General features: G+C 31.6%; 3 long non-coding RNA genes across 3 annotated transcripts; 2 read left to right on the top strand and 1 right to left on the bottom strand.

The window, feature by feature from the left end:
- Positions 1-37,717: 37,717 nt before the first annotated feature.
- Positions 37,718-43,833, bottom strand: LOC127716226 (uncharacterized). Its single transcript, XR_007988818.1, has 4 exons — positions 43,767-43,833; positions 42,757-42,817; positions 39,625-39,933; positions 37,718-38,250 (listed from the first exon to the last, which is right to left on the bottom strand). It is a non-coding gene; the product is annotated as an uncharacterized LOC127716226 (long non-coding RNA).
- A 16,762-nt stretch (positions 43,834-60,595) lies between these two features.
- Positions 60,596-66,244, top strand: LOC127716227 (uncharacterized). The gene is made up of 3 exons (XR_007988819.1): positions 60,596-60,703; positions 65,459-65,579; positions 66,178-66,244. It is a non-coding gene; the product is annotated as an uncharacterized LOC127716227 (long non-coding RNA).
- A 927-nt stretch (positions 66,245-67,171) lies between these two features.
- Positions 67,172-82,746, top strand: LOC127716224 (uncharacterized). The gene is made up of 3 exons (XR_007988817.1): positions 67,172-67,229; positions 68,131-68,203; positions 75,595-82,746. It is a non-coding gene; the product is annotated as an uncharacterized LOC127716224 (long non-coding RNA).
- The last annotated feature ends 25,263 nt before the right edge of the window (positions 82,747-108,009 follow it).

Genomic DNA, 108,009 nt, shown 5'->3' with positions numbered 1-108,009 from the left:
TGGATATTTGATATTTTATGTTTCTTCAATGATGAGCTTCGTTAAGAGTATGGATACATCCTTTATCGTGACCAACAATGCCACAAGCGGACGTAGTTGTTTATCTTTTAGCACCACCTTTTGTTATCCAGAGTAGAAACATAAATTCAATGCAATTCTTTTAGTTTTCACCAAATTGTTTATCTTAAAAATCGTTCGATCTGTATTGAAGTTTATTTTTATACCCTTTCACGACCACGTTTTAAGATTAACATTTTTTTTTCCCTATCTCCCCACTGGTATAGTTTGTTTTTGTTTTAAATACTTTTAAATGTAAAAAAAAAAAAAACCGAACGAAAGTAAAACTTTCTTGCTAGCAAAACTTTGACATATAATCAATAATATTATTGTTAATATTAATTATTGACATTAATAAATCAACTGTAAGCGCTGAATAACAGGGTCTTGAAATTGGTATGTGGCACATAGAGAATATAGTGCAGGTAAATAAAATTGAGAATGGAAATGGGGAATGTGTCAAAGAGACAACAACCCGACCATAGAACAGACAACAGCAGAAGGTCACCAACAGGTCTTCAATGCAGCGAGAAATTTTCGCACCCGGAGGCGTCCTTCAGCTGGCCCCTAAACAAATATATACTAGTTCAGTGATAATGAACGCCATACTAAACTCCAAATTGTACACAAGAAACTAAAATTAAAAATAATACAAGACTAACAAAGGCTAGAGGCTCCTGACTTGGGACAGGCGCAAAAATGCGGCGGGGTTAAACATGTTTATGAGATCTCAACCCTCCCCCTATACCTCTAGCCAATGTAGAAAAGTAAACGCATAACAATACGCACATTAAAATTCAGTTCAAGAGAAGTCCGAGTCTGATGTCAGAAGATGTAACCAAAGAAAAAAAAAACAAAATGACAATTATACATAAATAACAACAGACTACTAGCAGTTAACTGACATGCCAGCAACATGCTTGTAGGTGTTCAATCCTCAAAAACTAATCTGGAACAGTGATGTAACAACACGTCGTCGAATTGTTCAAATCAGCTGGAAAGGCTTGAACAGTATATTTATAGGAAGTTAATACTTCTTAAACGATTTGAGACAATCCTTGCCTTGCCTTGCAATTGGTTAATCAACATATGATTTGAAATATTATCTTCAGGATAAACAATACCAGGAAATAGCTTATGGTGATAAGAAGCTTCAATTGTTTGCGTTCACTCATAGAATGGAGTGACAACAATTTGCATAACACTTGTGGAAAACGATTTGTAATTAACTAAACGGTATTTAACTCAGTTTGCTTTATGATTGAAATCTGATTTTTGAATATAGATAAGATATCATCAAATGCAAAACTAATATGTTCATTATGACTGTTACGTTGACTATGAGATCAATATCCTTTATTTACAATATTCATGATAGAAAAACAGTATATGATATGTTCCCTTGTCCCATGAGATATCGTCATTTAGACCCAATGAGATATACTATCTGCTGCGTTGAAAACCGAACGGTTCACAATATTTCAATTAGTCATCTAATTAATTCCTTGATTTTTATTGTTGTTTCTACGCGTTCTTCACATAAATTGTTTGTGAACAAAACCTAAGTACGACATACTAAAATATGGCGCTAATGATTGCAATGAGTTTGGCAACCATTGGGTCTATACCGTCAATGGTTGAATTTTCGGTACCGATGGTATCACGGACCCAGTAGGCAGTCATGACAAAATATTATAGGTGTGGTCTTGTAAATATGTTTACCCATGAATGAGGAGTGATAATGACAAGATAAGTGCTCGAAAGTGCGAACCTTGTTGAGATAAAAATGACATGTGTCATGGAAAATTTAAAGGCTAATATAAGGTTTTTAAAATATACCAAAGCTAGTGTAGATACAGTAAACATGTTCTTGTAGGTGGAGAGGTGATGACAAGGACTTTGATCGACATACATACAATTTTAAAGTTGAAAGGTTTATAAATCTTAAAGAACAAAATGAACCGGGAAATCCTATTCATATGCACATCTATAGATATTAGATTGAACATGTTTACTAATTGTAAATTCCAATCGGAAAGTTTCCGCATCGTAATTACTGTTAATTATCTAAAGCAAAGATATCATCAAGGTAGAGTTAGTGCAAATTTATATATCAAATGGAATTAAACGGATCTTTAGTGAGTTAGGAAATTAACTGTATTCGTAGGAAGAACATGTATACTTTGGACGTAGCCATTGTAACCCTAGGATTATTTGCAACCTGTAAATTAATTATATTGTCAAAACATGGAACATACATATATGCTGTCGAGGGGAACATTTCTAAATCTGAGCATCCCATTAATTGTAGATACTATATCTACATGTATAATATTTACCCTTTTCTTTGAGGGAGATGGCCTAATTGAGTGGCAGAAAATACATTTACAATAAGATTATTCAAAAGACTTTTACCTAATTTTTAATTTACATTGTACAATTGAAGAAATCTGTTATACTTATAAAAATGTGCTTTATTTTATACTAAAACAATTAGGTGATATGCGGATAGAAACCATATTCATATATTTTACTTCAACTGGATCTGTTAGTTGATTGAATGTCAGTCATTGAGTAAACGTTTGCCTGTGGATATAGTTTCGTTTTTGTCATCTTTTGATTGTTTTTTTTTAAATTAAGTTTAAATAAAACAGATATACCTAGATATACTATAGCTAAAAAGACAGTTGCGTCTCCTATTACTGTCATGTATTTTTTGTATTTTATTCGGCCTGTTTGGTCCTCATACTCTAATACGAATATATATGTAGCACTCACAAACGTGCCCATCCCCCCAAACGTGTCCGATAACCCATATCGTGTCTGTTTTGCCCAAACGTGTCCTTAAAATCCAAAATCGCCAAAACGTGTCGGATCTCACATCCCACAAACGTGTCCGATAATTGTTATTCGCCAAAACGTGTCCACTTTAAAACGCAATAACGTCTCAAACGTTTTAGCGATAATATGTACTTAGTGACGTCAATAACGTTTACGGTAATTTAATGTGATCGGGGACACGATTGAAGACGTCGAGTATTGGTTGCTGTGGTCATTTGTTTGTTCAACGCCGGTTGTAGCATGATTGCAAATTTACTTGCAACACATAAATTGACTCCTGACTGTTGATTGCTCCAGTGGCAAATATGTCATGCATATTTAGAGCGAACACAACAATTGCAATTAATTAGATTTGTACAGATACCCTAAGGAACATTAAGTTAAAGTTTGAAGGTAATTGGCCCAGTAGTTTCAGATGAGAAGATTTTTAAATGTTAGCAAACTTGATGAACAAATTGTGTAAAATTGTCTTTAAAGGGCAACAACTCCTTAAGGGGTCAATTGACAATTATGGTCATATTAAATTTTTTGTAGATCTTACTTTGCTGAACATTATTGCTGCTTACAGTTTATATATATAATAATAATATTCAAAATAATAACAAAAAACTGCAAAATTTAGTTAAAACTGCCAATTCAGTGGCAGCAACCCAACAATGGGTTGTTCGATTCGTCTGAAAATTTTAGAGCTGATAGATCTTGACCAATTGAACAATTTCACCCCATGTCAGATTTGCTCTAAAAGCTTTAGTTTTGGAGATATAAGCCAAAAACTGTATTTGACCCCTATGTTCTATTTTTAGCCATGGCGGTCATTTATTTCTATGGATCAAAACTTCGGATACAATTTATAAACTAGATACCCTAAGGAACATTTAGTTAAAGTTTGAAGGTATTTGGTCCAGTAGTGTCAGAGGAGAAGATTTTTGAAATAGTTTACGACGACAGACGACGACGACAGACGACGACGGACGCCAAGTGATGGCATAAGCTCATATGGGGCCCTTCGGGCACCGGTGAGCTAAAAAGTCAGAATGTGAATATATATTTCAAAATTTCTTCATGTCATTTTTTAGTTACAACAAACCAAATAAGGATGTCAATTGAACCTGCTATGATATGAAAACTGCACTTGAATTTTCACTCGTTAACATTGTGTTCGCCAAGGAGATTCCGTTTATCGCCAAGGATATTGTAACGAATCACAATTTATGTCTCAAACCAACATAGACCCTTCGAAACATCATCTGATACAAACATTTAATAACACTTTTGGATATTTGGCTGATATTTTGGCTATTAATAATTACGGTTCGGTGTGCAAACTTAAGATATTTATCCTATTGAACAAACATTACATAAAGCTAATATTATAAAGGAACATAGCCCTTCTCTGGATCGTGATATATATCTCACTAAAAAGAATCATTATACTAAACGATACGATAAAAGAGTTAGACAATATACGTATAGTGTCTTGAAATATGAAATTTATTTGTATGAGGCTAAGAAACTGGGGGAAATGCGAGGTTCTACCGAGCATTTCCCCCTGTTTCGTGCCGAATACAAATAAATTTCATATTTCAAAACACTATACGTATATTGTCTTTATACTGAAATCGATAAAAAATATCAAAAAAAAATACGTAACAAATATATTGTTAAAAAGAAAAAAAAAGTGTTCAGAATTTCCCTCTTGGGGTACCATTGTTGGGTATTTCCCTTTATAGCGTAGTAATTCATAAAGTCCAGGCGAAAAGACATTGATATTTTTAGGAAATAGAAAGAGAAAATGAACTAGATTAATAACAGAGTGACATTTAATAAATATGGTATGTAAATCTACAATTTGAAGACATAAAGAGTTTGAATTTATAAAAGTTTGACAAATGTTACTACACGTTGTGATCTAACGGAATTTGGCGCGCGGCCATTACTGTTGAGGCGGTTTGTCCATGTAAACATTGAGGGAGTTGATGTGGAGAGTAGCGCCATAAAACATGGAATTGATACGGCTGGACATGTTGGTTTGCGAGGTAATGGAAGGTTCCATCATATCAAGGTTGTTTTGTTAGTTGACAGGCTGAGACAAAGATGAGAGGACCGTTGAAGCTGTTGTGCACGGTAAGTTTGGCCCGTTGGAAGTGTGACAAGTTTCCTGGCTGCTTGTATTACTTAACAAATTTGAAATTTTTCTCTGTTTGTTTTCTGAAATTGAACTGTAACTGTTTATGGAATTAACATTTTTGTGACCCGAAATTTGCATAATGTCCGTGTCAGGAATTTCATTTGATCTTAGTTTCTGAACAAGATACTTTCGGGCACTGTGGTTTGTTAAACGCTTGTTTTCATCTAACCCTCCTTCAATCTTCATGGTTTTAACTATTGAACCAATTTTTCTCTCTCCTATTTTCTGTCGAAGAAACCATATTTGGGAACGTGTGTCGGCCATTGAAATGGTGCGTGGCGCCAAGTACAATGGGTCCTTTGCATCACTGAAATTTTGTGGCCTCTTTGATTTATATACTTCATAGTACTTAATTGGATCATGATCCACTTTTGTTTCATATATTTTAGGCGACACTTCTCTAACGTCTGCAACATTTGCCCCTGTTCGAGTTTTTGTCTGCCTTTCATTTAATTCTAGGTATTTTGTGCCATCAGATGCTGTGTTTAAAGTTACATCTCCCCAACTGAAAAAAAAAACAACATCGTTATTATATTTTTCACAATTTGAGAATAATATTTTTTTTTATTTATGGACGAGTTACACCAGTGGACTTGGTCAATCGCAGTTAACAATGTCATGATATCAGACAATCCGTTCTTACTTTGCGGTAGATTGCCAATGAGACAACGATCAACCAGAGACCAAATTATGTGTATGAAAGCCTTCTACAATGCATAAACATCTATAAAAGGCCAAAATGTCATATTTGAACGAGAAAACCAAATGTCTTATTTAAATGTAGACTTTATTTCATGTTTGTTGTGTATGTATTCTTACATGTATGCATTATACTCCCTTCACCTTAATTAAATGACTAGTCTCATTTTTTGTATTTATTTTATTTTCAGAGATTCTGATTTGCTAGCTGCAAGAATTTGAACACCATACCATTCACTAACTAAGGAGTAGTTACATGTATACATGTCTGAATTTGATTCATATTTGTGAGTGATGAAGTATTGTGCTAGAATTATTTATAGAATTAAAAACTCCAAGCTGTGACAAAAACTTTTTCTACTATGATGCAAAATTTCACTCGCAGTAGTTTATTACAGATGAAAGATGTGTCACAAATATAGAGAATTGTACAGAATGAGCCGCTATTAAGTTTATTCATCAAGTGGATTTATATGCATGTATTATTCAGTGAAACAAAAGCGACAACCAGATGCAGTTTGTACACTAAATATGGACTTCGTAACTGTTCGCCACAAAACATGTATAACTATGTGGTCTGAAAGTGGCGTTAACCACCATGAATCAATCAACATATAGATGCATTTTATGTACAATGTATGTACATTGTTCATTCACCTGAAGATAGAAAATTTGATTACACTTGAGCAAATGTGCAGTAAAAATGATCCGTGTGTTTTCTACATACTTTATAAAAATAAAATGTGATTTATTCCTGTGAATATTTCAGCTTTTTTATGCTTGTTTAAAAGAAACGATGTGATGTGATATGATTGCAAATGAAACAACTGTATCGACGAGATCTAGGAGATAATGGTGTGTGATTTATGACGTACATGTATGTCATATCGCTTTAATATTGTTCTCTTTTTTTATGTTATTTTTTTGAAATTCTCTGATATTTTATTTTTGATATATTTTATCGATTTCAGTATAAAGACAATATACGTATAGTGTCTTGAAATATGAAATTTATTTGTAATCGGCACGAAACAGGAGAAATGCTCGGTAGATCCTCGCATTTCCCCCAGTTTCTTAGCCTCATACAAATAAATTTCATATTTCAAGACACTATACGTATATTGTCTAATTATTCCTGTGATTATTTCAGCTTTTTTTATGCTTGTATAAAAGAAACGATGTGATGTGATATGATTGCCAATGAAACAACTGTTTTGACGAGATCTAGGAGATAATGGTGTGTAATTTATGACGTACATGTATGTCATATCGCTTTAATATTGTTCTTTTTTTATGTTAGTTTTTTGAAATTTGATATCAATTTTTTATTGCATTTATCGGAACTTAAATATTATTTCATACAAAAACATACCGAAGTGAGTAATGTTCTGAGACGCCTCTTAGTCCAAATTGAACACAATTGTTCAGCCATACTGTGTTGAGGAGGGCTTTTGGAGAATTGTCACCAAGAATATTCTTGTTAAATAGCATGCTGATCTCCTAATCTGTTAATGGCTGGGCCCTTTTAGGTTTGTTGCCCTTACCTTTTTGTTTTAATAGTTTTTGTTTTGCCTTTAATGTTTCTCTAGTAAGGTGGAAACTCTCATCACTGTCATCTCCCATGATAGAGTGACCATATTTGTGACGCCTGAGTTTTCTCTCGACAGTACTTATGAAGCCACGGATAGTCGACGGTTCATACTCTTGGCCATCTTTTTTTTCGTACAGTAAGAACAAAGTTAGAAAGAAGAGAGTCAAGCCCAGCAACTGGTATTGTTTGTATTTCTCTAGTTTCATTTTTCTTTCTAAAAAACCAATGCTAGGTCATAAAATGATTTTTTTGCAGTGTTTTTGTTTTGTTGCTTATCAAGAAAGTTTTGTACACCAGTTTCATCAACATGTAAAAAATCTTCGTCAAACTGTTTATCTTCAAGTTCCATGTTTTCATGTGTTGTGTTTGGAACAGTTGGAACAGTTGCAATACATGTATTTGCAGTGTCAGATGTGTGTGTATCACTATCAAGGGAGTATTCAAGACCTATTTCAGTACTTCCTTGATCAGCCAGCATATCTATTTGGATGAGGACATTTTCTGGATTTTCATCAATATTTGAAGTTACATCTTGTTCATCTTCTAACATATTTAATGGAGACCACAGGAGATTGAAGTTTGCGACTTCGTCCGACATTTTTCTGGAAATTTTAGCAGACGAGTTTGGGGGGAGGGTTTATAGCATTGGAATATGTTGGCTTTTCAAGAATCAATTGAAAATGTCAAAAATTGTAAAAAACAAATATATAATTGGTTCAAGAAAACAAAACTATCGAATCTATTATTATTTTTATTATTAACACTGACAGTTGATCGACAGTTTAACGATTGTTGACACAATTGCCATGGAAGTGACGTGACATTGTTGAAATAAAGTAGTTCCGGTAAGTAGGCGTGGCTAATAGGTCAGTCGAGGTCATTGACGTATAAAGCTTACGTTTATACGTATAGCTTTATCTGTATAGTAAAATAGCTGATTGCAGTATAAATGATTTTTCATTTCCGATTGTTAAATATCCGTGTTTAGAGGGTGACGTTCCCTTAACACCATCGTATGGTGTTTATATAACTCACTTGCTCGATGTTTCAACGTATTTGATTTTAATAAAGAAATTTTGGTATTAATATTGAAAAGTAATTGCAACAGGGTTTTCGAAAACAGAAAATTGTCAAAGCTTTTACTTAATTTCATCATCGGTACAAGGACATCATTCGTAAATATAAATTAACATAAGGTCATCTTAAACGTTTAAGTATTTCACATCCCATCATTTATAGTAACATTCCATACAAAGCACAACAATGTTGTCATTCACATGAACAGCTTACCAAACCTTTAAGCAGACTTATTCACAAAGGATATAGTTACGATACTGTTGTTAAGTTATTAAAGATGGCATTTTTGGGAATTTATATTGATTCACTCATAGGATATTTACATCGGAAATAAACACAAGTCTAAGGCTTTTCTTTTTAGCATGTTTTTGATTTTTCGGATTATGTGCCTATTTCTGCAACTTTTGGTTCCAAACGCTCTTTAACTGGTTTATTGTCCCTAATATTACTCAAAGTCAAGAACTCATAATATGTTAACTAAAAAATTTCTGTGCCATTATTTTTTACCATTTACAAACTGTGGAGCTATCTAATGTTTGGAACGAACTTAATGTTCAAAGAAATTGTTGTTTATTATGAATTATAGACGTAAACTTGCCAGTTGTCAGATTGTTTAACCTTAACAAATTAAGGAGATCAAGTTTAACCAAATTGAAACTTAATTTTAATAAACATTTTGCTATACAAATTTTTAAAATGAAATTATTATGCTTACATCTTGAATCTTCCAAAGAAATTTCATTTGCATTTCCGAAACATTGAATGTCACAAGGTATATTGCATCTTTCGACAGGAAAGCCTTGTGAGTGTTATAATATTCCTTATCGCCAGCAAAATCCCATAAATCAATCTGGACGGTTTCTTCACGATCCAAAGGTGCCTTAGAAATTTCACCAAGGTCACGAAGATCTTCATCGTAATGGTATTCACTGGCTTGTACCTCTCCCTCCTGCATCTCGTTTGGTGTCTCCAATGGTTCATTATCATTACTAATTATCTGATTATCATCTACTGTAGAAATTATGTTATTGTTAACACTACCAGTTTCTTTCAGAACAGTTTGCCAGGGATTTCTTGTCGTTTCTATGATTGTTTTCAACAGTCTAGAGTTGACATCGTCCTGTTTTGTAGATTCTGAAATGAATTTTCGGTTGAATAATTTAATTATAACACGACCGTATTTAACAATAGAAATAATAGTTTCGTAATCACAACCTCAATTATGAATACTTAGACTTTACATTTTTGAGACTAAAACATTCAAATCTGTGAATAAAAGCAATCAAGGGAATGAAGTGGTGGTTAAAGTTTCAGTTTTGATAAACACTTCTTTTTTAAATTCAAAAATATTAGACCAACTTTTGTTCTGTTAACGGCGAGACAAGAAATGCCTTTTACAACATTTTTGATTTTATAAAAACTGGTAGTTTTAATGATTAAGTTATACATGTTATAGTCTTTGTGATGTTGCCTTGTTCCCTATTTGTTGTCTGTGTAGCCATTACGGAATGCAAGTTACCATTTAACTGACATGCACAACACACATGGTGTCACTGGTTTGTCAGCGTTATCTGTCGACGTGTTCTTCTGAGTGGAACGTGCATATATGGTTTTGTAAAAATATTTTTTTCTGTTGTATATCACTTAGTTATTTTAATAAAAACAGACACATTTAGGGATACATTACAAAAAAGTAATTTAAAAGCACTTAACACAAGAATATCGATACAATATGTGTTCAAAATATCTTCTACAACGACAAATAAAAAATGACGTATTGGAGAATAACTTGAAGCTAATTCAAAGTCGGACCTCGAAGTGTCAAGCTCGGATGAGTTGAAGTTATTTGTCGTTCCCGTTAAAATTCCCGTTTGAACAATGCATTTTACATCTGACGAGTCCAATAAGGTTGATACGAAGTTCATTTCATAGTCCCGTTGATGTAAAATAAATGTAAAATGACCAAAATGCCTTGAAATTCTTCTTTTAGTTGAAATCTTCACGTTGTTATAGTTTCTTATTTGAAAGTCGTCTTTTTTGTGTCGATATCAAAGTAGCGATCACGATACCTCTACTTTTGGCAATATCCACAATTACAATATAAATAAGAGGATGTGGTATGAGTGCCAATGAGACAACTCTCCATCCAAGTCACAATGTATAAAAAGTTATCAATTATAGGTCAAAGTACGGCTTTCAACACGGAGCCTTAGCTCACACAGAACAGCACGCTATAAAGGCCCCCAAAATGACTAGACTAAGTGTAAAATAATTCATACAGGAAAACCAACGGTCTAATCTATATAAAAACGACAAACGAGAAACACCTATGAACCACACCAACAAACGACAACCACTGAACAACAGGCTCCTTACTTAGGACAGGTGCATAAAAATACAAGTTCACTAGGATGCAAAAGATGTAAGCACTCATTGAAATGTGTGTTTCTTCATGTTTTATAAAGGACAGACATCATCATTATCTCTAAAAGTGCAACTAAAGAACTTTGCAAGATACTTTTTTCTTTTTGTCCTTGAGAAGGTTCTGTATCAAATTCTTCGTAATATGAATACAAAAACATTCGACAAGTAGTTGTGTCAATAAGTAACCATTAGAATACAGCCTGACTGATAACACTTTATTTCACCAAAATCAACAAATATCTTGTGAATTTAAAACATCCAGCATTTTGTTGACTTCATATGGAACTAACAATCGGGAATTTGATTTTAGTAGACTAGGAAAAACATTTACCTTCATGACATATCCATTTTCTGTCTCCTAGTTTTGCCTTGCATTTCAAGATGTGCACTTCTACTCCATTTGTGCTTTCAACTCCAGTAAATCTTCTTCTCAATAATCTTCTTATCAGACACGTTTTTCCTGATTTCTTAGGCCCTACTACTATTATTCGAACCTTATTTCTCCTTTCGACTCCAACCTCTATGCACTTTTTGTAAATATATACTGAATTTTTATTCATTTCTAGTAACTGTTGAGGGATCAGTTTTTGAGAGGTGTTGCATTTTCTAGATATGTTTCCGATTTTTACATACAACGACTCTAGATAAAAACAAATTATACCGATCAATATTTTACGGATGGTAGTATTTACCCCGGTCAATCTATATTTTGTGGAAAAGATTATTTGGTATTGTCACAGTGAACACGTTAAAAGCTATTATCATGTTAAGGACATATACCCCAAATGCAAAATACTGAATCCTTGTCCTGACTTGGCAATACTTTTTTTGTCGTTTTTTGGGTTTATTTAAGCTCTTCATTCATCATTCAACAGACATTTATTATCAAAATGCACATCTGGTTTAGTATAATTGGTATCTTGGTTGTTATTTGTTGTTATGACAAGAAACACAAAATATGAGAGACCTCAATAGAAGGCCCGAGAATACAGTCATTTCGTAATGCATTTCTTTTAGACAATAAATTCAAATTAAGAAAATTGCACCTGATTTATCTCAAAAAGATTTTTACAGTGTAGTGTACTACTTTTGGGACAAATAATATCAAAATTATAGAAAAAACTACCAGCTCTAACTCAAAATATGGACAATTCTATGTTAACGGGGTCTTAATTCAGTTTGACAGCTTCAGACATACTAAATTTTGACCTTTTTTAACTGGACCAAATCACTACTTTAGATAAAAATTGATCAGCCAAATTTTTTAAGCATGTAATTTTATCCCCCTACTTAATATTTCATGCATAAAGTATAAAGAAATAAATTTTAAAAGTGTATGAAAAAAATTTGCAAGTCATACACTGTCCACACTATGCACTATATTTGTGGACAACGAAAATCATCAAAGGACGATAACTGTATCCTCGGACTAGAAATTGCAGATTAAAAAAACAAAAAAGAAGGTGCCGAGCAGAAATTAAAAAAGGATAGAGAATTTATAATTGCACTTGATTGAGGTTTTAACGCGATATTTTCAATTTTGTTGTGCATGCGTTGGGTTGCAGGTTTACATTAAAAAGTTTATTTCAGAATGCAAATTCTGAAATAGTTCACTTAAAACTTGCTTTGCTATGTTTTGTTTTTCTTTTTCCGTAGTTCTTGCTCTTTCCATTACGGTTACGGCAGGATTGTTAAATATTACCATTCGTAAAAAAATTTTTTTTTTATTGATTTATTGATCAAATGTAATTGATTATTTTTTTCTGTTACAAAAACCTTCTTTTCGATCTATAGACCCCTTTTCCATGCAATACACAGATAACGGTTATGAACTGATGCTATTCAATTTCACAATGATATACATATTATGATCTATTTTTACTCAATGACTAAACTACGGTATTGATAATTTTCAAATCTTACAATACTTTACCTTTCTTCTTTGCTGAGTATGCCCCTTGTGGCTTTTGTATTTCTTTGTTTGAAAATGATTTTGCATCAGTGTACTACAAATAAAAAATAACAAATTATGTTAATAATAAAATGAAATCCATATGATAACCCTCATTATATGAAAATCGTGAGAATTCTTGGATAGAACGATATAAAGAGATCATCAATAAGTGTAAGATCTTTCGGCAAATCAAAAATGAAATAGTGTATTTTAATGTAAATCTTGAAGAAAATTTGGTGACTATGTTGAACGCATCTATCCCATCCCATGAGAAAATGATGAAATGAATATGATTGTAAACATTTGTATCAAATTTAGACATGTAAGGGGTAATTTACAAATAATAAAGCAATGACAAAGTCCATTAAAAGATCCCAAAAGTAAGGATAACCTTAAAAATATTTAGATAAAAAAAAAGAAAAAACACATATCAACATGATCAAGTGATGCACACTGGGGTATATGGTTAAATTATGAGAACGTTTCAAAGTATAAATAGAGCTTAAAGACAGAACAGATACAACTATATATTGTTATGTACGGTTATGACGAAGTTTACCTAATCCCAAAGTTTATGTATGAATTAAATGTCGCTGACAACATGCAATAGGAGGTGCATACATAAATCATATGAGTACGATTCTTTGACAGTGTCACACACTTGTAAAGAGAGGTTAAGAATCAGTTGCAGATACGTTGATGGGTCAAGAGAAAGAAAGAACTAACGAACGAAAACATCAATGAGCGGATAGGCGATCAGAATGACAGACAGTTAAAAGATGGTAAGGAAATTCCTATTACTTTGAAACATGCACACAAAACATTCACGAATTCTAAATAGAGAGGCATAATAGATAAACTCATAAGTCGAAAACAAACTGACAAAGTCATGTCAGAAAAAGAAATACGGAGATTTGATAAACAACAGAACATAAAACACAACGTAGATAAGGTAGGTCACATTAATTTACCGGATTTGTAATAACATAAGCAACACGACGGGTGCCACATGTGGAGCAGGATCTGCTTACCCTTCCGGAGCAACTGAGATCACCCCCAGTTTTTGGTGGGGTTCGTGTTGCTTAGTCTTTGGTTTTCTATGTTGTGTCTTCTGTACTATTATTTGTCTGTTTGTCTTTTTATTTTCAGCCATGGTGTTGTCAGTTTATTTTCAATCAATGAGTTTGACTATCCCTCTGTTATCTTTCGTCCCTCTTTTTTAAAGGAAGAGAGGACGGAATTGTGGTCACGACAATAGGAACATATCTGTCGTCATCTGTGAATCAGATATTTCATCAGAGTCAAACAAAGTGTGATGGCGTTCGTGAAATTTTTGAGGGGATGATTTAAACTTCACCACTTGGAACTCTTGGTTCAATAGCTTCTTTGTAAGTAGCAAATCTCTATTAATGAAATCATGATACATAATGCAAGCTCTGGCATAGCGTATCAACTAGGAGATGTATACTCCTATGTTGAAGCTGCTTGAATATTGTTACATAGAAGGCGAAATCATCTCTTTTGTCGTAAGTTTTGTTCTCAACCTTCCCAAAATGTCAATTTCAGTATAAGTCAAGATATGAGGCAGCATTCATATTGATATATTTGTATACTTTTATGTTAAGTTAGATAGGATTGATGCGTCCATCATAGTCACCAAACTTTGATTTGATTTTTTGTAAGAGAGGACGGACGTCATCTCTAAAGCGGAACTTGCAGTTAAAGGGTAAAGCTAGCTTTTTCATACTTCCTAAGAAGCTCCTGTCTGAATTCAGCCTCTTATGAATAAAAGAACAAGATGGTAAGAAGTCGAGCAGACTTGTTTTCTTTGGGGATGCCAATAGTCTGTTGAACAAACGTACAAACGTAACACATACGTTGTCAATCAAGAAATCACGCTTCTTGATGATGTCTTTTTCAGATTTTTGTTTGTTTGAATCAGAATGATATTTTTAAAGAACAATTTGTCCCTTAATAAGACAAGATACTTATTTCTATGCTGACCATTCCTTTTTACGATACAAAACATGACTAATTCTTTTAATATGTCTTTTAGTTTGGAATGAGGAACACATGTGTAAAGGGTAAAGTGATTAAACTTCAATGTAATAAAGAACTAGCATTTGTCTAGTGTATTTTCTAGATTGAAATAAAATAACAAGAATTGATCGAATGATACTCAATTCTTATGAGTTGATAAACCTATTTCTCTTACAAAAAAAGTGTAAGTTCATTGCGACGTCTATTTATCACCCTCCACCAAACGAATAGCCAATACAAAATCGCAATTTCGTAAAACACTGTACATAAACCATCTTTCGTATCACGTATTTATATCTCAATCCGTTTAGCGTGATACTAGTATAATATACATGCTGAAAATATTTAATAGGCCACCACCATAAGCAAAAATGATAAGGGAATACTATTTCTACTAACTTACATTTACATCATCGAATAGCAGATCATCGTAATTATCTTCTTCCTTTTTCCGAAAGGATGGATAACGTTCTTAGACAGAAGGTAAAAATAATATATGCTAGCAATGTGCAAATGATTTCAATGTATATTGTTTTAATAACGACATTATGATATATATGCAGGGTTTCCGCGAAAAAATAAAAATTGTGGCGATTAAAATTAGTTATTGGTGAAAGAATTTGGCGAAAGAAATATGACAGTTCGACTTCGTCCATTGTTTACTTTTTTCGGATAACTCAGACTTTTTCCCCGGTTACTCGGACTTTTTCCCTGATAAGACAATACTGGGAAGTCACCTTGAACTCGTTACGATTTTGATAGAAAATCAATAATCAGCTGATTGCATTTTATACCTATCGGCAATAACGGTGCCAATTTGTATGCACCAGGTGCGCATTTCGACAATTAATGTCTCTTCCGTGATGCTTGAGGCCGAAATATTTAAAAATCCGAAACCTTATAAAAACGTTGAACGAGCGATCAAAACAAAAAAGGACATAAATTTAAGCCACATTCGGACAAGGAATCAGATCATTGCATTATATATATGTTCATTTCAGATCAAGATTAGATTAGATCAGATCAAGTTTATTAAGTCTCTTCAGCAAACATGAAACTATATTTCAACACAAACCTTTTATTGTAAGCCAACATGTGATTCAGTGTTGGCATTACAATATCTTCAAATCTTCTTCAGTAATTGGGGCTTTGTGGTCCATAGTAGCATAACTCATTATTTGGTCAGTCAGAGACGACTGCCGTGAACATATTTTTTAGAAATTGAAATGTCATTCAAATATTTTGAAATCAAAATTTGTGATTGTAGAAATTTCCCTGTGATCACTGTCAGTTTTACGCGATACAGCCAAACAGGTTGTAGTTTGTTTTTCGCGTATTCTATGCTTTATATCGGTCTGATGAGTTAATATAAAAATAAAAAGATGTGGTATGATTGCCAATGAGACAACTCTCCACAGGAGACCAAAATCACACATATATTTGTAAGTATAGGTCACCGTACGGCCTTCAAAATGAGTAAAACCCATACCGCATAGTCAGTATTTATGAGTATAGGTCACCGTACGGCCTTCAACAATGAGTAAAACCCATACCGCATAGTCATTTGAAAAGGCCCCGAAATGACAAATGTAAAATGACTCAAACGAGAAAACTAACGGCCTGATTTATGTACAAAATAATGAACGAAAAACAAATATGATGTACAACAACAAACGACAACCACTGAATTACAGGCTCTTGACGTGCATGGACGTGGGACAGGCACATACATATTGTGAGTGTGGCGGGGTTAAACTAGTTCGAAGGCGCCAACCCTCTCCTTACATAGGACAGTGGTTTAACAGTACAACATAAGAACAAAACATCTTTAACTGATTAGTTTGTTAATGTTTTGTACTGTTACACCACTGTCCCAAGTTAGGGGAGGGTTGGTCGCCCGCAAACATGTTTAGCTCTGCAACATTCTATATTTGCCTGTCTCAAGTCAGGAGCTTGTAATTGAGTGGTTGTTGTTTGTTGCTATTGAATATCTTTCTTTTATTTTTGTTTATTGTTTTGTGCAGTTATTGTGTTGTTTTGTTGCACCTCTGTCCCAGTATTAAGGGGAAGATTGGGCTCCTGCTAACATTTTAACCCCGCCACATTCTGTATGTGCCTGATCCAAGTCAGGATCCTGTAATTCAGTGGTTGTCGTTTGTTGCTGTATATCATATTTGTATTTCGTTCATTGTTTTTTTACATAAATCAGGCCGTTAGTTTTCTCGTTTGAATTATTTTACATGTGTCATTTCGGGGCATTTTATAGCTGACTATGCCTATGACCACTGTGAATGTTGCTCACTCTTGAAGGCCGTATGGTAACCAAAAGTTGTTAACTTCCATGCCATTTGGTCTCTGGTGGAGAGTTGTCTCATTGGCAATTAACAAAGCTTCTGTACTACATAGACACATGGTTCTTCCGAGAAAAAGAAATCCAAATTTAAGGAAAGAATTCAGGCTCTGCTAAAAAAAGGTGAGAATACAAAAATGTTTCTGCTGTGCTATTTATTGAAATTGTTTAACCATAAAAAAACTAGAGTTTTAACATAATAATCATATTTATATAATGTATAATTTTCTATACACTTTGATTCATTGGTGGTATCAATGGATTACATATAAGTTAATGTATGTCTTGTCATACACTATGGTATGTAACATGTTCTGTATATTCTCCATTGATATTCATTAATAACAACACAACTTATATGATTTTAACAGCAAATATATACATGATATACTATTTATTGAAAATATTTAGTAAAAAATATACCTGTGGCAGCACTTTGGAATGAGATTCTCTAAAACAGAAAATGATCAAATATAGGTTAGGCGTTAGAAAAAGATGGGTAATGATGATCATATGTAGATGAAAAACCTGTAATACCCTTCTCGTGTAAGATAATTGAAAACAACTCTTAGCTATTATCGCATATCTTTTTCTGTTTGTTTTAAACTATGTCAGCAGTGTTCATGTGATTAAATATGTCCGTAAATTCGATTAAATATGTGATAACAGCATCCTTGTATTCAGCTGCGCTTGAATTTCTTCCATGCTATCTTTCCGTGCATCGAGCTATTTTCTTCACAACTGTAATACAATCAAAAACAATAACAAATTCCAGTGGTTGTTTATTAAAGTAGTACATAGACAAAAAACTGCTACACGTTATGTGATGTGTAAAATAAATCCTAAATGTTATTGCAAAACATTTTTTCTAAGTACATAGACACATATCAGACCATGAAAGTCATCATTGATTTGAAATGTGATGGTTTTATATACAATTATTCGAACATTAAGTAAACTGACTATTTTGACAGTATAATCGTAAGAGGTCCAGCAGTTCTTCTGGGAAAGTTCGATAATGCTATCAAATGTAAGTGGACATTTTTAGGGAATACTAGAAAGGATTGGACTTCGTGCATAGATAGATAGTGTGACATTATTACAGAATGCTTGGTTTTACAATTTTTTTTTTATGTGGTTACACTATATACTTTATTTGGTTAAACTACTGGATAGAAATACACTTTACTTTCCTGAAATTTGGCTCTTGATTGTGATGATAATACAAACTTTCAATAATGGGATATGTTTAGAATATGCTAATGTGACACCAACTATAAGAAACCAAAAGACATTTTGAGGTAAATATGCAGTCTTCAATAATGTATCGATATATATTATGACAGTTGTTATCCATTCGTTTGATGTGTTTGAACTTTTGATTTTGCCATTTGATTGGGGACTTTCCTTTTTGAATTTTCCTCGGAGTTCAGTATTTTTGTGATTTTACTTTTTTCATAGATATCAAGTTTTTTACAACACGAATATCTTTTAGTGCTTTAAATACCAGATTTTGTTTATTAACGGTCACAACATTTCATACTGGTCTGAAAGATTGCATATTGAGGCGAATATCTAATTATTGCTTAATATGTCTAATTTCATCTTATACCATATATATTTATTTCAAATGGAAAGAAAAATAAAAGGGGCACTAAAAATAAAAAATAAAAAGACAAACAGACAAATAATAGTACAGATGACACAACATAGAAAACTAAAGACTAAGCAACATGAACCCCACCAAAAACTGGGGGTGATCTCAGGTGCTCCTGAAAGGTAAGCAGATCCTGCTCCACATGTGGCACCCGTCGTGTTGCTTATGTTATTACAAATCCGGTAAAAGTAAATGAGACAACTACATCTATCTACGAAATATTAGAGTCGAACGAAAGATAAGAATTTAACTAGCGGGGTTCGAATTCACACGCTCAGTGATGACAGCCTAGTGATTGTGATATAGAAGATAGACTATTCGATCACATCGCAACCGAGGCCCTTTAAATTACGTAACATTGAAACGTAATATAGCATCTCAGTTGGACACAGCCAAATTCTTCACAATTTTAATCCTAACTTATGACTGAGATGAAGAAACAAAGAAATTATGTGATATATTTATTAAACAATCAATATATATAAAAATAAATTAATCAATACACAATTACAACTCTACAGTTATGTTTATCTTGAAGTTCCAACTATCATTGTACATATAAAAGTGTTTTCATTTCAAGTAAGCATTTTGTATAATATAAAATTTCTAAATGTATTGATTCTCAGCAATGCAAAATGAAACAATACATGAATGAACACTTTATTAATGTCATTCAAACAAATGTAAAACTTGTTTTGATTTTATTTTCTTTTGAGATATTAAAAGGTTGAGTCTCAAGTGCAGCTTATACAACCTATTTTAATACAACATGTATAAGATAGCAATCATATATTAAAACTGTATTTAAAATAGTAGAACTACAGTAGAAAATGCGTATTTACAATGTTAAGCACAAAATGGGTATTATATGTAGTACATGTATGTACGCGTGTAATTGTTTACTTCATAAGTCCTTGAAATCGCACAGATTTTGATAACATCTACAGAAAGTTTGCAGTCAAAAAAGAAGCTACCACATAATGATCTTCGTCTATAACAAATAATAAATTGTCAGCTACCAAAAGTGTAACGATATTGCAATTCTAAATCATTTATGTATATGAGAAACAGCTCTTAAAACTACTCATTAATGTACACCCACCTGCATGTATAATTTTAAGAGTTGATGGACAGACCTCTGAGAACACCTCATTGACGATCTGAAAGATTTATTCTTATCCAAGATAACAGTTGATCATTAAACATGTTAAAGCCAAGTAAAAGTCCTTCATGCCAAACTTTAACAATTTTTAGGAACACCACAATATAAAAACCTTGCAGCCCACTTTCAATCTTATCAATAATACTGAACATTTACGAACAAGAAGTTGATATATCTTACTCAACTATGTACCAAAAGAGTATCCTGGCTTGAATCCAGACTGAAACTTTGTTACTCTTCACACAATTATATCACAAATGTTTGAAAAGAATCTTTCTGTTAATCTTACAAATAAAAATAATAACAGAAATATGACAAATATGAACGACCTTTTCCTTTGACGTATTAATTTATCTTTAGCGGTGTTTCTAAAACATTTGTATCTACATGATAAACATAAACCAAAACACAAAAAACAGTAGAAAATACATTGAATAAGTAAAATTAAATATGTGTACGAAGTGATGATGCTTGGTACAGATGTAAGAGTTACAAAATGGTTGCAAAATAACCTATGCAATTTTAATGTCATAATGCTTCGATAGAGATCAACTAAAATTATTTAAAACAATAAATATAAAATCTCTTAAGGAGACATTTGAAAATGTAGAAGGACAAAAAAAAAGAGAAGCAGACACAACTTTAAAGGGACATGCGAAGTTCTTCATAACAATCGTGGTGATTATTTTTGTACATTATGAATACAAAAACGAGAATAATACGACTGTTTCAACTCAAGTCAAGCCTCCAATGATGGAACTCGCTGGAATCGGTCATTATGTTATGGTGCTAGATTTGCTACTATTATGGAAAGATTGAATATTAAACGTAAGACTATAAAGGTCTTTAAAAATTACGTCTCAATATCAAAAATGCAAAACAAATTTGTCAAGAACAGTCAGGAACCTTATGTTCAGTAGTTGTCTTTTGTTGATGAGGGTTATAAGTTTTTCTCGTTTTTCGTTTTTTATATAGATTAGACCGTTAGTTTTCCTGTTTGAATGGTGTTACACTAGTCATATTTGGGGCTCTTTATACAATGTAGCTTTCTGTTCTGTGTGAGATAAGGCTCCGTGTTGAAGATCGTACTTTGACCCAAATATAATGGTTTACTTTTACAAATTTTGACGGATGGTTGTCTCATTGGCACTCGTATCACATCTTCTTATTTCTATGAACACTTTTATTGGAAAAAGACCACTCTGGTACTGTGAATAAGCTACCACTTTCAAAAGATCAAAATCGCTCCCCAAAAATATTGTAGTTGAACAATTTTTTTATAGAGGATTTACTTATCTTAAAATCGCTTAAAATTTCATCTGTTGAACAGTTTCAAAGTGATTGCATTTGGAGGACACGCTTGTATCTTTGTTCAAATTGTATCATATGTGACAAATTTGTAAAGATCCTTTCAGATACCAAATATTTAGAATCTGTACCAAGTCAGGAATATGATAGTTGTTATCCATTCGTTTGATGTGTTTGAGCTTTTGATTTTGCCATTTGATTAGGGACTTTCCTTTTAAATTTTCCTCGGAGTTCAGTATTTTTGTGTTTTACTTTTTACTTCCCGCAAGGTTTGAAACATTAAATGAGAACAATTCTGAGATTAAGCAACACGAACTAACGACATGAAAATGCAGTGAACTTCGTTGGCTTGGTTAATCTTCTATGTGTAACTCCCATAACATTTTGTCCTTTTTTATTATTGAAAAATTTGCAATCTTTGGTGAGTTTCATCATTACACAGAATATGACATATGTAAATGCATTTAGTGTGTTTAAAAAAAAACATCAAACATAGAAAAACATTAAAATAGTACATAATTTGTAAGTTTATATACACTGAAAATATGAAAGGGTGCATACTCTATTTACAAATACAACGAAAAAAAAAAAAAAAAAATGGTCAAAAACGTTTCGTCAATATTTCGTCCAGAACGAGTTCCTCTCTGCATTGAAAATAAGTGTTTTGCTGTTAATTTCAAAATATTCAGAGATGCATCGACTTGAACCTTCATCATATATTAAAACTGTTGGTTCACCGATCAACTTCTTTACTGAGTCTTCTACAATATATTAAACAGAAATATTCATTGTTGCCTGTTTGTATTGACATAACGGTTTCTATCTTGTCAAATTTGGAAGTGATATACTTTTTTGTAATAATATCTTTATAAATTATGACCCCGACATCCTTAGCGCTTCTTCTGGGTATATACATCTGCGAGGTAACTGTGATTCCGCCGCGTGGATAACACTTCCTGTATCAGCTATATACGTTAGTACTGTCATAAACAAAACCCAACAAATTGTAACTTATTTTATTGAAATGCCGTTGTCAGGTCATAAAAACGAAAAACAATCTTAAGACGTGTTCATATTGGACTAAATACGTTTAGCCCTTGTAGGTTATATAATGTCTCTGAATATAGAAATTTTCGGTCTTCAGCACCTCAGACGAGATTTAAATGTTCAGAATGCGCATCATCTGGTTTAATTTAATAGGTTTCTGTTTTATTTTAATGCAATGAACTATACAACGTGTAAAGCAGTCATGAAATTTCAGGATTACTCTAATTTAAATAGAAATACATTTTCAGATCGAATCTTGCACTTAACATGCTTAATGTTGATATGAGTAAACATTTCGATATCTAAGTAAAATATAAACAAATTATAAGTATTAATCAGAATAAAACTCTACATTTGGCCATTTAAATAGGTGAAAGCTGACTACACGACACCATAGAAATACAAGGGATATAGGGTATCCATCCATGACACAAAATCAGTATATGCACAGCAAAAAAGAAAACACACAAAAAGCAAAAGACCACATAAGTTCTGTTCATTGTTGAAGTCACTACAACACTCCATTTCTAAACATTTTTTTTTATTGTTGACATTTGAAAATTTAAAAATATGATGATTCGAAACACATAACAATTACATATTCAGTTAATCTTTTAACTGAAATATTAGAATCCATTTCTCTTAATTTTATGAAGTTTTGAGCATTGACATACGTTTCTAATATTTGTCAATTTTTAAAAAAAAAACATAAAACAACATTGTCAAAATATTTAAATGCTAAACTGCACACGAAAAGTTACATAAAACCTAAGACTTTGAAGGTTCTGTAAAGGTTTGCTTTTGCTAATGGTCTATCGAAAACATACTTATATTGATAACCACAGAATTAAAAATAAGGAATTAATGCTTGATTGCTAATGGTTAACTTTGTACCAAGATTCAAATGATGTAAAAGGTAGCAATTATCATGATTATAGATCACTGTAAGAACTTGATATTAGTATTAATTTAAGATAATACATCATTAAGGAACAAAAATAACATCGGATTTGTTTCTTTAATTCATTTTATTTGTTGTTCTGTTTCAATTGAAAAAGTTACTTTTGGTTCCGGTTTTACATTCACCTTAATATTGATAAGGGGATTTTGAACATGTTGAATATACAGAAATAAGTTCTTTGTTTATCTACTATAAGACATTCATAACCTATTTGGAACATTTCTTCCTAATATGCCTTAAATAAGTATTTGTTACTAGTTACAGTAAAGTATTGACATATTAAATGTTTGCATAACATTTAAAACTTATCAATGTGTATACAATTCAATTACTAAAAGAAGGTTACAAATTTCCAAACACCAGTTATTCATGTTGTACAAGGATATATAAACGGTAGCATAGTACTGTTTGTTGATATGTGTGTACAAGCTAACTTATATTACGAACATGAAGGAACGTAGTCGGCCATTTGATTTTTGCATTATCGTCATACTCGGCACTGTCTTGTGGGTATTTTATTACGCTAGAATAAAAATCTTCATCAGATTCGTCACAGTTTAAAATATTCAGGGATGGAAACCGTCTAGAAGCGCCGCTGTACTTTGTTTTCCAGTTTGGATCATCCTTGATATTTGTCCAGTTTTCATCTTTTCCTTTAAACCACTGAATAGTAGCGCCATCTGGCAATGGTACCAGGATTTGGCATTCTAATGTACAACCTTGTCCTTTTGTACTTTTGAAAGAAGTTTCCTTGATTTCAAGTCTAGGTTTTTCTGTAAAAAGTTGTATGCTAAGCAGTATGGTACAGCTAATGTATTACATATTTTATAAACGCCTATTGAATCCATTTACCTATTTTGCTTTCACTTGGTTATCCTGTTGAAACATAATTTGGGACAAATGGCGTAGAACTTAACAACTATAGGTGACTGTACAACACTTAACACTGACCAAACCCCATGCCATATATTAAGCAAAACAGAGGCCTCAAATGACAAATGTGAAACCAGTCAAACTAGAAGAACTAACGGTCTTATGTATGTACAGCTCAATTAACTAAAATCAAATATAATACACAGCAACAATCAACAACCGCTGAATTACATGCAACTCGAGACAGGCAAATACAAAATATGGCGGGGTTAAACACATTTCCTGGCGCCGAATCCTACCCGAACCTTGCATATTTGGGTAAAAGTGCAACTGGAGAACACATTATCAATTCAATTCAAAAGAGCTAATTTGTCGACACAGAGCACAAACAAACAAACAAATACACAAAAATACGAAGACCAGATCTGAGAGTGTTTGCACTACTAAAAATTAAAGAAAGAAAAAAAAAAAAAACATGTATCTAAGACTAAATTATCAATATTCGCACATCTCCAACACTCAATTTGTTGTGTGTTTATGCTTAAAAATCTGATTTTCAATTCCCATAATTAACCTCGAATTAAATATCCCTTTGTTAGTGGTCTTCGTTGGGAGGGACATACATTTATATTGACAATGGAAAGCTAGAGGAAAGAGCAATTTAACTGTGCGTTGTGTGTGTAGCACTTAATTGTTTCGAATCGTTAAACTACCTATACCTTGTGATTAAGCTAAATACTTTTGCTTCCAAATGTTATTTTTAACTAAACATTTGTTAAAACGCCGATGTGTTACTTTCAATAACACTTACGGTACCAATATTTCTGCACCAGATGCGAATTCGAAAAATGACGTCTCTTCAGGGATGCCGGAGGTGTGTGTGTTTAGGCTTAAAAGTCTGATTTTCGATTCCCGTAATTAACCCCGAATTAGATATCCCTTTGTAAGTGGTCTTCGTTGGGAGGGACATACATTTATATTGACAATGGAAAGCTAGCGGAAAGATCAATTTAACTGTGCGTTATGTGTGTAGCACTTAATTGTTTCGAATCGTTAAACTACCTATACCTTGTGATTAAGCTAAATACTTTTGCATCCTAATGTTATTTTTAACTGAACATTTGTTAAAACGCCGATGTGTTACTTTCAATAACACTTACGGTACCATTATTTCTGCACCAGATGCGAATTCGAAAAATAACGTCTCTTCAGGGATGCCGGAGGCCATTATCATGCTTTGCATAGGCAAATGTCAATTTTGGTCGATATAGCACCAGTCTATGATTGACCAAGGAAAGCAGTTTGTATATAAAGTGTGTAATTTAAGAATTGAATCGGTAATTGTCAATGGACTAAAACAGTCATAGAAAGAAATGACCTAGTGAAATGCCACAATACAGGTATCGATTGATTACAGGACTGTAAATTCACAAATGTTTAACAGTAATATTTAGTTAGGTTTTAATTTATTGATTACACAATGAATATTTAAACGGATGAAAACAATATTCAAAGATCTAATTACAGTGTTTAAGGGTACTAGTAACCTTAAAAAAGTCCATTTGAAGGAATAAATGTACGGGCTCGGTAAACAACATCATTTAAAAAAAATGTTATATGCTATATATCTAGTTTTTTATCAGTTATCTACATTTACAGGTTGCACTTTGTAAATACAGCTGTTTCTCAAACCACGCCTCTTTTGGGGAGATATTTAATATTCATAGGTATGTTAATTTGTTAACGTACTGGTTCCCATTGATGATCTCTGTGTTTCATCTCATAGAGACATCACTTGGGAATGTAACCAGTATAGATAAACATGGTAGCGGCTAAATTTTAATTCTTAGGAGGTCCAAAAATGGAGGTAAGGGTAGTATAGAATTTTAGTATAAGTTTAAACTCTTAGAAGTTCAGGGCATATAAATGTTGAAAATATGCCGCACAGCCCTATATTTTGACCTTTGAATAAAATAGTAGTGCATATAAACTTTCCGTTCTGGGATATTATTTTTCACGAAACTTCATAGTAAAAGTGTCACAGTTTTAGCCGCAAAGGGAGTTCCTATGGGAAATTGCATTGTCTGTATTTACAGAATTGCAACCTATATAGGGTTAAAAAATAGAACATACAGAATTTCACAAAATCTGGTTTATCTCAGAGATTTTAAAGAATTTAACTCAAATATGAAGTTTTATAAATATTTCATGAAGATTGAGAAAATCCTGGGCCTTAACTATGATGACTCAGCATAAATTCACAGTTTACAGTATGCATGGTTTACTTAAAGCCCTGAATTCAAAATAAATTCATAATATATGCCTATTTGTAATTTAAATTGTTAAGAAGTGCTTATATTTACTCTTCACAGTAATTGCAACTCATTGATCCTTCCTAAATATTTCTGGTGGGGTGTTTTTGTCCTGTCGATAACCCAAAAGTAAGCCGTAACGCCTAAATGTGCTTTTTTGTGACTGCGGCATAAAAAAGTACAAGCTAGAATTACAAAAAGACCTCAGTAAAACTTACAATAGTGTGTTCTATCCTAAATATGTAGTAAATATTTCACATTGCTAGAAACAGGGAAAAAATTAGGAAATGTGAGGCCCCAGGGGCAAAAAACAGAGGAAAATGCCTACCCCTGAGTCATAAAACAGATAATTTAACTTGTAAATGCTATGATTTTTTTATTTTAAAGGTCTTTTATAAAGTAAACAATAACTGTGCTAGGAAGTTATGCAAAAATCAGATGTAAGCAGTCATTTCAATCAAACTTTAAGTGAATTTATGCACCAGACTGATATCTTCATAAATACATCTTTTGCAAATATGCCTTTGTTTAAACACTTCTAGGACATATATTAACTAACTTATGTTAGATATATGGTTAGGGATGATACTGTTGTGACAAGAATTCTAAACTGACCATTTGAGGCAGAAATTGTGAACTTTCATTGACAAATAGGCATACAGTAAGATGTGGACTGGAGACACAGGCAGGATTGGATACTTTGTATAATCTTGAATGTTGGAATGCTTAACTACTAAACAAAACATTTATAGTATTCTAAAATGCTTTCAATTTGTTATCAGAATAGTTTCAAACAGGTTTTAGACAGTTCATGTCAGAAAACATGCACATAGGGTAAGCTGGCAATAATTAGAGTCTTGTTTTCAAAATCTTTAAAAAATTGAAACAGGGGTAGGGGTATAAAATGTACTGTAAAAGGAGACTTAGAGTATATGCAGTGATTTCTTTAAGGCTATAATTCTGATAAATAAGTATTGTTGTGAGAAAAAGTGTTTTTAGAGAGTTTTCTATTTGAATAAATGTTTGTATAGGTTGCACTTTGTAAATACAGCTGTTTCTCAAACCACGCCTCTTTTGGGGAGATATTTAATATTCATAGGTATGTTAATTTGTTAACGTACTGGTTCCCATTGATGATCTCTGTGTTTCATCTCATAGAGACATCACTTGGGAATGTAACCAGTATAGATAAACATGGTAGCGGCTAAATTTTAATTCTTAGGAGGTCCAAAAATGGAGGTAAGGGTAGTATAGAATTTTAGTATAAGTTTAAACTCTTAGAAGTTCAGGGCATATAAATGTTGAAAATATGCCGCACAGCCCTATATTTTGACCTTTGAATAAAATAGTAGTGCATATAAACTTTCCGTTCTGGGATATTATTTTTCACGAAACTTCATAGTAAAAGTGTCACAGTTTTAGCCGCAAAGGGAGTTCCTATGGGAAATTGCATTGTCTGTATTTACAGAATTGCAACCTACATGCATATTGTTTAAGTAATATGGTTTAAGGTAGTTAGGTTGTCTTCCTCCATCTTGGATTCTGAAATACCAGAAAACAATCGGTCTAGATCTTTAATAAAATGTGCAAATTTCGAGAGTAGTAGGTAATTCATGTGTTATAATTTTTATTTCAATATAGAAAATGACATGTTTTATATTTATGGTTGTATTTTACAAAAAAACAGAATACTTTTGTTTGAGTAAATTTTTTCCAACTTTTCACATAAGGGGAAGCAACTTCTTATCTGAAAGCATAATATTAGAGCTGTCTTCTCATATGTTATCTCAAAATTGTATGGTGTAGTTTTCGTTTAATGGCAGAAAATTTGGTTTTCCATGCATATCTGTCAATTTTGCACAACCTGTAGCTTGAAAATAAGCCCCATGACCAATCTTTTTATTATTTTCTTTTATAAATCATGATATAAACTTCATTTTGACAAATTATGAAAAACATCTATGGCTTTTAATTTAGACACCCCATCTACATTAATCGCAAAGTTAGTATTTACATTTTTTTTTTACATTACGCATAAGGTAGGTGGCAATATAGATCTGACTTTTTTGATTTATACTTTCGCTTTTTCAATTGATACCTTAAAGCGAGATGTTTTCGCGTGTGTAATATTTCTCGATTTAGGGGGAACAAAGTTTACAAAACATTTTGGCGGTTTTTAAGTTGGTGAATTCTTAAATTCAAATTATGTATTTTGGCGGATACTGAAATTGTTGCAGTTAAAAAGGTGCAAAAATTGACAAACAAGTGTCTATTGTAATGGTTAATTGATTTTGTTCTACCTGAGTCACCTCTTATATTTTTAGTATATTCTGATACAATAAATCAATAGAATACCGGGGACTTAGATATTTGTTACAGGTTTTCAAACGTTTTGTAAATTTTAAAGTTGATTAGATACGAAATTTACCGGACATTTGATGTACGTATTAATAAGGTTACAAAGTTATCACAAGTATTTTCAATTCTTATATAGTTAGACACTAATTGATAATAATAATTACCTGATAAGAGTACATAATACTCTTATTCTAATTGACACTTATTCATAGGGGTATACACAACTGACATTCATCAAAAATACATGTATGTACATTTATGTTGAACATACATTTGTATACCCTTATTGACATGCCGACCGGGAAAAAATCCTTTACAAAACGTTTTAGCTATTGGAAAGCATCCACCGTAGGCATTAACTTTTGCGGATTTTAATTGCGATTTTCGTTTATCTGCCAAAATAAGCGAAGTTAAACACCCCGCGAAAATAACCCGCTATACGGTACTTCATATAACATTTCATTTATGGCAACATTGTTTAAATGTGTTTTGATTTTCTGACTTTCTTATCATCATTGCTAGATCAGAATATTAACTACTTTACACTCTATTTAACAGAGGGTATGTTTAAAGCGTCATTGGTATATTTCAAGGTTGTAAAATTTATTATTATGATCTTTAAGCTTGAAATAAGAATATATATATATATCACTTTTTTTGCAAACATCATTTTAAAAATCTAAATAAATTTAGGTAAAATCTGTGTTTGATGAAAACTTGCTCTAAATAGCATGAAAAATACGATTACAAATTTACAATGACAATGGTATACTTAGGTTCATGGCCACTTGTAAATATTTTATAGATATAACCTGATGTTGAAAAATGTATCATTTATATTCTCGTGCTACTGTTAATGAGTGTCCATGTCATTTTATTGTTATACTCTGTCTATTTAAAACTCATTGCAATATCATAAGTAACTTGAAAAACAAGTATTAGAAGCAATTTACTGTTTAAACAATACAACACGCGAACATATTTTAAATCATAGTTACCGAACATAATTTTAGTCTCCATAGTCTCTGCTTGTCGGCTGCTTATGTCTTTTTGTAAAACAGCTAGGATTCCATCACTGTATGTCGTGCCCTTTTAGTTGTGAGGTTCCATTCTTCTCGCCACATTTTGGCACATTCGCCTTATGTCCATAAACCTATCGGAGCTCATTGAAAATGAAGGCAAGTGTTGTATTTCATTTCGGATGAGACGAATTCGTTCTATATCATCACCAATGTTTCTTTGAACATCTTTGATATCAGGGATGGGGTAATCGTAATCTGTAATCGTAATCGATTGTAATTGATTACATTTTTTCCAGTAATCGACAGTAATCTGTAATCGAAGATATTTTCGATTACATGTAATCGTAATTTAATCGATTACAGCAAAAATTATGATGTAATCATCGATTACTTTTCGATTACATTTCGATTACTTTGGTAAAATAGCTTGATGAAATATAATCTATTTTATATGAAAGTATGTATGTATTTATCACTTTATAGTACAGATAAAAATAAAATGTATTGATATGACTTAAGAGTTTATCAAATGCCTTGTTTCTATCTATTGGCTCCAGCTGCTTCAACCAGATCTATCAAATTATACTGTATATCTAGCTTTTGAAACAAATGACTTTTCTTGCTGGTCAATAATTTAAGACCTTTTATATAAAAATAAGAAAATAGATTTAAATAAGAAATAAGTCTTAAGTTAAAATCTGTACTATATTGCAGTAGTAAGCTTATTTGTATTAAAATTCCTTAAAGCATAATTTTCAATAATAGTTGGAATTTTAGCTTAGAATAGATAAACATTTCATTCATTATAATGTTATGACATAAAAATTACAAAGTACACGAAATCCTTTTGACAATGAACCAATGGCTATGCATTAAAATTCTTGTTCAGAAATAGAGATACATGTATCCAATTTTTGCACAAAAAATATAAATTGTTTATAATTTTGAAATGAGAATACAAAATTCTCAATAAACTTCTTGTCTTTACTAATCAGATGAACAAAGACTTCTAGTCAATAAGATGAAGACTTTGTTTTGATTTCAATTATGTCTAATTAAGAGGAGATTTACATTATATTGCCCCAGGTTATAATTGTACTCCATTTGGCAGTATTATAGCCTGTAATTAGGGAGGTTGTCAAAACAAAAGGATTAATTCATGCATGTAATTACAAATCAAAAATTTTCATCTCTAAAATTAGCTGAACTAATTAATTATTCTACTTTTTCATAGTTTTTTTTTCAGAGTAAACTTTCAACATTGTAATGAACTATATTCAAATATAGCTGTTAATAATGAGTAAAAACAAAAAACTTAACTTAAGTCAGTATGACAGCAAAAATTTGCAAAAATATGGAGATAATAACCTAAAATATAAAAAAAGTGATTGATGCAATGTGATGCCATTGCAAGAACTTTATCACCAATCATTCATATTGAAAACCAAAATTTCTAGAATTTTTGAATATTTTGGATCCTTAGACAGTAAGAGCTTCCATCTAGAAAACAACTGTCAACATAAAATTTGGAAACAATGCTTTAAATGCTATTTTTGTAAAGTTCAAAATTTCCACTATACATACATTGAACAACATAATTGACTTTGTGTTTAACTTACTTTATTTAATTTGTAATTTTGTAGCATGTAATTGACAGTAATCGAAAAGTAATGTAATTACTTTTGCTAAAGTAATCGATTGCAATCGATTACATACAACAATCAGAGTAATCGATTGTTAATCGATTACACAAAAATCCTTCAAGTAATCGATTATCAATCGATTAAATTTGTCAGTAATCGTGCCCATCCCTGTTTGATATCTTTGAATTTCCCACCAAAGGTCCCTTTAGTAGGCACATGACAATCAAGTCCTCTGAGTTCAGCGTATAAATATGAAACATCACACTCATTTCTTTGTCGCAATGTCGATGAATCAAGACATAGACGATCGTAGAGAATATCGGTCAGAACTGAAAGAGTAATGATGGACAATCGTGTTGCATTGATCTGTTCTTTAGTCAAAGATCGCTGAAAAGAGTAAATATATTAATTTCGTAATCATTGAAAATGCATTGATATTAAATTGATTCTTAATTTGTTTAGGAGAATCAATATAATGATATTGGTCTTGTATATGAGGTCGGATTATCGATGATGAACATGATGATACAAGACACACCTGCCTGTAAAACAACAATAAGACACTGTAAGACCGGAAACACAGTGATTTCGTATCACATTTCTTTTAGACGATACATTCAAATAAAAAAAAAGTCGCACCTGATACATCTCAAAACGATTTTCACAGTGGTGTGTACTAATATTAGGTCAAATGATATCAAAATTAGGGAAAAGTCTACCAACTCTAAATTCAACAAATCCCTTTTTTTTTTTAAATATAACCTCTTATTATATTTCACCGACAGTACATTCGGAAGAAAAACAGCATCTAAGTTCGCTCCCACTTTTAACAAGTTTGTTATTGGGCTCATGATATTGTTTGCATTTAATCGTACTATTGCAAGTTTTTCTTAGATAAGGAATTGTTTTCCCTCTTGGTAATAGTCTGGGTTTTTATACTGTAAGCTCCGGAGAAAAAAACAGAAATTAGAGTGTTTTCGAAAATAAAGGCTTAAAGTATGTAATTGTTAAATTGTCTTCTATGGCAATATAATTGTCAAGCACAGTATATACAACACGTATTACAAATTCGTCTATCATTCCTTTATAAAAAAAAACTTACTGTTTAAGTTATCTGACCTGAAATGGCCATATTGATTTAGCTGAACACAAATATTTTGTATTTATTAAATTAGTATGATTTATGCCAAAAATCACTTATTGTTCCTTTACTACAACTAACAGTTAGCACATTTCAGCCAATCTGCCTCAAAATTTTCAGATTTAAGCAAAGAACTAGACCAATTGTGAACTGCTATTTCACAATCCAAAATGGCGGAATACAGTTAATCCAAAGAACATAAGTCTGTATTCGAGGTAATTTCAACTTACTTCAATATCTATTCCGATCCAGTCAATATACATTTCAGATGTAGAATGCACGTCGTTGTGGTGTTTACAAAAGAATTGAGATTTTTGTTCCAGGTCCTCTATATGTACCATTCCAACAAAACTATTAAATTCGGCTGACGAACATTTCAATTTAGTTTTATATGAGATGTTCATTTGAAAGATCCTGCTTAGGCGTTGGAGAAGTGATTCAAGTTCTTTTCTCAAAGGATAATATGTTCTTTTTTGTTCACCCCATTTCCAAATCTGTATTTCAATAATGTTTTTGAAAGATGCAATCAGCAACATTTCGTCTTCATTATCTTTGAGATGAAACAACGCAAAATCAATATAAACGATAGGTTCACCTCCACTTACATTTTGTGGGAAAGTTGCAACACTCCATTCCCTACTGTAAGTAACTAATATACAACTTATCAATGGAGGTGGTAGAAAGTCAAATTCAATGCATAACCATGAGGATTTCAACTTGCATTGAAACGAATTGACAATTTCGCGAAGGTTCTTTTTTCGCATCATGCAAGGTACAAAATAATCAAGTTCTTGTACTACTTTCTGTGATTGCAACATTACCCGTGGACGAACAATGATATCAAATTTCTCCATCACTTTAAGAATATGATCCTTGTTTTCTTTTATTTCTGGTGACTGCTTTGAAAACAAATATTCTAACAGCTCCTCTGTGAGTCGTCCAGATGCTCGGTAGTTTTGCCATTCTTTTAATATAGACATATCAACGTAAACTATATCGGTTGACACTATGCTTTTAAACGCATCTGCGAGCCATTGCGGATATAAAACAACATATTCCGGAAGGTCTTCAAAATAAATGTAAGTACCAATGTCATGATGGTATAAAAGGAATGATTCTATTTCTTTATCTTCCGTGATCGGATGGTTTGTAGCTGCTGCAAACTTACGTATTTGATCAATTGATAAAACAAATTGGCCACTGCTTAGTTCATCCAACAACGATCTCTCCAAATAAATCCATGTAAGAGGCAATTTTCTGTCCCACTTACTTGTACTTTCAGCCACCCGTAAAATCTCAATTCGTAATTCTTCAAAGCTTTCATCAGAATCATCCGTAGAAGAAACTAAGTAGTATTTTCTTACATGCTTTCTTGTAATATCATTCTCTACAGCTTTTTCAACTTCGCAAACTAATTTATCCCAACATTCTTTATAATTGCCCTGAAATGAATGAATAATATTTGCGTCTTAGAACTTAATATAAAAAATACTTGTAAATCTTTTTGGTATTGATTGTGCAGTTAAAAGAAGCAACTAACTGCATAAAACGTTAATTATATTTGAAATTGCAAACAAATATATAAGATACTACAAAGAAAAGACATGTATATGTACTACGGGAATATTTAAACCATTGTTTTTCATTTCCGTGGTAAAAGTTAATCTTAATTCTAATTATCAGTCGTGTTATCACTTTATTTATTTTAGAAGTTTATACATCAGATGTGGATTAAAATTATACAGCTACTGCTACTAATAATGGTATTGTAATGAGAATATGTTTATACGATGCTAACTAAACTAGTATTACTGATTAGGCTACTGTGGTGTTTCGTATTTATATATGTTTGTTTATTGTATCTTTTATAGTGATCAATGAGTTTCCAGTATTTCGACTTTTTTATGTTTTGTTACTGTTGCTCAATTAAACAAACCTCCAACATAATGTTTTCCATCAATTTATACGTTTGGTGATCAGAGAAAACTTGTCTATCACATATCAAGTTATAATGTTTATGGTGAAATGATTAGTCTACATCAAAACATCGTTAAGATATGAATAAAAATACACAATTCAATATTTTCACTCTTTTCACTCTCTTAAATCATTTCCGATGACCCATCCATACTAAAATTATCCCATGCAATACTTCATCGCTTCTATTTTTGATGAGCAGATTACTTTTGTTTCTCTGAACAAATCATTGTTTTTGAAAGGGACATGTGTATCACTTTGTGCGTTTTGTTTTGCACAAAACGATATCATGTCCCTTTCAAAAACAATTATTTGTAAAGAGAAACAAAAGTAATCTGCTCACAAAAAAAAAAAAACAAAAAAAAAAACAAAAAAAACGATGGATTATATGTTTAAGGTGGTGAAAAAATTTCAAATATATGAAAGAAAGCGGATATGCAGATAAAAGATAAACACTCCCTCGAAACAAATGGCAAAGAACATGGTTTGATTTAGCTGTTTGGACCGTTTACGTCGTTTGGTCTCTAATAGATAGTTGTCTCTCTTTAGAAATCCTAACTCGCATTCATATCGATATGTAATGGTCAACATTGACCCCCTCTCCCCCCCGAAAAAAGGCTTACTACCGGAAACAGAATGTTCTTATATATGGCAGTACAGTAGTTTGATAAACTGTACTAAAGGTTTAAACAGGAGATACATAAACAAAGATACAAAGATGTACATAAAAAAAGCAATGCACATGGCTATAATTAGCAAAGGGAAAATACAAAAAAAAAAATACTTACCAAATGGCAGTATGTGGTTACGATTGTAAAAATTGCTCTTTAGATTGTAATTATGGGTTGCAATTACTGCCAAGTATGAACGGGAACATATCAACTGTTTTAACCTTTTAATTCATCGGTTATATCTAATGTGTCCTCACATTATTTTATTATTAAATCGATGGGGATATCGGACATAACAGAAATACATTAACATGTATTCTCGCCTATAGTCAACACCAGTGTCCATACTTTCAAATCGAGTCCAATGTATATGTGTAGCAAGGTGCGTAAAACGCGGTTAAGATTGCATTCATATAACTAATAGAAACAAAACATAATCAAAGACGTCAAATGTTTTTTCAAATGTTAGATACGAATGCTACTAAAAGCAATACACTGTTACTAATTATAATTTCATATAAGACACGATTGACAACAACCCATTCTAGTATGCATTAACAATATTAAAGTGAAAGAAACCAAAAACGAAAAATGAATAAAAGACAAACAGTAGTAAACAAAACACAACATAAAGAAATGAAGACTAAGTGCACTCACTCAACCAACAACCACGGTTGATTGCAGATATTCCAGAAGGGTAAGAAGATCCTGCTAAACTAGTGGCACCAGTAGTCCTTCTCTAGTGGCACCTGTAGTCCTATAGTGGCAATAGAGGGACGAACGATGCCAGAGGGACAGTCAAACTAACAGATCGAAAACAAACTGACAACGTCATGGCCAAAAATAAAATGACAAACAGACAAATAATAGGACAGATGACACACCATAGAAAACTAAAGACTCAGCAACACGAACCCCACCAAAAACTGGAGGTGATCTCAGGTGCTCCGGAAGGGTAAGCAGATATCATCTGTGAAACGGTTATTCTATAACGGTCAACCAACTCGTGATGGCGTCCGTAAAATTTACGAAGAGATGATTTCAACTTCACCATTTGGAACTCTTGGTTTAATAGCTTCCTTGTGAGCAGCAATCCTGTATCAAAGAAATCATGATAGGAAGAACAAGCCCGGGAATATTGTATCAATTAGGAGATATATACTCCGTATGTAGGCGCTGCTGGAATGTTGCTACATAGAAATGGAAAGTTCACAATTGGGAAGCTGATATAATCTCTTTTGTCGTAAAGTTTTGTTTTCAACCGACCCTCATTATCAATTTCTAGATGTTAGTCAAGATATGAGGCAAGCGTCGTTAAGTTACATTTTATTTTATAATTTACAAGTTCTCAATAACTATCATTGGGCTAATCTAAAATACAGGAATAAGTGTTCTCTTAAAAAACGGGCGGAGGAATTATCAGTTGTATGTCTTTTTTCCTAAAGATTATGTAAACTTATTCATTGATTCGTGATATTTAAATGCAACCAGTAGCTCCATCCCCTCCCCCTTCATGTTGTTTATTGTAAGTTTATGATACCTATGTATTTAAAGTGTAATTATATTCAGAACATGCAACATATAGATTTTACCTCAAACATGTCCTTGTGAGTTCCAACTATAAATACTGGTGGATCAAGTTGCGCCATATCATTGCTTTTATTTTCATTTGTACTATAACACCTTATTGTTTCTAGCTAATACTTTAAATCGTCTAGAAATAATAAATGAAATCAACACTTCATAACTATAACATGATTATCTAACATCTGTTTGCTACTGTATTTTGTGTTCACTTTTAATCTTTTTAATCGATAATATTTACAAAGAAGAATCCTTTACTCTTGTCGTTGCTAAATGTAATAGTAAAGGACGCGATATGTGTCAACATCGGATGGTTTATGTACATTGAAATATAGTATTGAGTCTTCCACTTTTTTATCGTAAGTTATCAGATTAAAATTGTATTTTTTATATTGGGTATGATAGCAAACAATATAAGAGTATTGGTCATGAGCTATTTTCTTATATTTTGATACAACAGAATATTTTTTACTAGTAAAATTACTTTTCCTGTTCAATCCCTATCCAATGCTTTTTTTTTTACTTAAGAAAAGTACAAAACTTAAGGTACATTCAATACAGGGGAAGTACATGAAAATGATGAAATCAAACTTTGACTATATCAACAAACGGAACGAATACAATAAACTGTTATATCCCTGACTTGGTAAAGACATTGTCCCGAGAAAAAGTTTTGGCAAACCTTGTTTCACTTCAAATGTGTATAATATGGATGGACATAGCTTTGTTATTTTTAGCGAAGTGTGAAAAGATCGTTTAAAGTTTTAATATATCAATAAGTACTCTTAAGATTCTTTTATACAAAATAATGTCAGAATATTGCATACGATACATAAATAAAGTAATTGAAAGTAATCAGATGAGCTTACATCTTGCATCATCCGAAGTGATGTCATTTTCTTTTTCTGCAACATTGAATGTTACAATGTATATTGCATCTTTTGACAGAAAGGCCTTGTGCGTATTATAATATTCTTGATCACCGGCAAAGTCCAAGAAATCAATCTGTACGGTGTCTTCTAGATCAAGTGGTGCCTTCAAAATTTCACTAAGGTCACGAAGATCTTCGTTGTAACTGTATCCAGTGTTTTCTGTCACATTCGATTTTATATCTGCAGATTTAGGTATATCATATGCTTGATGAAATTTGTCAGGTTCGATGCAGATTTTCTGTTTATTGTAATTTGCTTATATGGCCTTTTTAGCTTGCTGACCAACCAACCCATCTGTCTCGTCAACTCCTTTTATATTTTTGGCGGTTTCTATAATTGTTCTCAGAAGTCTAGAGTTTACATTTTCTTGGATCGTAGATTCTATAATTAGTTTGCACAAAACATGATCTAATATACATGCAATAAAACTTTTCAATATTACAAACACAATAGTCAATGGAATACCTTTTCAAAATGCTGGGTACAAACATTACATTTTTATCATAAATCTTTACTTTTTAAAACATTAAACTACATTGGGATAAGCCGGTTCACACAGAACAAATACATTAAAATTCATAAAATAAGAATCGTACAAAAGGAATCAAATGCATGTAACGTTTATGTTCAGATTGTTCTTAAACTATTTTCCGGCATTAAGCGCCTAGTTAAAGGTCTAGTTAAAAGATGGTTGTATCTGGGCTACTACATGCGACCTAGTAGAATGATATACGCTTTTTAAATATTACATAACCATTCTAGGTGGGGAAGGGGTCCGTAGTTGACTTTGTTCAAGAAAAAAAATTTGCTCTTATCAATCGGTCTTTTTTCAAGTCAAGTGTTCAAATATGTTGCCTTTTATTCTGTTCAACCTACTGTGCCGCATTTTTCTATCGTACTAATTGTTTAATTTGCTTTAAATATTAGACAAGAAGAAATCAGCCAATAGCGTTGTGCTATAATCTTATGAAGGAGATTGATACTTTGTAATAGTAAGATTATAAGAAAATAGACTTAACAGATCAGAACATCTAGGTGGCGACAGAACAACAAGAAACATTATACATGTTATATTAGCTCTATGAGTTTTATGAAATGCACCAGTGGTATTCAAGTTATGCTTATGACCTGGCAATAGGCATGGACGAATTAAACGAATGGTAAATACAAGTGTATTAACAGCGTATGCATTTCAATGGTAGCAATGTCCATACATAGATAATATTGCGATATGTAACGTATTAAAACTTCCCCGAAATCGGATCTTTAGATCAAAAAGGAATGTTGAAAATAAATTTTTGTAGTCTTCATATCATTATCATATAAATTAAACTAAATTATGTCAAGTAACAACAACCAATTTTTAATAAAAAAAAAACAGACGTATTATCTATGTAAAGTATGTTAAGATTTAAATCTATTTATTCTTTAATTATGATATAAAAATTAAGACGTGGTATGATTGCCAATGAGACAACTCATCACAAGTGATCATCATGACATAGAAATTAACCACCTTTGTCACCGTGTCCAATCTTTTGATGTGTTTGAGTTTTTGATTTTGCCATTTGGTTATGGACATTTTCCTCCGAGTTCTGATTCTTTGTTATTTTAGGTTTCGCTCTTAATACAGTTTGATGCAACACTTCATTTTGACAAATTATTAAAAAAAAACTATGGATTTTACTGAAGTACCCCAGTCACCTTAATGGACGTTTTTTTTTACAAATAAACAAAAACAATTCATATGCATACCTTCGTGACAGATCCATTTTCTGTCTCGAAGTTCAGCTTTGCATTTCAAAATGTGTATTTCTACACCACTTGTACGTTCAACATCATCAATTCCTTTTCGTAATAATCTTTTTATAAGACAAGTTTTCCCAGTCTGCTTTGGCCCCACAACAACTATTCGAACCTTCTTTCGCCTTTCAACACCAGTCTGTAAGCATTTGTTGTAAATATCGACTGAAGATTTACTCATTTCTCGTAACCGTTTCGGAATTGTGTGTTGTGAGGTGTTGTGTATTCTAGAGGTGTTGCCGATTTTTTCATACAACGAATCTTTTGAAAATAAAATGAAAGAACGTTGTAAAGGTAACATATTTATAAACTTTGATTTTTATTTCCCTGCTATGGTAACACAAATACTTTGATACATTTGAAGTAACTTTTATTCAAATTAAAACCGAAAGTTCAATCAAAATTGTATTGGGGAAAGTTTTGCTGTGTAATTCGATTGGACACAATTATAGAATAAAGGCATAAGTTACCGTTACTCATACATCTAAAAATAAACGCCTTGCTATAAAAAAAAAGGCCAACAGACAAACAGAAATCCACTATACACAATAGCATATCATCTTTTTATGTCAGTAAACTGAATCTAAATTTTCAGATGCACGCTTAATAACATATTCACATTATGTCGATCGATAATGAACATTTACTATTTGTTATTACAAATATACTAAAGTCTCTTTTTTTTCTTCAATTCCGTTTCAAAATCTAGTAAAACATGTATCAGCTGCAACTCATATAAAGCCTTTTTTCTTTTTTTTGATTAAAGCTTGAAATTTTCGTTCTGAACAAAGAGGTGTATGTTTCGGAAATAAAGTTTATCGACAGGTTGTTGGCATTCACATGGTCAACAGTTTATCAACTTTGAAAGAGGTCTTGTTCATGCGCCGTTGAGAATCCAAGTGTATGACCAAACTCAGTGAAGACCCGTATAACATGTATAAGTTCCATTTAATTGATAAATTCAACAACATTTACCGTTACCATAATGAAACTTGTTCGTTAAATTATCAAGAATTGTCGAACTATAATCCAGGCATTTATCCAAAAGAACTTATTTCCATAAATCAAACTTCTCATTAGAAACCGTACACCAACATTTACGATAACAAAGACGATTGTTGTCCCCTCTTGTTAATTGTTCTTTTCTGGACGGAAATATTTCTTTGGAGAAATTTTACGATGTTTATATATCATGGATATTCCAATACGTTCGTTATGCTCGTGTCTGTGACGATGGTTTTGTTTTTAAGGAACGTAATTTATGATTTAGATTGTAAACTGTTAAGTCAATGATTTCCTCAATTCAGATACAAATCGGGTAAAAATTGTCCTTAAAGGGCATACGATACAGTTTTGATCCCATAATGAAATTTGATGAAAATTTTGCATATAAGCTATTTTTGACCCAATTAAACCAAATATGAAATAAAAAATATACCTTTGAGTAAAAATGAGGTCAAAATTTCAGAACTTGCTGAAACCTCGGATTTGTGGACGATTTGTTCCCTTCGAAAGAAATACATAACTTTTTTTGTTTTAAAAGATAAACACAAGCTTATTTTTGATAAATTATTTGTAATTTCTGTTTCATATAAGTATCCATTAATTTATGCATTTTTTTTAGAAATAAGTCATATTTATTAAATGTACAAGAATTTAGAAAAAAAGGCATTTTTTGCTTTATATTTATCAAATTTAAAATCGTTGCATTGTTGAATCTTTCATGAAAATTAGTACAAATAATCCTCATACGTAATCAAACCAAATGGCATTGTAAAGAAGAGGGGTCCATGAACTCATTTTCAGGTTAAATCAGTTTGAATGATAAAAATCAGTTGAAAATGCATCTTTTTTCGATATGTCACAGTTTGACGTCGCGAAAATAACATTGTAATTTAGCAACGTCCTTACTTCCCATGTAACTGTATCGTATGCCCTTAAATGAACTTCTTCTAAAAAGTTACCAATTCAACATTGTGATTAGAATTTTGAATATTGTGTGTTTTGATATTAATAATGTTTTTGATATCAATAAGCTATAGCTCTACTACCTATTATTGGCATACACAAATTTATGTACAAGCATGTCCGGAAACCTGTCGATACCTATATTTTGGCTTTCCAAAAGGTCATATTTTTTCTCTGACTGTTAATAACGTCTACATACTGAACCAATTTCAAGTTGTATGTGTACTGATTACTATGCTATTCTTAGATAGATGACTTGATATAAATTATTATTGGCTTGGTAGTGGTGTATCTCATCTCTTCACTTCTTTTCTATTGTTTTTTTTTATTAGTTATGATATGCTTTATAATGATCTGAATAGGTAAGCACTGCAACACTAGCTTCTTCTTATGATGTGTGTTTATCCCACTGTTCCTTGTTTAGAGGAGGATAAGCAAATAGGCAAACACGTATAACTCCAACACAGTATTTGTACTGGAGCCTGTAATTCATTTGTCGTGGTGTGTTATTGTATAACATTTTGTGTTTGTTTATTGTTTTGTTCATAAATCAAGCCGTTACTTTTCTCGTTTGAATCATTTCACATCTGTCACTTTGTGTCCTTAATTGCTTACTGTGCGGTATGATTTTTGTTCATTGTTAAAGGCCTTACGGCGACTGTAATTGTTAGTTTCTTATGACATTTGGTCTCTGGAAGAGAGTTGTCCCATTGCGAATCTACTATCACGTTTTTTTTTATATTTGTGTTTTGTGTCTTATACTGTGTACCTATTGCTTTAGAAAATTTGAGGGTATATTCGCTCTCATATCGTCAAATTCATGTTGTCAGCAGCATGTTTTTGTATAAGAAATTTATATTATATGTTTCCTGTGATCAATTAATATTATCTTTTTTTCTAACACCTCTAAGTAGCATTTGTTTAATCTCGAAGTTACATGTATTATCTAATATTTATTGTGGTCACATATATCTCACCTATGTTTCTTACCACCCTACAACATTTGTCAAATACACGTTTGATCAACATGATAAATTTAAAAAACAATGATCTATCTAAAAATTATTTTCTTAACATATAGCATTGGTTTGATGAATTCCATATATTTTTACACACCTCTGTTTTCCCTTTTAATCGTGTATACGTCTGTTTTGGAAACTAAACTTGCACTAGGTTCCTACAATTTAAAATAACACCTTTCTGCATATATTGGTAATATATAGTCAGGATATACAGTATGTACAACATAAGATATAAACAGTGATCGGTTAATGAAAACTATTTCCTCTAAAAAGAAAAAAAAACCAACAGGAGCAATGCACGAAACTTTTTATAAGATACGAATGCTGCTAATAATACAGAATAACAAAGTTCTACCTGTTTTAATGATCATGTTTAATTGTTTTTAGAATTTATAGATGTCTCATATGACAATTGTAAACATTTGAAGTTCTACAACGCAGATTACAGATTCTGTTGATAGAGAACAAGGATTATGATTGATTTTAATTAAATTGGATTATCATACAGGACAATTTTATCCACAATATCTTAGGGTGTTCAATTATTTATATTCCGCGCGTAGATTTGTTTTTGTTGTTATTTTTGAACATGTGTTGCTGTCCTTGTCATGTTCTATTTCACTTAAAACCAATTTGAGTGTTATTATCTAAAGGCATATCGCTAAAACAGATTGTCAAAACTTTCATTGCAAAATAATCTTTATATAACATTCAATACTTGTATTTAAAATTTTTGAACCGAATACTTTCATTAGTTATTAGCACAAAAAAGTCATGTAATATGAATGTTTGAATTTAAAATAAAAAAAAATAAAAGAAGCATTAATCATGTAAATGCACGTGAAATCTGTTCGATGTATTGGTATTTATAAATAAACAAAATAAAAATGTAAATGTGGATGATACATTAGAACTGATATATAAGTTCTGATCGAAAGACATAATTATTTAGATACATAGAATATTACATTTTAATTTCCTTTATTTTTATTTATTTCTGAAAAGTACGATTGCTAATTTTATGTACCTTGTTTAATATGAAACGAAAAACAAAGTCATGCACATAGATTTCATAAGATATTATTAATTATTTTAATGACTCACATTTTCGCGTTCCAAATCATCGTAATAATAATTTTTCTGTTCAATATTTTCATCAAGAAATGTGTAATGTTCTAAAAATGTAAGAAACAAACAAAATGAACAGAACAAATAACTGTTTGTATCTGCATTGGAATAAGAATAAAAATGAAATAATGAAATAAAAACAAAAATGAATATAAGAATATGCACTTGAATTATAAATGTCAAACATACACCAATGCACGAGTAACATTTTTCTAAGAGTAAATATGAGTCCTTAAATATTGATCAATTCAGAAGACAATCCAAAAGACATATTACTGTTTAAACAAGAAAGAAGATTTAAACATAAATGAAAGAAGCAATGTTACAAACAAATCCAGGACAAGTCTGCAGAATGTAAAAAATATTCGAGACTGGATGGGTATGGGTAATAACATTGAAAATGGAAATGGGGAATGTATCAAAGAGACAACAACCCGACCAAAGAGTAGACAACAATCAAAGGCCACCAATGGTTCTTCAATGCAGCGATAAACTCCCGCACCCGAGGCGTGCTTCAGCTGGCCCCAAAACAAAAATGTATACTGACTTGCCTGTCCCAAGTCAGAAGCCTGTAATTCAGTGGATGTCGTTTGTTTATGTGTTACATATTTGTTTCTCGTTAATTTTTTGTACATAAATTAGGCCGTCAGTTTTCTCGTTTGAATTGTTTTATATTGTCATTTCTGGGCCTTTTATAGCTGAATGTGCGGTATGGGCTTTGCTCATTGTTGAAGGCCGTACGTTGACCTATAGTTGTTTGTCATTTGGTCTCTTGTGGAGAGTTGTCTCATTGGCAATCATACCAAATCTTTTTTCTTATAGTTCAGTGATAATGGACGTCATACCAAACTCCGAAATATACACAAGAAATTAAAATTAAAAATCATAAAAGTCTAACAAAGGCGGCAAGAGGCTCCTGATTTGGGTCAGGCGCAAACATGCGACGGGATTAAACATGTTTTTTGAGATCTCAACCCTCTCCCTATACCTCTAGCCAATGTAGAAAAAAAAAAACACACAACAATACGCACAATAAAACTCAGTTCAAAAGAAGTCCGAGTCCGATGTCAGAAGAGGTAACAAAAGAAACTAAACAAAATGATAATGATACATAAATTAACAAAGGACTACTAGCAGCTACTGACATGCCAGTTCCACCTTGGTAAGTTGACATTTGACAGACTGAAACTTCAGATCATAAGGCATTTGTATACCAGGTATGGTACATCTACGTTTCTATCTTTGGTTAAAAATCAATTAAGCAGTAAGAAATGCCATATACGGAGTAGTATCCCTATGGCTCGCATTCTGCTTCTTTTATCGATGGCGAGAGACAAATGAACACATTAACAGATTAATGGTGTTAAGAAAAAGACATGATTAATAGTTTCATACATCCGTTTCGCTATTGATTTTCTTTAATACCTGTTTTGTTTTGAATTTTTTTTTTCAAATGTCATAGCCCTTTATTTGTGTGATATGTTCGTCTGTTTGGTATTATGCTTAAATACATTGATTATAAACTTTTTAAAATCAGAAAGATTTATAATCGGCATGTACAAATGTTTTTTATTTCTTTTTTCTTTTATTTTTTCTTCTTGTGCTTCTTTGTTACATGTTTGTTTGTGTAGTGATTAAGATATTAACACAATGTTGACTGTTGTAACCATATTTTTGACATTTTTACTTATTATGTCTGTATGTTTTATTTACGCATCAATATGAAACAGTAACTATAAAACCAGGTTCAATCCACCATTTTCTACATAAGAAAATGCCTGTATCAGGGCTGGAATATGACAGTTGTTTTCCATTCGTATGGTGTTGTTTGCGCTTTTGATTTTTCATTTAATACAAAAAATATTTTCATTTTTCATTTAATCCATTTGATTAGGGACTACCCCTTTTGAATTTTTCTCGGAATTCAATATTTTTGTGATTTTACTTTTTATTAAACAAAATAAAAAATGAAACATATATATGATTTAATGTTTAAACGCAAGTCATTTCCAAGGCTTCTCCGATGTCATGGATGTCGCATAACAGATATTGGCTCATACAAAGATTATTGTAACAATATGTATTTAAACTATAGAAACTGCTGACGATGAAATAGCACCTTTAAGTAAGTTTTTTTTAGGAATTCAGTTTGTTCAAATTACAGTTAATGGGAATATATCATGGTATTTGTTCATGATATAGAAATATGGTATATATTTTATACCCAAATCTGTATCAGTTGACATAATATATTTTAATCTATTCTTGCTCAAACATTTTTTTTACATATCAAATGTGCCCCAATTTTACATTTACATTTAACAATTTGACAATTTGTTCGATAAACCAATACTTTATTCCATTCCTGGATTAATTATTAAATACACGTTAAATGTGATTAAGAAAAACATACCTTTTACTTCTTTTTTTCTGAATTCAATTTTCTAAAACATTAAATGATGAAACATTGAACACATAAAAATGCTGACGATAATTGTAATGTTTAAAACACATATGTCTTAAATACGGAGCCCTAAATAGATAAACGTATTTCTGACATTGGACTCGGACTTCTTTAAACTGAGCTTTACTGTGCGTATTGCTATGTGTTTCTTTATTCTAAATTGGCTAGACGTATGAGGGGAGGGTTGATATCTCACAAAACATGATTAAACCCACCGCTTTTCTGCGCCTGTCCCAATTCAAGAGTCTCTAGCCTTTGTTAGTCTTAATTGTATGTTTCTTAATTTTAGTTCATTTCTATGTTTTGTAGTTTAGTGTGAGGTCTATTTTTACTGAACTAATACAAAATTTTATTTAGGGGCCAGCTGAGGACCATCTCCGGGTGCGGGATTTTCTCGCTGCGTTGAAGACCCATTGGTGGCGTTCGGCTGTTGTCTGCTCTTTGGTCGGGTTGTTGTCTCTTTGACATATTCCTAATTCTCATTCTCAATTTTACAATACCATCTTCCCTGATTTATATGAAATACCTCTTCCCTAAAATTTTATTTGATTCAGAAAAAATGTTTCTTTTTGTAAATGAATTTGGATGTAAAAGTGTTAAGACATTTTGTATTAAGCGCGATTGTTGTTAGCCAATCAAACTAAGGATGCTAGTATGTTTTGTATCAACATTGTTTGAACAGTTACATAAAATTGAGAATTGAAATGGATAATGATTGTTGTATTTATGTTTAGGCTTATAACTAAATGTTTATTGCTTGACCCCTATTCTTGACATATTCATTTGTTTTGTATGTTTGTTTTGTTTAGACATTATTGTGGATAAAATGGAATTTTATGTGACTGTCATAGAAGTGATAGATTTAGTAAGCTATAGAACCAGGTTTAAACCACCATTTAAGACATACTTGCCTGTACTAGGTCAGGAATATGATAGTTGTTTCCATTCGTTCAATGTGTTTGATCGTGAGATTTTTTTCATTTTATAAGGAACTTTTCGTTTTGAATTTTCATTGAAGTTCGGCATTTTTATTATTCTATCATTTTATTAATATTAAGCATAACGTCCTTGAGTCCTTGATTACGACATGTATACTGCGTTTTGAATTTGACGAATACCATATTGAGTCCTAAATCATCTAATATAGCGTAGTAAATACATTTTCATTATCGGTTCTTGATCGTTACAAATCATGAGGTCATAATACTGAAAATGTGCTTGGTTAGCTGTATTTTTATAACTTCTGAGTTTAATTCGATCGACGACAAAACCAATTTAACATACCTTTACATATTCAGCAGGGAAAAGCCCTCTCTTGCCGCTTATGTCTCCTAATTGCTATCTTGCTGGCTTGTTAAGTCTTATTCCAAATAAATGTTGGTATTCGAACTTTCAGGATCATGATCTTGTTTATCACACTGAGTGAATGTAGAAAGTATGATAAGATTGTTCGTTTTGTCCCTGGAACTCAGTAGTTAAAACATAATATAAATCACTCTGATTAAACAATTGAAAGACATTCGTTTGTCAGATTAGCAGTTTTTAAATTTTTGAATAATGTCATAATTCTTTTACATGTTTGTAATAGGCCTTCAAACCTCTTGCCCTAGGTCAAAAACTGCCAAAAAAAATAGCATAATTTTGATCAGATTCTCATTTAAAGGTTGAATATGTTTATGTGACTTTAAAGTGACTAAATGTAAATATTAATGTATATTTTGTCCAAATAAAACAAAATCCATGTCTTACCTTTTTATTTTAATGAGGAAAATTACATACATTATTAAGTACTATATTGAATAAGGTTTACTCACACTTATATGGCTTGCAAGCATTGATGGTGGCGAGTTCCTATATCTCAAAAATCTAAATGAGTTATGATAAGGTATAATAATATAATATGTATAGATACATACATGATATACAATATCTATGTATATATTTAAAATTACGAAAATAAAAGTCCAATATGTGTAAAATTAGTAACTGTGAATTCCCATCCTTTAAGAAAGTTTCGAAACACTTACTCATTCCACGAAAAGGAGGGTTCTGATGGGAATTTTGCTTCTTTTTTTTTTCGTTTTCCCGAATTTACTGTTGACATACAACTTTTGCTGTTAGGAATTTTATTGTCGTATTTTTGAAATTTCAAATTGAAATAATGCATTGAAATAAAAAAAAAAATGTTGAAACACAGATAAATTTATTCACTTTGCTCCCGTACTGTAGAATAAGAATTGTTAGGCAATGTAATACATATATATAAGAAATATTCTATCAAAAATGTTTTTGTTTCAAAACAATATATCAAAAATATTCAAAATTTATGAGACGAAAAACAGAGTCAAAATTATATGATTAAAAGGTAATATAAAAACGTCATTTGAGTAATGCTAAGTATTGAAACACGACAAGTCTTTCTTATTTCTACATTTAGTATAGTCATGTACAGTCACCATGAATATCTCCATTATATGTTGAAGTTAAGGTTAAAAAGAAACAAAAGAAATCTGAACAGCATATTATTCTACAGCAAAAAAAAGGAACATCAAGAGTTGTTAACATGAAAACATGAAAAATTACACAAAAGTGGGGTCTAAAAACGCTATACACAGACGTGCTGCTGGTATTGGTTACTTTTTTAAATGTCAAATACATTAATGGAGTGTAAATTCTCGTAGGTAACATATCAATGGTAGGAATACACGGTGGGTAAGGTTGTCCTGCGAGAGAATGTGCTGTGCTGGTGATTCGGTCCTGACTGGTGCTGGTGGGTCCTGATTCTGTGCTGATGGGTTTGTTTACATTGTACCAGAACGGCCATTTAACAACCGTTCTGTTGCTTAATTTTTCTCTGATACTTCCTAAGTACCATGCGAGGAATATTACAACGATTTTTTTTGGAAAAAGTCGTGCAAATTCGCCAAACGAAATTGTCCTGACGATGTGCTGGTGATTAGAAAAACGGTCCTGGTTCTGTGCACTTATGTCCTGGTTCTGTGCCTTTATATTTTAGTTAAAAGTGGCAAATATTCAAGATCATTGATGCAGAAAATTTGTATAATTGATAGAAAATATACCTAGCATATATTTGGTGGGTATATCATATGAGCCAAGTTGAGTCTGTTTTTTTTTATTATTTAATTTTTGAGAGGGGATGCTAGATCTTGCTGTTGAGGTGTTTTGGCATTTTTAAACTTTTGTTAACTGTTATTTTGAAGATTTATGTGCTGTTAACTGTTATTGACTAATTAGCTGTTATTCTTAAAATTGACATTGTTGTGAACTGTTATTATGAAAAAAATAATAATACCCCTGTTTACTGATTTTTGAATTCACTGTTTTCTCATTTAAGATGATTTAAAATGCTGTTATCGGTTATCAATTTTTTAAATTTACTGTAATCTGATTTGAGCCAAAAAAAAAAAATATTGACCTGTTAATTGAACCCCTCTTGCCCCCCTTTGAGATAAGAAATTATTCATACGATTTGCGGGATAACGATCCTTTTGCATGACCATCAAAATACGGTGTAAAATATCCAATACCTATATAAAAAAGATTATCTGGTATGTTTGCCAATGGACAAATTTCCATCAGAAACCAAATGAACTAGGTGTTAACAACTAAACGTCACCGTACGACCTTCAACAATGACCCGAAAAATCAAAATGTAAAAGGTTTTGCATAAAAATGGAGAATAAATATAGAATAAAGGATTTTTTTTCTAATAAAATTGAGAATGAAAATGGGAATAAGGAAGAGGGAGGTCACGGTGAAAGTTAATCAGCTTAGAATAGTTTTGAAATTCTAAAACTGTTGATAAAAAATAATTTGATGCAGATGATCAAGAACGATTTTATTACTGCAGTTGATAGATTTTCTAAAAATGAGCACTTATGTGTTACGCTTACTGAAACAGTTTAGAGGGTCACATTTGTAATTGTTTGCTTATGAACCCATAAGAAACAAAATTTAAACATCCCAACTGTTTCCTTCCATTTTTTATGCAAGAAAACGTCAACATTCGTCATTTTCGTCTTTGTTTACATATTTTTAAGGATCACTAGCACCAGTCAGGACCGAATCACCAGCACAGAACCTTCTCTCGCAGGACAACCTTACCCACCGTGGAATTAATAAGTCAGTCTCAATTAAGATGTTTGTAAACATTTTGTTCTGATTTTTTTATCTAATAATATGTAACGCATAAATGAGATATCACGATATTTGGGAAATACTAATAAAAGGGTTGTGATCTTCCTTGTGGATTTTATAAACTCCAGCCGAAATTCTGTACCTAAATTTATATGTGAACCCCCCCCCCTTTTTTTTGACATAGTCATATCATAGCTGCTGATTTATTTGTTAACACTTTTTAATAAAACAGATGTTAAGTCATTGACATGATTTACTTATATAATAGTTATTGAAAAAACTGGTCATTATAGTTATATATAAACTCATCATAGATACCAGGATTGAAATTTTGTATTTACGGCAGACGCAAGTCTCGTCTTCAAAAGACTCATCATTGACGCTGTAATCGAAAAAAGTTAAAAAGGCCAAATAAAATACGAAGTTGAAGGGCATTGAAGACCACAAATTCCAAAGAAATTGCCAAATACAGCTAAGGTAATCTATTCCTGAGGTAGAAAAACCTTACTATTTTGATAATTCAAAGTTTTGTTAACAGTAGATTTATAATTATGACAATATCAACATATGGACTGCCCACAGGACAGTGGTATTTACTAAGACAGCGATAATGACTGAGCCGCAGGCGTGGTCATTATCGGTGTTGCAATCAATACAACTGTATTACGGGCAATCCGTGTATCACGATAAACGATAATGTCCATTTCTTCAATGACTATTATGTTTATTTCATTGAGGAACCATGTTTATAAAAATGTTCATAAATTCAAGTTGTTGAAAGCAAACTCAAGTTATTGTACGATTTCTATAAGAAGAGCAAGTATTCGTATATGCATTATTATACAAATCCTTGGGAATAGTAAAGACCAGTCATAGTTATAACTATAAGTCACTGCCATTTATTTAAGTGCAATTTTTCAGTAAATGACTACAAAATAAAGTTTTCTATAATTTTATAATTAACGAAAACATATGGTAAACAATCCAACAACTTCCATATAACATTGAAAACAGGAAAATGTTTTATTGAAGGGACATTTCTCTAAACAGATAATTCACGCCAAACTGGTCATTAACATGTAAAAGTCCATTAAGGACCAGTTTTCTGGTCCGTTTTTTTTTCTGTTAAAGGCCGATGGAATTTTTTGTTGACGAATAAATGCTTTCATGTGGCCCCCTGTCTTTATTAAGTACATGTAATTCGTAGGCAATAACCTGGTTATTGTATTGTCTATAATTTATAGAACGTCTAAATCATTGTTGTTTACTGATTTTACTTCCCTTTTTTTTGTTTTTTTCGGAATATCTTTATTTTATTTGTAGTATCTTGAATATGCATTTCGCTCCATATTATCTATATAAAATATGTAATCAAATCAATTTTTCTATTGATATTATTTTAAAAGCTGTTTGATTTTAGCTTTTTTTTCTCAATTCATTAAACTCCATTTAAACGCTGACCAACGTAAAGCGCACTCTACAATATGGTGCATCCGAAGCGTTTTTACTTTGTTTTGTTTTACTTATTAAAATCAAAGGTTCTTCAACCAAACCCTTGAACACCAATGATGTATTAATACTCAATACTTGCGAAACTATGTTTCAAATTTGACATATAAAACATAATCATATCAATCAGGTCAGTTTGGCATGTAGAATGTTATTTTCAAAATGTTGTATCTTGACTTACATGAAATGCCTCGGTAACATGTGATGAAAAACATGTCTAAATATATCAGTTTGATCATAAACTACTACATCTTCTACAATGAGATACCCCCTCCGCGTCGACCCTGTATGGTTATCATATACCAGAGAATGGAATAGATTCGTGGTTATTTTTAGTATTTCTTAAAAAGTTCACTTAGCATCAATGAAAAAACAATAATGTGTCGTATCTAAATAGCGATGATACAATGTTGTCTATATATAATCTACATTAATTGTTACTGTAAGGTCTTTGTCATAACAGAATACCAAATCGAATAAAAATAAAAAACTTTAAATAGTGCACCTGTAATTGAACTTTTAAACGTCAAAGAAAACATTGTTTGGTTATTTAATTTAATGATAACAACTGAAAAAAAAAAAACGAAAAAAAGAACAAAACTGAATCATACGTTTATGATATTAAAGAAATACAAAGTGACGAAACTATACACCCTTATCAAAATGTGAAGGCAAACAATAAACATATGTTTGGACTTCTTATTAACTACGGTACAATATAATATATGCTTAAAAATTATTTAGCCGACATATTGATATGTTATTAATAAATTTGACAAGTCTCAATGAAATATGACATATTCTTAAATATGAAAAGTACAATACAAAGAAATACAGCAATAGGTTAATTAAGACATTTGTGAGATTGCAAATATATGTATCACTCCTTTTTTACATTGACTTAACAGAAAGCATTTGAGAAAATTAACCATGCAGATCTATAACATCTATATTATCTTAAAATGAATCAAGCACTAACTATTATGGCGAAATTGAGATACTAAGAGTAGTATTATTGACAAATGCAGGTTTTCCTTCACGCAAACATATTACTTAGCATATCGATGTTGATGTGTCCAAAAATATTAATCACATATGTGTAAGGAAAGCTAATTGCACTCATACTTAAACTCACATTTAAAACACAAACGTTTAGATGAACATGTTTGTATATTTTCTCCTTTATTCAGTATTCAGTATTCCTGCGATGGTGTTTAATTTCAATCAAATTAAAGATAAAAACACTACACTCTCATGATGAGTTATTTTGTAGACGAAACGCGTGTCGGGCGTACACAATTTTAATCCTGGTATCTATAATGGGTTTATTTCACGGATATTCACAATTCTTTACGTAAAATTGCCCAACCTGATGTTCAAGAAGTCCTAAAAAGCAATGAGTGTCTTTGAGTTCCATCAAAATGAAGATATAATTGTACTTTTTGGCTTTATAACTGTTTTGATCTGAGCGTTACTGATGAGTCTTATGTAGACGAAACGCGCGTCTGGCGTATTGAATTATAATCCTGGTATCTTTGATAACTATTTGCACCACTGGGTCGATGCCACTGCTGGTGGACGTTTCGTCCCAGAGGGTATCACCAGCCCAGTAGTCGGCACTTCGGTGTTGACATGAATAACAATTATATGGTCATTTCTATAAATTTCCTGTTACAAAACTTTAAATTTTTCGAAAAACTAAGGATTTTCTAATCACAGGAATAGATTACCTTAGCCGTATTTGGCCCGCATTTTTGGCATTTTGGGTCCTCAATGCTCTTCAACTTTTTACTTGTTTCGCTTTATAACTATTTTGATCTGAGCGTCACTGATGAGTCTTATGTAGACGAAACGCGCGTCTGGCGTATTAAATTATAATCCTCGTACCTTTGATAACTATTATTTAACACAAACAAGTTGTAGTAGCTTTATCCGTAGATAAATCACATTTTGTGAACAAAAATGAGTAATTTGAAATGATTAATAGGAAATACACTATGAAAAGAAAAAAATATGCATTTTGTATCAAATTTAACAAAAATTTGATATCTTTTCCAAATTGCATTGATATTTAGAAAAAAAAATATGAGCATTTTTAAACAATGCGAACATTATTTTAGGTTCTTTTCCCTGATATTTAGCAGATAATATATCTATCAACCTCTCCTGATGTTGAAAAAAGTACTAAAGTCAAATGACAGTACACAATTTCAATCTAAAAGAAGAAACAAATGCAATCATATTTTTGACAAACTAACTGTGTAATTAAAAAAAGTGTAATTGTATGGATCTTACTGATATTACATCAACACTCAAGACATTTACCTGTATATATTTTTGTGTTTTGCGGCTTTTTTGTACAAGGTTATCGTTTGTTTTTTTTTAAATGTTTAGTATCTCACAGCGGTATACTACTGTTACCTTTTGTTTCACCCCTTATTTTATTGATTTTGTATTTACATTGTATCATAGGTAAAATTTATTCGTTCAGTGTATGTTCACTTGTGTTAATATGTCTTTTCATTGAGTCAAGCCATTTCAATTGATATTTTATAGTCTGTCTTTCTATGTTGTGATGTTACACTATTTTTTCAGATAATGATGAAGGTTGGCACCTATTAAAACGTTTAAACCAGCTGCATTTGTTTGCAACTGTCCTAAGCCAGGAATCTGATGTTTAGTGAGCCAAAGCTCCGTGTTGCAGACCGTTCTTTGACCTATAATGGTTTACTTTTACAAATTGTGACTTGGATGGAGACTTGGTACTCATACTACATCTTCTGATATCTAAGTATTACCATATATATATTTACTCTTAGCATGATATACTTGCAGTTCGTATTACTAGAAAGATCTTTTTTTTTTCTTCTTCCATATACAGTTCATACCACCATCTGGTGTATTTTCGAACTGATGCGTGGTGCAGACAAACCAATATTTACAGTGCAGTGAAAAATAGTATGTACAATTAAAATCGCGCACAGTTCTAAATACAACTTTGTCTTCTGCAACTCACACTTGAATGTGTCAATTGAGTTGCAGGCTACAGTAGTTGGTGACAGGCTGTTCTATAATCTGATGGTGTCTGGGAAGAACAAGTGCTGGTATAGCTGCGTTCTTGCAAATGGAACAAGAAATCTTTGGCGGTGTCCTCTTAATGTTGCTGCTGTTGGAATTAGGCAAGATGTTGGTATTGCAACCAGGTGATTAACTATGCGGTACATCATTATGCCTTTGTTCGTAGCTCTGTGTTCTTGTAGGGTTGGCCATTGCAGCTGGTGTAATAGGTTTGTTACGCTGGTGGTTCGATTGTAGTCACCAGTAACGAATCATGCTGCCCTACGTTGTACCATTTCCAGGTTATGAATGTTGTTTGCTGTGTGTGGATCCCAAATGATGCTAGCATGATCCATCTGTGGTCTCACAAGGGTCTTGTAACGAAGTTCCTTGGTCTTTCGTGGGCATTGGTATATATTTCTCTGCAGAAAAGCCCTGCTGTTGTTGGCTTTCCTTACTACTTGGTCTATGTGAATAGAGTTTTATCGGCAATTCATCTTACATATATATATTAAAAATAACGTAAGAGTACCGAGTACCCAAATTGCTCTTATCTTCCGGAGCAGATGAAATCACCCCTAGTTTTTGGTGGGGTCCGTGTTGATTTTGTTCACCTATTTGTGACATTTTGTTCACGCATCATTGTCAATATAATAAAAATTGATGCGACTGTCGTACAAGTGAGAGGTTAGGCGTTAAAAAAACAGGTTCAATCTACCATTTTCTACATTTGAAATGACTGTACCAAGTCAGGAATATGACAGTTGTTGTCCATTCGTTTGGTGTGTTTTATCATTTGATTTTGCCATTTAAATAGGGCTTTCCGTTTTGAATTTTTCTCGGAGTTCAGTATTTTTGTGATTTTACTTTTACCTAGCTTAGATACCAGCGGAGATTTTGAGATACTAAACAATTTGTATTTTAATGATTTGGCAGTATGCTCGTTTTTTAACATAGCTAAATATATTCAGATATACACAAAACGGACTCAGTATTTATCAAGAAATGAAGTATTCAGTGAAAAGGTAAACGCTACGGAAACGTCACCATGCAATGTGCACAAAGAATCTTAACTTTGAAAAAAGAGCAATTAAAATATGCGACAAGCATCCATATCTTTAAAGAATAATAGAAAGCATGGACTATTGTAAAATTGTTCTAAATATTTAAGAAAAAAGACAAAATTTTAATTATTCTATTTTACGGATGTGAATTTAATCATGGATGCAATTTTAAGTACTCCTCATTACAGAATTATAGGTGGTTTCGAGGTCGTTTCAAATTAATTTTTCTATAATTCAATATGGACTCAAAGTAAAATTGGTGGGAAAAAAAGAGGGACAAAAGATACCAGAGGGACAGTCAAACTCATAGATCGAAAACAAACTGACAACGCCATGGCCAAAAATTAAAAGACAAACGGACAAATAATAGTACAGATGACACAACATAGAAAACAAAAGACTAAGCAACACGAACCATACCAAAAACTGGGGTGATTTCAGGTGCTCAGGTAGGGTAAGCAGATTCTGCTCCACATGTGGCACCCGTCGTGTTGCCAGTGGAATTATATAGTATATAATGATACATCTACAAAATAAACACAGAACGGCAGCTTTCTTCTGGATCATACACATAAACGAAAGGTAAAAAACTAGGTGCATGGCCGTTGAAAAACTTTCTACAATACAGGTAGATTCATGTTATGGTTATAAAAGCCTACATACAAATATTTGATACGGATTACATAACTGTTTATAAATAAATGTTTATAATATATCTTTTAATAGATATTTTATTCTCCTACATCTACGTGCTATTTGCATTGCATTTGCAATACATATTATATTACGGTATTCCTTTTTGAATTTTGTTTGTGATAATCATTTATCTCAATTAATAAAACAATTTTGTTGACATAAAGTATAAAGGTTAAACTATGGATGTGATCTATTTGCTTAATTTCTTTCTTAGTAAGTGTAGGAATCACGATTCGGTAAAAAAATAATAAAAAACAAAATTTGAAAGCTTTCTCATTGACAACATCCTTTCGACATGTTATAAAACTAAATTTTCCATTCAATTGTTAACTGATATTTCAACAACAGGTGACCGTACAAATCTGATAAGTCTTATATTTTGACCTTAATTTAAAAGTGAGCATTCTATATGTGTCTGTCCCATGGCAGGAGCCTGAACTTCAGTAATTGTCGTTGGTTCATGTCTATCATATCTGTCTTTCGCAAATTTGTTTTGTTATACATTAGGCCATTGTTTTATTGTTTACAGTGTTATCATTTTTTTCATGTTGAAACCTGTTATAGTACACTGTATCATGTGTACGGTATTGGGGTTTTCGCAATGTTGAAAGCCGTACGGTTGTCTATAAATGTTTACATTCACTTCATATCATCTCTAGAGAATATTTCTCTCATTGATAACTACCAGTTATTCTTATTTCTATGTTATATGTTTTGAATATATTTATTGTTTATAAGATAATTTATCTTTTCAAAAATATAAATTTTGTTTTATACCCCCAGTAATAGATTGCCGAACAAATTGTGAATTTATTTGTATTCTTAAATGTTCTTGAAGTTTAATTTGGCCTCTGAAAAGTTTCGTTTCACCATTGATGAGTCCTCTGACCTTCCGCTCGTATATTTGATGGTTTTTGTCAATTGGATTATGCCACTGCCATTGGATTAAACCCCATTATTTTTCTTACCATCCCAGGTTGAAGTATGTAACATGATGCTGACATAACATATCAATTAAGGACGTTATGATAAAGTTTTTGAAAAAGAAAAAGTAAAACAATGCCGAACTCCGAGGAAAATTCGGAAACTCCCTAATCAATTGGCAAAATCTAAAAACCAAACATATCAAACGAATGAATAACAAATGTAATATTTCTGACTTGGCACGGGAATTGTGTACATGTTGTATGACAGTTGCATAAAATTCCATTATATTGACAACAATGTGTGAACAAAACATAACAGTTAAAATGTCAAAAGTAGGGGTACAGCAGTCAACATTGTGTTATAATCTTAATCACCGTAAAAACAAACAAATTTTTCATCAAAATAATCATAAAAAAACCCAGCACCATGCCAAATAATCAAACGACGAAAAAAAATCAAGAATTTAAACAAAAAATTGAGCAAAAAACAAAATATGAGAGAACGGAAAAAAATTGTCGTCTTGATTTCAATTATTACCTGCCACTAAAAATAAATACATGTCGGTTTTGCAGTGATTTAAAAATAAAATTGACAATACAATTATAAGTTTCAAGGTTACCTATTGCATTGTTGGCTAAATTAAAACGTAAAATGAAATGCGCTTCTATGAATTGTAAGTTAAATTGTGTCATAACGTTGGAATCAAAGATAAATCTTATTAATACAATGCGGGCAGTGAAGTTAAATCATCACACCACTGTAGTAAATGATATTCAATATGTTTTGAATAGGATAAGAATTTCGATCATATGAATGACATCAGAATAACTCGTTTGTATTTGACAAATCAAATCCACTCAGTTGCTAGTACTTCCGTACTGAAAACATATTTCTTAATTACTTTTAACAAATGATCAAGTCAGTAATTATAAAGAAATTCTCTCACAAAAAGTTAATCTTAAATGAGTATGGATATTCTTGTATGTTCATTTTGGTTAAATGGCTCCTCTCAGGTTAAGGTCGACGTATTATTACACTATTTTATAAAAATGGGATGGGGTCGATGACGGTTCATTTAAAAAAAAATGTGCTTGATGATACTGATGTTTCCAAAGCTAAAGAGGGCAATTTTAAACTCATATCTTACTTTGGGCTTTTAAAGTAGGCTTTACTCAGCAACATTGGCAGACTGCGTTCAAAAGAAAAAAAATCAGGTTATATTGTAACAGAGAAAAAAACTTGAGATACAATGCTTTTTAAAGACATTTTTTGGAAATTTGAAAATTCCGAAAAAAAAACAACAATACAAAAATATGCGAAATGTTACAGATATAGGATATATATGTACATACTGTCTTTTGTAAGAACGTTTGCGTTTGCGTTTGCAGTTCGGATGTGTTTGCCTTTTGAAAGACTCGATTATGGGCTTTTAATAGAAATCTCCAAGAGTTTAATTGGTTACTTCATTACTTTGTTTTTATTTTTCCAGGATACGAATTTTCTTAAGACTAGAGTTCACATATTTTAAACTTATTGAACAACACATTCTAAATCAGTTTCTTAAAAAGGAACTAGGTCGATATAAATATCTTGTTTGAAGATTAAGAAAAAATCATGCATTTTTTAGTAAATATTGAAACTCGTCAAAATGCTAGATGTTTTTTTTTTTTTTTTATTTTAACAATATTTGTTATTTTTCGACAAACAATGGGTATTCCTTTTTGGAACCCAATGTGCTCCTCTTCTTCCGAATTGTTCCTTTATACGGACATCATACTGGAGCATCCAAGGACAAAGAAAATAGCTAGCGTTATTCTTTAATTTCACATATCGCCATATACATGATGTCCTCCAACTAAATACTTTATTTTTTTGTTAACATACTGACTGCATCAATCCAGTCGACATTGAAATAAAGGATACCGTTAATCCTTCCTCATAATTAAGCTGATTTCTAAAAATTGACGATGAATGTCGGTTAAGAATACAAAATCACGACTACATGAGTCAAAATTAGCGTCTGCATATGGTTTATCAGTTCATAAGATATTACAGAATTTGTGTGTTTTCTCACGGGTTCCATTCTAGATGGTTGATCGGACGTTGTTGAACAATGGTTTTCAAGTGTTAAAGTTGAAGTAAGATTTTTGATAATTCATTGACAACATCAAGAGCTAGTTGATCATTAAGTTATGGATAACCAGGGACACGGATGGCACACATGACCATTGATCTTCTCAACCACAATGCCGTTATCATTTCCTCAATTATCACATCACCGAATAGAACTTGTACATACTATATATGCATGAGCCTAAACAAAGGTGCCACATTTGGAGCATGACCACCCACTATCCTTGAAAACCTGATACCACCCGTTACTGAGTTGTATTAATAAATTGTTTGTATTGTTCGTGCCTTAAGTTTCAGTGATGTACTTTTTTGCTTCTGCATTGCCACTTGATTTCTTTCTCGTTTTCATAGAATATATACGAGTACAACGCTTCAACTATATAGAATGCTAAACATATTCGTTTTTCCTAATGATAAAACAATTTCACGTGTACATCCTTATTAGACCCTTATTGTTTCAAATGCTGCAATGTTTAATCACATTTCAACACATAAGGACTGTATATTTATAACATAGTATTGAAGTTCTTCAAATTAGTATGTATTTTGACATGAAGAGGTATTTAACAGAACTGCATAATTCGTTTTAAATTTTCTATTAAAACTTATAATGTGTTTTGTATTCATGCTAAGATATGATATCATCATTGTTTATATTATACCGGATATGGCTCAAGTTTAATTGTTATTGTGTTCTAAATTCATCTAATTTTCTTATATTACATATGATGTTGGAAAACACACGATTCGATTCGATGAGCCAATCGCACTTTTGCAAAAATCTGTAAAATTTAAAAAGCACGCATCCGTGGTAGAGTGACTATAAAAAGCAGATATATTCCCGTTAGACAACAAATTTTGTTTTTGTTAAAAACGAGGAGGTATGTCTATCTTTACGTTTCCAGGTAAGTAAAAAGTTCACAGTTTCCTAGCATTATACCTACCTAACTAACTACTTTTCGGTGCACTAGTATTATATCGTAATACAAAAATCAACTAAACAAATCTGTCATTTTCCCCCAACCAATTGATCCCTAACACGTATGTTGCTTTTTCTTTTTATCTTACCTCAGATAAAAACACTTGTGGCTTACTTTACACATTTTAACAGAAAAAAATACAATCTTATAGTCTTTTTGTTCCAATTTAACTTAAATGAAAACAGTAAGTAAACGAATTCCATGTGTGACATACCTGCAAATCTTTAACATAAACTATCTGGTTATTTAGTCCGGATTCGTGGACCTCACAAAAGCATGTTGATGTAGTTGTGGTTTAATTATTAATCAGCGTAATTGAAGGGACTACTTTCGTCTTGATTTGTAAATTCCGGATTACATATTTTCCATTGATGTAGCTTGTGCGCATCTTATGAAAGTACATGAATTAAGATATTAAAAACCGGATTGAACACCTTTGCTCCATGAAGAACGGGAATATATCTGCTTTTTATGGTCTACAACATGCTGAAAATGATTATTGGAATAACTATAAACGGCGATTACTGACATATTTCAATCATCTTTACTTGGGATTGTTTTCAATAAATATGGTAAACGTACTTATATGGTGAAAAAAAAAAATTGCATCCATTGTAAACGACACATTGAGTATGTAAAAATGTAGTAAGTTGTAAGTCAACTGGTAGTTTTAAATGCTTTTAAAATGTTTATATAAAAAGACCCGATAACCATCTGCGCCCGAAAACAAATGATCTTATAAAATTGAAAGAGCTATGATTAAACCAATAATATCACAATCATCCCATTCTTCAACATTTTGCTCAAATCATCCTGGTTCAGCATGTAAATGAACAAAAAAATATAGGAACATTTAAAGTTACTTTTAAAACAATTAATTATTTTCATGTCATTGTTGAAGCATTGTCTCAGCTGCTTGCACTTAAACAAGAGATTTAGCCTCACGTAGCTTGATTTCAGAAATACTCTTTTGGAGAACCGTATAGATTTTTATCTTTTTCCATTTTCTAACATTAAGAACATTTTTTGTTTTCATTTTATTTTCACTGGCATTTAAGTATTAGAATAAAAACAAACTCCTGCCAAACAGAATCATAATATTTCTATTGTTGAAGGTTTTTTTTATCTTACCAAGTCGAAAACAAATTTCTAATCCGTTGATTTGTTCTTGTATGGTTAAATTTTCATTCTAAAACAATGCAATCCATTTAAATTCATAGAATCAATATGTAAATTCAAAAGCATTTATTTCGGTTTTTTTTTCACAATATCTCATTAATGAAAATAGCCATTGTAAGTCTAATCAATCCTTATCTTTCTGAGCTGAAATTTATTTTTAATGTTCTCATTTTAAACTCACTATTTTCTCTTGTTTTCGCCTTAATTGTTGATTTTCAATTCTGGCAGATAATTTGGCATATTGACTTTGACAAACATTGTTTGTTTTTCATTGATGGTAAATTATCTTTGTATATTTCCTTATATCGTGTTCTATACATTTGCAAATTTACTAGTGATCTTTTGAATGTTGAATGAATTGAATTTTGGTGTTTTAACGCCACTTTTAAGCACCGCTTTAGGGCTATTTCATGGCGGCCAGTTTTTATTGGTGAAGGAAGCCGGAGTGCCCGGAGAAAACCACCGACCTTCGATAGTAAAAACTAACGATCCTAGTAAATTAAGATTGGAGTTGGGGTTCGAACTCACAACCTCAGTGTTGACTGGCTAGTGATTGAATGTTGATAGGCTCCGTTTTATGCTAGAAACAACACACATTTAATTTTAATTACTTTAAAATGATTTGAAGTTTATAAAACAAATTAAAGTAAAATACTATGCGTATTTTTATGCCAATGCCGACGTAATAGTTACTAAAGTAATGAAACCCCAAGGATCTAACAGTCAATCAGCAGAGATATCAACTTTTAGAGCTTTGCATAAGGAGGGCATTTTCCTTTATCTAAAATGATTTTGAATGATACAACAACAAAATTGAATACACCACGTCCGTAATGGCATGTCAATGCTAAAATAGTTCAATCGTAAGTACTCGGCCATTATCTCTACGTCTATTAAAGGCGTAACGAGAATGGCCGAGTAGTTACGATTGCAAATTATTTGCAACCGGGATGATTATGCAGTACTTGCAACCTTATGTTATTTGTGACGTGTACTTGACTGGTGAGTAGATGATTAAAGGAATACACTTTTGTTTATTTATTATTTGTGATGCAGTCTATGCTACAGTTCCCGTGAATACCGTAAGGGGTGTATCAGTTAATTAATTATATGCACAGGTTAGACTATTACATATATAACTAACATCATTATTTTTAATTTTCCGTTTTTTGGATGATGTTGTTCTTTGGCAAAATCTTACGGTGTTTATATATCACAACTCGTTCGCTATGATCGTGTCTGTTGTGACGTTTTGGATTTTATTGAACGTAATCTATGTATAACGGGTAAATTATCAAGTCAGGGATTTCGTTACAACAAATTACTTAAAACCTTTATTTTTACGGAGATGTTGTTTATTTGTTTCCTCTGTATGACGTCTTTACACTAAATTCATTGGATGTTGGATGTGTACTGATTGATAGTTTAGGCTTAGATGCATGATTTATTTTTATTAGTTGTAGTTTGCTGTCAGAATCTGCGAGTACTCTCAAATCTGTACTTAGTGTCTTTTTGTTGTTGGGATGTACAAATACCCGGCCACGTTCACTCTGTGTTTTTTGTAAGATGTATTTCTACACGTGTCTGTATCCATCTGATGAGTTAAGCCTTTTTCATCTGATTTTGATAGTTTGTTCTTATGTTGATCTGTTACACCACTGTCCCAGATTAGGGGAGGGTTGAGCGCTCGCTAACATGTTTAACCCCGCCACATTCTCTGTGTGTCTGTCACAAGTCAGGAGCCTGTAATTCAGTGGTTTTCGTTTGTTGCTGTGTAACACATTTGTTTTTCGTTCATTTTTTCGTACGTAAATGATGCAGTTAGTTTTCTCGTTTAAATTGTTTTACATTTGTCATTACGGGACAATTTATAGCTGACTATGCGGTTTTTGCTTTGCTTATTGTTGAAGGCCGTATAGTTGTTAATTTGTGTATCATTTGCTTTCTTGTGAAAAGTTGTGTAATTGGCAATCATACCACATCCTCTTTTTTTATTATGTAAAACAAACTCTGTCACATAAACAATGCGATAATCGCTCACCTCGACCTTTGGTATATAGTTACTAATAAAAGAGGTCAATGCGCGATTTTCATCAATAAATGCATTTTAATCTTTAGGCTTCTAGATTTTCATTAAATCAAGACATATGTGTATATACAATCATTAATAGCATGAATGATGTTGTATATTATAGGCTGTTTGAGGTAGATTTTCTGTATACAACGATCTTGGATTGAAAAAAAGATGTACAAAATGAATCTAGATCTATGTTTAATCTTCTAATTTTAAGACAAAATGACACTTCATATGTTAGATTTTGTATTTAAAAAAGAGAAAAAAGTTATTTATTGCATTATTTAGACTGTTTCTTTTTCAAATGCCAAATAATTATTTTTGTTCGATTACACTTTCAATCTATTCTATACAAGTATATATTACTCATATAGAAAGAGTTGTAAAAAATCGTTATACCACTGTCCCATGTTGGGGAAGGGTTGGGCGCCCGCCACCATGCTTAACATCGCAACATTCTGTATGTGCTTTGTGGTTGTCGTTAGTTGTTGTATATTATATTTGTAATTCGTTCATTTTTTAAAATAAATCAGGCCGTTAGTTTTCTCGATTGAATAGTTTTACATTCGTCATTTCGGGGCCTATTATAGCTGCCTATGCGGTGTGGGTTTTGTTCATTGTTGAAGGCCGTACGGTGACCTATTATTGTTATCTTCTATTTCACTTGGTTTGTAGTGGAGAGGTGTCTCATTGGCAAGTATAGCACATCCTCTTATTCTTATATTGATAATGAAATTTCCTATTTTAATTGTAGCAAGAACACAAGTTCTATGACATTTTTTTTTTTTTTTTCGTTTTATTTTCTAAAACCATATCACAGAATCTATCTTTTCGCAATTTATTTCGAAATTATATCGAAAAGTTTCTTTCTATTCTCAAAACAGTTTCGTGTTCATGAATAATTTTTGCAATACCTGGCTGTTTTCCAAAGCTTGAATTTTGAAGAAAAAAATTGCACGGTAATTTTTTTTTTATAATATTTCTAACAAAAGCAAGGTGAATCTACATTTAAAGAATGCACATTCTAGCTTTTCCTGGAAGAATAGAAACCTAAAATTATTTTAATAGTTTTAACTTTTGATGAATATGAGATAAATTGAAATGTTTGGTGTCCATTCATCAAACATCAGCAAGGGAGTACTGACTAATGGGCCAATGCTATCCACTGAGACTTAACTTCTATCAACAGTCCCATCGACCTAGTACATGATAAACTCTTTAAAGACATCATTTATGTTACACACCAAGCGCACACGTTAAACTAAATGTAAACTAGACTCGTGAAGATTACAAAAATAATTCTGATGATGAAATCAAAAGCAAAGATGAGGAGTTAAAACAAATCTTTAAAAACATCTTAAACTCATATCAGCAAAATTCAAAATGATTCTTTGCTTGCTTTTACGTTATTCCCTTATCATTTATAGTGTCGAAAGAGCAACGGAAATGGAGACACGAGATCTATATTGGATTATAAAAATGTTACCTGCAGCAGATAGTACTACCAAATCAAAGTATTTTCCACTGCCATCTGAAACAGACTTGAATGTAGGTAGCAATTGTTGTTAATTGCATATACTGTTTTCAATTTTAATCTGGTAGTTTAGAGCTGGTTGTCAATTTTCTGTTTCACATGAAGCCACAAAGTAACATTAGGACGATTGTTTAAACAAAGCTGTGTTCTTATTCAAAAACCTATGGTATTAGTGAAACCATTATCGCTATTAACATTCTGTTTTTGATCTCTCTCATTTTGGTTGATTCTATTAGACATGTCATCTTGTGATCGTTCTGACATATTGTTTTCGTCAAAATTACATAAGTTTAACAGATTTTATGAAATAATAAAAGCAAGATATTTGTTATAAATTAACAAGTTGACTTTTAAATATTTCACTTGCTTAATACCTGGCACTACAATAACTCTAATGTGAGTTCTACGTCTGGTTTAAGAACATTATGTGTAGATTTTAACATGGTTTTTCATTCAGACTGTATAATGAATTAAATTACTCATCAAGTTAATAGTAAATTTGTTTTGAAAATATAAGTTAAAGCAATCTTATAAACTAGAAACACAACATATAAAAAGTTTTCTGTTTAAAGGAAACAGTTGTTTACAATTTTCTCACTTTTAATTTAACAGAGACAAATATAAGTAACGAACACTTAAACTAGAAGAGGCGCCTGAACTCTAAATAGACGAAACTGGGTAGGCCAACATGATCAACGTCTTTTGATGTGGATCCATCACCCATCAATCATATTCACAACCAGTTTAAATGTTAAATTAAGAAACGTAATATAAATCAGTTAAATTAGAGATCGGACGACAGACTGGCACAGGCAAATAAAGATGTATACATGTATAAGACCACAAACAAAGATCCTTAATGAGCCGAGTCACAAACACACTGTTTAGTCAATTAATAGAAATAATCGACAAGTTGATAAAATGTTACTGTCATTATGTTTTCTCATTACTCTGTTAAAGGAGTTTCTTGTGTAACGCGTACATCCGTGTTAATGAAGTCCGTATATTGTGAACATACACGAGTGTAGAAATATATAAACGCAATAAGACGGATCAAATGTTATGCTGCTATTGGGAAATGGGAACTTGACAATTAAAAAGTAACAATCACAACGTTTGCCAAAGGTTTAAGTCACATATAAGCGTTATTAAAAAATACAGTGTTTTAATTACCAAGCGTAAACACAAATGAATATAACATGCAATAATATTAATACTAACCATTCAAATACAATTACACTATATTCTATTGTGACTTAAACACGTGTACATTCTTTTTATTCTTTTAATTAATTTTATTAACAGCAACTGTTTGGTATATCAAAAAAGGTTGAAGTCCATAAAACCTGAAAAAAGCAAGACAATCCGTCTGAGACACACAGATTGTTGAAATTTAGAATGATGTCTTAATTGACAACTTTTTTTATGATACAACCTGTTGCCGATAATATCAGTTCACCATAACATTTACATTCAGTTCATTTTAATTTCTCAAGCGTTAATTTACATTGTATCAGATATGTCCAGGACTTAAATTACACTTTTTTCAACTTGGCAAGGTGCTCAGAATGTTTAAAACATTTCTTATTCTGGTTATAGTTTTGGACTGATTGATTTTTTGAAGAAATGCAAATGGATAATGATCAGGAATATGCACAAAGTGTGTAAGTGTCGTTAGTAACGGTAATCGTATAACATACATTTTTGTAACGGTTTTGTGTTTTTAGTTATAGTATTTTTTTTTTCGGAGAAACAATACGTTTCTTGATTATTGTGATCATGATAAGTATGTGCATATAAGGTATAGTGCCATACGAACATTAGATATTGCCGTTATATATGGCATGTGAGGTTACATTCACTCGTGTTTTGTTGAATAACCTTTTATTCACTCTGAAGTAAATTTCAATATTAAATCAACACGTATTATTCAATCAATGTTATGCGGATAATATCATATATATAACATTTTCATTGATGTTGTCTCTTTCCTAATGACAGCATATTCCTGAAAATCGGGAGAGTACACAAAATCTGCAGCTTTAGAAAGGAAACTTTAAAGATAGGAAATGGTTACTTAAAATATATATAGAACTAAAACTGAACTTATTCATAATTACTTAAACTTAATAAAAACAAAAAAGATGGCAACAGAAAAAGTCAAGACTATATCATGTATTGACTACGGCAAAAGTCGTAAACCCGTGTTCAAATGTCGTAAATTGATTATGCAGAGATATGATATGCACCTGCGGGGATATTGTGAACTTAAAAAGGAACGACACTGGTGCGTAAACATTATAAGCGTCTCCTGCTATGCATGCACCAACCGCGTTGCGAGAGCCCACTTTACTGGTGATTAAAGCTATAGGACTATGACACATGTCGCTACAGAGTTAAGACATCGACACATTGTATCGATCGACCAACTCGAAATGATGACTAACAATATATGTAGTTTCGAGTTTTGTCTTTTTACCTAGAACTCTGTTGGTGATGTTTTTGTTGTGTAAGACAGACATACACAAGTATCAAATACTGTCTAAATTCTTATTCCCATTGTAGACACGAAGAAATAAATTACAGCAGCATGCAAAATGCAACGTCGTCTTCGTCAGTGCACAGAAGTGGAATTGAGGTTGGATTAAATTATGAAAAAAGTATATTATAAATATAAAATAAAAAGTATTTCAATTTGAAATTAAACAGTTTGACCTGTAAACATGTTATACAATAAGATCTTTCCTTCCCGACTATCGATGATAATAGTTATGTGAGTCGAAATAATTAAATTATGTTCATTATTTAACTTTTTCAAAAGGTATATATCATGACTTTGAACAAACTATCTAACCTTTGATGATGTAGACTTCCCAAGAAAAAAGACGTTGTGTGATATGATATTATGTAATAATGTACGATGTAGGGAACTGTGAACGATGCTTGTGGAGTGTTTAATTATTTTAACACATTGTTCGATTTATACCAGATAACTTGCATTTAGCAATTACCGCAAAAACGTTACATTAATTGTGGTTGATTTTGAATGATGCATGCACATCATGTATTATTCAAATGGTAAAGAGGATGGGGAGGGATGTATGGTACTTAGTGTTTAGCGTAAAGGTGTAGGCCTTCCTGTGAAGTGATGTATAGAGTAAAGTTGTAAAATTTAAAAGTTAAAAGTTTACACCATTAATGAACTATTTTGTTTAATCTGAAATATCAAGAATGTTGTTCTTGCTGTCCGTAAATTTAGAAAATAACTTTTAACGAGCTATATGTGATTCGTTTTGTCTTCTACTATATGGGTATGCATGCAATACATGGACAGAGGAACGAATGAACGGACGGATGGACCCATTCAACTACCACTATATCATGTATATACCGTCTAATTTAGAAAGTGGAGTATATAGTAAATATTTTGAAAAAATAGAATGAAGGCAATAAAAAAAAAAATATCCTCCTGACCCGAAGATAAAAACATTAACTTCGCCATATGAAAATTTAACACCACTTTCAACACTATCGTTGTGTTCTGTTTTGTTGGTGGAGGAAGCCTTGACAACAAAAGAAAAAGAGGCTTCCGTACCTTTGCCAAAACGTAAGTTTAACATGCTTGATAATGTCCAAACGTTGTAATCTTTAAAAAAAATTAATTCGATAACCTCTCTTTTTCGAAAAAAAACTTATAAAAGTTGATAGATAGTAAATGTCAGGGAAAATGTGAATAAGAATAATTAATTCACTTATTTTAACGGGTTTTTTTTTTGGTATTGTCTCCTTTCAACATTACATTAAATTGCCAGTGACCTTTTAGAAAAAATATACATAGAAAGATGATCAAATTGAAAATAGTTTATTGTCAAGTACACACTTTTCTAGTTTGGTTTATTTTTAGAATTTTACACTTCTGTGTAACACATTTCTCTATTCTAGAAAATGATATAAAATAAGGAGATGTGGTATAATTGCTAAAATAGACAACTATGTAACAGAGACCAAAACTATATGTGACGGTATGACCCCCTACATAAAGCAAAAGCCATCCCGCATAAAAGCTATCAGAAAGGCCCCGACATGACACTTAGATTTCATTTAAATTTTTAACTAAACGAACGTTTTGAACAAAGATTGATGTAGAGTAATAAATCGGATTCGGATGTGATTTGATTCCTGTTTTTTTATATTCATTTAGTTTGATCACTTTGCAGATTTTCCTTGTAGTCGATCAACACAATAGTAAAAAATAGGGGAACAACGATCTTAAACTTAATCGATCTCTACTATGAAACAATGCAATTTTAAGAATAATGATCGTGTTTTGCTGGATCCTTGACTTTGTATTGCGGAATAAGTTGTTACTTTTTTTTTTGTTTAAAAAAATCATCTCAGCACTATCAAACAAACCAATACAGGTAACTTTAATGAATAATTATCTATGCTTTTTTAAGATGGTCCCCACTATAGACTGTAGTGGTATTGGTATTTAACATCAGCGTCAAAATCGTATTTACTTTTCACACACGTCTATTGGAAATCATACCACATCTTCATAATTCTTAGGTAAAATAAGCTTTATTATCTAACTTTACACACAGATGTATTGAACATGTTCTTTTCATTAACAATACGAACTTTTCTCATTTGGTCCCATGAACTAGATAAAATAGACACCACATATACAGCTTCCTCTGAATCATTTTTAAATATAAAGCCCGAATTTGACTACAGTTGTAATCTTTTAATACGAGAGTATGACAAACGAGATGATTTCAATTTTGAAATTATAAAAGTTCCTTACCTTAGCAGCGATTTACCAACGGCATCCGCCTATGAAGTATACATTTCTGAACTTTCTTATTTTCAGGAGATTGCAGCTGATACTCAGATCTAGTTTGTAAAACGTTATCAGTGCCTGCGGAAACAATTAATTAAGCAGGGTTTAGGGTTTAGGGTGTTGGCTCTGTGTAGTATTTTATATACTTTACAGTTTTATCTTTATTTGTCTTTGTACTATTATAGTATAATGTTTCATTTGATCGTATGCCCCATACCGTGTTTCGGTATATGTGCATCCAGCTTTCAGATTTTTGACTTTTAGCGTTCTTTATGTGGGTTGGTCCAGATATGCGATAAGGACACATGACTTTTTGTTTAGCGTAGTTTCATTTTGTATGCCCTTGTAATATTATAATTTTTATCGGGTAAGTTTAAATGCCGCACATTTAAGCTGGTGCGCACTAGTTTGAAAAGTCATTCACACGACATCTAAAAACTAGTGCGCATAACTTTCAAATTCTGGTGCTCTCGACTTTAAAAATTGTGCACACGAGTTCGAAAGTCGTGTGCTCCAATTTGAAAGTTATGCGAATCAGTTTGAATGCCAAGCAAACAAGTTTGAAAGTCATACACACAAGTTTGAAAGTTATGCGAACAAATTTCAAAGTCATGTGCGCCAGTTCTTAAAAGTCTTGCACACCATCATTGAAAGTCGTGCGCGCCAGTTTAAAAGTTGTGCGCAACATTTTGATAGTCATGCGGTCAAGTTTCAAAGTCATGCGCACCAGTTCGAAAGTCGTGCGCACGAGTTTTCAAACTGGTGCGTGCAAGATTTAATATCCGGCAAACGAACATATTTATATTTACATGACACGTAAGGGGCTCCTTAATTTTGCTTTACTATACTGGCGGTATTATCAACTACATAATCTTTTTTGGCTGGCGTATTTGATTGATTTGATTGTAAGTGTGTGTGATCGATGTGAGCCAAGGCTCTGTATTGAAGGCCGTACTTTGACTATAATGGTTTACTTTTACAAATTGTAACTTAGATGGAGAGTTGTCTCATTGGCACTCATAACACATATTCTAATATCTATTGAACGTTAAATTAAGCTGTTTTGTATGTCTGTGATGTATGCTACTGGATGCCAGATATGATCACGTAAACCAATTGATTATGTTAGTGCTGCTCCCTTAATTTGGCAATATTACGGAACATTAAACAACTGTCATACAAGTGGGCGTATAAGCAAGTTAGAAAACCAGATTTAACCCACCATTTGTTTAGGAAAATGCCTCTGCAAAGTCAGGAATATGACAGTTTTTTTTTTTCTGCTATTTTGTTTTTAACAATGTTTTTTCTCAAATTTTTACAAAAATCAGCAAGGATCTTCGTTTTATAGATATGACTATTTATGAAAATTAATGTACATCAGATGAGACAATCTTAAACAAAACAACCTAATGCAGGACGGACAGACACCCTTATAGTGTTATCAGAAAACTAGTCGGTGTGGTATTATCAAAATACAAATCCAATGTGATTGAACCATTATAGCCTTACTTACAAACAAAAGTGAAGCGGAATAAGTCATGTAAATCCAATCTGTTGATATACCAATTACATGCATAAATAATCATATGTTTAAAGACAGATTCGAACGTTTTCGTGGATTTTTTTGTAATTAACGTATAAGCGGAAACAGATCTTTTACGCTCATTTTCAAAATCATCCAAATGCGGTCCCCGATCTTTCACGATCCGTGATATCAATTTTTTACAAATATAACCATTATTTTTAATAAACTAAATCAAAATAAATTTAAGAACTAGTTCAGACAGTAATATTGAACGATATTTCTAGGGGAAGTTGTAGTTTATGCATTAACAATCACGTTTGTTTACATTTTAATTTTTCTGATATTTCAAAGAGCAATCTGCCTTTTGTAATTTTTGTAAAAACGGTGTATATTTAAGTCTTGATTTTTTTTTCGGATATTGTTGAACCATTTTGACAGCCAGTTTTGTTTTTCCATTATTTTTCATAATAATTGATAAGATAAGATTATTTATTGACGAATCATGTGTCTTCTCGATATTTTTTCATTCACAATTCTGTACCAGATCTTTCACGATCTGATCGCAATGCTTGACCACCATTAGTTGTTTCATTTCTTTCGATAACCCGAATGAAACCATTGATTATGTTGTAAGTTTTCTCAAGCCTAAATAAAGTGCATTTTTTTATGAAAATACTTAACCTGATGTAAATGTGCAATAGCGTGAACAAATATCCATCAAGTTTTTGTGGTAGGTTAACTGATAACACAATGTAACAAATACTGTGACAAAACAGAAATATTGAATTTGGATCTAAACCGATTTGTTAAGAGTCTCCAATAAAAATTTGTTTAAGTGGTTTTTTTGGTTTGTCTGAATACATTGTAAATTTAAAATGATAAATAAATGGTTATAGAACTCAATAAATAAATGTAAATTAAGAAATATAATGCTAAGGAGTACCTGTTCGATTTCATGCATCTTTACATTTTGAAACATTTCAAAGGAGTGTGACCTCATACCGTGTCGCATTTGTTTGATTGTTCGTTCAACTTACGAACACACACACACACACCTTTTAGAATTAAAGAAGAAATTAGCAATGTCAATCAAATTAGTAAATTATTTAAAATATTAAACTTGATATTTTTGCTGTGACGCACATTCAGCATGTGCTTCTGATTGTTTTATTATTTCCTATTTTTAATTGTTACTTTTTTAATAAGTTTCAATTTTATTATAGCAAGAAGAACTTTTTCATTTAAGTTATTGCGAAAAAAGTGAATATTACTTCAAGGGTAAAATGCCTATAGCGGCCCCTCGGTGACCGAGTATTTTATCTAGTTCAACTACTATTATATCACTAAAATGTTACTACTGGGGATGTGAGTTCAAACTCCGCACGTGGCAGGTGCATTTGCCTCTGATCTCAAAATTGTGTGCAACTGAATCTTTGAAAATATACAAATGAAATATATCTAACTGTACAAATTTTGTTTTAACTGTTTGATGGGTCTCTATTTTCGGTCCTAGATATTAGCAGTCAATGTATTTTTACACCAATACCACATTAGTTTAAATCCTAATGGTAATTGAGAAGGATTCTTAATATTTTTTTTACTGGTGTTTCTTCTGGCTTTCAAATTTCCTGAACTCGTAAAATAACATACAATAGAAAGGCAGTGGGTTGTCAAATCATTACCAAGATCTCAATACCTTTGAAATAAATCCTCTTATGGATTTTAGAGGATAAAAAACTTATTTCAGTCCACACACACCATAACAATCTGATAAATTAATAATAAGAGTCATGGTACATTTTGTATGTACAGTGTAAAACATTACCTGTTCATTTAGTACAGTATCAATTTGAGAATTTTTTTATTGTTGGTGCGAATTCTATCTAGGAATACTTTTTTGTTATGACATGTTTGCTTGCAGTGATATCTTCGACGTAAATATTTCATGTAAATGTTAGATACAAGTTATCGCTATTTGTATTCTCGGTCATTCATTTGGTATCTAAACCGAAATTAACTCTATCCCATTACACTATATTCATCGTCAATGTTTTTCAGTAAGTTTAAGAGCACTTCAAGGGAATTTGTGTTTAAAATGTGAGATATCATTTCTTGTGGTTGTGGCCTGTTATCTTCATGTAGCATGAAGATATTTTTGTCATATCACACTACATATAGTGGCATACGAACAGAGAAACGGACTATACTTTTAATTCATTTCATTATCCAGCATAAGGAGACGATATTGCTACATAATCATTGGCTTTACGTTATGCGATTGCTGTATTTCAAAGGTCAAAATGATGTACTATTCATCCATGGCAACCGATTTATGTGAATTGTTGAAAAAAGTACAAAGAATTAACATTTTTCCCCTACGAATCTTATTTTTGTGAAATGATATTACATTCTGATTAGTGTTATATTTTCAAAAATGTTTGATGATAAAGTTTGACACTAGAAACGGACATAGGACGTCATACTGATATGCTCAAAAGACTAGATCACAGTCACGTATAGTTCTTTTAAACACATCGTAATTGTTTAACATAAGAGAAAAACTTAGAACGTTATTTAATTAAAAGAGAAATAAATAAAATCACCGAAGGCTCAGTTATACATGTTATAATTATAATAAAATTAAATTACTCGATTTAAAATCAACCTATATAATTCTCACCGTGAAATCTTTACCTATGCATGTTTTAAAGACAAAGTCTCCACAGATACTATGCACCGAAATACAAACCGATATGTTTTTGATTCATTTTCAAAACTTCACAGATATAACATAATAACATGTTTGTTTTATAATCTTATACATACTAAAAATGTATATAACTGTTGATGAAAATGAAAAGACTTTAAAACAAGAGTTATAAATCAAAGAAACAATAAAATAAATGAACAATCTTTCTCAAAGATAATAATCAATTGTTACAAATATGTAATGCAGAAAAAATGACAGTTTACATTAGGTGAAGCTAAAACTTATAAGTTATCAAAAATCATATCAACCCACAATACGAAACTCAATGATTGGTTGACACAAGAATGGCAAGAATATTTCTGTTTAAAGACGAATTCGAAATTGAGCTAAAGTAAAAAACTAACACATCTAGAAATAATTCAAACATGTTAAAAGAAAGCTGTATATTATTACGTGTAATATTTAAAACGTGTCGAAAAATTAGTAAACGTGTATATAACTGTACATGTGTTGCTGTATTGACTATATTCTACTGTATAATTGCCAAGAACTTTGGCCCACATATTCGGAAGATTTGTTTAGAAAATAAAAAAAAAGCATTTTTCTCATTCCGTTGCGCACTGTTATAAAGATATCATGTTGTCTCCAAATAGTTCATAAATTTTCTGCCAAGAAATAAAGGGTTTAATCAGCTAATTATTACATACTCAATATGCTAAATGTGTGTGAATGTATTCGTTGATTCGGTATTTTAAATTCCATACGTTTTAAATCAAATTGTATCCTTTCACCGGATCTTAATAATATCATTTCACTTTTCTTAACTACTTTAACAATTGTATCTTCTGATAAAAAATGTGTGGGTTTGGATTACATTGAGACGAAAGAGCAAGTTTGTTTTTGACATAACCTGTTTTTAATTAAAAGCATACTTACATTTGCAATTTGAAGATACCATTACGCCCATTCGAAATGATCTAACTATCAACAATGCCTGTATCGCAAGGTAAGTTTAAAAGAACACTAAGCAGAGATATGTTATTCATTTTTAAACTCAACGTAGAAAAAAAAACCCAGATAATGGGTAATCTAACAATAATACAACAATAAGGTAACCAATTGATTCGATATTAATTTAAATATTGATTTGCATTTCCTTTTTTCGACAGATAAAGACTTATAAGGATTATAAAACATTCAACCACTCTGTGGTCATATCTGAGGGTATATTCTAGATTTTACAATTTATTACATTCAATAAAGACTATACTTGCCGTTCACAAGAATCTACACTGTATTTTTTGTCAAAATTAAATATGTTTGCGATTACTTGAATTATTTAATTACGAGTGAGTAACAGTTCAATCTATACAATGTGTTTTCAGAGAGGTAAATTTAACGAAATTGGACTATAAACGAATTTTCTAATTTGCTGTGTCAAATGTAGGAAATAATTTTAGAAATGAGTCTATCTCCATTATGAAAACCTCGGACTTTCTCACTGTGGTTGACTTTAATTTCTCGCTTACAATAACACAGATATTCGAGAACTTGTTCGCATTACAGAGATTGCAATACGAGAGACATAAGAAATCCCACTGCTATAGCCATAATTCATTGTTAAAACAACAGGTTCTTGGATTCCTAACAACCTTGTAATGTTTAAAATCGGCCAAATATCAAATCATTAATTTAAAGTTATACCGGAGTACTAATGAACGATCCTAGCCTGGAGACTTACTTCCAAGTTGAATGATATGAAAGATTGTCCAGTTGGGTCCTTTTTTTATATTTGAACATTTTTAATAAGCCTTAGTCGTGACGGTTATAAATGCTTTAAGGAAAACAACGTCCTGTCAATATACATGTTTTGATCCGGTTTTTTTTTTATTAAATAGTTCAATTGTTTAGGAAATAACAAATTTCTGTACATGTTTTGCAAACCTGTTTACTTTTGCAGTGTTGAAGATAAAAATTCAGAGCAAAGGGTAACACCCCAAAAACAATATTCCCCAAAAATGTTTACATCATCCTTTGACATTTTGCAAGGACTAATTAAAATCCAGAATAAAATCATCTAGCAAGATGTATAGATGTCAAGGATTATCGAAGCTAGTTTACTTCACATGCATACTCTAAGTCTGACAACAGTATAAATGGATATTATGATATGGGGAGTGTATATATCTTGCTCAAAATTTATTTGACCGTAAAATGATATATATTTCAAGTCGATGCAGGTCTGAAATAATGACTACTAGGCTGGGGATACCCTCATTAGACCAGTGGAAGCCTAAATCAAGCAGTTTTAAAAAAGTGTCAAATGATTCAGACTTAAATACGACAAGCTTTAATCAACAAAATAGTGGTCAGTTGGCCTTTTAATCGAGACAGTTGAAAGGCACAATCAAATAAACAGTAGCAGCATCGACACATTTGAACAAAGAAATTATTGTGCATAAAACATTTTAGATCATCTATATCAAGAAATAACAACACCTTGTTACAGAAAATGACGTATATATGACGTTTCACGTCCATAAAGTAGCCTGAAGAATAACCTGGTAATACTATCGATGGCAACATATTATTCTTCAGGGTTACAATCACTAATGTGCCTCAAATTGAGGAACTCATAAGCAGTGCGTAAACAAGAATACCAACGCAGTACCACACACTAGTGTCATTGGACATGTTTCAATTAACCGTACTTTACAACTTGTGCTGACTTAGAGAGCAGAGGACCATATAATAAAGGTGTAACAACTATAGAGTTAGATGTATGCATATAACTAAATGTTCTTAATGGTTGAAAAAAACCAATTGTATTTACTAATTGAAAATTAAGCTGAATAAAATCATTTAAGACAGCAGAGAAGATAATTCTTTATTAATTGTTTATTACTCAGACTTAAATAAAGAGAGAGCTATTTATACTGTAAATTTATGATGTCTCTGGTCTGGTCAATGGGTCAGAGCTGTCCTAACTAATGAAACGATAAACTGTTGAAATTTTAGAACATTTTTTCTCGTGCAGAGAAAATTCACTTGTGACCAGAGCATGATTGGATTACATCTTTCTTATTGGTCAATGATCTTGCGGGGTCAGCACGAGCTCACGTGTAAGTGTGGTGTGGTCATTCCCTTTTATCATCAGCCTTTGGCGTGTTAACTTGTAATTTTTATCAAACAATTTGTGAATAATTTAAATTTGATGTATATTTTTGGACTGGAGTAATTTCCTTTTGCAATTTGAGGTAAAATCGAACTATACTTTTATGTTTTAGCTATTTTATGCTTACATTCTGGACAAACTTACAGTTACTTTTGACCATTCTTTCATTCGTATAGATTACACGATTTTGTTGTATGCAATACACGTAGCAGTTGGTCAAATTCATCTCTTTGTGATAGAGATATTGGTGTAAAATTAATTTTGGTGTTGTTGGTGACACTGTGCGTTTGCGATCAAATTGTACTTATTTACCATACTTATGGAAAATTATAGCTGATGATAAACCCGATGTTGTATTTTTACAAGTTACTGAATCCTTAATAGCATATGTCGTTGTACATTTAAATGTAAAAGGCATCCTAATGTTTGCAGAACGTATAAGATCCGCCTGACGTATCTGTATGAGACATGGTTCAATTAAATAGAAATACAAAATGTTATGGGCATATGCTCATTAACAATGAATGGTAAAGACCTATTTCATATATATATATGATAATAATAATTATATGCTAATAATAATAATAATAATAATAACGATATTAACACACATGATAGAATGAAAAGTTACATACTTATATATGATATTATTAACTATTCCATACATTTACACTCTTATATGAAAGTGGCAGACAATATAAGTTTTAAGGCTAAGCTATGGTTTATTGTTTTACAAACCAATTTGCCTTTCTTGTTTTGGGTAAGGTGGACGATATTGTGATTGGTGCAGAGGGCGTGGTTGCTTGTACTTATGACCTCTGTGTATTTGCTTTTGCAAATATATTTTGTGTAGTGTTCATTGTTTTGTGCTATTTCACGAAACTCATGCTACTTTCGTAAATCTCGTCATGGTGCTTGGTTTGGAGCACATTTTTGTAAGTTAGTCTATTCGCCAATTTGCCTGTACTGGCCTGTTTGGGTAATGTGAACTATATTTTGATTGTTGCAGAGGGCGTGGATGCTTGTACTTATGTCCTCTGTGCATTTGTTTGTGCAGAGGTCGTGGTAGCTTGGACTTATGACCTTTGTGTATTTGCTTTTGCAAATATGTTATTATGTAGTGGGTATTTGTTTATGCTTCGTCATGAAACTCATGCTACTTTTTTTGGCAGAGGTTGTGGTAGCTTGGACTTATGACATCTGTGTATTTGCTTTTGCAAATATGTTATTATGTAGTGAGTATTGTTTCATGGTTCGTCATGAAACTTATGCTACTTTTATTCGCAGAGGTTGTGGTAGCTTTGACTTATGACCTCTGTGTATTCGCTTTTGCAAATATGTTATTATGTAGTGGGTATCGTTTAATGCGTCGTCATGAAACTCATGCTACTTTGTTATTTCGTCATGGTGATTGGTTTGGAATAAATTATTTTGTAATTAATTCTTTCGCTAGTTTCTCATGTTTGTCAGTATTTTAATACATGTTTCTAATGTATTAGTTAAATTATATTTACTAGTATAATTCATATAGTTTGGGTTGCGATGAACTTAATTGATAATTTTTATACCAATACTAAAGCAATGTAAGGTCGTATGCTTTTACTTTATAATAGATTTACTATTAAAAAGAACAATGGACAAGACATACGTTATCAATACACTGATAATATTTTAAAGTTCATACTCTCCTTTTAATACATGATATATATGTTTTATGGTTGATTGATTGAAGAAAAAAGAATTTAAAAAAAAAAATTAAAAAAAAAATTATCGCATATTATACCTTGACATGTGTTATGTTTGTTGTTTTAGATTTAGATCGAGTTTGTTATATAATGTGACAATTTTTGTTTTTCATTATTTTACATTTTAATTTTGTTTATTTCATGTTTTAACTATGGACGAAGAGAGCTGAGTCTGGTATTTATCTACGAATGGACTTTCGCCCATTGAAGGAGTTATGCAATACAGCGTGATATCAACAATTTACATGTACTTTTATATATCAGTGGTATGTCATAGTTCCGATAATACAAACAAACGAATGTTGATGGGTTGCTGTTTCACTGACGTTTATGACGCAAACGTGATTTCGAGATTAAAATTTTGATCTGGACGTTCGAGTCTTCATCAACAATAATTCTTGACTGGCTAAATCTACTTTGACTGTTTTATCAATACTAATTTACAAAAGGTGTCTTCGATCAGCATTTGGATACACAACTGGACCCTAGTTCTAATGAAAGTTTGAAGCACCAGTTGCACGCTCTTATTTCACCATCTCTTTAAAGTTTGCTCTGTCGTAAAATTAGTTTCGACTCTCGGTACTATACAGCACCTAGGTTTAGAAAAAAGACTTCTGCTGCAGCTCATGGATTGAATTCTCGTATCCGCGATTCAAGGATTGAAGTCAAATGCGTTTATTGAATTTTACAGGATAAAAATGATTAAGTTAGTAACAGAATTTTATGCTTCAGCTGTTTTGTGTCAGTCTTGCCTTCCAAAACTTTTATGATCTTTATTTCATACAATTACAACCATCTTGTTTTGGGTCAGCATTGGCTGCCAAAACGTTTTATGATCTTTATTTCATATAATTAAAACTATCTTGTTTTGGGTCAGCATTGCCTTCCAAAACGTTTGATGATCTTTATTTCATACAATTACAACTATCTTGTTTTGGGTCAGCATTGCCTTCCAAAACGTTTGATGATCTTTATTTCATACAATTACAACTATCTTGTTTTGGGTCAGCATTGCCTGCCAAAACGTTTTATGATCTGTATTTCATATAATTAAAACTATCTTGTTTTGGGTCAGCATTGCCTACCAAAACGGGTATACGATCTTAAGTAAAAAATGCTATGCTTCTGTTTTGGGTCAGCATTGCCTGCCAAAACGTTTATATGATCTTTAGTAATAAAATTCCATGCTTCTTTTTTGGGTCAGCATTGCATGCTAAAACGTTTTTATGAGCTTTAGTAATAAAACGCTATGCTTCTGTTTACGGTCAGTATTGCCTGTCAAAACGTTTATATGATCTTTATTTCATACAATTACAACTATCTTGTTTTGGGTCAGCATTGCCTGCCAAAACCTTTATTATCTTTATTTCATACGGATGGGGTCATTATTGTCTGCCCTCCTGATGTCTACATTTTGTTAAGACTGCCAACTTCATGTATGTATACATGAATTGTTTTAGATCATGTTATGATTGTCAGCGTTGCCTATTTTATTTTAGTTTCCAATTTATCAAATTATATATATAAAACGACTTGATGGTTTATCCCAATTTTGTACTAAATGTTATGGTCTTTAGAGGTCAATCTATCAAAAACCAGTAATTTTATTTACCTAAACTGGTTATTATTTAAAAGAATATTTTTCTTTCGAGAAAGATATTAGAGTATGTGTCAATAATTATAAATATTCACTAGGTTTAAAATTAACATCTCGTGGACTTTTAACGCAAGGTAAAGAAAAATAATACAAAAAAATCATTAAAAGCTGTATTTAGATTTCAAAGATATTTTTCATCTTTTAACTTAACTACGACCATACAATATAAACCCTTTTATGGCATTCAAATTACAAGTATGTTCAGAACGATCTCTTTAGCATGCCAGGAAAAAAAATGAATATGAATATGTATTTCAATAATTTATAGCAATGATATTCATTAAATTTATTTTTTATTCTAAAAATTTAAAATTTAATTTTTTTTTTTTTTTTTTTTTCTTTTATAGAAAAATCAAATTCCCGATATAAATGAAGTGATTTTTAAGTGTAAATGAAAAGTCTTCTAGCTTAGCAGTGCTAAGTAAATTTGGTAGATTCCCGTTATTTTTTTATAGTGGTATTATCAATATGAAATATTACTATTAATATCGAATGCTGGTATTAACCCATTCATTAAATTTCTAAAAAGCTGAACATTCAAAATTATTATTAAAGCTTATTTTTTTTATCAAGTCCTGAGTTAAGCAAAATTTTCTAAAGTCTCACATCAATTGGGAATACAACAAAAATTAACTCAGAGTAAAACAGTTCTAAATTAGATACTTATTTCAATTACAAAAACTTGGTTTCCTAAAGAAATTTATTTGTCTTTGTATAATTTCGATTGAAAAATGCCAAATGTAAAATGAGAATCAGTGACCACGATCCCATAATAGAAAGAGTCAGATATAAAACTTCCTATTTAGAAAGAAGTCAGGGCTTTGTAAAAATGTACTTTTATTTTGTTTGAAGATTAAATATGAACAACATTTTATTATTAGTTGTCCAGTACACAATGATTATGGAGAGATATCAGATCACTCAAATGAGGCAAAAATGTTTTCTGTTAATTACTGTACTAATACTGATTGTCTGTACTAAAATATTTAGGGGATAATGTTATTAGATGTTGAGATGTAAGACGAAATGTGAATACATATATTAAATAACGATGATTATTGTAACTTTATTGCTGCAGTCCTGTCCGTAATAACATTTACACCTTCAGTCATGTTTATCAGCAGAGATAATTAAAAGGTAATATATGTAGGTTTATTATTATATGAACTTTTAATATATCACCTGAATGTGGAAACGTTTTATAAAAACATAGTGTTATTTTTTGGTGTATTTGAGTGTCATGCTTCCAAATTCTAATAAGTTATATATAAATTGTATTCACGTCGCCAGAGTCATCGGATAGGGATCCACTTTTTCAACCTCAGAGTGGATTTGTGGCAGATTTTGCTCCCCACATTTGCTATTTTTTGTCATTTATTCAATTGATATGATTTTAGTTGATGTAATTTCGTATTAATTATGTATTATAATTTCATATCAATTATGAACTTTTATGTCAAATGTTTTATTTGCAAAATGTATTTTTTGCATTTAATGATTTTGAATAAATGACCTTTTTTCGTCAATTTAGATTTTATATCATATAGCAAAACAAGCCCAGACTCTTGCCTGTGTATACATTAGTGTGTTTATGGTATCTAGCTGTCTGTCTTAAAGAACTTTTTAACCTATCACAAGCCGCATCACAGAAGGCTTTTCGGGGTGTTCTTAATTAAGGAATCTCACTTCATACACCACAAATGTAACTACAAAGGTGAAAATGTCTCAGCTTCGAAAAAACCATCATACATATTCAAGTTTTTGATAGGGGCAGAGGATTTGAAAAAATGCTACCATCACTGCTAACCTGAAATGAATTGCGCATATTGACCCATCACGTTATCATCGATATATGTGGTAAATTGATAGCTCGTCGATACATATGCTAAAGGATGACAAGCTTCGAGAGAGATAATGAATTATAGTCAGATTCCCCGCAGTTGCATGAAAAAAAAACTTCAATTCATATAGTTGTAAATCGGATATATAAGCAGAAATAAAGACAATGATATATGCCGCATTCAAATTTTTGTTTTATCGAAATATGTATGTGTTGCTTATATATCATTAGTATTGGAGATCATTGTTGTTTGGTTAGCTGTATGTAAAAATTTCACAACTATCTTTTAATTTCTTCTCTTGGGACAATAAATATCAGTTTCCCATGTGATGGATCAAACAGTGAAAAATATTCATTTACCAAGAATGAATATTTAACAGCTTGAATGTGATGTAAAATAACATTTTAAGTTCGAGAATAAATAACAAACACACCATCTGCGACACGAAAGCTCATCATGCGTTTGTTCTAATTTGCAAACAGGAAAAAATATAATCTTGCTTTGGCAATGATGCAGTTTTTTATAATTATGATATAACAATAACATCCGTTTTTTTAATTATTTTGTATATCAATCCTGAGCAAATTAAACGTGTACAGGTCTTAATAGAGATTTCCAATAAAATGACTTTACTCGACATAACCGACCTAACTCAACGTATATCGTCCTATTGCATCGAAGCATGACGGAGGGGAGCATACACTGCATGCATATTTTGCTCTTTGAACACGCATTTTTTGCTTATATAGACTTAATGTAAAAATCAACCCCAACTAATTTTTTTAATCTTTAAATATTTTGTTATTAAATTTTCAAAGATTTTATTGACAAAAATATTTTAATGGAATAAGTAAGCTAGCAACTTGTAATCAAATACACCCATCATTCCTTGTCATTCCACTTGACCCATATTTCAGTTCTTCTTAACATATGAATTTAAAAAACTACCAAGTAAATATTTAGCATGAAAATATTAAAATAATGAAATCCGAAGCGAGAAGGTTATCTCTTTTTTTGTTTTTATAAGTTTTAACGTTTAAAAAGTGGATTCCAACACACCCGAATGTAAAAGGTGTACGCGACTAACTTTAAAACAAAATATTTTTCTATAATTTAATTCAAGATAATTTGACGTGGGCAGAAATTCATACTATTGATACATTTATCAAAAAGTGCTTTTTAGTTTTGAACTATAATAAAGCATGGGACGAGGTTTTGATAATGTATACCTAAACGTGCATTCGCAGATACAGGGGTAGAGGGCGTACTCCCCCCTTTCAATTGCCAAGTAATTTTGAACATCTCACATTTTCCACGTTATCTATACAAATGTTTAGTATAAAATCGTCCAATATTTTTTCGCGTTGCTTCGCTCGGCAGTATAAATTCAATTATCGGGAACTACGCCCTCTTTCAAATATCTTGGATCCGGCCATAACCACAAATTGTATAGCACAAAAAAAAAGTATTAAATGATTGTCGTTTGACTTTGATAAATACGTTTTAAAAACAACAATGTTTAAACATTAGACATCTCGCACGAGATTTAAAAGTTTAAGACTACATACTGAATTGAATTTTTTCCTCGATTAAGAGCTCACTTAACACGGAAATGTGATACTGGCGTGTAATCTAATGTACACATATTCTTGTTTCTGATGTTTCTTTTAATATAAATATTCATTCATTTAGTTATATATAATCCCACTAACTAATAATTATGTATCTTTTACTGATAAATTATCATTACATTTTATAGAAACTACATATAATCTGTTATACAGTTATGAACACTAATGGTCCTACAGACTCTCTGTGCTTTTAAAATGACACACGGTCTTGCTTTTCTAGAGTGTGTATGTACTTTTTTACTCAATTTGTGATATGTACAAAAAAGAAGATGTAGTATGATTACCAATGAGACAACTCTTCACAAGAGACCAAATGACACAGAAATTAACAACTATAGGCCACTGTACGACCTTCAACAATGAGCAAAGCCCATATCGAATAGTCAGCTATAAGAGGCCACAAAATGACAAATGTAAAACAACAAAAACGATAAAACTAACGACCTAATTAATGTACAAAAAATGAACGAAAGCACAGCAACAAATGATAACCACTGAATTACAGGCTCCTTACTTGACACTCACATCCATACATAATGTGGCGGGGTTAAACATGTTAACGGGCCTGGTGTAACAGTACGAAATAATTGATTAATATTCTAGACTGCATAATTATTCTGTATTTATTAGTTGTAGTTGTTTTTAAGATAGTGTTCAGTAGCTGTGAATACTCTAAGATCGGTACATGGAGTTTATTTTGAAATACTAGTAATTGCTGTTTTTGTGCTTCGTTTTAGTCGGACGAGTCAATCCCTTTCTTACTGTTTTAATTATGAGTAGATATGATCATTTGATAAACATACTTCTATGATCTCTATAGGCTTTAACTTGGACATTTATACAAATTATGTAGCAAAGAGATGCATGCATAAAATAAGTTCTCGACATAAATTGGTTAAAATATCAGATAAGAATTTAGCCTCAAGCTATAAAACTTACAAGCTATAATAAATACGACGAAGATTAAGCCTCAAGCTATAATACTTATGATGATGATGATACTGATGTATGTCTTATATCCAGCGACACATATTACATATATATTAAGGATGATGAAATGAGAGCGATTCGCTGGATCTAATTGTCCAACAAAATAATTGAACCCGTAATCGAGGCTGGCCTGCTACCAGTCAATTCCATATTTAATAAAAACCTGTTCATATATTTTATGCTTTAAGTGCATATAAAGTGCATATATTATTATTCTAGCAACACTTGTTTTGTATTGATATCACTTTTTGTTGCATAATTTGTTTAATTTTTCTCCTTGTTTCTTTGTATCAAAAAGCTTAGTTTTTATTGTAAAATGGTGTTCCACAGCTTCCTTTATCCTTGTGACTTGCTATTGTACTGATATCCAGTAGGCATGCAATTAATATTCTAAATAGTAAAGAATATTTTTTAACAAGTAGAGATTACCCCGTTTTGATCCAGACTTCCTTACCACTAGCATCTAAGATACATACACTGACAAAATATTGTACCCGCACTCATATTACAATCATCCTGTCTGTCCGTTCAACAAATATTTTCAATTTTCTCTTCAAAACCATTAGTATGCTTAGCATGCATTCTTTTGTCGATTTATTCCTAACATTCCTGGGGTCAAACTATCAAACAGAGTCCAAATGGTGTGAATTACGACTACAGTGGCTCGTGCTGTCGTCAACAATAAGCAAATACTCATACCGTATTATCAGATACTAGTATATAAGGCATTGACTTTGAAAAATGTAAACTTTTCAAACGAAAATAAACATTTTTACAAGAGAAAAATTAACACAAAAATGACAGAAAGTAACCAACGACATCCACTGAAGTGAACGCATCTGACTTGGGAAAGCCAATATAAAATTTGGCCTGATTAAACGCGTTTACCAGCGCTCAACACTCCGGTGTAACAGCACAATATAAGAAAAAAAAATGTAAAATTCAGTTGGAAATATCTCAACTAATCAATATTGAATTAAGCCCAAAACAATTACATTTTTATGATGAAAGACACGTACGTCGAGTAAGGTACGTATGCCATTTTATTGGAAATCTCTAATAAAGTTCAATCTTTTAATGTTTAAACATCGAACTTTTTTTCTAAATATAAAAAAGAAATAATTAAACAGTTATACCATTAACATGAAATCTAAATACAAAACAACTCAAATCGACACTATATACAATATATGACATAGACATGCAGATGTAGTCTTAGATCTGTAGATTCCCGATCAGTCGTCTTATCTGTAATTTTCAGGTGTTTTGTTTTGTTTCCCTTGGCTTTTACGTTGCGGATGGTGTATGTAAAGTATGAGGTGCTTTGTCTGTTAACGCATCAGTGCCGTTCTCTTTCCTGTTGGAGTTCTTGTTATTCCCCCAACTAGTTTTTGTTACCTTACAAAGATTGGTACCTTTAATGTTATTGATCATCCGTCAACTATTGTTGCCTTTGTTAACAGTTCATTTTGTGTCCTGGATGTTATGAACAATAGATTCTAAGGAAGAAGGAACAAAAACTTAAAGAAACAAAAGTCTTATATTTTAACTCAACATTCCGCTACAAAGCTAATATCCTTCAACACCTTAATAAGACCTAGATAGTGATAACAAATTGATAGCATTTACCTCTTGAACTTTAAATTATTTAGACTGCTCATATCTTCAATCAAATCAAGAAATTGACATAGAGGGGTTTGTATAGATTTTTTCATATTTTTTACTGTATGAGGAACGATTTCGATTGTAAATTTCTGTAAGCAAAATTTATACCGCGCCTGTTTGACAATTATTTAGTATATGTTGATACGATATACAATGATTTGTGTTTTCTATTATGATATCCGTTAAAGAGGATGTTGGAAACAGTGTAACTCTTTAACCGAGGGGTTGATTTCTGATAATACATTAAAAGCAATGTCTTCAAAAATATAATCATGATCATTTGGACTGTCATTGTCTACCGATGTCACGGATAACCCAAGATATGCTATATTGTCGTTGACAAATGCAATCTTTTTTCTTGATTATGATATTCCTGGATGCAATATATCACAACACATTTCTTTGCCATGAGTAGCGAAGCAGCCATTTTTGAAAGTGCAACTGCTATTAATGATAAACTTGGTATTCTGAATATTTGTCTTTGCCAATTTACAAAGAACACTTTGTCATACATAATTTAGTCTAATAAGAATAAAAGGAAAAGAGGGAATAATCAATTCTGGAATTTTTTCGAAAATTTTTTCTCTCCTTGTGTCGATTCTCGCAGCACTAAACCTTATACACGTATAACATTTGGAGATGTGGTATAATAACCAATACAACAACTATCAATCTGAGTTAAAACGAAGTGAAGTAGAAAACTTGTTTGATACATAAGTATTTGTTAACAATACGTCTTTATATATTTAGTACATTTATACATAGGAATCATATATAGTATGTACAATTAGCTTGCACAACAGACATGTTTTTGTGTAAAGATCATGAAACCAATAAAATTAACCCACATTTCAGTTGAGAGTTAGTAAAAATCGGAATCAATATGGACCATTTTTAAGTATCGTAGAATGAGCCTTAAACATTGAAACTAGAACAATCGATACAGATCTCTCTCTTTCTCTCTCTTTTTATCTGACATTTTGTACAATAGTAGGCGATCATATAAACTAAGTATGTTGTATTTCTACCAGACACAACTTTTCCATACATTTCTATTTAAAAGTTGAAGGAAGTGACATCAATATTGAAGGGAATCATTCTCTAGCTCAAAACGTTTATCTGATTAGCAATTAATTTGCATCCAGAAAGTATATACCTTACTACTAGGACACTAAAATGACTGACAGACAGGCAGACTGACGTACTGGCTGATTTATGGACGGGTGGAAATCTATGTACATGTACCCAACTTCTTTGTAAATATTTAGACAATAAGAGCTAGATTAAGGTAATGATATATAAATTTGCAAGTTACCAAATAGGAACAAAGGTGTTACGCTACAAAAAAAGCTGGAAGTAAAAATGCTGAGTTATTTTGTCTTGGAAAAAGTTGTTTTTTGTTAATAGTTTGGCGTCATATTCATTATCTTACACAATATTTTCGGTAATTGAATAGCTAGCTCTTGCAATAAGATGCGATTTGCTTTACAAAGATAGAAATGCCCTGTCAGGATCATAAATACTAGAAATCCGCACATTTACTTTGGAAAAAAGCTTATATTTCAATCAAACAACACATTAAAATTTTGAAATATATATATATATATATATATTGATTTGTTGGTTATCTATCTACACAGCATTTAAAAATGAAACGCTAAAACTTAAACCTGTTCTAAATCTTTTACTTGAATTAACTTGTCAAATTATGTCAAATTAAACTGACTAGAAAAACACAGATAATTAATAGCATCCTTCAGTGTCCCGGTACTGACATGCTTTCTAACATATTTTGGTTCATAAGTCAAGAAATTTACCAACTCTCTCAGAAACTTGAGTTAGTAAACCGAAAGAAAATCATCATTCAGAAGAAAAGTGTACAGCTTTAATTATCTTATTGTATCTGGTGTGTGAATGTATATAAATAAACAATGTATCCCTCCAAACAACAGTTTAAAGGGGTAACATATAGAAACCAAAATCGTGTTGACAAATAGCATTTTGCAGCAAACATACAGATTGACTATTCGCAGTGTAAAGTTCTGTTCCTATACACAGGCTTTTTTATATCATAAATCCATCATTTGTTCATTCTTGTTTCCTTGGTTTTTTTTGTATGTGGTTCCTGCAACAGGGATAAAATCCATAATTATAAAAACAACATTTTCTTTTTAAAAAGAGTTGTACCGCTTTGTCCGACGATAACTATTGATGAAGAATTAAATCACGACTTGTATTTCTATTTTCGTCGCCTAAACGCGTCTCAACATATCTTTACAAAACTTATATTACTTCTAGATTATGACACGATGGACATCCTGAAAGGTATTTTAGTTTGGGGCAATCTACATAGGAATACTCTCAGCAATTAAACCAAAACACAGGCATTCGGTAAAATAAGCAAGATACAACTTCTATTGGTATGCCCGCTAATTTTTCTAAATATTTGATTTTTATTATTGGCATCATACATAAAAAATACATTCAGCGGGCAAACGATTCGTTTCTGTATACAAAGGTGTATGATGATAATGTTATGGGCTGACCAGGTCTGTTAAATTAGTAGATATAAAATACAGTTAAACAAGTAGATCTAGACCAACACAACGCCAAAAAAAAGCTTGTGAATCAAACAAAATAATTTATTTACATTCCTAATAATAATTAATTCAGTTTAGAAAAACGAAAATGTATTACAAAGTATGCTCTTCGAGATGAAATAAATTGCATTATTCAATTGAAATTAAATGTATAGTTTCTGTACTCTTTTTTGTTTAATTTTATGAAAGGAATCATTTACCTTCTTTAGTTTGAACATTTAGTTTGAAAAATCCTACGACATGTGTTACTGTCTGTATTCTTAAGATACAATAATAATCGTCTTATCAACATTTAAACAGATTACAAATTTATTTGATTTTTAGTAAAAGCAACTATATGCACAGAATTTATTTGTTTTACGCAATTTGATTTAGAAGAAAAACTCACATGGTTATAAAATACAAATAATCACATCATTACTAACACATTTCTGTATTCATATTCTTGTAATTGTTAGAAAATACATCAAATAACACCATTATAAACTTAATCCCAATTTTATACTCTATCTTTAGAAAATTACATGTGACGTCATTTTTTTTGACGCTGAAACATTCATATGACGCACAGTTCATTATTCTATTGTATCGTATTTGTGTTCTGTCGTAAATCAATTTAAGGTGTTCGTTCTATTTTATTGTGGTTTACATGTTGAAATGAACTATTTTATTATTGATTCATTTATTTCTCTTACCTGAATAGTCTTGCATTTATCTGTACTGTATTCCTGTCACGTAATGTTGTCATTTAAACGGTATTTGTAACATTGCCATATAAGCTGGAAATTTGGCTTGCCATAAAACCAGGTTCAATTCACCATATTTTCTTAAAAAGTCCTGTACCAAGTCAGGAATATGGCAGCTGTTTTCACATATTCCGTTTCTATGTATGTTGGCGTTTGTTTTTGTAGCCGTTCAGTGTTTCTGTTGTTCCGTTTTGTGTCCTCTTATAGTTGATGTGTTCCCTCAGTTTTGGTTTGTGACACGGATTTGTTTCAAGTTAATCGATATATGACTATTGAAAAGCCTTTTTATATCTCTTCAGATGATTTTGATAGTACGATGACCGTTTAATACTACAATTACCGTTTAGTACTATAATGACCTTTTAATACTACAATGCATTAATTAGTGTTCAGAAAACATGTACTTTCTAAGATTTGAACGTTGTAATACACATTTGTTTTGGCTTCTCTTCGCCAAACCCTCGCCAACACCTATTTAAAAGTCCCGAATTGTATGATGCCGTTTTGTACCTCCTTTCGCGGGGTGTTTCCCAAATGATTGTTTTTTTTGTTTTCCCTTCCTTCGGAATTTAGTTATTACTCCAGCAAAATTATAAAACAAATATCACAAGTTTTGTTTTAACTAAGATTTTTAGAACTTAGCAAAAAGATTCCAAACTTGTTGAGCTTGTGCATCATTCAAGTTGTTTATTATAATTTTGTTTTAATTTTCCTTTCTTTTTTTTCAATATTCACTGCACAAAAAAGTTGAGCGAAACCATTTCTACATGAAAATAAAGCAATTCAAAATATTTGTGTTTTCAATTTTCTAATCATTTGCGTACTAAAAAATCCTACAGTAATGTTGGTTGAATTACAAACACTAATCATGGTAATCAAATTGAGAATGGAAATGGAAAATGTGTCAAAGAGACAACAACCCAACCAAAGAACAGAAATCAGTCCAAGGCCATCAATAGTTCTTCAACACGGCGAGAAAATCCCGCACTCAGAGGCGGGCGTGAGCTCGCCCCTGAACATAAATTAGCACTAGTCTTAGTGAAAAATGACGTCACACTCCAAAACTCCAAAACATATTATTGAACTAAAATTTATAAAAAAAAAAAAAAAAATAACAGAGGCTCCTGACTTGAGATAAGTGCAAAGATATGACTGTATTAAACATATTTTTAATATCTCAATCCTAATCCTATACCTCTAGACAATGTAGCATAAACACAACGTTATACACACAGTAAAACTCAGTTAAAAAAATCGAGTGCAATGTCAGAATAGGTAACAGAATATAAATATGTAAAAAAAAGACATTGATACATAAATTAACAATATACAACTAGTAAGTACATGCCAGCTCCAGACCTCGTTTACAATGACTGAAAGATGATGTCCTGTCCATCATATGAACATCATGTACAATAACTTCCGTAAGGCGTTAAGTGTCATACCGTCATAAAATATATGAGAAGAACATAACCCGTATTATGCCAACAACTGGTTTTTGAATACATGTGTTTATTTCCGATGCAATGATTCTCTGAGTGAATCAATATTAACATGATCAATTCCATTCATAACAGAGTACATATACATATACATCTAATCATTCACTCAACTAACTGGACATGGTATACCGCAAACATGAGGTGCAAAACATGTGTACACTGTATCCGGATTTCGACAATTAATGTCTCTTCATGATTTGAGGAATCGAAACGAAAAAATATAAATAAGTCTAAATTGAATTCAATTTAGAATTATTTATATTTTTTTCGTTTGGGCTTGTATTGTATTTGCCTTCGGGTTTATATGATCGTTCATCCTATTTCGACTCTTCAATATTCAAGAGTCTATCCTAAATTGAGGTAAATATATGGCCTTCCAAATATCGATTCCCAACATCACTGAAAAAACATTAATTGTCGAAATCCGGATATGGTGTACAAATTTTTTGCACCTCATGTTTGCGGTATACCATCTTTTCCGCAAGTTTATTGTTTTCTGTTTGGTATTAAATTAATAATAAAGATCTATTTTGTTACATCGTGTGATCCGTTTATTTGGCAATCGCCAATGGCAGTCAACAGGGTTTAAGAACATCCGTTGTTCGACCTGATAGTCAAATGCGGTTTGTTTGAATATACTTTTTCACTTTTTTGGTCTTTTGGTTAATATATATATATATATATGCATATAAACTAAATTCTCGAACTACAGCTGTACTGTTGGCTTTGAAATATTTGGCTTCCGAGCGTGTTTGATCAAGATCAATTCAAAAAAGCGCCTCGGACGCATAAAATTAACACGTGTTTTTTTTTCATTTTTGTAAGCGTTATTTTTATCCAAAATAGAAAAAAACACATTATCTTTAAGTATACTTGATTATAACAAGGAATACAATACGGAGAAGGTAAAACTTTGAATAATTGATATATAACACAGAAAGTTTACATTTTACGGTGAGAAATGTTTACTATTGCATTCAGCATATTATTGTTTTTAATTTTAAGACAAGCTATTGATTTCTTACAATCTTTAGCCATTCGAACGCAGTGAGCATATGCGGTGATTAAAATTGGTATAAGTACCAATTACACAATCAATCAGAGTTCAAATAAAGTGGATGTAAGTATATATAGGTCCCCATATGACCTTCAAGAATGATTTTGACCCATTTCGTATAGTCAGTACAAAAGACCATGACATGACAAAATGTGACAAATATCTAGTTTCAATTCAGATTTGGATCTTCTAGCTAGAACAACCCAAACGAAGAACAGGAATCAGTCCAAGGCCATCAATGGTTCTTCAACACGTCGAGAAAATCCCGCATTCGGAGGCGGGCGTCAGCTCGCCCCTAAACATAATGAGCACTAGTTTCAGTGAAAATGGACGTCACACTTAATTCATTAGTTAACAAATAGTCGGAAAATATCAGTATTTCCACTTAACTTCACTCACTTTACCATTCTATAATGAAAACGATGATTTGGGCATACTAAGTCATATAGTCAAACGGATATAAAATTATCTTCAATTTTAAGAATTAATGTTAATTATATTTTTCATTTATAGAACAATGCTCTTTTGGTTTCTACATATACCATTGTTAGTAGTTATACAGGCATGAAATGACTACAAACTAAGAGAAATAGCGACACAATTAAACTGCTTTACTTGCTTTAAAGTCATATGAAACTTCAAATTTAAAAAAAAATATGCATATTTTTTTTTTTATATTTAAATGGCTAGTTTTAATTATATATTATATGTACATTTACTTTTTTCTGAAGAATATTCTTTATTTGTCGAAATTTTAAAGAAATTTCATTTTTTTTAATTGTTGGCTTCCAAATAACACTTTGCCAACATGTTTTCCTTATGCAGTTACTCGGCGTGACCTTTCTCGTAAAAATTCGGTGATCGCAATTACGCAAGTGCGAAGGGGAAAACCAAATGTGCAGAGAAAGTCAACAAACGTAAACATCACTCCGTCATCGAAATAAACTATATCTTGGTTTACATGTTATACACGTGCCTACCTGAATATCCAATGGCATGCTTCTTTGTTGATTGTTTATAAAGGTGACAATCAGTAAACTTCGGCTTCAAAACACGACCATTGATAAGGTGCCATATTTTCACAACAACACTGGCTGAGTGAAATATTTGGTTGACGATTATACGAAATGAATGCGTGAAAAATGATAAAATCGTGCACATAAGTCTAAGTTTAAGAGGTTCAAGAATTGGATTAACATTATTTTTCACCAGTCACCCGTTTCATATGACTTTAAGTATTTATAGACAGACAATAATCGTGTTCAAAAATATATTCAAAATATTAGTCTTTTTGTATTTATTCATTCACCCAATCACTATTTATTGTGACCATGTTGACGATGTGTGTGCTCCGTTTTAATTGAGCCCTCCAAAAAAGGATAATAAGCCTTTTTTGTACACCTAATGCACATCATGCCCATTACGTCGTTTTAAAGACGTCGCAATCAAATTTTCAAAAACAAATTTTACTTGTGAGATTCTAACAAAGATCGAAATTCAAACTGTTTCAAACGAAATCTTGCAAATCCATTTGAATATAAGTAATAAAAATAATACATGTAACATTTAACTGACAAGTGATAAGCGTTAGCTGCTTTGAATGCGTCATCCATCAGTTAACAATGTTCGGGAAATGTAACCAATCGGTCAACATACAGATAATTCGCCTTTTCCGGTAACTGAGCACCCATAAGTTCAACACTAATTTTGAGCTGATACAAAGACAAATAGAATCGGTCAATCGATTCAAATTTGTGATTATAATCGTAAATTGTATGTAGTGTTTGTCATTCTAACTTGTCTTTGTTCAGTTTTATTGTTATTTGCACAGCCTCGTTAGGAAACTCATAAAATTGTATGAATGCATGTGCGTAGCATACAAGTTGAGATATGTTATAGTCGTAGTATTAAAGAGAGATTACAGTATGGATGGAATGGGAGTTTTACAATGGTTAAAATGCAATTAGTAGTTAATTCTATACAGTCTGAAAAAATATTCATCAAAGTTTTGGTTGCTCTCGATAGAGGCTTTAAGACAATTGACTGTGCTGTAGACTCTATGTGTGTTAACCGAGTCTAAACTGTCCGTGAGTGTCTTAATCTCAACTTTTTTCTGAGTCTAAAATATACTTCATAAAGCTTATACTGTGCTGCATTAAGTCGTTCTTGTATTTACTGGAATTCGGATTGTGCTTAAATCTTACTTTTCTTTACGTAGTCAGAATCTTACGGCACATTTGCCGCTTTTAAGCAAGTCAATTTGCATCTTTGACTTTTCGTAGTTTTGAATCCAATTATGTAGAATTAAAAAAATTTAGTATATTTAAATTTTTCTTACTTTTATCCTAATTTTTAGTATTCTTGATTGATGAAATAGCATGATAAATATCATAGTATACGGATTGTAGTTGTTTTGATTTAAATTGCACATGTAACATGTATAATACTCATATCTATTTGTGTATATTTGCATATAATATTTTACAGGAAATACTTGTTAAAAGAAAAAAAGAATCAATAGAACCTGAATGGCTTATCATCATTATTTCGGTTGACAAGAAATATTCAGAGAACCCTCGGAATGCCTCTTTATCATCATTCTGGTCACCATGGTCATATATCGTAGAGAAACCTACAATGCATCATTCCTGCATGTAAAATTACCCATATTATGTAAGAGTCGAATATAAAAATGAAATTACCAAAGAAGCTATTTCATCTCGAAAAAATAGAGGTACAGATTCAACTGACTGACTATTGTTTTTCCTCAATAAAAACAGTTAAGTAATTGGGAAAGACCTTTTATACACATACATCATGTTAGTCGAGTTTAAAACAAATCAGACAAAGGTTGAAGAGAAGAAGTTGACGTTCAACATACGATTTTCGAACAGTTATTAAAAATTGAAAACAACACGTTTAATAATTTCATCCATTGATTAAATGTGCCAGTTCATATATTAGAGTCTCAAAAAAATTAATCCAATATTAATTACAACATTCAGCCTTGTATCGGCAGAGAATATATATTTTGGAAATTAGCGTATTACACTTATAAATTGCTAAGCTGTTTTTTCAGATGGATATCAACTGAGAATTGTTTCACTACTCCCTCCGAAATTTAGTTCTATTTGACTCTACAGTTTCAGAAAGGAAGGTTACAATGTTAATATTGTGAGGGGCTAAATCGGAACTAAGTGCTGAAAATGATTATTCTTTGTAGAGGTTCTGGCAATCATTAATGTTGTAAGTTTAAACACATATAGTTTTGTCTTATCGGAGAATAAAAATGGCTTTGTAGAATTAAATTTAGCCTTGCAGATTCGATTTTTTTTTCGTCAGTAGGAACTTTATATCTAGTATTTGTAGAGATAATCATGCTTTAACATTGGTCTCATGATTTTAGACAAGCAGATATAATGACGATTTTTTTCTCACACAATCGACGACAGAAGACATCTTAGGTCGTCAAATGAAGGAACATATTTCATGTTACTGTTTAAGCTTAGTGTGCTAAAAATTAATAGAAACTTTTGGTCAAGACAAAAAAAAAAAAAAAAAACATTTCAAATATTCAAGAATTACAAACTTGCATGTGTTATTGCATAACTATATGCTGTTTTCAAATATAAGATATATATTAATCGTAAATACAAATAGATTTAGTGCATTACATATGCATTGACAGAAATTAGATTTTGTCATGGTTTGAAAGGTAACCGTTATTTAGGAAAAGAATATTAAATGGTTCAACGCTATTGTCGCACAAAGCGATAAAATTTTTATCACGAAAAACCCTTTTAAAAATACATTGTGGAAACGTTTACTAGCAATATCGAAAAATAGTACCTATAAGCACGTTTTCTGGCTGTTGGTATCAATATTCAAAGCTAGATGTATTTCACGATTATTTTATTGGAAATCCCTAGTATAAGTTATTTTTATTGGTTAATATGTCAACCTATACAGCCTGCTCATTTTTTATTTTTAAAAAGGAATAAATAATTACGAAAGATAAACTCTTGTTTGTTTAACAATGTTAAAAAACATCTGATAATACAGCTCAGACTTTAAATTTTACATCTGTGCAGATATATAATTATAATAATTTGTAAAGGCATCACATGCATTAATAATAACAATTTACCTGCATGATGATTTATGAGGAAAACTACCGATGTTTGAGATGAGCATGCAGTAGATATTCAAAAAAGTATTCCTACTTCACAATTTCTAATGTAAAATTGATAATAAAATGATGCTTATTCTTAATACTTAAGTGTTTCTACTTCCAGGAAGATATTATTGAAGCCGTATCTGGTATTTCGGTTTTTAATGCTCTTTAATATCGTAGTTCATGTAGGTTATTTTTTTTTATTGTCACTGCATGCTCTTAAAGTACTTTTGTAAAGAATCACTCTGATTCAAACAAAAAAAAAATGCTCTGAACCTGACATTATCAAGATGCTTGATTTGTTGATTGACAACATATATGTTACGTTTGGAGGACGTGTTTTTCAACAGACGGTCGGAATTTCAATGGGAACCAATTATGCCCCTCTTCTTGCCGTCTTGTTTCTTTATTATTATGAGGCTGACTTCATACAGAACTAGAGATAAAGGATACTACAGATACAGTTAAGTCTGCCTCATATCTTGACTTACATCTAGAAATTGACGATGAGGGTCGGTTAAAAACAAAACTTTATGACAAAAGAGATGATTTCAGCTTCCCAATTGGGAACTTTCCATTTCTATGTAGCAATATTCCAGCAGCGCTTGCATACGGAGTATATATCTTCCAATTGATACGATATTCCCGGGCTTGTATTTCCTATCATGATTTCCTTGATAGACGATTGCTGCTTACAAGGAAGCTTTTAAACTAGGAGTTCCAAATGTAGAAGTTGAAATCATCCCTTCGTAAATGTTACGGACGCCATCACGAGTTGGTTGACTGTTATGGAATTACCGTTTCACAAATGATATCGGATATGTTCCTTATGTCGTAAGTACAATACCCTTCCCTTTTCACGAATGTGACCTACCGAATTACACTATTTACCGGATTTGTAATAATATAAGCAAACGACGGGTGCCCCATGTGGAGCAGGATCTGCTTACCCTTCCGGAGTACCTGAGATCACCCCCAGTTCTTGGTGGGGTTCGTGTTGCTTAGTCTTTAGTTTTCAATGTTGTGTCATCGGTACTATTATTTGTCTGTTTGTCTTTTTTTTTTTTGCCATGACGTTGTCAGTTTGTTTTCGATCTATGAGATTGACTGTCCCTCTGGTATCTTTCGTCCCTCTTGAAGAATTTAAATGCTCTTAGAAACAAATTTCAAGCAATTTACATTTTTACTACTGTAAGATAAGTGTATGTTACAACATCTGTGAATTACAATCAGCACGAAATCAAGGACATGGCAAGTTCCCATTAAAGAGTAATTGATAAGGTTTGATGTCACATATGGTGGACGGTAAGTCTCTGCTGTTAGATTAAGAAATTACAAAGAAACTCCCTAAACCTAACTTCATATAAGTTTTGCTTATTAGTGTGGGTGTGTTTTTATAGATAACTCGTGATGCTTCTAATTGACTTATTCATACATCACTGGCATGTAAATGTTCGCGTTCGAGTAATTTTAGTTCGAGGGAATTGCAGAAAAACATTTAGATTCTTATAAGTCTTGGCTTAATTACGGACTGACCGTTCCAGATAAAGACACATCTATGAAAGAAGGACGAAAGATACCAGAGGGGCAGTCAAACTCATAGATCGAAAACAAACTGACAACGCCATGGCCAAAAATAAAAAGACAAACAGACAAATAATGGGACAGATGACACAACATAGAAAACTAAAGACTAAGCAACACGAACCCCACCAAAAACTGGGGGTGATCGTGCTTCGCACACATGACATTTATAAAGTGTTATTATCGTTTGGAAATAATAATAAGCAGTAAAAAACAATAGTTTTTAAAATAACTTGCCTATAAATTTTGCTCTTATCACTTGTTGTATTATTAAAAGTATTACGGTTATTATCCAAGGCATAGACTTCTTTAACTCTATTTTTGAATTTTTAAGCTTGATGCCCTACATTGTCTTGTTTTATATGGTCGTCCATATATTCTTTTTTCGAGATCCACTGAATACTCCTGTTCAGACAATTCTCGCATTTAGGGTACCAAATTATATTCATGGGATGTTTTATAAGTTGTTTTATTTTTCAAAAACATATCGTATATTAAATTATAACCCTGATCAAATATGTCAAAATTTAACTAACTTGTATGCATTAATGCAATTCATATTTGATTTTTTAAAATTTAAGATATATTAATTGTAGATTAAATATACAATAAGTGCATGACATATATCTTGATACAAGATATAATTTGTCATGATTTTAAATGTCTTCTTCACTTGAAAAACAACGTCGATTAGACACTATTTTTGAAGTATGCGAAATATTCTGTTTTCATTGAAAACTATTTCAAAAATACATTATTGAAAAATTTAAATGGTAAGTACGCACTTTTTGGTTGTCTGTGAAAATGTTTTAAGCGTAGATCTATTTCACGATTATCTTTAGTGAAATCCCAAGTATGAAATTATTTGTGTTTATTATGATTACAACCTTCACATTATGAACATTGTATTTAAAAAGCTATTGATTTTCACAAAAGTTATAATATAGTTTGGTAAAAATTATAACAAGAATATTTGATAATAACATTTAGTTATTACATATTTCATTTATGCAGAGATATAATTATGATTGATAGGCATCACATGCATAATTAAAAACGATTTACCTGCAAGATATTTTAGTAGATAAGACATCGAATGATTGAGGCGAACATTTTATGCGAATCCACAACTCATTAAAAAAAGTCTTAAAACGTTCTATGCTTACATTTTTGAATCACCGATTTTTTTAAATTTCAAATACAGAGAGCTATTTGTTAATAATAATCAAGTTTTATATATGAAACTGAATTATATAGCAACGCGATATAAACATTTTCACTGGAAAATATTTAAAAGATTCATCGTGGAGTGTGTGTTTTGTGCAATATCTAAATAGAAAACATAGTCAGCACATTTATACAATCGGAGTAGTACTATTAATGATGCTTTTTATGTTTAACTGTTTGTTCATAAAATGGTGAAGACATTAGAGAAATCATAGGAAAGCACTAATCTCTATCAATACAGGAATCTGGCAATCACAAGTTAAAAAGCAACAAAACAAAACAAAACAATAACATGGTAAAATAAATTCATATTAACATGTGTTCTGGATAGACCCAGAATACCTCCATGTGTAGGTTGTTACGTGTATCTTATTACAAACCATATCACCAGGTTGTGATCTCACCTCTACCTCCCATGACGATTTCGAATACAATTGATCAATGTTCTTCAATCAACAATGAATGATACGTTGGTTTTTCATGAACGATTTCTTGCAAATTTTTAAAAAATCTGTTATTCAACTATTAAAAAAGTTCTCTCAGCTCCAAAAAAAAAAATAATTGTTTATATCATTAACGTTTAATTGAATTTTGAATTAAACATGAAAATTAAATGTTTAATTCTCAAACAAATTCCAACCCAGAACTAGTTATTAATGTTTGTTTCGTAAAGATATTCGAGAAAAAAAAACCAAATGTTTAACAATAATGAACTGAACATAATCATTGTGATGCATGGTGGACTTTAAAAGGTTTTCTACAACAAAGAGATATTTGTAGTATTGTAATGAACACTTACACATTATCATTTAAGATTGATTTCAAAGGAGATGTGGATATAACTGGTAATTATGGGACATTTTACCTAAAAATAGATGTTTTATTTATAACCTATTATATTTGTATGCAGGCCATTTTTAACACAGCTGCAATAGATGATGTGACACGACAAAAATTACTTTTCTGTTTTATGTTATATTTTTTTTTCTTTTTCAACCCTTCGCGAGAAATAATTGCACAATATTTTAATTACAGCATATCAAATTTGCGTTTACATATTTAATAAAGACCGTTATCTGAAATGACCGGATATATTTACATAGATGGTATGTCTGTCATAAATGACTGGAAATTGTCATATTAGATTATAACCCTCTTTTATAAATTTAGTAATAAAGTAGCCTTTGCGAATTATAAGATTTGTGTTTATTGATTTTTTTATGAAATATGAAATCATTCAGAGTACTATAGTTTTGTTCTATCTCAGGTTTAATATTAGTTAGCCATATTAAAGATATGCAATATCGTATGAATAATCCATTGCAAGGTTCAATTAGGATAATTATAGTCATATTTGTATAGTTTTGTCTTAAGGGCTTAAGAACAACTAACACTTCAACAAAACTACGGATACATTACATCATTTTGTTAATGTTCTTGTGTGTTACTCAATGCGTGGCGTTGCAAGTCCCTTATAAGAAAGCGATTTTTTATTTTAAATTCAATTCACTGTTCAGTTTTAAATAACTTTTAGCCGTGGTGTTGATCTTTCAAGACTTGTGGTACATATGTAATCATTGTGGTTACCATCAATCTGCCGTCCCCCTTGGTACCTTGACATATTGTACCATTGGAAATATAAGCATATTCTACCTTTACTATTGACTATCAAAGTCATTCTTACTTGTCTTTTTTTCAGTTTTATCGTTATTTACATAGCCTTGTTGGGAAACCCCTAAAATTGTATGAATGCATGTACGTAGCATATACATGTAAGTTGAGATATGTAATAGCCGTACTACGGAAGAGAGATTACATTATGAATGTGATGGGAATTTCGCGATGGTTAAACTAAAATTAGAAGTTAATTCTATCCAGTCTGAAAAAAATATTCAACAAAGTCTTGGTTGCTCTCGGTCGAGGCTTAAAAGTATTTGACCGTGCTGTTTACTCATTGTGTTTCAACCGAGTCTAAACTCTACTTGAATGTCTGGACCTAACTTGACTTAATCTCAACTTTTCTTGTCTGAGTCTAAGATATATTTCACAAAGCTTTGACTGTGTTACACTAAGTCGTTCCTGTATTTACTAGAATCCGGACAGTGTTTAAATCTTGCTTTTCTTTACCTAGTCTGAATCTTACGGCACATTTACCGCTTTTTATCAAACTCAATTTACATCATTCTGTAATTTTTCGTAGAGTTAGAATTCAATTATGTAGAATTAATACGATTTAGTACAATAAAATCCTTCTTAAGTTTTTGTGTTCTAGGTTGATCAAATAGCATGATGTTTTCTGGATTTAAGTTACACATATGATACTAATATTTAATTGTGTATCTTTGCATGTTATATTTTACAATATATAACTTGAAAAAAGAAAAAAATAATTCAATAGAGCCTGAATGTATTTCCTATCATGATTTCCTTGATAGAGGATTGCTGCTCACAAGAAAGCAATTAAACCAAGAGTTCCAAATAGTGAAGTTGAAATCATCCCTTCGTAAATTTTACGGACGCCATCACGAGTTGGTTGACCGTTATGGAATAACCGTTTCACAGATGATATCGGATATGTTCCTTATGTCGTAACTACAATAACCTTCCCTTTTCACGAATGTAACCTACCGAAATAGACAATTTACCGGATTTGTAATAACATAAGCAACACGACGAGTGCCACATGTGGAGCAGGATCTGCTTACCCTTCCGGAGCACCTGAGATCACCCCCAGTTTTTGGTGGGGTTCGTGTTGCTTAGTTTTTAGTTTTCTATGTTGTGTCATCTGTACTATTATTTGTCTGTTTGTCTTTTTATTTTTGGCCATGGCGTTGTCAGTTTCTTTTCGATCTATGAGTTTGACCGTCCCTCTGATATCTTTCTTCCCTCTTTTATCTTGATTATTTCGGTTGACAAGAAATATTCCAAGAGTAACTTCAAAAAGGTCTCTTTTTCATCGTTCTGACCATCATGGTCATGTATCGTTGAGAACCTACAATGCATCATTCCTGTCGTATTTATCTGCATGTTATATTACCCATATTATATGAAAGTCGAATATAAAAATGAAATCACCATAGGGTTTCCGTGGAAAAAAGCTATTTCTTCTCGAAAAAACAGAGGTACAGATTCAACTTGCTGACTATTGTTTTTCTTCGATAAAAATCGTTTAGTGATTGTAAATGACCTTTCATACACATACATCATGTTAGTCAAGTTTAATACAAATCAGACAAATAGCTGAAGAGAAGAATATGAAGTTCAAAACATGATTTTCGACCAGTTATAAATGTGCTAGTATACAGTAGAGAGTCTCAAAATAATAAATCCAATACTGATTACAACATTCAGCCTTGTATCGGAAGAGAATACATATTTTGAAAATTAGCGTATTACAAATACAAATTGCTAAGTTGTTTTTAGATGGATATCAACTGGGGATTGTTTCTAATAACCTCTATTTCCCGCGACATTAAGTTGTATTTGACTCGACAATTTCCGAAAGGAAGGTTACAATAATAATAATGTAAGGGTTTCAATCGGAACTAAGTGCCTACAATGATTATTCTTTGTAGAGGTTCTGTCAATCATTAATGTTGTAAGTTTTATAAATTTCGTATTTTCTTATCAGAGAAGAAAAATGGCCTTGTAGAATCAAATTTAACCTCGCAGATTCATGTGTTTGTGTCAGTAGGAACTGTATAACTTTTATTTGTAGAGATCTTCATGCTTTAACATTGATTTCAGATAAGCAGATACAATGGTGAATGTTCACAGACAACCGACGACAGAAGACGTCTTAGGTTGCCATATGAAGGAAAACATTTCATATTACTGTTTATGCTTGGTGTGCTAAAAAATAAAAGAAACTTTTTTTAAAGACGAGAGAATTCATTTCAAATATTCAATAATTACAAACTTGCATGTGTTATTGCAATTACTACATGATGTTTTCAAATTTAAAATATATCAATCGTAGATAAAAATAGAATAAGTGCCTGACATATACCTTGACACAAACTAAAATGTGTTATGATTTGAAATGAATCCTTGATTTGAAAAACAACATTGAATGGTTCAGCATTATTGTCGCTCAAAGCGATATAATCTTTCCCACAAAAAACCCCTTCTAAAAATACATTGTGGGAAAAGTTTATTTGCAATATCTAAATATAGTACCAAAACGTTTTTGGTTGTCGGTATAGATACATGAAATATTCAAAGCTAGATCTATTGCACGATAATTTTATTGGAAATCCCCAGTATGAATTATTTTCATTGGTTTGTATTTAAACCTTTACAGCCTGCACACTGTTTTTAAAACAGGAATGCATTTTTACGAAACATGAAATTTAGTTTGTTTAACAATGTTAAAAAAAAAACCATCTGGTAATATAGTCAAGACTTTAAATTTTACATTTGTGCAGATATCTAATTGTAATGATTTATAAAGGCATCACATGCATCGATAATAACGATTAACCCCTGCATGATGATTAATTAGGAAAACCATCTGATGTTTGAGATGAACATGGAGTAGTTATTCAAAGTGAATTTCTACTTCACAATATCCAATGTAATTTTTTTGATAATAAAATGGTGATTATTCTTAATACTAAAGTGTTTCTACTTCCAGGCAGATATTATTGAAGCCGTTACTGGTAATTCTGTTTTTAGTGCTCTTTGATATCGTAGTTTATGTAGGTTGAAATCTTTTTTTTGCCACCGCATGCTCTTTAAGTATTTCAGAAGAATTTTAATGCTTTCAGAAACAAATGTCTAACCAATTTACATGTTTACTAAGATATGTGTATGTTACAACACCTGTAAATCACACCAGCATGAAATCAAGGAGATGACAAGTACCCATTAAAGAGTAAATGATAATGTGTGATATCACTTGTGGTGGATGGAAAGTCACTGCTGCTAGATTATAAAAATAGCACAGAAATTAAAGTTCTAACTCCCTCAAGCGAACCTTACTTCATATGAACATGATGAAATTTGCTTATTAATTTGGGTGTGTTTTCGCGATGTTTCTTTTTGACGTATTTATACATCACTGGCTTTTAATTGTTCGCGTTCGAGTATTTGTGTTCAAGGAAATTGCAGAAACGCAGTTAGATTTTTATAATCCTTGGCTTTCAAAATAACGGATTGACCGTTCCAGATAAAGACAAATCTATGAAAGCGTTTCGCACACATGACATTTATAAAGTGTTATTATTGTTTGGAAATAATAATAATAAGCAGCGAAAAACAATAGTTATCTAAATAGCTTGCCTATAAATTTTGTCCTTATCAAATGTTGTATTATTGGAAGTAATAAGGTTTTTTTTTATCCAGGGCATAGACTTCTTTAACTGTAATTATTTAGCTTGATGCCCTTCAGTATCTTGTTTTATATGGTTGTCTATATGTTCTTTTTTCGAGATCCACTGATGACCTCGATGCAGAGAAAACTTGCATATAGTGTACCAAGTTATATTCTTGGCATGTTTGATGAGTTGTTTTATTTTTCAACAACATATCGTATATAATAATATAACCCTGATCAAAATGAATTGTCAAAATTGAACTTGTATTTACTAACCTGTATGCGTTAATGCAATTCAGGTGTAATACCAATATTGATTTTCCCCTATTAGTCTTTGTTAAATTTGCACTTTTCAAAAAAATGTGCAGAATCTATGTTTGTTTCAAATAAAGAGATACTTGGCATAAGTAACGTTTTATCCTGTCCAGTACGATAGAAAAAAATTCACATATAAGAAAATAACCATCACTGGAAGTTAACCAATCAAATTTTCCCCCTTTTTGAACCTGTAAACAAGCTTTAGTAACCATGTAACCTCAAGTTTCCAAAATATTCTATAGAAACCCCAAATAAAAAAAAATGGTGCTTTGAAATACCCAAGATACATTTTTATGACCCAGAAATGTTTTACTGCAATGAAATGTCGGATCAATTACCTACAACTTCAAGGGAATATTTTTTTTCGACCTATTTTCGTATGCAACCGGATGTGACGTACTATGATTTGGTGGTATTACACCTTCATATTTGATGTTTTAAAGTTTTAGATATATTAATTGTAGATAAAAATAGAATAAGTGCATGACATATACCTTGACACAAATATAATTTGTCATGATTTTAAATGTCACCCTTCATTTGAAAAACAACTTCGATTGGTTAGACACTTGTTTTGAAGTATGGGATATAATCTATTTTCATTAAAAACTTAAAAATACATTATTAGAAAATTTTAATGGCAAAATCTAAAAATAGAACCTTTGCAAGTACGCACGTTTTAGTTATTTGTGGAAATGTTCAAAGCGTAAATCTATTTCATGATTACTTTTATTGAAATCCTTAGTATGACATCATTTTTGTTGGTTAAGATTTCAACCTTCACATCATGCACATTGAAATTTAAAAAGCTATTGATTTTCACAAAAGTTATAATATAGTTTGGTAAAAAAAAAACAACAAGAAAACATTGTAGTAACATTAAGACATTACATATTTCATTTATGCAGAGATAAAATTATGATTAATAGGCATCACATGCATAATTAAAAACGATTTACCAGCAAGATGTGTTAATAGATAACACATCGAATGATTGAGGCGAACATTTTATGCGAATGCACAATTACCTGAAAAAAGTCTTAGAACGTTGTGTGCTTACATTTTTTAATCACAGATTTTTTTAAATTTCAAATACAGGGATATATTTGTTTAAGATAATCAAGTTTTATATATCAAACTGAATTATATAGCAACGCGATATAAATATTTTCACTGGAAAATCTTTAAAAGATTCATCGTGGAATGTGTGTTTTGTGCAATATCTAAATAGAAAACCTAGTCAGCACATATATACAATCGCAGTAGTACTATTATTAATGCTTTTTCTGTATAACTGTTTGTTCATGAAATGGTGAAAACATTAGAGAAGGACATAGGAAAGCACTAATCTCTATCAATACAGGAATCCGGCAATCTCTTATAATATTTACAGTTATGGTGTGCTTGTTCATGTCAGAATTTCTCATATTAATACACCGTCAAAATTTCATGTTTGGTTAAATTTCTTCAAAATACTGGTCTGGTCATCTGTTTTGTATATTGCCCTTTCATACTATTTTACATTGCAGTAATACATATCTTACATATATTTCGATGTGCCCCGTGCTGTCTATTATGTGTTGTTTAGTTTTGTATGTATTGTCTATCATTTGTTGTTTTCGAAGTTATTTGTCTTTTGCTGGGCAATGTATGACAAATATATGTTGAAAAACCTCGCCCGTAATTATAAATTATGTAATTCATTGACCGCTCCCAACATGTGTAACTTCAAGGCATATTTTAGCGCCCGAACGATGTCTTTCAAAAATACTGCACTTTTCATGTATAACTGGTGCTTTCGACTGAAGAATCGTCGTACACAAGCATCGCACAAGTTGGCACTCCGAGGCAGGTGGGGAGAAAGAAGGTGAACTGTGGTTTATTTTTATAAATAGTACCGCTTAAGTCGACGCTAGGGGCCGCCTTGACCTTGTTGTAGGGTATGAATGATTCGTTCATTGTTGAAGACCCTACATAAACTGTCAAGATGAAGAACATGAATACAAGCCCTGTTCATTGATAATGTTCTATGTTTTCCATGTATTGAGTGCGATTTTGTCCCATGTACGTTTACCCTATATCCTTTCATTTTCTAATCACAAGTTAAATACAATAACACAAACAAAACAATAACATG

Source organism: Mytilus californianus, unplaced genomic scaffold (genome assembly GCF_021869535.1).
Source record: "Mytilus californianus isolate M0D057914Y unplaced genomic scaffold, xbMytCali1.0.p SCAF_9, whole genome shotgun sequence".
NCBI classification, from domain to species: domain Eukaryota; kingdom Metazoa; phylum Mollusca; class Bivalvia; order Mytilida; family Mytilidae; genus Mytilus; species Mytilus californianus.
This window is presented reverse-complemented; position numbering and strand designations above follow the sequence as displayed.